Genomic DNA, 144,179 nt, shown 5'->3' on the forward strand with positions numbered 1-144,179 from the left:
CCTAATGGTTAAGCATCATTTTATAAAGGATAAAGACAATGGCTCCCAAAAGAACCCATGAAGATCAAAAATCAGATGATGATGTCAATTCAAAGAGGGCCAAGGCCACTCATGACCGTGAGGGCGATTCGGATGCAGGCCAACAAATGAGAGTGTTCATGCTCGAGAGCCTCAGTAGATTTTGGACGATTCACAAGTGGGACTTGGTTGTGGATTAAGTTTATAAGTATCCTAAGTCCTTTTTAAGTTATGGCATTGCATTCATTAAGAAATAGATGGGTATTTAGGAAATGTTAAATTGGCGAAGGGAGAAACATCGTGCAGTTGTTTGATAAATTGGAAAAGAAATGTTTTGGCTAGTTTGGTTGAATTTAGAAATATGTGATTGATCAACTTTAGGAAAGCTTGTCTCAAGGCACCTCCAGCTCGTTGGTATATTTTGATGAGTAAGGATGGATACGAGGCCACTTTTTAGTCCGCCACTCCGATGAACGATGAGTCTCTACTCCATCATGTCTTGATGTTTCTACATAAGTTAGTATATTGTTTTCTTATCCTAGGGGAGCCGCCTGGTTGTATGGGCATCTGGTTTGGTGTATGCGCGCTCCGAAATATTTGATGATATTTTATGAATAAGGAAGATGTATCGTTTTTCACCCTTATGTGATCTTGAGGCAAGTTGAGTTTTGGTCAAGTTTTTCAAGGATTATTTTCCAAGTGACTGTACCTTGTTTAAAGATGTTTTTTGATAAAGAATGTTTTTAGTGTTGTTTTTAATGTTGTGTTTTGAGAAACCACTGTTACTCATTATTTTATGTGCTCAAAACATGTAATAGTAAGTAGAAAATAAAGAAGCATGTGTGAGTGCAGGGTGGTAAGTGGGGATTGACTAAGGTTGTCAATCATGGATGGGTGACTTGATTAGTTAGGTAGCTATTTATCCCAATGCATTAAAGTCTACTAAACTTCTTCTGTGGAAGAGGATTCCACCAACAGATGTGTCCTCACTCACATAGAGGAAAGAAAGAGTTGGAAGGGGATTCCTTCGCCCATTTCTAGAGGCTATAGGGCCAAAAATAATTTACACCTTTTACTTTTTGTCCCATTTTTTCTTGCAAGACAAGACTATGTCTTTTTCTAGGGCTATAGTATCAAGCCATTGGCAATGGTAAGGGCCTACTCCCTAGATTTTTATTGCTTAGAGATTCTGATTTTTATTAGACCTAGAGACCTGTCAAGGACCCCATTACGAATTTAGCGTCGATAGGTTGGGGACCTCTCAATTTTGAAGTTCCACTACAATCGTTCATACCTATGTCGATAGCAAGAATCAAGAGTGACTCATCCTTTCAAAGTCCAAGGGCCTTCAAAATTTTATCAATGAAGAGAAATTGATGCCCCACAACAATCATTTCATGCAATGTAGGTAATTGAATGTCTTTACTTCCTTCATTAGAGAATCTTTTAGGCATCTCTCTTGCCACTTGGTTGACCACTTCACTAGAGTGAGTCTCTTATAGAATCACATGCCACGGATGTGTCTAGCTAGTCAGTAAGCATGTGCACTTATTTGTTTACCTTCTCACCGGTTCTAATTTTTTTCTTTCAATTTTTTTAGTCTTTTCCTTTTTACACCTCTCAAGTGCCAACAAAGCTAAAACTAAGTCTAAATTGAGGAGTTGGGATCCTATAGGATGTGATTTTTTTGAGGATATGGATATGTGTTGCTCCAATTGAGGAGTTGGGCTCCTCTAGGATGTGATTTTTTTGCAAGAATTTCTAGTGAGCAATGTTTTGGAATCGGGCAAGTAGGTTCCAAAACAATTCTCCATCTCAACACTTGAGAGTTGAGGATCCCGCTCTCTCTCTCTCTCTCTCTCTCTCTCTCTCTCTCTCTCTCTCTCTCTCTCTCTCTCTCTCTCTCTCTCTCTTAAATAAATTTCATTGATTTTTTCCTTAGGAACACACCTCAATTGAGATCCCTTGAGTGCAATTTTTTTTTTCTGAAAATATATCTCTCTCTTCCTCCCTCTCTCTTACACACACTCATAAACAAGGACAAAGGCATGCCTAGATCATTAAACACACTTTTTCTCTCAAATATCATGATTTATGTCAAACCTTTAATTTATTCACTAACATAGATCTCTCAAAGATTTCAATCCCTTGATGAATAAAGGGAACACTCAAATCATTTATCAAACTCTCTCTCTCTCTCTCTCTCTCTCTCTCTCTCTCTCTCTCTCTCTCTCACACACACACACACACACACACACACACACACACACAAGGACAAGCATACATCCAAATCATTTAACACCAAGATTATTGTTCATAACAAGGAAAATTTAAGGGTTCATCAACCAAAATAATCCAAATCAGCTTTGCAAAGGTCAAAAATTTGTGAAAAAGGTAGTAAAAAAACTATCCCATCATTAAGCTATACTGTAAGTTTTCATACGTGCATTTGTGGCTAAGAGCATTGTAGACATCCACCTTGCCTACCCGTGGTTGATGTCCAAACATGTTTTCATTTTGGCTCAAACCAAGCACTATAAAAAATAGATGAAGTAAAAGTGATTGAAAGCAAATAAGATCTTTTCTTGGTTTCCTATTTGCTAAAATTAGAGCATATACAGTAGGGCTAATCCTTGATGAATACCTCATACAACCCCACGTGTTTGTCTTCTGCAATAAATGAGTCAACTTCTTTGTCTCTATGATATGTATTCCTAGATTGACTAACCAAATTGTCAATGGAGAGGATCTAGCCTTGGTTCTATGTTATGGTCCTCGTTAGGAGAATTTTTGACTCAATTTTGGGCCTTTTAAGAAATGACATGTTAGCATTATCAAGAGAGATAATAGAAAGTCCCTATTTTCATTTTCCAAATTTGTTTTCCAAATATCTTAAAATCACCCATACTCCAGGGTATGTTTCGTAAAAAACTCCAAAGGTGTTTAGACAATGATAACCTACGATGGCTTGGAATTGAAAGCTGAATATCTCAATCTTCTCCTTTTTTTAAAACTAAGACCTGCCCCACTGAGCATCAAATGTCTTTTCTCCACGTACCCCTTTCAAGTTTCCCTTGTTTGCACTCTCTCCTTTGGCCTCTCATCATTCTGCTAATCGTTTTGATGATGCCATCGTCTTCTCATAGAAGTTCTTCCAGGAATTCAAGAGACGTGTATCATTTGCATATAGAGCTCCCACGAGAGTATGAGCCACTTAGCAGGAAAAACAAGTGATGCAACATTTTTGAATCTTCAAAGGTGAATTTTAGGACACAAGGCAAGAGAAGTGTGGACCTTTGGGTCAATGGTAGAATGTATCCTCAGCATCCCATCACAAACTCAACTCCACCTTTCAAGGACATAACTTCATTGGTGAACTATGTGGGAGATGGCCATAACGGTCTATATGGCTATACTAGGCACTTGGCTGCACGGAATGATATTTTGCAGCTTGAGAGAGAAACATTGCTTACAAAGAAAATGTGCACTTGAACAAAACTGAAGAGCACTATGCTCAAAAACTCAAAGGAGACAAAGAAATCATCACAAAGCTTACACAAAAGCTTAGAAAAAAAGAAACTACATTGGGTGCATGACAAAGAGAAAGAAAACTACAAGACATCAAGCAGCTAAAGGTTGGCTCTGGGGGAATTAAGAAAAGAGTTTGGGCCATCAAGTAAGTTTATATAATTCCCTATGCTCTTTGTCTTGTATCCTACTCTTTACTTTCTTGCCTAGATTGTTCACTCAAGCAAGATGGCAAGCGCAACGCACCCACTTCGTCTACTCCATACAACCTCATATTGAATCAGAAAAATGTTGGTGGGTTGTTGGAAAACAAGCACTATGGAAAGATCATCTCCAAATAGGTTGAGAATACTTTGAAAGAGAATCACCTTCCTTTGTTCAGTCTTGGTGGTGCTGATTCTTCTTCTTGTGCGTTGGCTTGTTCTCTTTAATGCTCCTCTTATTGATACAGATATTCCAATCCTCCCACATGATCATCATGCAAAGTGTGCATGGGATTTTTGGTTCGAGTTTTGAATTTCTTGGGTGAGTGTTTCCATTTCAAAATAACCTTTGAGCCCTCTTTCAAGCTCAAATGTGGTAGCTTCTCTCTCTACCCTAGCCAATTTCTAAATAGGCTCCTCTATTGGTGCAGTTTGATATGGCATTTTCTTGGGCTCCTCTTCATTCATTTTAGCTTTCCCTTTGCTCCTTGTTTTTCATTCCAGAGGATTTTCCTCTTCCTCTTCTTCTTCCTTCTCGCTTTTTTTTGCCTTTGCCGAGGCCACACCTATTGTGGTTGCCTCTTGTTCTGATACTTTAACAAGTTTTGTCTGCAACCTTGTGGCTACTGGTGATTCTCTTGTTTGTACTTCTTCTTCTTCTTGTCTTTTGCCAGCTAGCCATACATTTTGTTCTAGGGTTGGCGGTAGATGTTCTGCCGATTCAATAGCATGATATGCTATCCTTGTAAGCACTTCTCGTGCCCCTAAGAAAGAGATATTATCTGGCTTCTTCACATGTGTGAGGGTGCTATGAATGTAATGAGCGTGGTTTACTTCAATGGTCTTCTTTCTCTTGGATGCCTAGGTGAAAGTAGAAGCCATTGCATGGTTTGAAGAGTGTATCTCGGTGGCCTCTTTGTAGTGAAGTGGAAGTGCTGATGACAGAGTCACAAAGCTTGCTCTATTTCTTTTTGTCTTTTGGAAGCTTTAAAGCATCTACTACCTTGTTCTTCTGTGATGTTTCCCTCAATTGGGGTGTCATTCAAGTCTAAGATAGTAGCCCAACCTTCTTTAGTGATGCTATGTAGCAATTCATATGCTCTCTCGTAGTCCACATCACATGGTTCTAGCTCACTGTAATCTTTGAGACCGATTTTTCCCATAATGGATAACTACATCTTCTTTACCAAATCTTGATCTTCCTTTAATAGCATTTGCACTTCCACATTGGGATCCTTGTGCACTTTTGAATATGCCATGGTATAATGTGACATGTTGGCTCTCTAGTCGCTCTTTGGTAGCAATGTAACATTGGCCTCTTTTGAAGATTCTTCTTCTAGATGATATGGGGGAAGCTCTGCCAGTTTAGCCTTCATTGATTTCTTCTTTGGGGGCCCAATGTTGATGAGAGAGAACCTGCTAGAAATTCATCAAATTTGTTGTCAGACTAGTTCCAACAATTCCCAAAAAGTAGAAAAGCTAACAAAGGAACAACGGAGCACTAAAGACAAAATTTCTAGAAAACTCTATTTTAGGCATGCCTAAGATGTAGGTGTGTGTGTGTGTGTGCATGTGTGTGTGCGTGCAAATTGGTACCATTATGCATGCACATGGTGTGTATGTGTTCAATGGCACGCATGAAGTGTGATGGATTTTTGACACCTGTGGTGAGAGTTATGGACAACTTTGTGTCCAATTTGTCCTCTTTCAGACCTTGTGGTGATTGATGGAATTGTGCTTTGCCAAACTTGATGAAAATTTTCATGGAGCTTTAGATGAGCCATATAAACATTTCTTTACTGAAATTTGATGAGTCAAACCCCTTTTGTCACACATCTATCTTAGGTATGCCTAAGATAAATTGGTGTGATTATGGGTCATTTTGGGCTTCTTTCAGCTTGATTGGCTTTGTAGAGTGGAGACTTGGTGTTTGAGGAAGTTTGGGCTCAATTGACAAGCTAAAAGTCAGTTATGTTCACTTTTAGTGTCTTTTGGGAGGTAAAGTGCAATATAAGGTAATGCATGCATGAGAAATGTGTACCAAGGTGATGTAGGCTATGTGTCAGGTAAGGGGATTATGCTCATGTGAAAAAATGTGCAAAACTTTCTTAGAACATGGCTGATCATCTTTGGTGCACCTAAGGTAAAAGTCTCACTTGATTTCCATTTATGCCCCTAGCTTGCCCTATCTAGATTCTACTATGTTAGTTATGGTGGGTGAGGGCCTTGGTTTTGTATCTTGCACTTGGTGTTGATCCCAATGAGGTTGATGGTCCTTTTTTGAGATGAACTTGATTTAGAGTCACTAGCCAGTAATTGTGTGCCCATTGAAGGTTAGTAAGGGTCAATTGTAATGTGCAGAGTGTCCCCCTTTAGTTTGAGGTCATTTGGATCAATATTCTGCATGAAAGGCAAAATATCGCTTTGTGGTGGAGATATGGTCATTTTGCTCTATTATGATGAATGGGACTCTAATGCACAACCAATTCTCCACATTTCCCCAACATGAAGGCATATGATCATGTGTCAAAAATTTGTCTAGAACTAAGCTCTTTATCTTCGGTGCATCAAAGATACTAGGTCAACTTCTCTGGAAATGATATGGATATGTCATCCACCTCTGTTCTTGGGTTTGATTGTTTTTTAGCCATGTGTAATACGCTTTTAGGAGGGTATCTAATGGCTCATTATCCTTCTTAACCAACATTGATCCTCCTAAAATATCACTTCTCGATTTCTCTTATGTGGATGGTTCTTCTAGAGGTTGAGACATCTAGATAAGAGAAGGTTCTTTCTCATGTTTTCTTATACTCTCTTTAGCTTGGGTAAGATCCTTAGCTAGGGATTTTTGCTTGGTGTTCTACGTGCTTTAATCCTAGACTTTCTAGCTTTCTAACTATTCCATTTGCTCTTGTTTTTTTTACTAGGTGCATCGGTCTTTGATTGATCATGTGTCTTTGGTCTTGCATTAGTTTTTGTTTTCTCTGTCTCTGGGTTCTCATCAGCTTCCTTTTGAGCTTGCACTTGTGTAACTACTTGAACTGGTATGGAGTTTTTGTTTTTTGAGCTACTGGGTAGCTGAATGATTCTTGAGACATTTTTTGTGATCTTTATGACTTGGTTTGGGTTTCTTGGATAGTCGAGGATCAAGTCAATAACTTCATAGTCAAGACAATAGGCATTTATTTGAGTGATCTCCATCTAAGAACATTGTTTGACCAAGTGGTTATCACAGCTTTTGTGAAAATCTATCTCTAGTTGAGGAGCTTCTTCTTAAATTTCCTCTTGGCTATAAACAGGCTCTGACATAGCCAAGCCACTACTGCAATGTTCTTTCATCCATCTCATACCTTCTTTCTTCAGGTCAAAACGTAGCAGGTGGTGGTACAGGCCTCACCACTCCATGTTTTTCTCTCATCTTCTATCGCTTCGAAGGTCAGTATCCACTTTGGTTATTATAATACATTATTGTTGGTACTAGTGCTTGTTTATTAGATGTCTCCATCATCACTATGTATCTCATGTCTACTGGCATTGGAGGTTGTTGTCCTAAGACACGTTGTGGCCTTAAAACTCCTACTTTGCCTGGCGCATTCTCCATAATGTATCTTGGTGGAGCTAGTGGAACAGATTGTACATACCTCTCACAAGCATATTCCATGCTATAGTAGCACTCTTCCCTCGTATGGTTTCTCCATTTCCCCTCAATTTCACACCACTTAGGCTCCCCCAAATCAGACTTTACAATAGGAACTAACCTCTTGACCATTTCTTTGATAAACTTCTCTTGATCTATAGGTACCACTGGTTTTGCAATGGACTCAATCATTTGTGAATCATTGCTTGACTCTTACAATCCTTTTATTTATATTATTCACAGTTATCCACTAGATAAAGAGCTTCCTTGATCAATTCATTCAGCATCAGGCTCCTTATTATATGCAGATCTTTATGCATACCCGCATGTCTCATTCCTTGGATAAAGATTAGCATTAGTCATGCCTGTGTAGGTAGTTCTTCTTTTGGCCAGAACTTGGCATATATCTTGAGCCATAATGTCGCCTTGCGCACTGATTCACCCTTTTTCTGCTTGAATTTGTGGATCTGTGAGACAATGATGTGAGCTATGCCTTTCTACTAGAATTCTTTGATGAATTCCTCAAATAGCTCGTCTAAAGTCTCAAGATCCTGTCTTCACATTGATTCAAACCATGTAGCTGCATCAATCCGAATCCTACAAACTGTGTCACAAAATTTGAAATTTCCTCTACTCTACCTACTCTTCTGAAAGTTTCTACCTAATCTCTCGGATCTTTATCTTTGGAGTATTTCTTGTCTACCCATTTTTTGGACTTGAGATGGTCTAACTCATTGATTGTCTACAAGTCTAACAATAGACTCTCCCAATCCTTCTCTCATGATTGCTCTAAGAGGGAATCTAGGTGGATGCCTTTTGGAATTTTCATAGGAATTCTCGTGTTTGGTGGGGGTATCTGTGGTCCTTCATTGACAAAATATCCACCTATTTCTAATGCAATCTATGGGTTTGTGCTTTCTACAAATTTGTATTCTCGTCCATACTTGTCAACAATCTTAGATTTCCATTGACGGTCGACTCCGTATGTATAGATACATAAGAGCTTGCAGTTTGTCAGCTCTTCAAGGTATGGCTCTGAACACCTATAAAGGTTGACCTCATTGTCATCAATGTATTTATACAGTCCTTCACTCACATGATTTGTCAATTGAACTCTCTCAACAAAATTAGTCTTTATGAACTGCAAGCTTGGAAGATTCATTACGGGCGGATGCTCCTCTATCGTTGGGATTTAGAAGCTTGTGTAAGCTGAGTTTCAATCTAAAGTAGACATGCTTGATGTAATAAAACTTATTCCAATGTGTTCAAGTGATTTGGTTAGGAAAAAGTTGAAACTATGTCCAAAATCGCGATCGTTTTCTCACAATTCTCTCAAATTGTTAGTTTTAGACACCCCCAACTTTCAGATGCATTTTGAGGCCTTAAACGACGGTTTTTTGAATACTGACTGTTGTTGTTCATGGGGTCACACTGAATCTTGTAGAGCTACTCTTGAGATTTGTTTTGATTAAAAAAAGTTTTTGAATCCAATATTGAGAGCTCAAGTTATGGCCAACTTCAGTCTTCTATCACATTCAACCTTCCTGTAGGTCAATTCTAACAAAACAATTTTTGAGTGTCAAGACTAGATACATTCTTTGGTCCACTTACAAGTGTCCAACTTTTGTTTTGAAATGATATTTGGGATTCTAGGGTCAAAAGAAAGTCCTTTGACTAGTCAATGTTTCTATCTGGCCTCAATCTGTGATTAGAGTCTTTATATGCGTATGATGTATCCTGACTTAGAATTGCTCCAAAATTTAATTGTAGATTCTTATTGATGTACTCTAACCACTTCAAGTCTCAGTTTGTGATTTTGACACTTTTAGTCAGGTCCGTCACTCTGTTTTTGGTTAGGTTGCTTGCAACATCCCTGAGAGGTTAGCTAAGCCAAAAGTGATCGAAATTGAATGAAACTTGGTCTCTAGGCCTATTTTATGATGGCAAACACTTTTGTAAGCTCAGATGTAAGTATTGACCTCTAGTTTGGGACTTGAGACATCATACGCTACCATGTTGTGACACGTACATAGTCGGAACGCATGCTACAAGATCTATCTTGCAACTTTTCAGATACATGATTATATTTCCTATAATGTACATATGTATATCTAATTATAATAATAAGCTTTCTATCTCATCCTATTATTTATCTTAAGGGTAACATATTCTTACTTTACCGTCAAAAACTGCTATGAGAAAAGCGTCAATAGATCCGCCTCTTTAACTTGGGGCAAAAAGCATTGATTCTTTCTTTATACTATCTCATTATTATCTCACATCCTAGCTAGATCCTATATCTAGGGTAACTTCCAATATATATATATATATTCTATGTATTTTTATATTCTTTCTATATTTCTTTTAAATAGTTACTAGGTGTGAGATCCCCAACCAGCCAATACCAAGATCGGGATGGAATCCTTGACAGGTCTCTGGGTGTAATAAAAATCAAAGTCTCTAGACAAGAAAAATTCAAGGAATAGACCTTTACCATTGACAATGGCTTGGGTCTATAGCCTTAGAAGAATACCTAGTCCTGCCTTGTACTGGAAACAAGACAACGTATTAAAAGTCCAAAAAACTATATCGGCCCTATAACTTCCACAAATTGGGCTAAGGAATCATCAACCAATGCTTTTTTTCCCCTAACATATGTGAGGGCACAGCTGCTAGTGGACTCCTCTCCCAAGTGAAGAAGTTCTCTAACCGTTTTAGTGCGTAGCGATGGATAGTTACCTGACTAATCATGTCCACCCATCCATGATTGAAAACCTTAGTCAATCCCCACTTACCACCCCGCACTCACACAGGATTCATTTATTTTCTAATTACTATCACATTGTTTTAACACTTAAAATAATAGTTTTTTAACTTTTTGTCACGGTAATTCCTTCAATCAATTATTAAAGACAGCATTGAAAACATTCTTTTAGAAAATAGACATCTTTAAACTTAAGACAGGGTATTGTCAATCAAAACATTGTTCATAATAACCATGACAAGTACTCTTCTTGTCTCAAGACCACCTAAGGGTTAAAAAAATAGCACCCATTCCTTATTCACAATCCAGAGTGGATAAACCCCCACCCAAGGTTCCGGGTGCCCATACACCAAACCAGTTGCCACCGGGCGGCTCCCCTAGGATAAAAGCGGTATCCTAACTTATGGAGAAACATCAAGACCTGACACGGAGTAGAAACTCATCGTTCATGGGGGTAACCGACTTGTCCGTAGCTAGAAAGCCATCATCATCATCAATTTATACCAAGGATTTGGAGGTGTCTTGAGACAAGCTATCTTAAGGATGATCAATCATATCTTTCCTAATCCAAGCACTTTTAACCCAAAGAATTCTTTCCTACTTTAAAAACAAAATGCACGCTGGTTTCTTGGAAATCACCTTCCGTATACGGCCATTTAATCCTTTTCTGACTCTCTCACTCCTTACGTATGCAATGCTAACTTATAATAGAACTTAAACTATTTAAAGACTTAATTGAATAATGGCAAACCCACCTAGGACTGATCAGCCATCTACTGCTTCACTGGCGCTTGAAGACTCTCCTCTGTATGCCTACTACTAGGCCCAGCTTCATCATCGTGCGACACTTTAGTTCTTTTTAGAGTTGTGTACTCATCATCAGATGCAAGATTGCTCGGGTCCTTTTAGGTGCCATAAATTCTTATCCTTATAAAAAGGGCGTCTAATCATTAGGTAAATTATCCAAAAGCTAGACTTAGCCTTTGTATCCAATTTTACCAAAATCTAGGTTAAATTTGTAGTCTTAATTGGTAAACTCTTGACCTAGTAATTTCTTATTTGTCTATATAGACATGATAGATTTTTCCACGGCTTCCCTAAGGGTTTTCTAAGCTAGCCTAATTTACTTATAATTTTGAATATCTTTTTCCTAATTTCTCTATCGAATTTTAAGCTTGAAATCTGTTTATTTTAAGCTTAATATTTATTCTATTTATTTTCTCTTAAAGATTTTGTTTCTCTCAACTTTATATCACAGGTTTACACTTACTATAATCTTTCTAAAAACTTTTGACCGCAAAGTATATTTGTTTTAATTAATCTTTTGCTAAAAATAGAAATTTTCGTTAATTATAGCTTTCTAAACTCACTAATTAACTATGGTATAAATATCACAAGTAGATAAGGATGTTTTTGACCTTTGGTAATTATCTTTAAATTTTTCAACTTAATTATCTATTTTTCCTCTTTAACTTTTCCTTAAAAATTGAGTTTCTCTATTGAGATAATCAATTAAACTAATTATCTGAGATCAAAATAATTATCACAAGTTTCTTAAGATGTATTTTATCTCTAATAATTATCTCAAAGCTTTTTGAATTAGTTTGTTATTTTCAATCTTTATTTTTATTTAAAAGTAGTATTTTTGCTGAGATAATTAGTTAAACTAATTATTTGAGATTATGATAATTATCATGAATTTATTTAGATGTCTATTATCTCTGATAATTATCTCAAAGCTTTTTGCATTAGTTTGCTATTTTTCCCCTTTTATTTTCCCTTAAAAATAGTGTTTTTTTGTTGAGATAATTAATTAAACTAATTATTTGATATTAAAATAATTATCATGGATTTTTTAAGATATATTTTATCTCTAATAATTATCTTAAAGCTTTTTGGATTACTTTGCTATTTTCTCCCTTTTATTTTCCATTAAAAATAGTGTTTTTCTGCTCAGATAATTAGTTTAACTAATTATCTCAGGATAAGATAATTATCATGGGTGCTTTAAAATGTAATTTACATCTGATAATTACCTCAAATATTTTTGCATTAATTTGCTATTTTCCCCCTTTTATGTTTCCTTAAAAATAGTGTTTTTCTGTTGAGATAATTAGCTAAGCTAATTTTTGAGGTTACGATAATTATGAAGGTTTTTTAAAGATGTTTTTCACCTCTTATAATTATCTCAAAGCTTTTTGAATTAGTTTGTCATTTTCTCTCTTTTATTTTCTTTAAAAAACAGTGTTTTTCTACTAAGATGATTAATTAAACTAATTATATGAGGTTAAGATAAATATCACGGGTTTCTTAAGATAAGTTTTACCTCTGATAATTATCTCAAAGCTTTTTGAATTAGTTTACTATTTTCCCTTAAAAATAGTGTTTTTCTGTTGAGATAATTAGTTAAACTAGTTACCTGAGGTTAAGATAATTATCACGGGTTTCTTAAGATGATTTTTACCTTTGATAATTATCTGAAAGCTTTTTGGATTAGTTTTTTTTTCTCCCTTTTAGTAACTCCATAGCGTTTAAATGCTATCTATATTGTATTTATTTTGCATACCTCCGGTTGTGACCTCAATCTAACAAAATCCTTTAAAGTCTTCAAGAATATCTCCAAGAAGAACATCCATCTAGAGTGAACCACCCCACAAATGGCAATCTCCTCAACAAGGTGAAGCAATAGGTGTATTTGGCTAACAAGGATTGTACGTGGGAATGCATCCTCAATAGCACACACTGCCTCTACTGCTAGCTTATGGGCTACTGGTATGGCTTCTACTTCTATCTCCTTGGAGCTCACAAATCTACAAGGCAAACGTTATATAGTAGATGAAAAAAAATTCCAAAGTTCATGCATGCACAACATGATATAGTACTTGAAAAAAACCCATTACCTCACAATCTCACCCACTTTGAATACTGCAGCCTTCACCTTAGTGTCCCCATAACCACTAATAGTTATGGGAAGTACAAACTACAAGCAATAAAACATCTTAGTGAATTTCAACCTATATATAAGGACACATAGACACCACAAATTGTTCTACTCTTACCTGAAGGATTTTATGCCAATCATGGGATTTCAATCCATACAATTGAGTGGATCCACCCTTTTTGGTTTTTGTGAAAGCACCTTTGAGTGACCGCATATATCCCGTTGGATTTCTGATGGATGCAATAACTTGCTTTGTCCGCTCTTGGTCTGCCTTTGACATTATCCACGGTGCTTTTGGGAGAATCATATTTCTCCGCTCCCCCATGCGGGGCGTGGATGAAGGGGGGAGACGTCTAATGGCTCTTAAATCTTCCCTAGCACCCAATGAATCCTTCTTGCCAATTATGTGATCCCATATAGCTTGCCCAACATTTTTTAATACATGCATAGGGTCCAATAAGTGCTGAATTTTCAACGAAGCCCAATAGGGGAGCGACAAGAAGATTGAGTACCTCGACATACCCTTTGGCAACCCATTGGGAGGCGGTGAGGTACCATGATGCTCCTCCCAATGCTTCGCCCAATCAGCCATGTTCCAATGGAATGAATGCACTCCATTGATAGGGGGAGCATATCTACGATGTGAAGGAGGTAGGAAGCGATGGTTGTTGGGATAGATCACCTTCCCAAGAAGAGGAGGTCTCTCTGTCACAAGGGAAGGGCCACAAGTGGGACACGCACTATGTCCAGATGTTGCCAATCCCGCCAAGAGGTAAACAAACGTTACACATGAGACGATAAACCTAAAGCAAAGAGTACAATTAACATGTGCATACTTACCAGATACCTCTCCAAATCATGGGTAATCATGCATGGTCCACATGAAGATGCACTTGATGATGGCATTGCGGTCTCGTGGTGGCCGTGAAATGTCAATGACATCTATGCCTCTCCATAGTTCTTGAAGCTCATCAATAAGAGGCTACAGATATACATCCATGTTTTTTACCTTGTGCTTTCCTGGAATGAGAAGTGATAGTAAAATGTTTCCCTTTTTTGTTGCCTCCCAAGGCGGAATATTGTAGTTTACAACAACCACCGGCCAAGTGCTCCATGAAGTAGAGCGGTGCCCAAATGGATTCACTCCATCACTAGCTAACCCAATCCTCAAGTGACGAGGCTCATCCCTGAACTCTGGCCATGTGTCCTCTATGTGCTTCCACGTTGGTGAGTCAGCTGGCACTCTCATAATACCATCTGTGGAGCGGTTTTTTGCATGCCAACTCAAAAGCTCGCTCGTACCCTTCGATCTAAACATGTGTTGGATGCGAGGGATGAGTGGAAAATGCCTCAAAACTTTACATGGAATTCTATTGCTCTGCATTCCTTCTTTGAACCTAGGCTCCCCGCACGATGGACATGTGTCACAATCGGCATGCTCATTACGAAAGAGCACACAATCATTCACGCAAGCATGAATGCGATCATAATCCATCCCTAATGCAGTCACCACTTGGCGGGCTTTTCGTCTACTCTCTGGCATGTGATTTCCAGCTGGCAGCATCTTTCCTAGCAACCTATCACAAGAAGAAAGTACATTAGAAGCTAATTTATGCACTCCACAAGCATCCTTCACAATCTGTAAACATACCTCAAAGTGCGTCAACACTAGCATTTCTCCATCCAAACATCGCGTGAAGGTTAAGGACTTCGAGAGAAGTCCTTAAAATGGATTAAGAGCATCTATCATATAGTGCGGTGTGTGCCAAATCGAGTAGCTCACTCCTCGTTCACTCGGAAGCTTCTTCGCATGCACACTCTGGTTCATGCTCCTCCTCTCGTGCAAAGAGATCCTCAACCATTCTATGCAAATGGTCGTCTTCTACATCCACGTAAGGAGATGGGATGTGGTCACTTGGATAAGAGGGAGCAGCAGTACTTGGATGATTTGATGTGCTTCCTCCCTCTCTAATGGATTCCTGGCGCATGCGCTCTTCCACCCTTCTTTCCCCTCCTCCACCAACCACACGCCAATGTGGGGTGACGTCAATAGCCACAACAATTCGCAGATCGTTTGTTTCCATCCGTGCACGCTTGCGAGGATCGTCCCATAGTCCATAATCTTCTACATGGCTCAAGCATATCCGTCGAAGTCGAGCAATGGCGCATTTGCACCGCACGCATGGGCATGGTAATCGCTCGGCCAACCACCATGATCTATCCGGTTCAGTGGACGGGCCAAAATCATCCCAAGCAACCTACATTAATAAATTACATACACTAATTAAAATCAAATTACCAAAGAATGTTAATAAAATATCAGTAAAAAGTAAAAATTAACCATTTAGGTAAAAATGTCAATTTCAAAGTACTAGAAATACTTTCATTTTATATATATTTTATAAAAAACATAGTACCAATAGATTGTGAGGATCAAAAGTAATAATGTCAGAACGTGGCCATCTGTTTATTTGGCCCGAATTTGCACCGCGGTAATATACGCGGTAATGTTTGGGGTAAGAGACGCGGTAATGCTCGTGGTAATAGGAGCGGAAAATCAAATTTTAAATTTTTTTATAAATAGGGGCACCCACGTGCCCCGCGAAGTTCAAAGCCCTAAAATTTGAATTTCATCGTCTTCTCCACAGAAGCCGAGAGCGCGAACCTCACAACCTTGAGCTCTACCTCCATCTCTACTCTTCTACTCTCCACCATCTCTACTCTTCCACTCTCCTACCCTCTCCCAACAAGCGATTCAATTCCATGTAAGTTTTGTTGTTATGTTTTTTGATTTTTTCACACGCATACACACACATGCATACACACACACGCATACACACATGCATACACTCATACACACGCATGCACACACATGCATACACACACACTAATTAGTGCATGTGTACGTTCTTTACACACTAATTAGTGTATGTGTACGTTCTTTACACACTAATTACATACACTAATTAGTGTAAGTAAAGACACACCAAAAATTAAATTTGTTAATTATTAGTTACTTGCAAAATCTAAACTTGTTAGATTTTATTACTTGCATAACCTAATATGTTAAATTTGGGATTGGCCATGCACACACTAATTAGTGTGTGCATTGACCAATGTGATTGGTCAATGCACACACTAATTAGTGTGTTATTAGTGTGTGCATTGGCCAATGTGATTGGTCAATGCACACACTAATTAGTGTGTGATTAGTGTGTGCATTGGCCAATGTGATTGGTCAATGCACACACTAATTAGTGCTCATTAACACACACTAATTTGTGTGTGATTAGTGTGTGCATTGACCAATGTGATTGGTCAATGTACACACTAATTAGAGCTTTAGTGTGTGCATTGGCCAATGTGATTGGTCAATGCACACACTAATTAGTGTGTTATTAGTGTGTGCATTGGCCAATGGGGTTGGCCAATTCACACACTAATTAGTGTGTGATTAGTGTGTGCATTGACCAATGTGATTGGTCAATGTACACACTAATTAGTGTGCTATTAGTGTGTGCATTGGCCAATGTGATTGGTCAATGCACACACTAATTAGTGTGTGATTAGTGTGTGCATTGGCCAATGTGATTGGTCAATGCACACACTAATTAGTGCTCATTAACACACACTAGTTTGTGTGTGATTAGTGTGTGCATTGACCAATGTGATTGGTCAATGTACACACTAATTAGTGTGCTATTAGTGTGTGCATTGGCCAATGTGATTGGTCAATGCACACATTAATTAGTTTTGGATTAGTGTGTGCATTGGTCAATTGGATTGGCCAATACACATATTATTTAGTGTATGTGATTAGTGTGTGCATTGGCCAATGTGCATTAGTGTGTGCACAAGCCAATTACACAAGCCAATGCACACACTAATTAGTGTGTGCACAAGCCAATTAAACAAGCCAATTATTCATGCCAATGCATACACTAATTAGTGTGTGCACAAACTAATGCACACACTAATTAGTGTGTGCACAATCTAATGCACACACTAATTAGTGTATGTTAAAACACACTAATTAGTGTGTGCACAAGCCAATTACACAAGCCATTGCACACACTAATTAGTGTGTGTTAACACACACTAATTAGTATGTGCACAAGCCAATTACACAAGCCAATGCACACACTAATTAGTGTATGTTAACACACACTAATTAGTGTGTGCACAAGCCAATTAAAAAAGCCAACACTAAAACACACCCTAATTATGTTAAATTAAACAACAATCAACACAAAAACAGAAACATACCTCCATGATTAAGTCGTAGGTGACGTATTAGGCCTCAATGACCGTCCAAGTGATCACGCAATTGATCACACTAATCATAAACACAATAATCTCCTATTAGTCAATACACACATTAATATCTTATTAGCACTCAAGGCTTTGCAAGACTCTTTTATAGGTTGTAGACACACATTGGATTCTTTCCACATTGGATTCTTTCAACATTGGATACTACAGAGAATCCAATGTTTGAAAAAAATCAATGTGTAAATTTTTAATCATATATTCAAATTTTATACCTTAGTTTAATCTTTGTCTTAATAAATGCAGACCATGTCTTCTTCTTCCACACCACGCTTTCGCAGCATTGAGGATTTCATGGCAGACGGGATGTCATATCCCGACGCTCTCTCTGCCTATCATTCACAAATGTTGCCTCAGCAGTCATCATCAAGGTTCGGCTGGTTTTGGGACGCTCTAGGTGGGTCCACTACCGTACCTTTGACCTATCCAAATGTGGAGAGGGCATTGCGTCTTCGGGCTAAGTGGTTAGGTTCACAGCAGACCCTTACACAACGCTATTCACCGGCGCAGCTAGCAGCTTCTGGATTATCAGAGGTCTCTACTCCGACTGGTGGCACTCCATACCTGCAGAGTTTTCCAGCTACAGCTCCAGGTTCAACTTTTCCTTCACAGGGTCCAACGCCCCAGGGTCCAACGCTGTTGGGTGCGACGCCACAGGGTCCGATGCCACGGGCGTCCACCTATCCATCACCTATCCCACCTTCTGTCCCAGATTCACATCGGCTCTCTTCTGGCAGTCAGCGTCAGGGCAGCTCGCGCGCTAGCGTCGGTTGATCTCGATGAGGGAGCGGAGAGTTGTTGTTTTTTTTGGGCGGGGGGGGGGGGGGGGGAAGTACTACAGATTCTCCTCCACAGTCACCGCTCCTTGCTCCAGCAAAAGATGAGGACCATGACATGCCTTCACCAGATGCTCGCGGGTTATACTACCAGGTTCATAGAGGAGGTATGGTGGATCTCGGGACAGCACAGGGCAAGAGATTTCGCACACACGTCAACCAATTAATCCACTCCACATATATCAATTGTTTTCTTAAATTTGATCAGCAAGATCCCTACAACCTCACATATATAGAGATAACCATGCACATGCGTTCCCCCAACCCTGAGGGGCAACAATTCTCAAGGCAATGGTTGCAAGAGCATGTCAAAACATTTCTGAAGAACAAAAAATCTAGTGTGAGGAGAGCGGCAAAGAAGACAATGGAGTCTCCAGAGCATAGCTATCGGCCAGGAAATGTCCATGATGTGGAGTGGGAGACCGCTATGGGCGAGAAAGAGGACGAAAGGGCAACCGGTGCGAGGATGTATACGCATCAGGTTGAGGCCAGATCCCATCAGACTCCTACGCATTATGGTTCGGGAGAAAAAACGGCTTGGAAAGACAAATATGTAAGTAAAAATATTAGTTTTATTGTAAAAAATCTAATGTTTTTCATTTAATTAATTGGTTGCTATTTTTTGTCAGTATAACATTACCACGAGTCACCCGACCAGAGAAGTGCAGAGATATAGAGAGAACCATACCGAGTATCAAACTTGGTGTTTGTTGTTTGAAAATCAAATGATCTCTCGAGAGGAGTTCGAAAATGCGTGCAGAAGTCTGCAACATGTAAGTTTAATCTTATCTAAATAATCAAATTGTTGATTTTATATCAAATATTAAATAACAAAGTGTTAATTGTTTCTTTTTTATGGTTTTGCAGAGTCAAGGAGTTCCACGTGAAATGCCGCCAACTCCCCCATGAGCATCCTCTATTTTGTATACGCGGGCCCCGTTTGCCCTATCCCACATGACCATACTCTATTTTGTACACGCGGGCTTTTTTTGCCCTTTATGTAAATTCAATACCTATCATTTTTTGGCTCAATGTATTTCCAGATGTGATATTTAGTTGTAATTAATAATAATTTTGTAAAATAACTAAAATAAATAAAAAAACAGATGACTTTTTGGATGGTCCTACAAAGGACAATCCAAACGGTCATCTGTTTTTTTATAATAAATCCCTTCGCGGTAATGCTCGCGATAAGCCCAACGCGGTAATATGTGCGGGTACTGTTGCAGCAAAGCACGCGGTAATATTTGTGGAAATATTGCCGCATCCATTACCGCATCAGTTACCGCTAGACCATTACCGCCAGCTTTGCCGCAGTATTTGCCGCGTACGGGAATTTTTATATTTCAAGTTTGTTTGTTTTTTTGTGGTAATGTGAGCGATAATACCGCGCATATGTTATAGTGGAGGCTATTGTAGAAGAGAAGCGTAGACGTGTGAATGCTGATGAAGGACCATCAAAAAGAGCTTCTAGAAGTGGGGGAAGAAGTGACTCAATGCCTTCCTAAACACCCTCGACACAAGTAGCATCTCAACAGAAAAGAAGAAAGAGCCAACAAAAGGTAAGACAAAGGGCCCAACTTATAAACTACAATCTGATATTGATGTTGTTACAGATTTAAAGAAAGTCTTGGAGGATAGGATTTTGAATAGAAAGATTGAATTTATTTTGGGAGAAGTTCTTGGCATTGCAAAGTGTGAATTACATGAGGAGATCATTGACATCATCAAGAGAAAGAGGCAAACTCTTGTGAAGTTTCTTGTCCACAGGTTGAAGGAGAAACCTTGAAGACACAAGGGATGCATTTGCGAAATAAGGAGGATGATGGAGGTGTGGTAGGATGCTACCAATCTAGTGGGAGAGTGAAGCAAGTGCATTTCTCAAATGATGATGAAGAAGTTGAAGCTATTCCTAGGAGCTACTATTCTTGAAGTCATTGGGCAAGGGCCACTACAGAAACTTTGGTCAAGGTAGGTGATCTTGAAGAGCCATTTGTTGCCTTGATTGACCATGATTTAGAAATAAAAATAATTTCAAAGAGTCTCTACAACAAGTGCAAATGGCCGATGGACACATATCATGGTTGGATGGTAAAAGTGCCAAACAATTCATTCGGTGAATTGTATGCAGCATGTCCAGGTGTGAAGGTGACAATAGGTGATGTAAAGATTGACCAAAACTTCTTTGTACAAGATACATCTTCATATCATCTCATCCTTAAACAGCCCTACATTGTAGGAGTTTGAATGGAAACAAAGGTAATGGACGATGGTTCAGCATATGCTAGGATACGCAGCAAAGATGGTAAACATGCTGTCCAATTTATCACAGTTTGTGTAAACTGTAGACGGTTGGATAGTCACTATGGGGGAACGTCTTCTTAGAAGATGGGCAGCGAATCACTTAGTAATTACTACAATAAACCCGAAGTATATAAATAGGGCCCATTACATTTAATCGGGTTGGCAATTGTTATCACCTGGTTTAGCTCTTAATTAGCTATAATTGTACTTAAGAATCATTGGCAGTCTTGTCGGCTATACTTTCTCTCTGTAATCATATATGTTGTAATCTTGATCTGTAATCCTAATCATGGTATATATTTCAGTTATACTTACTTATCCTCCAGTCTTATGAATCTGAACCTTATTTCCAGTACATCAGTCTGATTCTTATTTCAGTATCAACATTTCAGTCTAGTCTCTGATTCCTGTCCATTTTGCTGTCTGAAATCTTCCCACACTAGTAGCTGAAATCTTTCAACACTGGAATTGGCTGTCTCAAGAGATCAACTCCAATTCCATTTTGGCGATCACGGTGGCTCGAGCTAAAGCTTGTTGACTGAAAGACTCTTCTCCCAGTTGACATTTTCAGCAATGGCACCAAGATCCAATCGTGGCCGGAAATCTACCATTCATGTGGACCCCATTCTTGAGGAGTTAGGAAGAGAGTGTGACCCCAAGCAAGAGAAAATGACTGACAATGAGGCTCAGGAGGAGCATAGTCAGGCTGATGAGGCGCAGGACTCACAGCATTCCAGTCACTCTCGACGCCGACGGGCAGAACGGAAAGCACGAAAGGCAAAGAGTTCCAAGAGTTCTCAGTCTCGCCAGAGAGATGATCATACAAAGGGCAGTAAGGGAAGTCACCGTACTTCTAGCAGACAAAGCAGAGAAGACACTAATACTGAGACAGAGACAAAGATTGATTGAGATGCTGACACTGACAATTGCAAGAAGGCTCCCAAGCGTCATTCTGAAGCCAAGAAGAGAAGTGGCGGGATTAGTAGTAATCAAAATGATTACACAGATTCTCTGAAGATTTCCTTTCCAATATTCAAAGGGAGAAAAAAGGATGATCCAGATGTTCACATACTAGCTTTCGAGTAGTATGCTGAACTAAAAAACATTGAAGAAGATTTTTGGGGGGAATATTTTCTACAAACCTTGAAGGAGGCAACGAGGAAATGGTATTACCACTACTCTGCATGCCAGTTTAGATCATATAACAAATTGCTTAAGGCCTTCAGGTTGGAATATTCCGACAATAGAGGGGACGAAGATATTCTCTGTGAATTAGATAAGATCAAATAGAGGAATTTGTCAGTCCGCAGCTATGTGGAAAATATAAAAGAGCTAACCAAGCAGTTGCAAGAACCGCCGTCTCGGTCCCCACCCCGTCGTATCAAACAACGGATCTGATGGTAAACCTGGTGGCCACTAGATCTATAGCGGAAGCAAACAAAATGGTTCAGGGTTCAACTAACGCACTATCTCTCACCACAAAGTGAGTCGAGTTCGAGCCTACTAGCAACGAGATCTAGCTCCACCTCGCAGGGGAAGCGTACTTAACTATCTAGCGATCCTAAGACCCACCTTCCAAGAGGAGAGGAAACCCGAGTGCCTTTTTCCCCATGTTTCAGAGGCACGTACTCTCGAGGATTCGCCGCTCTAGGGGCAATGAGTAATACCAATATCGAGTAAGCACTATGGGGACAGAGAGTTCCCGACCAATCGGGACCACCCATCTCGTAGGCATTGGCAACCCGAGCCAAGCCCCCACTTTCCACCCCCACACTCACACTTCTTCGTGTGACCTAATTACTACCACAAGGTTGTTCAACATAGATATTCCTTGTTTAATTCCGAATCACATGGTTCGTTAAAACAGCCCTTCAACCAGTATTGCAAACAACACCAAGACAGAATTCTAGTAAAAATTCTACTCAAACTTATTCATAAACGTTCCGATGTTCTGGAGGTACAACATCCCCCCTCCAGCGAAAGTTCACTCCTCCCGTTGTCGCCTAGCTGCCCATACAACTAGGTATGTCCACCGCATAGAAAGCACGTCATGGACACTCCCACCGCATAGAAAGCAAGACATGGGTTCCCACTGCATAGAAAGCAAGTCGTGGGTATCCACCGCATAGAAAGCAAGACGTGGATTCAAGAGCCCTAACGAGGAACTCTGCCCCTTGTGATCAGTAGTAGGGGAGTCAGGACTGATTCAACATTGGAAATAAAATGAACATGTCGAGCTAAATTTTCCCTAGCAAACATTCTTTCCTCTTGCAACAGCATACCCATCAATCATTTCTTTCCTACTTTATACTTAAATGTACTATGCATTCAATGCCGAGGTTTCTGTCGGATTTCTCCAACATGTTCGGGGATATGTTCATTCCTAGTTAATCGTATGCAATGTTAATTAAACAACTTGAATAGAAATTGGGACCTACCTCTTCCATTTCTTCGTCAATAGCCCGTGAGATGGCCGGTATTTGCTCGTCCATGGGAGCCTTCCCCATCCCGTTGACATTGCTCGTTCCTGCTTCGCGATCATGGGCACCACCGAAGCGCGTTCTCTTAACCGGGGTCATTTCTCACTACTTTAAATGATTAGCTTGGAGAAAGAGGTAAGGTTCACAAGCATCATAACAGTCCAATGGGTAGATTAGTGACATCAATTAATCCCTCATATATGAGAGTCTAGATTTCTTTCATAAAGCAATCATTAAGGATGGCACATAATCCTATGGGAACCGGCTCTAAGATAACTATTGAGCTTACATGATCAAGAATAATTAGGATTTCACTATTGGAATTACCCGAGAATTGGATTAAGTATGATTAAACTATTTCCTAGCAATTAGATGATGCAGATTTACCCTATACATATGTGTGAGGAAAAACCAATTCTTAGAAACTTATTGACGGATTAATTTCTCCTTAATTACGTCTTAATGCATAAGAGAAATGAATTCAATTAAGCTACAATGTTAATGAGTGATTACAATAGTGATTCTCTTCAATCTGCACAAATACTAGCTTACCGATTAATTACTATGCTATCTAGAGAGAGAAGATTCTGATAATTATGCTCTAATCATTAATTGAGAGTAAAGAATGGCTGATAATTCAGCTATGGAATGATCATTACATAATAGAGTACGAATAAGGAGAATTTAGAGAGTAGTCATAGAGATTTTCGACTAGGAATAAGCATAATAGACAAGGAATTTAGATGGTAGAGAAAAAGATTTACAGGTGGCATTAATTAAACTGTCGTTACCGTGATTAAGAGCTGGTAATCTTCTCGATTTTCTGATCTAATCGAGCTTCTTGAGATGAAAATTCGGCAGCACCTCCCTCCTAGCTTCTTCTTCAATAGGTGTGTGATTCGACAGCACCTCCCCAATGTACGTGGGTGTGTGTGTATGCACTGTGTGTGTGTGTGATCATAAGTGTGTGTGTGTGTGTGTGTGTGTTTGTGTGTATGTAGGTCTTTAAATAGGCTCCTACAGGCTGAAAATCGATCTGGGTTGCTAAATGCATCTGGGAGCTTCTCCAGTTAAGCATGGCAAGTCCAGTTCTCTGCCCACCAAGTGTCAGGTTGGCTTGGTTAACTGGTTCTGAGACTGAGTTGCAGGCTTGGCAGCTTTCCCAAGACTCCCACAAAGCAAGAGGGCGTCCCCTAGCTACTAATGGTGATCTGGAGTGGCCTGGGACCTGTTCCCACACAGTCCCGGGCCCCCGGTGCCTCCCCGGACAATGTTTAGGAAATTTGGTTCTAGGCTAAAACGGGTCATACGAATCGGATTTTGAGGCCGTAAATTGCTATACTAAGCTCTAACTAAGACGTACTAGCCCGAGTACCTGCCATATTTAGCAGTCCCCCGGGTCCAAAAATGCATTTTTTCAAATTTGGTGTACGGGAGAAAATTTTCGAGACGATCAAGACTGGACGGGTCGGGTGACCAAAAACTTACTATTTTTGGAAATTTTTCACAAAAATTATTTTAATTCACATTTTGAACCTTTATAACACTCTAAACATCATGGCACTGACATAATCTGGAAAACTGCTAAAAATAGTAACTTATTCCATTGTATTCATTTCGTGGTACAAGGGTGCTCTTGTAATCGGGTCAGAGACCTTACAATCATCAGCATTCACTGCAGCTCATTACCCTGAATAGGCGACTGAGACATCAACAGGCCTCCATCACCAGACAGTATCTGGAGGATGATGATCTCTTTGACTGACTTGGAAAGATTTCAAAGGCTATATGTGGGAGCCAGGGAAATGGTAGAACATTGGAAATCAGCAACTTTCCATGATAAAGAAGCTTGCCGACTACCTGCGCATCCCAGTACGGTCCAGCTGTTGGAACGAGTTCCTAAATGTCTACTCAATGCTAATGAGAGAGTGGCAAACCCACACTGCAAAGGCAGTCTACTGCAGATATTCGCTCCCTAGCCCTAGAACTGGAACTTCTGCTAGGTAACAAACCAACTTACCGCTGTATGAAGGATGTCAGGGTACAGCTCAAGGAAGTTTTGGTGCAAATGCAAACTACCAGAGGTGTTTTGGATCAGAGAGTCAAATCCATTCTTGAGGACCAGACAGCCACTAGTAGCAGAGGACCTCAGACGCGAATGTCAGTTGGAGCACAGGCAACTGCTCTTCGAACACTGTTCCAGCTAGTGAGAATCACCAGAAAGATGATGCAGCAGGAGAACCAGGTTGTTCTCAATTTCTTAGAATTTGTGTCTGATTCTCCAGTTCTCTTGTATGATGTTCGAGCAAGAGAAACCGAGCTGCCAAGATTCTTTCTTGCGCTGTATCCTCAACATCAAGAACAAGTTGATCGTCTCACATACTTCAAAATTACTGATGAGCTTCAGGATTGGTATGAGCGATCAACTGTGGAATGGAAGACTTGGCAGACGTTGTTCAATGATGCTCTCCAAATCAATGACATTCAGACACTAAAAGAGGAGATGCAAAGGATTCAGCTATGTATGGGCCAATGGAAGATTCAAGTCAAAGGACTGACCAGGATTACTAATCAGTTGCTACAAATCTTCCAAATTTCGTGGAAAAGACATTGCAGCAAAGTCGGGTCTAGCACCACAGTACAGGGAGATGGCTGAGATTCTTTTCGAAGCTCGAGTCAAAACTAATCAACCTCTTCCAGAAGGATGGATCCATACTGCTTCGCATTGTCATAAGTTGGCCAGAACCAGACTGAGTAAGGGCAGGCGTACACTCTATGATCCTGACACCAAAACCTATCATTCTCTCACGCCTTATGAAGTAGAGATGAACACCGATCGGCGGGATCAGCTTGAGCAGGAGGCCATTTGCCGACTGATTCAGAAGGAGAATGCTAGTACTGGGACTTCTTAGGCATCGTCCCGGTCAAAAGGCAAAGGAAAACGGAAGACGGTCCGATGGAAGGATACTGGGTAGTTCCATCTCAGAATTCAGTGGCGACTTTTCTTCTTAGCAGGTAGGGAGAGGTGACAGCTCTACCTTGGCCTGGTGAGAGCTCCACCTTGGCCTTTTCCACTGCCTCTCGCAATCCTTGGTCCTTCTTGAACTCCTACTCGTAATCTTTGAATGGCCATTCTATCAGTGGTCAAGTTGGCATCCCAACATCAGAACCAGACAATGGATTTTTCAGTCTAACATCAGAATCAGACAAGGGAAGTTTTCAAAAATTTTGGAATCTTGCCAAAATTCAAGAAAGAAGGGAAGGATGTAGATGGCTGGATAGTCACTATGTGGGAACGTCTTCTTAGAAGATGGGCAGTGAATCACTTAGTAATTACTACTGTAAGCCTGAAGTGTATAAATAGGGCCCATTACATTGTAATCGGGTTGGCAATTGTTACCACTTGGGTTAGCGCTTTAGCTATAATTGTACTTGAGAATCATTGGCAGTATTGTCGGTTGTACTTTCTCTCTGTAATCATATTCGTTGTAATCTTGATCTGTAATCCCAATCATGGAATATATTTTAGTTATACTTACTTCTCGTCCAGTCTTTTGAATCTGAATCTGAATCTAAACCTTATTTCTAGTACATGAGTCTGATTCTTATTTCAATATCCACATTTTAGTCTAGTCTTTGATTCCTGCCCAGTCTGCTTTCCGAAATCTTTCCAAACTAGTAGCTGTAATCTTTCAACACTAGAACTAGTTGTCTCAAGAGATCAGCTCCAGTTCAATAAACCATGAAAGAAATCGTGACAATCTCAAAGAAGATCCTCTGCCAAAGGTGAGCAAAGATTCTCATGATCAAGCAAAGGAAATGATGGGTTTGGGCCAAGTACCATTGTAAAGCGGGATGCTAGTGGTACACAAAGGAAAAGGGTCTTGCCTGATCCAGAAATAGGTGAATCTTTCTCAACGAGCTCCTTGGTAACAAGGAATGGATCAATATGCTTTACAAAACTTGAAGGTTTGAAGAGATGTGACAGGTAATATGGATATAATGTACAAATAGGCATGAAAGAGAGTGGGTTGCTAGAGCCTACTGAAAATGTTTTGGGTTTGTGTGAGCAAGTTTCTTTTATAGATACTATGGTGAGCTTGATGCTATAATGGAGTCTAGTTTGCATCTTTAAAGTGAAGTTGTGGAAGTATGCTCTATACAAATGTATCAAGTCATAGAAGCCTTTAAAGAAAACCAATGTTTCAAGCAAACAATTGGCCTAGATATTTATGTTGAAACTAAATACAAGAGTGTAGCAAAGAAGGTGAAACCAGTAGCTTCACCCTTACCACCCAACAAAAGGGAAAAGATTGAGCAGGCTTCTTTGCAACCAAGTTTAAGGAATCCTAAAAAGATTGGGCATACCTTCACAAAGGAGTCTTTTTAAGAGTTTCAGATTGGTTGCAAGGAGTTTCTAACACAAGAGGAGACAAAGTGCTTCAAAGAAATTCTTTCAAAGCATGGTAAGGCTTTTGCATATGAGCCACATGAGATAGGATGTGTTGATGCTTCTATTGTAGCTCCTATGGTAATTTTCACAATACCTCATGTGCCTTCGAATCTGCGGCCTATTCCAGTTCCAAAGGCTCATTTGCCAAAGTTAGTAGAGCTACTGAATGAGAAAATCAAAATGGGAATTTTGGAGCCTTCTTATGCTCCATACTCAAATAGGTGGTTCACAGTTCCAAAGAAGAATGGTGCTCTACACTTTATCCAAGATATGCAGCCAGTGAACAAGGTGACAATTAGAAATGTAGGTACTGGACCGATCATGGATGAGTAGAGACTTGACAACAATGAGGACACCTTTGGGTTTGGTAAGAATGTGTACCTTGCCATAGGGAGCAACCAACTCGGTTGCACATATGATGAATGGGATGAATAAGGTCTTACGTGACTTTATTCCTCAAATCACAATGCCTTTCATTGATGATTTTCCTATCAAAGGATGTGAAGAAAGTGAGAAAGATGAAGCTTTGGATCTCAAGGGATGTCGCAAGTTTATGGTATTTCACATAAATGATTGTAATAAAATTTTGTCTAGGTTAAAAGAAGTGAATCTTACATTGTTAGGGAAAACGTATATGTTTGTTGTCAATGAAGTGCTCATTGTGGGGCACATGTCCGGGCCATATGGTAGGAAACCTTGTCCAACAAAGGTAGATGCCATCCAAAGAACTAGAGTGCATCGTTAGCTGCATTCGTATGAATTAAGATTAAGTAAAATATCAAAAACTAGCGAAGGCATGGCGAGAATTTCTCAATTTGCATTTGGTAAACGTAGTAAGAGCTTTGTTGGCACATCCATGTTGCACATATCTTGGAATCAATGCACTCCATTAGACTAACATAGAAATATCATCAAGAACTTGTTGTGCTTTCATAAAGGCACCACATTTGGCATAAACTCCAAGAGATTGCGCTTAACAAGATACTCTCACTTCCCATTTGGTTGAAGCAGCCCAAAGCTTCCCAAACACAACAAAGTCGTGCTATAAAAGACCTCCAAGAAAACCCGAGTGATTTTTTCACCATGTTTCAGAGGCACGTACTCTCGAGGATTCGCCGCTCTAGGGGCAATGAGTAATACCAATATCGAGTAAGCACTATGGGGACAGAGAGTTCCCGACCAATCGGGACCACCCATCTCGTAGGCATTGGCAACCCGAGCCAAGCCCCCACTTTCCACCCCCACACTCACACTTCCTCGTGTGACCTAATTACTACCACAAGGTTGTTCAACATAGATATTCCTTGTTTAATTCCGAATCACATGGTTCGTTAAAACAGCCCTTCAACCAGTATTGCAAACAACACCAAGACAGAATTCTAGTAAAAATGTTACTCAACCTTATTCATAAACGCTCCAATGTTCTGGAGGTACAACATCCCCCCTCCAGCGAGAGTTCACTCCTCCCGTTGTTGCCTAGCTGCCCATACAACTAGGTATGTCCACCGCATAGAAAGCAAGTCATGGACACTCCCATCGCATAGAAAGCAAGACGTGGGTTCCCACCACATAGAAAGCAAGTCGTGGGTATCCACCGCATAGAAAGCAAGACGTGGATTCAAGAGCCCTAACAAGGAACTCTTCCCCCTGTGATCAGTAGGGGGGTCAGGATTGATTCAACATTGGAAATAAAATGAACATGTCGAGCTAAATTTTCCCTAGCAAACATTCTTTCCTCTTGCAAACAGCATACCTATCAATCATTTCTTTCCTACTTTATACTTAAATGTACTATGCATTCAATGCCGAGGTTTCTGTCGGATTTCTCCAACATGTTCGGGGATATGTTCATTCCTAGTTAATCGTATGCAATGTTAATTAAACAACTTGAATAGAAATTGGGACCTACCTCTTCCATTTCTTCGTCAATAGCCCGTGAGATAGCCGGTATTTGCTCGTCCATGGGAGCCTTCCCCATCCCGTTGACATTGCTCGTTCCTGCTTCGCAATCATGGGCACCACCGAAGCGCGTCCTCTTAACCGGGGCCATTTCTCACTACTTTAAATGATTAGCTTGGAGAAAGAGCTAAGGTTCACAAGCATCATAACAGTCCAATGGATAGATTAGTGACATCAGTTAATCCCTCCTATATGAGAGTCTAGATTTCTTTCATAAAGCAATCATTAAGGATGGCACATAATCCTATGGGAACCGGCTCTAAGATAACTATTCGGCTTACATGATCAAGAATAATTAGGATTTCACTATTGGAATTACCAGAGAATTGGATTAAGTATGATTAAACTATTTCCTAGCAATTAGATGATGCAGATTTACCCTATACATATGTGTGAGAAAAAACCAATTCTTAGAGACTTATTGACGGATTAATTTCTCATTAATTACGTCTTAATGCATAAGAGAAATGAATTCAATTAAGCTACAATGTTAATGAGTGATTACAATAGTGATTCTCTTCAATCTGCACAAATACTAGCTTACCGATTAATTACTATGCTATCTAGAGAGAGAAGATTCTGATAATTATGCTCTAATCATTAATTGAGAGTAAAGAATGGCTGATAATTCAGCTATGGAATGATCATTACATAATAGAGTACGAATAAGGAGAATTTAGAGAGTAGTCATAGAGATTTTCGACTAGGAATAAGCATAATAGACAAGGAATTTAGATGGTAGAGAAAAAGATTTACAGGTGGCATTAATTAAACTGTCGTTACCGTGATTAAGAGCTGGTAATCTTCTCGATTTTCTGATCTAATCGAGCTTCTTGAGATGAAAATTCGGCAGCACCTCCCTCCTAGCTTCTTCTTCAATAGGTGTGTGATTCGACAGCACCTCCCCAATGTACGTGGGTGTGTGTGTATGCACTGTGTGTGTGTGTGATCATAAGTGTGTGTGTGTGTGTGTGTGTGTTTGTGTGTATGTAGGTCTTTAAATAGGCTCCTACAGGCTGAAAATCGATCTGGGTTGCTAAATGCATCTGGGAGCTTCTCCAGTTAAGCATGGCAAGTCCAGTTCTCTTCCCACCAAGTGTCAGGTTGGCTTGGTTAACTGGTTCTGAGACTGAGTTGCAGGCTTGGCAGCTTTCCCAAGACTCCCACAAAGCAAGAGGGCACTCCCTAGCTACTAAAGCTGATCTGGAGTGGCCTGGGACCTGTTCCCACACAGTCCCGGGCCCCCGGTGCCTCCCCGGACAATTTTTAGGAAATTTGGTTCTAGGCTAAAACGGGTCATACGAATCTGATTTTGAGGCCGTAAATTGCTATACTAATCTCTAACTAAGACGTACTGGCCCGAGTACCTGCCATATTTAGCAGCCCCCGGGTCCGAAAATGCATTTTTTTCAAATTTGGGGTACGGGAGAAAATTTTCGAGACGATCAAGACTGGACAGGTCGGGTGACCAAAAACTTACTATTTTTGGAAATTTTTCACAAAAATTATTTTAATTCACATTTTGAAGCTTTATAACATTCTAAACATCATGGCACTGACAGAATCTGGAAAACTGCTAAAAATAGTAACTTATTCCATTGTATTCATTTCGTGGTACAAGGGTGCTCTTGTGATCGGGTCAGAGACCTTACAACCTCCCCAACGTGAAAAATTTGAGATGTCCTCATCTCAAGAATGAGTTTGGGTAATCTTTTAAGAGCGTCGATTTGTCCTCCCAAGTTGCATCTTCTTCAGGGTAATCCTTCCATTTGACTAAATGCTCCGTGATAGTTTTGTTGCGTAACTTTCTTTCCCTTGTTTCAAGTACATAGTCAGGTTGGAGCTCGAGAACTCCTTGTGCTGGCATGACTATCTGATCTGAGTCCAAGAATTGATCAGGATTGGGAAAATAGGGTTTGAGTAAGCTGACATGGAATACATCATGAACCTTCAAGTTTGCAGGTAACTTTAGCTTGTAGGCCTGGTCACTTATAACCTTAACGATCTCAAATGGTCCACAATACCTCGGGCTTAGCTTCTTGTATCTGCCTAGCGATAAATTGATTTTCTTAGGTCGGACTCGGAGAAAAACCTTATCTCCTTCCTTGAAAGTTCTATATGAGCGGTTCTTATCTGCATAGTGCTTCTGCCTATCTTGAGCTGCCTGAATGTCCTGGCGAATGGCTCTAGTCTATGCTTCCATATCTTCTAACATCTTTCTAGAGGCTTCTACTCTGATGGTTGGATCTGAAAAGTTCAGTGGTGCTAAACAGTCCTGTCCATAAAGAGCTTTGAAAGGTGACATTCCAATGCTTCTGTGTTCGGAAGAGTTATAAGCATATTCTACCAAAGGTAGATATTGTAACCACTTCTTTGGCTCTTGTGAACAATAGGCTCTGAGAATGTCCTCGATGACTTGATTAACTCTTTCAGTTTGCCCATCTGTTTGTGGATGGTATGCTGTACTGAAAGCTAATTGTGACCCAATAGATTGGAAAAGAGAAGTCCAAAATTTTGATGTAAACTTGGCATCTCTATCACTGACAATACGCTTGGGTAGACCATGTAGCCTGAAAATCTCCTTGATGAATACCCGACTAATATCTGAAGCAGTAAAGGTTGTCTTTACGGGTATTAGATGAGCCACTTTTGTGAGCATGTCAACAACCACGAAAACAGAATCATACCCTCCTGTAGAAGGTAACCCTGTAACAAAATCCATACTGATGCATTCCCACTTCATATGGGGTATGTCAAGAGGTTGAAGTTGCCCTGGTAATTTGATCCTTTCGGCCTTTATCCGTTGACAAGAAAGACATTGCCTCACATAGCGAAGTATGTCTCCTTTCATTCCAGACCAAAAATAACTCCTTCTGACGGTGTGAAGAGTTTTAGCATAGCCTGGGTGTCCGGATGTAGGGCTATCGTGAGCTTCATATAGAATGGCCTTCTTTAAAGCTGGGTCTCTAGGTACACAGAGTCTATGTCTGTAGTAAAGACATCCTCCCATAAGAGAGTAATCTTTAGCTTCAGGCATCTTATCCTGCTGGACTAATGAAGCCATACGTTGGTACTCTGGATCTTCGAGGGATGCTTCTTTGATTCTATCCCAGATAGGGTTATTTGGAATAGAGATAGCTCCGAGAAACGATTTTCGGCTAAGACCATCTGCAACTGCGTTTTCCTTCCCTGGTCTATACTTTATGTCAAGGTCATATTCCTGTAATAGCTCTATCCATCGCCGTTGTCGCATATTGAGAATGGGTTGAGTAAAAATCCACTTTAAACTCTTGTGGTCTGTAACCAACTGAAACTTGTGTCCAAGAAGATAATGTCTCCATAACTTCAGTGCATGTACAACTGCTAAAAGTTCCAGATCATGAGTGGGATAATTCTTCTCATGATCCCTCAGCTTTCGCGAAGTATACGCCACCGGTCTTCCTTCTTGAGTAAGAACTCCGCCTAGAGCAGACTTACTAGCATCCGTTGCTACTTCAAATTCTTTACTGAAATCTGGAAGCTTTAAAATAGGAGCTGAGACCAAGAATTCTTTTAGCTTAGCAAAACTAGACTCGTGCTTGGTCTTCCAATCGATCTCATTCCTTTCTTCAGGAGTTCCGCCAAAGGTGCAGCAATACGTGCATAATCCTTGACAAAAATCCTGTACCATCCCGTTATTCCAAGAAATCCCCTTACTTCGCTGACCATGGATGGTTGAGGCCAGTCAACGATGTCCTTGACTTTGTCTGGGTCCACTGAAATCCCTTCAGCTGAAATGACAAATCCAAGATAGTTGACCTTTGGTGAGCAAAAAGTGCACTTGCTCTCTTTAGCGTAAAGCTGGTGTTCTCGAAGGAGATCAAGTACTTTGCGAACATGTTCCTTGTGATCTGCCTCGTCTTTGGAATAGATCAGAATGTCATCAAAGAAAACCAAGACAAAATCATCGAGGTAAGGTCTGAAAATATCCTGCATAAGTCGATTGAAGCTTGCAGGAACATTTGTTAGACCAAAAGACATTACTGTGAATTCGTAGTGCCCATTTTAGTATTGAAAGCTTTCTTCGGAATATCTGATTCCTTGATCCTGATTTGGTAATATCCTGGCCTTAGATCTATCTTTGTAAATATTTTGGCGTCGTGGAGCCTGTCCAAGAGTTCGTCGATCCTTGGAATTGGATACTTGTTCTTGACAGTTACCTGATTCAGCCCACGGTATTCTATGCATAGCCTTAAGGTCCCATCCTTCTTCTTCTGGAAAATAACTGGAGCACCCCAAGGAGAAGTATTGGGTCGAATGAATCCTTGCTCAATGAGTTGCCTAAGTTGTTCTTTGAGTTCGATGGCCTCCGGAAGTGACATTTTATAAGGTCTTTTTGAAATAGGTTCACACCCAGGGATAGTCTCAATCTCATGATCTACCTCTCTGTGTGGTGGAAGATTTGTAAGGTCCTCAGGGAATACGTCATCATACTCCCTCAGCCAGTCTGGTCGAAGTGAGGTATCTGATTGGTCCACCTCATTAAGTTTAACTGCATATATTTGCTGACCCTTTCTTAGTCCCTTCAAGAGTCTGCTGGCCTTAACTAGAATAGCCCTAGGTCTCCCATTTTCCCCCTGAATTAAGGCTTCATTACCCAAGTTATCTGTAAATGTAAAGTTTCCTTGTGCACAATGGATATGGGCCTTATTTTGCTTTAACCAATCCATCCCTAGTATCCCATCAAAGAATCCTAAGGGTAGGGTTCGGAATTGGGTAGAAGTTGGGTGTCCCCCTAAATCGAAGTCAATTTTGCCTACAGAGCGTTGAGATACTACCTCCTTGCCGTTTGCTAACTCGACAACTAGCTTACTTGACGGATACTTATCTAGCTTAAGCTTTCTCATGCATCTGGGTGAAAGAAATGAAAGAGTACTGCCACAATCTATAAGGAAGTTAACTTGTTCACCTCTGAGAGATCCTGGCGTATGAATGACTGCGTATTGCTCGCAACCATTGGGATTGTCAATTGTAGCATGTAGGGTTGCTCTCTCCACTGCTTCATCACCCACAGTTGGTTGAACTACTGCGGCATTCACTCTGGCGATAGCTCCACGCCCTCGCCCTCTGTTCATTCTTCCGCGTCCTCCTCTTCCATTAGCTTGGCCATGCCCACGGGTATTCAAGGGTATGGCATTGGCGTTGGTTGCATGAATGTTCCTGGGGCAATTGGATCTGTAGTGTCCATGCTCGCCGCAACCATAGCATCGAACATCAGGGAACTCCATGGTGGTAGTGGTAGCCACAATAGGGCGCTGGTTATAGGTTTGGTTGGCTGGTCTGTTGTCCCAAGAAGTGTTCCTTGCCCTCTTTGCCCAATGATTCCTCCTATTCTGATTAGCCTTTTGTACTTCGAGAGCTAGAGGTTTAGCCCTCAACAAGGCATCCTGTAGAGTTGATGGCCTGAGAGCCTCCAGCCGAGTGTTCAAGGGATCGATTAGTCCTTGACAAAACCTTGCCACCTGTTGTTCCAAGGTCATCTTAGGAGAATATCTCCGAAGAGTGACAAACCTTGCATAGTATTCTTCGACCGTTGAATTCAGCTGCCGAAGTGAAAAGAACTCATTCATTCTCAAGGTCCTATAGGCAGGTGGTAAATAATGTCCCATTATCGCAGCTTTGATGTCTTCCCAAGATTGGGAAGATCCTTTAATGTCCAGGTCTCTGCAATGTTGCTTCCACCATATCTTGGCATCGCCAGTCAAGCGGAACATCGCAAGCATGGTCTGATTTACGGGTTGGGTTCCCGCAGCTTCGAAGTAATCGTCCATGGCTTCCATCCATACTTCCGCATCTCTCTCCACATTTGCCCCCTTGCCCTTAACACTAGGTTGATAATGGGACACTTTTATGTCCTGGGACACTTTTATGTCCCGTTAAGTGACCATTTTCCTTGAATTATGTCAAGAGTTTCAAAATGGATTTTGAGGTGCTATCTATCTAGAAAGTTGTCTCATGAGCTGAAAAAAACTCGACATTTTTTTGGAATATCAATTCCATCTTTAACCTTGTCCTTGCACAACATTTCACAACCTAAACTGTGTGAAAAAACGGGTCCTGTTTTTGGCTTTTTTAAACTTTTTGCAACTATACCACTCTAGAATTCATGTTTGTGAGGTCTATAATGCTAGAGAACTATCTTTAGTAGTCCTCAACATGTCCTGATGCTTCTAGGGAGAAATAAATGTTAAAGTTGTAAGTTATGACCAAATTACAAAAATTGTCAACTCCTGTTTTTTAGCCAATTTTAGCTCTTCTATGATTTTTTTGGTGACTTTCATGATATCCAAATGCAGTTTTGCTTTTCTATGTCGCATATTGTAACACAAAGCTAATATTCCTTGAGTTTTGGGGCACCTAATACCCTATTTTTCATAGTAGACAACGATGGTTGATTTTTTCAATTATAGAAGAAAACAAAACATTCTAGTATATCAAGTATAGCTTTTTCAATATTGTTAGTTTCTTGTGACAACTACATGCATTTTGTAGGTAGTAACCATATCTAGTCATAAGGATCAAATTTGGCTAGATATTGAATAGTTTCTATGGGATTCTACAACTCATAATGTTGAACCCAGTTTTTTCATGTTTGCTGTATTTAGCACTTCATCTTTGTCCCCAAGATTCCCCTTGGTAAGAGATGTATTATTATTTTTACATGCTCCATGGCTCCTTACGAACATAAAGGGCAATAGAGAACTAAGAAAACATGCATATATTATTTGTATTGAGCGTGGCTATAGAAACTTTGATGATAGGTTTGCAGAATGGTAAAAATTCAACTTTTTTGTACCTATTTATTTTGGCAAAACAAAAAATAGTGAGTGAGAAGCAATCATATGTTCTTATCACCAACCCATTGAAGTTAACTAGGGAGTTTATATCAAGTCCTACAAAAATCCCTAATCTTATTTTTATGCAACAAAACGTAAGAAATGACTGTTTTGATGAAAATGCACTGGTCCATCAACTTTGGACGCTTTGTGTGACCAAAAGATGATAAATTTTACAAGTTTCTTATTTTTTCCATGTATAGTAGGCCTTGAACTATAACCACATGAAAGGATTTTACAAAATGAGTGGATGTACTATGGTTTTGGAGGTTTTTTTCAAAACCCTGAAAGGACACTTTTATGTCCTGTTAGGTTACCAACCTAGTGTTAAAGATCGGAGGTTGGGCTTGTTTGAGGAGAAGCTTCTTCTCTTGCGCTGCCGAGTACAGAGCAACAGGCGGTGCCTACATGGGTTATACAAAATTCTTGATACCATTACTTGATTTTCAAGATAGACACGAGACTTTAATAAAATTCAAAATTCCACTTTATCAAGAGATAGAGATTCAGAGACAAAAAGCACTTTATTGATGGAAATTTATTACAATCAAAACTCCTCAAGGTTTAGAATGACTGATGACCGCTTATTACATGGCTTTATGGATTGCGTATAACATACGCCTAGGAAATGGTATTGACATGATGAACTACTTCATTCGTGTAATAGTTCTTATACACATTCTTGAGGGGATAATAAACTAAGATATCGGGCCGGAGTTCCGCTTTCAGTAATCCAAAGGTTTTGAATCGGTTTGCTGGAATCACATTGGTGACCTTCTCCAAGAGCCAGTCGTTGATGGTTTGGTTGGAGTTGCCCGAAACAGTCTGGTCCAATCGTGTGGGCACCAAGTAGAATATCTCTATCACTCTCACCTCTTCTCCCCAACGTATCTTCTTCAAGTCGGTAGCCAGGAACCCTAGCTTCCGAGCATTGATGTAGTAAACCCCTCCTGGAAATGTCCAATCAAGTTCCCATCCTTTGTCAATGCGAGTGGAGTGTGGCGTATAAGCCTTCAACAGTATCTCCATGACATCTCGCCCGAACCGGTAAACAGGGGATCTTCGAGCTTGCTCATAAATAAGCTCAAACACTTGGAACTTCCGATATTCGAGCACAGGGTCGTCCTGCAACACCAATGCAAGGAATTCGGATCAACTACCTATATACTTTCAGTTCCTTTTAAATGTTCAAACAATACGACTTTATTTTCCCAGCCTAACCTAGGCTCCGATACCAGGTGTGAGGTCCCCACCCCGTCGTATCAAACAACGGATCTGATGGTAAACCTGGTGGCCACTAGATCTATAGCGGAAGCAAACAAAATGGTTCAGGGTTCAACTAGCGGACGATCTCTCATCACAAAGTGAGTCGAGTTCGAGCCTACTAGCAACGAGATCTAGCTCCACCTCGCAGGGGAAGCGTACTTAACTATCTAGTGATCCTAAGACCCACCTTACAAGAGGAGAGAAAACCCGAGTGCCTTTTTCCCCATGTTTCAGAGGCACGTACTCTCGAGGATTCGCCGCTCTAGGGGCAATGAGTAATACCAATATCGAGTAAGCACTATGGGGACAGAGAGTTCCCGACCAATCGGGACCACCCATCTCATAGGCATTGGCAACCCGAGCCAAGCCCCCACTTTCCACCCCCACACTCACACTTCCTCGTGTGACCTAATTACTACCACAAGGTTGTTCAACATAGATATTCCTTGTTTAATTCCGAATCACATGGTTCGTTAAAACAGCCCTTCAACCAGTATTGCAAACAACACCAAGACAGAATTCTAGTAAAAATTCTACTCAAACTTATTCATAAACGTTCCAATGTTCTGGAGGTACAACATCCCCCCTCCAGCGAGAGTTCACTCCTCCCGTTGTCGCCTAGCTGCCCATACAACTAGGTATGTCCACCACATAGAAAGCACGTCATGGACACTCTCATCGCATAGAAAGCAAGACGTGGGTTCCCACCGCATAGAAAGCAAGTCGTGGGTATCCATTGCATAGAAAGCAAGACGTGGATTCAAGAGCCCTAACGAGGAACTCTGCCCCCTGTGATCAATAGGGGGGTCAGGATTGATTCAACATTGCAAATAAAATGACCATGTCGAGCTAAAGTTTCCCTAGCAAACATTCTTTCCTCTTGCAAAGAGCATACCTATCAATCATTTCTTTCCTACTTTATACTTAAATGTACTATGCATTCAATGCCGAGGTTTCTGTCGGATTTCTCCAACATGTTCGGGGATATGTTCATTCCTAGTTAATCGTATGCAATGTTAATTAAACAACTTGAATAGAAATTGGGACCTACCTCTTCCATTTCTTCGTCAATAGCCCGTGAGATGGCCGGTATTTGCTCGTCCATGGGAGCCTTCCCCATCCCGTTGACATTGCTCGTTCCTGCTTCGCAATCATGGGCACCACCGAAGCGCGTCCTCTTAACCGGGGCCATTTCTCACTACTTTAAATGATTAGCTTGGAGAAAGAGCTAAGGTTCACAAGCATCATAACAGTCCAATGGGTAGATTAGTGACATCAGTTAATCCCTCCTATATGAGAGTCTAGATTTCTTTCATAAAGCAATCATTAAGGATGGCACATAATCCTATGGGAACCGGCTCTAAGATAACTATTCGGCTTACATGATCAAGAATAATTAGGATTTCACTATTGGAATTACCAGAGAATTGGATTAAGTATGATTAAACTATTTCCTAGCAATTAGATGATGCAGATTTACCCTATACATATGTGTGAGGAAAAACCAATTCTTAGAGACTTATTGACGGATTAATTTCTCATTAATTACGTCTTAATGCATAAGAGAAATGAATTCAATTAAGCTACAATGTTAATGAGTGATTACAATAGTGATTCTCTTCAATCTGCACAAATACTAGCTTACCGATTAATTACTATGCTATCTAGAGAGAGAAGATTCTGATAATTATGCTCTAATCATTAATTGAGAGTAAAGAATGGCTGATAATTCAGCTATGGAATGATCATTACATAATAGAGTACGAATAAGGAGAATTTAGAGAGTAGTCATAGAGATTTTCGACTAGGAATAAGCATAATAGACAAGGAATTTAGATGGTAGAGAAAAAGATTTACAGGTGGCATTAATTAAACTGTCGTTACCGTGATTAAGAGCTGGTAATCTTCTCGATTTTCTGATCTAATCGAGCTTCTTGAGATGAAAATTCGGCAGCAACTCCCTCCTAGCTTCTTCTTCAATAGGTGTGTGATTCGACAGCACCTCCCCAATGTACGTGGGTGTGTGTGTATGCACTGTGTGTGTGTGTGATCATAAGTGTGTGTGTGTGTGTGTGTGTGTGTGTGTGTGTGTGTATGTAGGTCTTTAAATAGGCTCCTACAGGCTGAAAATCGATCTGGGTTGCTAAATGCATCTGGGAGCTTCTCCAGTTAAGCATGGCAAGTCCAGTTCTCTGCCCACCAAGTGTCAGGTTGGCTTGGTTAACTGGTTCTGAGACTGAGTTGCAGGCTTGGCAGCTTTCCCAAGACTCCCACAAAGCAAGAGGGCACCCCCTAGCTACTAAAGCTGATATGGAGTGGCCTGGGACCTGTTCCCACACAGTCCCGGGCCCCCGGTGCCTCCCCGGACAATTTTTAGGAAATTTGGTTCTAGGCTAAAACGGGTCATACGAATCGGATTTTGAGGCCGTAAATTGCTATACTAAGCTCTAACTAAGACGTACTAGCCCGAGTACCTGCCATATTTAGCAGTCCCCCGGGTCCAAAAATGCATTTTTCCAAATTTGGTGTACGGGAGAAAATTTTCGAGACGATCAAGACTGGACGGGTCGGGTGACCAAAAACTTACTATTTTTGGAAATTTTTCACAAAAATTATTTTAATTCACATTTTGAAGCTTTATAACATTCTAAACATCATGGCACTGACAGAATCTGGAAAACTGCTAAAAATAGTAACTTATTCCATTGTATTCATTTCGTGGTACAAGGGTGCTCTTGTGATCGGGTCAGAGACCTTACAATCATCAGCATTCACTGCAGCTCATTACCCTGAATAGGCGACTGAGACATCAACAAGCCTCCATCACCAGACAGTATCTGGAGGATGATGATCTCTTTGACTGACTTGGAAAGATTTCAAAGGCTATATGTGGGAGCCAGGGAAATGGTAGAACATTGGAAATCAGCAACTTTCCATGATAAAGAAGCTTGCCGACTACCTGCGCATCCCAGTACCGTCCAGCTGTTGGAACGAGTTCCTAAATGTATACTCAATGCTAATGATAGAGTGGCAAACCCACACTGGCAAAGGCAGTCTACTGCAGATATTCGCTCCCTAGCCCTAGAACTGGAACTTCTGCTAGGTAACAAACCAACTTACCGCTGTATGAAGGATGTCAGGGTACAACTCAAGGAAGTTTTGGTGCAAATGCAAACTGCCAAAGGTGTTTTGGATCAGAGAGTCAAATCCATTCTTTAGGACCAGACATCCACTAGTAGCAGAGGACCTCAGACGCGAATGTCAGTTGGAGCACAGGCAACTGCTCTTCGAACACTGTTCCAGCTAGTGAGAATCACCAGAAAGATGATGCAGCAGGAGAACCAGGTTGTTCTCAATTTCTTAGAATTTGTGTTTGATTCTCCAGTTCTCTTGTATGCTGTTCGAGCAAGAGAAACCGAGCTGCCAAGATTCTTTCTTGCGCTGTATCCTCAACATCAAGAACAAGTTGATCGTCTCACATACTTCAAAATTACTGATGAGCTTCAGGATTGGTATGAGCGATCAACTGTGGAATGGAAGACTTGGCAGACGTTGTTCAATGATGCTCTCCAAATCAATGACATTCAGACACTAAAAGAGGAGATGCAAAGGATTCAGCTATGTATGGGCCAATGGAAGATTCAAGTCAGAGGACTGACCAGGATTACTAATCAGTTGCTACAAATCTTCCAAATTTCCTGGAAAAGACATTGCAGCAAAGTCGGGTCTAGCACCACAGTACAGGGAGATGGCTGAGATTCTTTTCGAAGCTCGAGTCAAAACTTATCAACCTCTTCCAGAAGGATGGATCCATACTGCTTCGCATTGTCATAAGTTGGCTAGAACCAGACTGAGTAAGGGCAGGCGTACACTCTATGATCCTGACACCAAAACCTATCATTCTCTCACGCCTTATGAAGTAGAGATGAACACCGATCGGCGGGATCAACTTGAGCAGGAGGCCATTTACCACTGATTCAGAAGGAGAATGCTAGTACTGGGACTTCTTAGGCATCGTCCCAGTCAAAAGGCAAAGGCAAACGGAAGACGGTCCGATGGAAGGATACTGGGTAGTTCCATCTCAGAATTCAGTGGTGACTTTTCTTCTCAGCAGGTAGGGAGAGGTGACAGCTCTACCTTGGCCTGGTGAGAGCTCCACCTTGGACTTTTTCACTGCCTCTCGCAATCCTTGGTCCTTCTTGAACTCCTACTCGTAATCTTTGAATGGCCATTCTATCAGTGGTCAAGCTGGCATCCCAACATCAGAACCAGACAATGGATTTTTCAGTCTAACATCAGAATCAGACAAGGGAATTTTTCAAAAAATTTGGAATCTTGCCAAAATTCAAGAAAGAAGGGAAGGATGTAGATGGTTGGATAGTCACTATGTGGGAACGTCTTCTTAGAAGATGGGCAGCGAATCACTTAGTAATTACTACTGTAAGCCTGAAGTGTATAAATAGGGCCCATTACATTGTAATCGGGTTGGCAATTGTTACCACTTGGGTTAGCGCTTTAGCTATAATTGTACTTGAGAATCATTGGCAGTATTGTCGGCTGTACTTTCTCTCTGTAATCATATTCATTGTAATCTTGATCTGTAATCCCAATCATGGAATATATTTTAGTTATACTGACTTCTCATCCAGTATTTTGAATCTGAATCTGAATCTAAACCTTATTTCTAGTACATCAGTGTGATTCTTATTTCAATATCCACATTTTAGTCTAGTCTTTGATTCCTGCCCAGTCTGCTTTCCGAAATCTTTCCACACTAGTAGCTGAAATCTTTCAACACTAGAACTAGCTGTCTCAAGAGATCAGCTCCAGTTCAATAAACCATGAAAGAAATCGTGACAATCTCAAAGAAGATCCTCTGCCAAAGGTGAGCAAAGATTTTCATGATCAAGCAAAGGAAATGATGGGTTTGGGCCAAGTACCATTGTAAAGCGGGATGGTAGTGGTACACAAAGGAAAAGGGTCTTGCCCGATCCAAAAACAGGTGAATCTTTCTCAACGAGATTCTTGGTAACAAGGAATGGATCAATATGCTTTACAAAACTTGAAGGTTTGAAGAGATGTGACAGGTAATATGGATATAATGTACAAATAGGCATGAAAGAGAGTGGGTTGCTAGAGCATACTGAAAATGTTTTGGGTTTGTGTGAGCAAGTTTCTTTTATAGATACTATGGGTGAGCTTGATGCTATAATGGAGTCTAGTTTGCATCTTTGAAGTGAAGTTGTGGAAGTATGCTCTATACAAATGTATCAAGTCATAGAAGCCTTTAAAGAAAACCAATGTTTCAAGCAAACAATATGCCTAGATATCTATGTTGAAACTAAATACAAGAGTGTAGCAAAGAAGGTGAAACCAGTAGCTTCACCCTTACCACCCAACAAAAGGGAAAAGATTGAGCAGGCTTCTTTGCAACCAAGTTTAAGGAATCCTAAAAAGATTGGGCATACCTTCACAAAGGAGTCTTTTTAAGAGTTTCAGATTGGTTGCAAGGAGTTTCTAACACAAGAGGAGACAAAGTGCTTCAAAGAAATTCTTTCAAAGCATGGTAAGGCTTTTGCATATGAGCCACATGAGATAGGATGTGTTGATGCTTCTATTGTAGCTCCTATGGTAATTTTCACAATACCTCATGTGCCTTCGAATCTGCGGCCTATTCCAGTTCCAAAGGCTCATTTGCCAAAGTTAGTAGAGCTACTGAATGAGAAAATCAAAATGGGGATTTTGGAGCCTTCTTATGCTCCATACTCAAATAGGTGGTTCACAGTTCCAAAGAAGAATGGTGCTCTACACTTTATCCAAGATATGCAGCCAGTGAACAAGGTGACAATTAGAAATGTAGGTACTGGACCGATCATGGATGAGTAGAGACTTGACAACCATGAGGACACCTTTGGGTTTGGTAAGAATGTGTACCTTGCCATAGGAAGCAACCAACTCGGTTGCACATATGATGAATGGGATGAATAAGGTCTTACGTGACTTTATTCCTTAAATCACAATGCCTTTCATTGATGATTTTCCTATCAAAGGATGTGAAGAAAGTGAGAAAGATGAAGCTTTGGATCTCAAGGGATGTCGCAAGTTTATGGTATTTCACATAAATGATTGTAATAAAATTTTGTCTAGGTTAAAAGAAGTGAATCTTACATTGTTAGGGAAAAAGTATATGTTTGTTGTCAATGAAGTGCTCATTGTGGGGCACATGTCCGGGCCATATGGTAGGAAACCTTGTCCAACAAAGGTAGATGCCATCCAAAGAACTAGAGTGCATGGTTAGCTGCATTCGTATGAATTAAGATTAAGTAAAATATCAAAAACTAGCGAAGGCATGGCGAGAATTTCTCAATTTTCATTTGGTAAAAGTAGTAAGAGCTTTGTTGGCACATCCATGTTGCACATATCTTGGAATCAATGCACTCCAATAGACTAACATAGAAATGTCATCAAGAACTTGTTGTGCTTTCATAAAGGCACCACATTTGGCATAAACTCCAAGAGATTGCGCTTAACAAGATACTCTCACTTCCCATTTGGTTGAAGCAGCCCAAAGCTTCCCAAACACAACAAAGTCCTGCTATAAAAGACCTCCAAGAAACGTCTGGCCAGAATCTCTCAATTTTCATCCGGTAAAAGCAATCAGAGCTTCATTGCCACATGCATGTGGAACATATCCTGGAACCAATGCACTCCAAGAGACTAACATAGAAATCTCATCAAGAACATTTTGTGCTTTCATAAGGGCAAGGGCACCACATTTCACATACATGTTAGCCAACACACATCTTTGTCCAAGACTTCTTGGGCATCAATCCATGCATTGAGCAAGAATCCAGACTTTGCATATGGATAAGACAGCCCGAAGCTTCTTTGCTAGAGCCATGTATCTCATATTCAGCAATCAACGCACTCTAAAGGTGACATTTTTGCATAGAAGGCTCATGGAGAAATTTTTGTACTTCCATACGGACACCTTATCTGGCATAAAGATGGATCAAAGCATTGCCTGAATGTTTCTACAACAGCCTTGACTCGCAACCATTCTTTCACCTATTCAAAGATCTTGTACAAGCCTTCCAGGGGGAAGTGTAGGTGATTGCGATTAGAGACAGAACATCCCTTTGCATCTGGTAAAATGAGCCCACACCTTCCTTGGAGCGACGAGGTTGACCACATCCTACAATCCACTCAGTCCAAGAGATGACAGCCTAGAGAGGATCCCCAACAAAACTTCGCGTGCTATTGTGACAGCACTACATTTGGCATACATATAGATCAAAGCACCGCCAAGCATGGCATCTTGATCCGATAGCCCTTGGCTAGCAATCTCATCATGAATTAAGACATCATACATGTGAAGGTCTTGCGTAAGCTTGCCACGACCAGGTTGACCATATCCTGCAGTCCACTCACTCCAAGAGACGACATCATAGAGACGACCCCATCAAAAATTTATTCTTCTATCATGACAGCACCACATTTGGCATACATATAGATCAAATCACTGCAATCAGTGCATTCCAAGAGATGACATTCCAGACAAAAAGCTCTTCAAGCACTTTTTGTGTTGTCTCAAGCGCACCACATTTTGCATACATATCGACCAAGGTAGTTCCAAGCACGACATCTTTTTTCAAGAGCCTCTGATTAGCAATATAATTGTGAATTTTTGTGCTCATATCAGCATCTTACATCTTGCGTAGAGCCACATGCCTTCAAGATGCATATGTAGGTGATTGCACCTGGAGAGAGGCCCTCACTTCGCTTCTGCTAAACATAGACTAGAGTTTTCTCGCCCTGCCCCTGGGGGGAAAATCTTGCAATCAGTGCATTCCAAGAGTCCACACTCTAGACAAGAAGCTCCTCGACCACTTGCATAGAGCCACAATGAATTCTCTCACCAATATGAAGGTGTTGTGTCAGGCCACATGACCTCAAGGTGCAAGCATAGGTGAATGCATTTGGAGAAAGTCTTTCCCTTTGCATTTGGTTAAAACAAGTTTCCTTGCCACAGCCATATTGGACAATATCTTGCAATCAACACGTTCTAAGTGACATTATCGAGAGGATGCCAATCAAGAATTTTTCATGCTTCCCTGACGGCACCACATTTGGCATACATATAAACTAAAGCACTACCAAGCATGCCATCTCTGTTTAATAGACCTTGATTGGAGATTTCGTCGTTTCTCACCCATGTTCACGTCTTGTGTAAGTAAGGCCACAAGGTTGAAAGGTGCAAGCATAGGTGATTTGCATTTGGAGAGAGCTCTTCCCTTCGCATCCAACAATGAAAGCAGCACAAAGCCATAACGGGAATCTTACAATCAACCCGTTCCAAGAGACGACGTTTCAGATAAAATGCTCATTGCCCTTGACTAGCAGTCTCATCGTCAATATACTCACCCTTGTGAACTTCTTGTGTGAGGCCTTAGGTCATCAATGTACATGATTGCATTTCAAGAAAGGACTCCATTCATATCTGGTTAAAAAGCTTCCTTGGCACATCCATGTTGAGCATATTCTGCAATCAATGTGCATCAGGAAACGACATCTGGGGAAAAACCCATCAATAGCTTTGTGAGAGTATCACGCTCGGCATATACACTCACCAATGTGCTCATGGACAGAAAGATCATCAAGAAATTTATGTGTTTTTATAAGGGCACCACATTTGACATACATATAGCATTGTCAAGCACAACATGTTTCTTCAATAGCCCTTGACTAGCAATCTCATCGTGGATATTCAGCCCCAAGTAAAGATCTTGTGTAAGCCTAGTGCTTTCTTGAGGGCACCCCATTTGGCATAATAGCCCTTGACTAGTAATCTAGTGCTTTCGTGAGGGCACTACATTTGGCATGATAGCCCATGACTAGTGATCTCATTTTGAATTCTCTCATCTTTTGTAATGCCACAGGTCTGCAAGGTGTGGGCATAGGTGATTTCCATATGGAGATAGGCCTTCCCTTTGCATCCAATATCCTGCCAAGTGACATTACACAGAGGATGTCAATCAAGAATATTTCGTGTTTCTGTGATGACACCACATTTGGCATACATATCAACTAAAGCACTATTAAGCATGACATCTTTCTCCAATAGACCCTGACTGGCAATCTCGTCGTAAATTCTATTACCCATGTTGACGTCTTGTGTAAGTAAGGCCACAAGGTTGAAAGGTGCAAACATAGGTGATTTGAATTTGAAGAGAGCTCTTCCCTTCACATCCACTAGTAAAAGCAGTAGAGTGTTTCCTTGCCACAGCCATAACAAGCATCCTACAATCAACCTGTTCCAAGAGACGACGTTTCAGATTTACATGTCCAGGAGCACACCACCCTACCTTGTACAACATGGCTTTTCAAAAACCCCTGTCTTGGAATCTCGAATCTCATCATGAATGTGCTTCCTCCTATCAATAGCTTTGCTTGTGGCACAAGCTTTCAATGTGTAGACGCACGTCATTGCATTTGGCAAAACACCCCTACATTGCATCTGCTCAAGACAATCTAGAACAAATCAACCTCGTCCTTCATGTGCATAACCTGCTAACATGATAGTCCATGTTGTCAAGTAGTGTTTTGGCCTCATTAAGCTTTCCACATTGCCACACACAACATGTTTTTGCAACAGCCCCCCAATAGCCCCTAATTGCATGGGTGATTGAATCTGAAGAAAGGCCTTTCCTTCGCATCTACTGAAAACATCTCCATTCTTCGTTGCCACAGCCATCTTGTGCATATCTCGTGAAAACATCCTAGCACGAAAAAAGGACTTTCTTTTGCATCTGGTGAAAAATCTGATTACTACGTTATTGCCACAACCATGTTGGGTATATCCTATAGTGCACCACATTTGGCTTACATATTGACCAAGGCAGTGCCAAGCACGACATCTTTTGCCAAGAGCCTCTGACCAACAATATAATCGTGAATTTTTGTGCCCATATCAGCATCTTGCCTAGAGCCACATGCCTTCAAGATGCATGCATAGTTGATTGCATCCAAAGAGAGGCCCTTGCTTCGCATTTGCTGAAAACAGACGGCATTCCTTGTCGTGCTTTCTCAAGCGCACCCCACTTGGCATACATATTGACCAAGACAATGCCAAGCCCAACATCTTTTTGCAACAGCCTCTGACTGAATTTTGTGCCCATATCAACATCTTGCGTAGAGCCAGATGCCTTCAAGATGATTGCAACTGGAGATAGGCCCTTGTTTCACATCGAACAGGACACGAAGAGGGAGCTGTTTTTGAAATTTGTGAGCGCTGCCTACGATCCTTGATTGAATTTTGTGTCAATATCAGTATCTTGCGTAGAGCCAGATGATTGCAACTGGAGATAGGCCCTTGTTTCACATCAAACAGAACACGGAGAGGGAGTTTTTCTGAAAGTTGTGAGCGCTACCTGCGAACCTTGACTAAATTTTGTGCCCATATCAGCATCTTGCGTAGACCCGTAGATGATTGCAACTAGAGATAGGCCCTTGTTTCACATCAAACAGAACACGGAGAGGGAGCTGTTTTGAAAGTTGTGAGTGCTGCATGCGATCCAAAAAAAAAAAGCACAGTTGAGCCATATGAAAATAGCCGATAGTTGATAAACATTTTCCCGTTAAAAAGTGTCGCCACGTGGACGAACCTCCAGCCAACATTGCGATTTCGGCTTCTACACTAACGAAGTAATGAAAGAAACATGCACTAGCATCACTGAGGTTAGAAGGTTTCTGGGAGCATGTGTCTTTTATGTTATTTGGATTCCACATTATGCACATGTAGTTGATCCTCTTTATCAATTACTTAGAAAGAATCAAAAGCTTAAATGGACAGAAGCACATGTAAAAGCCATGAGAAAGCTAAAGGAGTTGCTTTAGTCAGCACCAACTTTGAGAAAGGTAGACTATGAGTGTCAAAGCCCAATAATTGTGATAGTAGACACAAGTCCTATAGGGATTGGATGGGCAATAGGGCAAGATGACGAACAAGGACACAGGTATGTGGTAAGATTTGGAGCAAAGATACTAAGTGCTCGCCAAAGAAACTATCCACAGGTAAAGAGAGAGTTATGGGGTATGGTTACAGCCTTGAAAATTGGGAAAGAGTACCTAATTGGTCCATGTGTGGTTGTAGAAACAGATTGTCTACCACTTCTTGGGATGATTACAAGCTACTCAACGCCAGACATTGCTATGTTGCGATGGATTTCATACATTAAGTCCTTAAATCCCAAGTTTAAGCACATTACATGTAAATACATAGGCAGATATGCTATCAAGGGCAAGGTATGAATATGAGTCACCAATGATTGATGAGGGAGATGATGTAGACACAAAGTTCTATTCTATCTCTCATGTCAAAGGTAACAATGTCTACATGACTAATCCACACTTGAATTGTTCTTGAAATCTTTATGAAGGTGATTGGCTTCTTATTGGAGGCTACTTGAGTACTCTAGCAAAACAGGATGATTGGTTTGAACAACACTTCAAGAGGATATGCAGGAAAGCATATGGGTACTTTTTGAGGGATGGTTACTTGTGGAAGCATCCTAAACAAAAGGGTGCTACACCACAAAGGGTTATATGTAAAAAAGAGACTCAAGTAAAGCTCATGCAAGAGTTTCATGAGAGTCTATGGGCTGGACACAGAGGTGTGTGGGAAACCTTCTCCAAGTTGAAAGAAAAATACTGGTGGAAGGGTATGTATAAAGATGTATCTCAATTTGTAGAGTCATGTGTAACTTTTCAAATGTATTCAAACATTCGACATTGTGATGGATTGCACCCTACATATCCATTAGCCATGCACTATAAATGGGTTGTGGGTCTAGTCACAATTCTTTTAGGACTTTGGCCGATGAGATACTTAGTTCTTGCACGAGAGGATCTAACTAACCAGGTTGAAGGGCAAGCATTAAGAGCTAAAACCACAAAATCTGTATGCAAATTCCTTCTTGATGAGGTGATTTGCCGTTATGGTTGTGTGGGAAAGATCACTATAGACAGAGGTGAGTTGAATGCCAAAGAATCAAGGGAGTTCTTTTTCAGATTATAAATCAAGTTTTCTCTTACTACAGCTTACAACCTTGAAGGCAATGGAAAGAGTGAAATAGGGCATCCTCTTATCAGCAAAGCTTTGGCCAAGTCTTGCAAAGGAAGAGTTGGTGAGTGACCAAAAATGTTACCATATGCTTTTTGATCGTACAACACATAGCTCAGTAACTAGCTATATGCCTGCAAAGCTAATGTATGGTCAAAAGCCAGTGATGTCGATTGAAGATACAATTCCCACATGGAATGTACTACCTTGGCAAGAGGGGCTTAGCAAGGAAGATCTCCTTGCATTGCGTATAAGGCAACTAGAGAGAAGACCTAGAGACATTGAGACTGCAAAAGAACGACTCAACAATGCAAGGTTGAAAAACAAGGAGTACTTTGATAAGCGACATCGGCTCAGGAGCAAAGCAATTGACAAAGGTGACGGGTTTTAGTGTATGATAGTAGCCTTGATAACCATCACACAATCATGCGTAAGTTCTCAAAAAGATGGTTTGGACCGTATGTTGTAAAGCATGTGCATGAAAATGCTACTTACAACTTGTCTGAAATAGATGGTACAGAAGTAAAGATTTCCATTGCAGGAAAAAGGATCAAAATGTTTAAGAAAAGAGGAGACAATGATCCAGAAGATGTTAAGGAGGAGGAAGAGAAAAACACAGGTGAAGATCAAAGTGAAGATGAAGCTTAGGAATCATCCAGTGAAGAAAAAAGCAAGGAAGATGTACAAGAGGGCTAATCTTACAAAGAGAGAATGTGGCACATACCGGAGGATGTGCAGGTTTAGAGGGGGTGGATGTCGTGCTATGAAACGTACATAGTGGGAACGCATGCTACAAGACCTATCTTGTAACTTTTTAGATACATAATTATATTTACTATAATGTACATATACATATCTAAGTATAATAATAATCTTTCTATCTCATCCTATTATTTATCTCAAGGGTAACATATTCTTACTTTACCGTCAAAAAGTACTATGGAAAAAGTGTCAATAGCTCCGTCTCTTTAACTTGGGACAAAAAGAATTGATTATTTCTTTCTACTATTTCATTATTATCTCACAACCTAGCTAGATCTTATATCTAGGGTAACTTCCAATATATATATATTCTATGTAATTTTTTATATTTTTCCTATATTCGTTTAGAAAGCACACAAGGCAACCCTAATTCTGCATAGTGATCCATTGAGCCTTGCCTGGCACAATAATCCCTTTGTCCACAGTGGTTTGTTGCAAAGAGTCCGTAATAGTCATACATACCCCACCCTAGATGCCTCCAGGTCCAAAAGCAGCTGACCAAAAAGTATCATATTGTCCATGCAAGATCTGACCCTAATGCGGCTCTCACACAGATGGTGCTCCTATAGCATAAGGAGATCAATGTCTTCTCCCACAAGGAAGCGTTGTAGCTCCTGACGCAGTCGGCCCCGTTGATGTTGAAATTGGGGCCCACCAAGTCCCTGAACATTCCATGAGAAGATCCTCATGGGGAGCGAGAGAGAACAGATGCTGCCGCAGCAGCTAAACGTGCTATCTTTGAGGCTGTCTTGGATGTGGAGTAATCCGCATCCGAGCGTCCTCTAGACAGGCGTGACTGCAACGAGTGTCTGGCCCAAGCCCAAGTAGAGTGAGCCGTACATAAAGCAACCTCCTCTATCCAAGAGTCCTCATGAATGTGTACATAGCATGGCAAGCACTGCGTATTGGCAAAGAAATAAACCACAATGTGTCTACATCCTGCTGTATCTGGAGGGGTCACCGCAAACTTGGCCAATGGCCAACAAAGTCTGAAGCATGTATGTAACTCCTAGTTCTCCCATGTGGTGAGAGAACTCTAGAACCTGTGTATGCAACCACTCCAACAATGAGTAGAGAGTCCACTCAGTCTGGTCCTTGCGGCAAAGGGGAAAAGAGAAGCCAACCACTGAGTCCAAGGCCTCTATCCCCCTAGATGCAAGGAACAAAACATGGACCCTAAAGCAGGGTGCCTCATGGTCTGCTGAAGGGTCACTGAGAAAATGTGTAAAGTCGTAGTCAAAGAAGTCCCATTGGTGTCGATTTTCAAAGCTCGTCATACCACGAGGGAATGCTGCAAAAGGAGACGTCTATACCTGTAGAGGGGATCACAAGAAAGGTTGTCCCTCTCTTGCCAAGCGACTCGTGGCAAAGGAAATGCCAAGAGATCTCCTAGAAGTTGGAGACGGCCCTGCCCCCTGGGTCGATTGTGGAACTGGAGCGGGAAGGGGGGGTGTAGGATTAGGGGAAGGAGGTGGAGAAGAGGGGCGGGGGGGAGCGGTAGAGGTAGATGGGCGGGGGGAAGACCGGGCGGGATCAGGAGGCGGGGGGGAGGATGATGAGGAGGGGGGGAACTATGGGGGAGGAGGGGCTGTCAAGGGTGAAGCTGAGGTGGGGGCTGGAGAAGGGACCTCATCTTGCTCAAGAGGACGGAAAAGGTTCCCCTTAGGAACCCACTAATTCTCAGCGCCTAAGGACCACTCTGAGTGCCACGCTGTGGCTGTGGCCCCTGCTGTCATCGACCACGGACCTGTTGCCATCCCTCCTCCGCTGGAGCCCCAGGCTCAGAGAGTGGCTCTGCATGTGTGCACTGTGCCTGTGCATGTGGCTACTGGCCAGCCCTTGCAGGCTGGGGCTGAGTCTGTGGTATAGGTTGAGGCCTCCTCCGTGGATAGGCCTTCGTAAGATGGCCCATCTGTCAACAAATGAAGCACTGGTTTGGGAGGCCCGAATACTCCACGCTCTATCTAAACCAACCCCCACACACCCGAGGCAAAAGAAGGACCTTCGAGAGAGTGTGAGTGTCCCTAACCAGAACGCGAACTGGGGGAATGTCGGCCGCCTTGGTAGCTACTACTGAGGCTACCATGTGAGGTGTCTTTAGGGCAGTCTCAATCGCTTAACCACGAAATCAAATAGATAAGGGGATGTCTACCTCCTCTACCAGAACATCTAAAGCAGGGTCAAAACCATGTCTCCACTGTCGAAAGTGGGCTCAAGCTGCTCGGATGGTCAATGGACTTATGGAAATGACCTTGGATTCCATCTCCGGGATCTCGAACTCGATCTGGTAGTAGCCTCGCCCAAGGATTTGAACGTCCAAGATCTTGCTCACCTCTGCAAGAAGGCGGTCCTAGAGAAGGTCACGCAGCTCTCCTCTGTTGGGTCTGGTGGCGAGAATCTTGCAGATGGCTGATGTTGCCTACAGACGATCCACCTCTACGACTACGCTTGCTTTCTCTTTTGGAGTAAGAGCAAGTTGAATGGTGGGCTCAGCGGGGTTGGGCGAGGGGACTTCATCAGATTCCCTCTGTGGTGGAGATGGAGCCTCCATTTGTGTCTGCTGCTGTGAGGAAATGGCGGAGAAGCATCGTCGAAAAGAGAAGCTTTTGTTGGACCAAACCCGTCAATGGTACTGGCGAGGCTCGACAAGCAGGATGGCCATTGTTATGCTGGATTGGGAGGAGGGGCTGGGGGATGAGGTAAAAAGTGGGGCGGCGGGCGGATAGGGCAGCGGGCGGGCAAAGGGTAGCGGGCGAGGTGACAAGCGAGCAGGGGGCAGCGGGCGGGTTGATGGGCAGCGTGCTGGTGGAAGCGCGGAGTATGTGCGAGAAGCGAGGACAGGGGGGAGGGGGCAGCCATGGTGCGCGAGGGCAGGGGGGGGAGGGGGGCATCAATGGCGAGCGGGTGGGTGTGACAGCAACAGCGAGCCTTTAGAGAGATGTTATATTTGCCCCATCACTCAAGTTAGTAAAAAATGATAAAACTTATTACAGCTGAAATATTATAATCTTAAAACAACTCAAATAAAATCAAATCAAAATCAAAATTTTCTAATAATAAATGGTAAAAGGTTACATACTACTTTGGGAAAGGTGCATAAATGCATAAAGATCCAATGAACCAATTCTTGGATCTTATTATGAGGTCCTACCCTTGTATCTACTCACACCTCAGGTTTCAAAATTCAAAACTTCTACATGGGTACTTAGGTTTACATCCTCTTCTTATATCATTCTTCTCCACAAGAAATATCTATCTCGGTGGTAATGCAGAGCAAAGTCCCAAACACATGTCGGCTTCTCATATTTGTCAAAATTGATAATGACGTTGTGAGGACTATACCTAATGATAGGGTCATAGTCTTTGCTAAACCAAACTTGAGGTATGTAGTAAAATTGATTCCTGCTATTTGATTTCTTCCAAACTCTAAATATGACCTGTTGGGGTATAAAGCCCAATGTGGTCGCCCAGGTAAGTGGGCGGGCCGCCAGATATGTACACATGTTCTTTTGTAAAAACCTAATAAGAACTCACTATGCTCTACACATTACAGTAGAGCGAGTTCACCATATCATCATGCTCTTCTTCTCGCACTCTCTCTCGCGTCGCACTTTCGCTCGTACTCCTTCAACTGGTATCAGAGCTCAGATCGAGGCTCGGGGAAGCACTGCAGGAGGCTAGAGTCACCATCTCAGATTGGAGTGAAATTCGATAGGCGAAGACACGGCTCCAAATCTCGTGGGCGTGCCCAAAGGGCTCGGTGTTCTCAGAATTTCATTCTGAGGTCATCTCCGCCACCATTCGGCTTCGGCAAAGGTCTACGCAGGCCATTTTCGACTACGTGGTCTCGACGGGTGCAGATCCGACTCTGCAAATTTGGGGTTTTCGGCCTACGACTGCAGGTGTTTAGGATATCGACACTCCCAGAGTGCTGATTTGTGGTTGTCTACACATCGAAGGACGGCTCACAGTTCTTGGAGGCGTGTCACATACAACACGGGCGCATCTACACAGACTGTAGGCGACATCCACTAGTTCATCAGGTAGCTTGTGTTTGCTACTTGATATTCCAGATTTCATCCTGACATTGCAGGTACTTCCACATGGGATGTATTGTCAGAGATGATGTATGTCTGTTGAGGGTTTGCCGGCTGTGAGTCACGCAGCAAACAACCGCCGCAGCGGTTACAGCATACAGTGGGAAATTTGTGGATGTATGAATTTGTGGGAAGTCTATGTACTGTCAGATTTATTGCAGCCTTTGTTGAGGGTTGAGTGAGGTTTTATTGAGCTGGGGGATTCTCGAATGTTGAGATCCTTTCGGTGATACAGGTCTTGGAGCGATCCCTCGAGCACCCTTAGATAGGCAGCTAGGATGTATTGACTGTGAGTTAGACAGTTGGGATTGCATCTTTGCTTTACTGCCGTTGAGGCATTGTCGCAGTCTATGCTTATAGGACAGTGACAGGACAGTGAGAGACAGTACAGGTACAGGACAGGTTTACCCGCAGCTTACAGTGTCAGAGAGACAGTGTTTCTGAGCTGTTTTTGGTCTGTTTTGGAGTACACCATAGCCATTTTACAAAGGAGACTCTGCCGAAATTTATTCAGAATCTGAAGCTTTCTTGGTTCATTTGACAGGTTGATATTGGTTCAGAGGTCAGTTTACAGGGGAAACTTTGCTGAATTTTTCCCATGAAAGTAAACCACTATGAAGCGTAGCTATGGCTGGATCACAGGACACTGCTCTTTACAATATCAAGAAGCTGTATGGAACCAATTTCCCATTGTGTAAGAAGCAGATTTGGCACGTGTTGGTACAAAAGGAGCAGATAAAACCTATAAAGCTCAAGGGGACAAAACCAGAAGATATGGACGAAGATGAATGGAGCGAAATGGATGAATTGGCACTTTCTACCATTATGCTGACTTTGGCAGAAAGCGTTTACTTCAATGTAGCAGACGAGATGTCGGCTTATCAAGCATGGTTAAAGCTGAGTGATCTTTATGAGAAGGAGAGTGCAGCTTCACAGGTATACTGGCTTAAGAAGCTTGTTGACTTGAAGATGAAAGAAGGGACACCTATGTCCAATCATCTGAATGAATTCAACACAATCTATATTCGGTTGTCAGCTCAAGGTGTCAAGTTTGATGAACCTGTTAGAGCTATGTTCCTGTTGATCACATTGCCGGAAAGCTGGGACACTTTTCGCTCAGCTTTGAGTAATTCTGCACCTCCATATGGTTTGAACATAGCAGGTGTAGAAGGAAGTCTGCTTACTGAAGAAACCAATAGAAAGACAATGGACAAAGGCAAAGGAACAGCCTTAGTTTTCAGGGGAAGGACCAAAGAAAAGTACAAAGGTGGAAAGAGGAATCAGTCTCGTAGCAAGTCCCGCAGTGCTAAAGGCAAGAGTGACATAGAATGCTACCATTGTGGCAAGAAGGGTCACATGAAAAGAGACTGCAGAGAATGGAAAGCAGAAAAAGGCAATGAGAAAGCTGAAGACCATAGTGAGAAGAACAAGTCCTCAGTGAAGATTCAAGAAATAAATGTGACAAACAATGTTGCAGAGGATGACAGTCTAGTGTCAGGAGACATCTACTTCTTGAAGAATACAATGGATTCAGCTCTTCTTATAGCATCTGATGGAAATGCACTGAGTGACTGGATTATAGACTCAGGGGCATCACTTCATGTGTCTCCAAACAAGGAGTGGTTTACCTCTTATGTGACCACGAAAGATCATGTTCGGCTAGGCAATGGGCAGACATGTGAGATCTTAGGTGTTGGAGATGTTCAATTGAAGTTTCAAAATGGCTCTTCTTTCACGCTGAAGAATGTGAGACATGTTCCCGCAATTACAAAGAGCTTGATCAGCACAGGTTTACTTGATGATGCTGGCTACGTCACCACTTTTGGACAGAACATGTGGAAGATATCCAAGGGTTCTATGACAGTAGCACATGGAGTAAAGTCTGGAGGAATTTACATGATTTATGTATCAAATGTCTCTAAAAATGTAATCAATGTAACCGAGCAGCCGAACGTTTCTTTGTGGCATAGCCGGTTAGGACATATGTCCAAGAAGGGAATGGAAATCTTGTCTCGTTCTGGTTATTTGCCTGGCTTTTCATTTAATGATTTTGAATTCTGTGAACATTGTCTGTATGGTAAGCAAACATAGCAGCCACATAAGCATAGAAGCAGTAGAAGAGATACACAGTTGGCACTTGTTCATAGTGATTTGTGTGGACCTATGCCTAACCTATCTCTAGGGGGAGCTTCTTACTTTATGACATTTATAGATGATTACTCGAGGAAAGTATGGGTTTACTTTCTCAAGCACAAGGATGAAGAGTTTAGTGCTTTCAAAATGTTTGTGACACTTGTGGAGAATCAGAGTGGCAAGAAGCTTAAATGCTTACACACTGACAATGGTGGAGAGTATGTTTCAAAGGCCTTTCAGGACTTTTGTGAGTCAAAAGGTATAAAACGTGAACTTACTGCTCCTTACAATCCTCCTCAAAATGGTGTTGCTGAGAGGATGAATAGGACCATACAAGAGAAGGTCAGAAGTATGTTGTCTAATGCACAGCTGCCAAATGGGTTTTGGGCTGAAGCTGTATCAACAGTTGTTCATCTTGTAAATAGATCTCCTAGCAAGGTTTTGCAGAAGGATTCAGTGCCAGAGATGGTATGGTCAGGCAAAATGCCCTCATACAAGCATCTCAGAGTCTTTGGCTGTGAGGCATATACTCACGTTCCAAAGGAATTTAGGAACAAACTTGAGCCAAAGAGTAGAAAGTGCATCTTTCTAGGCTATGGTAATTCTGGTGAGATGGGGTACAAACTTTGGGATCCCGAATCCAGAAAGGTTGTCTGCAGTAATGATGTTCACTTTAATGAATGCAAATATCATTCTAAACCAGAGAGGGTTGAGGAGATTAGAAGAGTTGTCTTCCAAGAACATGGACCTGCACATGCAAGACAAAATGTCAAGGCTCAAGAGGAGCAAGGACATGATAGAGTGGAACCACAGGTTGTGGCTGAGCCTGAGCCACCTATTGTGTGTAGATCTGGATGTGTCACGCGACCTCCTGATAGGTTTGTTCCATCTATGAACTATGTCATGTTGACTGATTGCAATGAGCCTTCATGTTACAAGGAAGCAGTGCAAATGAAGGACTCCGGGAATTGGAAATTGGCCATGCAGTTAGAGATGACAGCTCTGCATAAAAACAAGACATGGAAGCTAGTAAGATTACCACAGGGCAAAAAGGCTCTACCTTGTAAATGGGTTTACAGGTATAAGATCACCGCTCATGATAGTCAGCCAAAGTACAAAGCAAGGCTTGTTGCCAAGGACTTTAAGCAAGAACAAGGCATTGACTTTGATGAAGTCTTCTCTCCGGTGGTCAAGATGACTACATTGAGATGCTTTCTTGCATTGGTTGCCATATTATTAGATTTGGTGTTGCACCAAATGGATGTCAAGACAGCGTTCTTGCATGGTGATTTAGATGTGGAAATTTACATGCAGCAGTCAGAAGGGTTTGTTGAGAAAGGCAAGGAAGATTGGGTATGCCAGTTGTTAAAGAGTCTTTATGGCTTAAAACAATCACCGAGGGCATGGTACCATAAATTCCACAAGTTTATGCTTTCTCAAGGCTACAAACGTAGTGAGTTCGATCAATGTCTATATACAAAGAAGGCTAAGGATGGTAGTTGGCTGATCCTTATTTTGTATGTGGATGACATTTTGATTGCTGGCAAGCACTTGGAAGAAATTTCAGCTTTGAAGTCAAAGATGGCAAAATCGTTTGACATGAAAGACATGGGTGAGGCAATTCATATACTTGGTATGCGCATTGAGAGAGACAGATCAAAGAAGTTGATTTGGTTATCTCAAACAGAGTATATTGACAAGGTTTTGCAACGTTTCAATATGGAGAAGGGAAAGGCATTGAGTGTTCCATTGCCACCATATGTGAAACTTAGCAAACAAGATTGTCCTGTGTCTGAGGAAGAACAGGCTGAAATGGATAAGATTCCATATGTGTCTGTTGTGGGTAGTTTGATGTATAGAATGATTGCTACTCGCCCAGACATTGCATTTGCAGTGGGAGTAGTAAGTCGATACATGTCAAACCCAGGCAAGAAACATTGGGAGGCAGTGAAAGGAATATTGAGATACCTGAAAGCTACAAAGAGTATGCGTATATGCTATGGGAGTCAGGAGCTAAGTGTAAAGGGTTTTACAGACTCAGATTATGCAGGTGACTTAGACAATCGAAGGTCTACGTCAGGGTATGTCTTTACATTGGCTGGTGGAGCAGTATCATGGCATTCTAGATTACAAGATTGTGTTACTCAGTCTACTACAGAGGCTGAATATGTTGCATCATCAAAGGCATGCAAAGAATCAATTTGGCTTAATCGACTAGTAACAGATTTGGGAATCAAAGAAGATATACCTGTGTTATATTGTGATAGTCAAAGTGCTATACAATTGGCTCGCAATCCAGTTTATCACTCAAAGACAAAGCATGTGGATGTGAAGTATCATTTCATCAAGGAAATGCTCGAGGATAAGCAACTTCAGCTTGTCAAAGTTCACACCACAGAAAATCTTGCTGATCTACTTACAAAAGGACTTCCCTCAGAGAGCTTTGCGCATTTTCGCAAGCAATTAGGTGTAGGGTAGTACATCACTTCTCTACATCTCTTGTATATTAGCTTGTATAGTAGCTTCTCTCACACTTAAAGTACCACATTGGACTTTAAGTGGGAGGTTGTTGGGGTATAAAGCCCAATGTGGTCTCCCAGGTAAGTGGGCGGGCCGCCAGGTATGTACACATGTTCTTTTGTAAAAACCTAATAAGAACTCACTATGCTCTACACATTACAGTAGAGCGAGTTCACCATATTGTCATGCTCTTCTTCTTGCACTCTCTCTCGTGTCGCTCTTCCGCTCGTACTCCTTCATGACCTTCTCAAGAAAAGCCATATCTTTGGTTGAGCATGAGGTCATTCTTACCAAGAATGATATCTCAGCTAGGGACTTCCAAAGGTGAGCATATGTTAATGTAAAGGACATATCTTTGCACCTGAATATTGCCTTCTTGGAGGTATTCCTTAACCCAAAGTTGCGGATTGGTCATGTATTTAACATGTACTTGGATTATGTGTTTGGGATGGGCATTAACATAAAATTCCCATGCTATATAGGAATCTGGAACGAAATAATCTCTAGTTCCTTTTGAAGTTCAAACCACTTCAACTCCCCAAAAAAAATTGAGCTTGACAATATAGTTGAAAAATACACTCTTTGCAAAAAAAATTGGGAGTTCATATAAACTATTAAAGAGATCCATCTAAAAACAAGATAGAAAGAGAGAAGACTTAGTACACATGGATATCAAAATTGATTCTATGCTCTTTACTCATCAAAATTTGATTTTTATGGGTACTTACAATACTACAAATATCACGAAGCTAATTCTTTAAATATCCTCTTAAGTATCATCAGTGAAAATTCTCTTCAACCACTCATAAAACAATGTGATCGATAGCTATGTCTTCCAATCTCTTCTTCCCTATGATGGTGCAAGTAGTTCAAATTTCTTAGCAACTTTGGCAATACTAAAAATTTGTGGGTGTATTGCTAGGTAGTAATATATGTCCCTTAGGCCTAGCCACATCCTAAGTTGGAGTAGTCTCAGATTACCAAACCAACCCTTTGGAGTATCATCAATATAGATCAAGAATTAACAAAAAGGTTCTTGATTATGAGTAAGGTAACTATGGTCAACACTCTTCCAACAACTTGTGGTCCTTGGTATTGCAAAGAATTTGGTCCCGATCTCAAGTAGAAAAGTTCTCTTGTATTCCTTGCTAATCTTGTTGCCATATTGTTGAACATATGGCAAAAACGTTGCTTTTCTGGCTAAAGCATTTAGATGTCACCTTAAGAGCCATTGTTAACTACAAAACAAGCATTCAAAAATCCTTAATACAATAGTTTGATACTCCAATCAATTCATTCTAACCCAATACAATAGAAATCCACACAAGAAGATAATTCAAGAAGGTATCACCAATCAATGCCACTCATAAATATAGTATTTTTTTCCAAACAACATTCATGAATGCATGCATAATGCATGACTAGCCCAATAAGTATCAAGCTTTAGACTATCCCTTTAACCTTAGGCTCTACAGTAGGTGAGAGGTACCTCTCTCTAAGGGTCTATGTAAAAATCATACAATTTACACTTTCAAAAAATTGCAATATACATAAAATTGACAGAAGTGTTTGTATAGGAGAGGAGCTCTCAGGGCCAGACCTAGCATGGAGTTTAATCCATGATCTGGACTGCATCTAAAGATTCCTAGCAACTAGTTCTACCCCTGAATGTGTATGAATGAAAGTGCACTTATAGATATGGCAAAGTGGAGGGTGAATATATGTGTACACTGCATTGCAAGAATAGAGAGAGAGAGAGAGAGAGAGAGAGAGAGAGAGAGAGAGAAAGAGAGAGAGAGAGAGAGAGAGAGAGAGAGAGCATAGAGACACAAGAGAATGAAAAAAGACAATATTTAAATGCCCCATCTAAATGAAACAGATAAACCATGAATTAATGCAAGAAAAAAATATGGGTATACCATTACTACAAAAATATACATGACTAAGTAAAATCATGGGACCCATGTGGGATCGTTTGGTTCACTCATCCAATTTCGCTCCTACCATGGGCAGAGAGAATTTCACTTTGCTGAGAGTGAGCCAAAACACCTCCCACTTACCTAAGCCGAGGGCACTTTGCCTTCCTCCATGAACCCGAGCTATGCAAGGATTCCAAATACTAGCAGGCAGGTGGTAAGAAATCAACACCAACTATACCAATTTATACACCATGTCTCTTCAGATGTTTAGGCAAATCCAAGGCAAGATCCCCAGTGCATTAGGCATGTAGGTCATTCAACCCTTGATGCACTAACTGTGTAGATGGGCCTAACAAAACAAAGAAGAATCTCTTTGCAAGACCCATGATCGAGCAAAGCCCCAAGTCATTGACCCTTTGATCTAATACTAAGTGATGTAGGTGATCCTAATTGTGTAGCAATGCTAACACGAGAAACATAACACATGAGTCTAGTCAAGGTATCACTTTTCATATGCACAAACAATCCTTTCCAAAGTAATTAGAGATCTTACAACGTCTCTACCCTTACACATTTACCATAATCCATCAATAACCATATCATAAACCAATCCAAAGACAATGAACCATAATCCAATTCCATCACATGGGTGAGCAATGCACCCTACTTGAGGTGATGCATATCCAACTTGCAAAACCACTTGAGCACATAACATGGTTGCAAAAGAGTTCGTCAACAGTACAGCCATGGCCAAAAAATGATCCAAGAGCCACACCATCTTTCACAATCAAAACCACAACCATAATCCATGAGGGATCGTAGTCCTTCTTACTGAACCAACTCCCGTACTTGAAGTTTTGACTATACTAACTGCTACCAAACCGAGCCCACACATACGGCCCTTAAAAAATAAACTTATATGCGTTAAAAAAATCCAACAAGCGACTAATTATAACATCAAAATCCCATTTTGGTAATGTTTAATAATGCATAAGTGAGGAACTATGACTGCATTTCACCCTCTTTGTTGCACATAGAGCTAGTTTGACCTAAAAGGGTGGAAAGCAGTACATGTATTCACATGCAACATCCACATCCCTCCATGAGGTTCCACACATCGTATGATATTGCCACATCTACCCAATCATGATGCAAAACAGCCCCACCACTTTGATCAAGCATATGTCATAATTTCACTTCTACTTCAAAAACAACCTTCCCTATATTTGGTTGCACATGATATGCAAAAGAAAGTATTTGACCTCAAACCAATGCATCAAGCTCGGTCCCATAACATAGACTAACACCTTATCATATCACTTTACCCCATCCAGCTATCTGTGACACAAAAGAAAGACACTTTATTGATAATGACCTCAAATCAATGCATCAAGATCAGTCTCATAACATAGATTAACACCTTATCACATCACTTTATCCATATGAGACTCATGCAACTGATTGTGACACAAAAAAAGCCACTTTATCCATAATTGCCCATGTGGTTCGGGTTGACTAACCATATATCCATACATAAGTTTATGGACATCAAACATTCAAAATCAACTCACCAAAAAAACCCATAATACATATTTGAATCACTCATCAAACTCACTACTCCATATGGTACTCCTCTCAGGTTGCACCCCTATAGGTCTAGGTAATCTTGTACAAGGAATAGTTAACTTGCACTCATGAAGTGATATCAACGATCTAGTTGTGTTTATCAACAATTCTAATCAAGGTTTTGATTTGGCTAAGTGGATATATTATCTGATGAATCTATATGGTTGTTCTCCAACAAGCTTGGTGGGGTCCAAAATATTGACTCTACAGTGGAAAGCAAGTTGTATTCTGACCATAAATCTTCATTCATGTGGAATTTTCATGTGATACATAATAAAGGAAATAGTCTAAATGATGTATTTAATCTTTGGCTCAAAGGGTTTGACCTAATTTATGGCGGTTTAGGAGATACGACCAAAACAATGTCCCTACCATCTATCTGACGTGAAACAAAATGCATGTTTATGTATCTATGTGATCATAAAAACACCATATGCATATATCAGTATGCTAAACATGATGAAACAATCAGGGAACATCCTCATATGCATCCAACAAGATCATACGTATCTATATACGTGAAAAAGAAACAACTGAGAGCATAGTCTCTCGGAAACAAAAAGAGAAAGAGATGATGGCTATGGAGTTTGGAGTTCTTACCATGATCGAGAGTTGATTTTTGATGGTCAAAAGTCTTCCTGCTTTATTGCAAGAGAGTGGTGATGAGAGCTACGTAGATCCTATCACCACAAAATCGATGGAGAGCATGTACACGGTGAAAGGAGAAGAGAGAATAATTAATAAACAAGTAGAGAGAGTGTGTGTTCTCTTCTAATTCTTCCCGCAAATGAGAGAGAAACTCTTATGGAGATTTTGATACAGAGCTTCCACCACTTAGTATAATATGTGCATAGAATCTTGCAATACTCTATGCAACTGTTTGGCACTAAAAATTGAGCACTAGTGATGCTTTTATGGAGTCCCTGCTAGGCCAAAGTGTTCCCCCCAACAAGCAGACACAGAGTGCCCCTTCTAAGTCTCAAATAGACCCATGCTTTTGGAAACTTTGCTAAAACAAAGAAGCACTTTTGGAAGTCAACTTTCACTCCTTTTCCTTCAATTTTTTCTACAAATTGATTAATAAAAATAGTATCATAGCAACTAATGTGATCGTATATCTAGGTTGTATCATGATACTCTGGCGTAATTACAACATTCCCATATTGTCGCAATGTATTTACACTGTCGCTTTTATAAAAATAATTCCCATAAAAGTCCTACTTAATCCCTTCTCTTTATCGTATGGCCATTTTCACCCAAACGATGGTGAAAAATATTATTTTCAAGTTAAGGTCATCTTAAAAAACACATTGCTTTTCGAAAAACGCCAAAAAACATGAAAATCTAAAAATAGTGTAGAAAGCAAAAATTGACTTTTTAAAAAATATTAACCACGACTTGCCCTCGTCCATCCAAACAAGAAAACGAACTCGCTTTTCCATGAAAAACACTAAAAGGCATAAAAAAATAAAAATAGCATGAAAAGCACTCGAAAAGCATTTTTTACAAAACTCAATCATAGCATCCTTGCAACTCGTAGATTAAGGATCGGACCTTGCTTTTCACAAAAAAGCACCCGAGAGCACAAAAAGCTAAAAAGGGTAAAAATTTCAGAACAGAACCAAATGTCCCTGTAACCTTCTGGAACATGAAAACGACCTTGCTTTTCATTTTTAAACCTTACAAAATTGCCCAATGAGCCTTCTAGACCGAAAATTTAAGAAGTGGACATTAAAAATCATTTTCTATTTTGAGGAGCTTAATCTGATTTATTGGTATTTTTTGTCAAGTGTACTTTTTATAAAATATCCCAATAAAAATAATGTGTCAATTATACTTCTATTTTAGAGTTTCATTAGAGAAGACATATTTAGCACTTTTCTTCGAGCTCAAAGATAGAGCCTAGCACCTTTGTATGAGGGACATGGTCTAGTATCCATGTCTATTGTAAAGGTTTTAAACTCAATTGGGAGGGGCATATTTTGGTGATTGTTTTGTAGCTACAAAACTATACCACTAGACTACAACACATAAGCACATTGTTCATCTCTCTCTCTCTCTCTCTCTCTCTCTCTCTCTATATATATATATATATATATATATATATATATATATATATATATATATATATATATATATATATAGCCAGTTCATTTGCTAAAGCCTAGCACCCCCTTCACTAATTGGTCTTCAAGGAAAAAATACAAAAAATATTTCTACAAGAGCATTGTTTATTTTGGAAAGACCAATATTGTTTTTTTGGTATTCAGCTATAGGGTTTGGCATAAGTTTGCTCCGGTGGTAGTTTGCTTGCAGGCCAAATGTGTGCCAAGCTAAGGTGCCACCTTTTAAAAGGAAAGCTAGTGAAAAGCACCCATCTCATAGTTGGGAGCAACATTGCATGCAAATAAGATTGAGTTGATGGTAAAGCGTGAGCAACCACAACCCACATGAAAACAAAAGCAAATTAGTTTTCATGTGCAACAATATTTAATTAGAATAGCAAACAAGCCTATGTGACACTAAGTGCGGCTTATTTTTCTTCTTCTAGGATGGTCTTGCGTATGTGCATAAGTGGAATGGGAAACATTGCCATAGTTGCAACATGGAGTTGACCGCGCATATGTGTATAAGTGGACTAAGAAATTTTGTCGTATTTGCATCATGGAGTCGACCGTGTTTGGCATGGTGGCAAGCTCACCTTTTGATAAATGATGATGAGAAAAAAATACCAGATGAGTGGTAATAACAATACTGGGTCACGACTCTCTCTCTCTCTCTCTCTCTCTCTCTCTCACTCTCATTTTCACACACACACACACACACACACATCATACACAAGCTCATTAATTGCAGTAAACCTCTCACGCTGCTGCACAAGGGCTATTAGTGCTATCGCTTATGAAAATGAATTTCCAGCTTTGGTAAGTGATGTGTGACTAGAGATATGGAGACCACCCTACTCAAATGAGGATGATGACTCCGATACAGAGACTTAGGAGCAATTGTGGGTGTGTCACTAAGTGTTTTGGGGGGGGGGGGGGGGGGGGGGCTCAGATAAAAAGAAACTAATTGAAACAAGGCACTCCAGGGCGTGCCCTGTTTTGAGCAATTTGTTGATTTCATTTTACCTATCTACAAGGCAAAGGTACAAAGGAGGTGTAGATGGTGAAAGAAAGAGTTTGTTTTTCTATCATAAGGAAACAAGCACAAAGACCAACGCTATGATGATAATACATTGCAAGGAAAATTCCAAACGTCGCAACAAAGTTCCATCACAGGATGAAGAGGATAAGGAGAAGAGGTCTCCTACGGCAATACCACTGGTCGCTAAAGGGCTTGCCAATAGCCTGCTGGCTGCTGCTTTGCACTTTGCAAAAATTCCTAGCTCTTGCTCTCTCGCACACACAAATGCAAAAACATGCAGAAGATGAAGATGAATCTTGGTGATGTGGCCTTCTTGCAGATCGGCTATGGCGTTGGGTTTCAAGCAGAAACTTGCACCACGCTCTCTCAGACACACAAACATGGAAACTTGTAGGAGATGACAGAAGCTTGGTGGAGTCCTTCTTGCATCTCGGCTATGAAATGTTGGGTTTGAAGCTTGGCTATGGAATGTTGGGTTTGAAGCTGAGCTCTCTATCGGTACTTGGATTTTCAATCTGCATTCACTCACACAGTAGGAGCTGCCTCTCTGGTCATCGTTATCATTTCTAGATCTAGCTCAAAATTAGAGCTAATGGCCACTAAATATTGATTTGGTGCGTCATTTGATGTTGTCTATCTTGCACATATTAGATTGTTAGATAATTCCCTTTACCCCCAGCTTCCTCTGGGAGTCTCAATTGCTCTCAAATAGGGCCATTGTACATAACACACACAATCTAGTGCCCGACACACACAAGCCTATATGCAAGCTCCTTGGAGATAGGCAAAATGAAATTTAAAAACACCTCAAAATAGGGCATGCTGGTGTTCCCTGTTTCCATTAGTTTTGGCCTACCCAAAGGGTTGAGGCCTTAATGGTTCCCGATTACCTTTGTGCTACCAAAAAAATTAAAAATTTTGGAAATTAATCTCTAATTTTAGAGTTTATAAATGATCCTATTGGTGCATGGGTCACTTATTCAATAAGCATCCTCTAGAGATTAGGAGGACTCGTCACTCTAGTCTTTAACTTCAAGACCACGTACGCAACATGATTAAAGAACAGCAAAACACCCTGACTCAAAATCTCATCATGAATTTTCTCTAGAGTAAAAACTCCTCCAATCACCATGCACACTTTAAGTATTCTCACACAATGTAGTTCATTTGGAGGGCGTCAACATGCAAAAATGATGCTCACAATTGGTTACATCATTTGGGAGGATACCCTTCCTAGTGTTTCATGGCATGTTGGCCTTGACCTTGCTGAGAATATCCTACAATCATGGTGGCAACATTGTAAGAAGGGAGTTTTTGGTATGGTGCATTGAGTGTTGCAACAAGCAGCAAAATTGGCATATATTTCCATGTTGTAAAGATGCTTTCTAGATGGATTTTTGGGAACTGACATTTAAATCATCACCTCGTCTGTAGAAGATTGAGGAACGACCTTTGCTTAACCTTTGTGGTGTCCATGCACTTGAGGGATCTTAGGAGGGAATATCAAATGGGGCCCACCCTCTACCGGAGATGCTCCTCTCAAAGGAAAGCCGCAATCACTACTTTTGTGAATGAAGAACATGAACAACATGTGCGGCAAGTACTTGACCTTCTACGTTAAAATAACCTTTATGCCAAGCATAGCAAGTGTACTTTTTTCACCAACAAAGCGGAATACTTTGGATTCTTTATATACAAGAATGGTGTCCCTATTAACTTAAGTAAGATTTAATTTGTTGTAGCTTAGCCCACACCTAAATGTCAATGAAGTACACACCTTTTTTGGATTGATCAACTGGTATTGTACTTTTACTGAAGGTTATGCTAAGATAGCTTGTCCATTGACCAATGCTCTTAAGAAGACTAAAGTGTTTGCGTGGAATGAGCGTGCTCAAGTTACTTTTGAGAATCTCAAAGAAGCTTTGGTGAATACTTAAATTTTACAACTTTCAAACTTCACAAAAATGGTCATTGTCCTCACTGATGTAAGTGACAAGAAATTGATGGCATTCTATCTCAAGAAGGAAGATTGGAAGCTTATGAATCTTGTAAGTTACACATTCATAAGTTAAATTATCCTACACATGATTTGAATTGTTAGTTGTTGCACATGCCTTCAACGTATTACACATAGATCATAAGAGCCTCAAGTGGATTTACACTCAACCTGACCTTAATATACGACAACGGTGATAGATAAAATTATTATGAAAATTTGATTTTGGGATTGAATATAAACTAGAGAAGGAAAAACTAGTGGTCAATGCTTTAAGCAAGAAAATTGCATAGCGGCAATTACAACCTCTACTACCTCTTTGATTGATATTATTCGTGATGGGTATACCCCAGGATCCATTTCTCAGGAGGGTTGAATATTTATTGAACTTGGATAATTGCGCGACAAAGAAAGAGAGGCAAATTAAAAGCTTTCGTGTTGAAGGCAATGATCTCTACTTCAATAGCCATATTTCTATTCCAAATGACGCTGGGATCAAACTTCAAATACTACAAGAAGCTCACGATATACCTTTTGCATGACATCTAGGTTAAATTAAAACTTATGCTATCGTGAGGAAATGTTAATTTTGGCCAGGATTAAAGAATGATGTGTTAAGCTATGTTATAAGATGCTTGATATGTGAACGTATAAAAGTTAAACGAGTTCATTACCCTGGTAAGTTGAACGAGTTTGATACCCTGGTAAGCTTCAATCAATTGATGCACCACAAATAAAATGAGACTGCATATCCATGAATTTCATTACAGGACTTCTTATATCTCTAGGACATGATTATATTCTTGTGGTCATTGTTACACTTAGAAAAATGACTCATTATTCCCCATTAAGACAACATTTACAGCTAAGGATATAGTCAAAGTTTTCATGAAAGGCCAATATCATCCTCAAACAAACAGATGGAGAGAACCAATCAAACTATCAAAGACATGTTACAACCTTACTTATATTTGGTTGAATTCACATATAACTCTTCATTCCAAAGCACAATGTGGATGTCTCCTTTTTCAGGCACTATATGGAAAAGAGTGTCTTACTCCATTATAGTGGACATACCCACTTATAAGAGTTCAAGAATCCAAGGATATGTTGGATGAGATGCAATTGTAGATAGACCTCATACGACAAGGTATAAAGACTACTCAAGATAGACATAATAGTCAGTGTTGGCCCTAAACAATCTATTCGATTTCTTGAAGAAGGGGATATGGTACTTTTGAGAGTGAATCCCAAACGCAGTTCTTTATCAATGGGTAAGTGCAAGAAGATTAGTGCAAGATTTTGTGGACCTTTTGTCATCACGAAAAGAATCAATGGCCAAGATTATGGGCTATTATTACCACCACATATTAAGGTACATCATGTTTTCCATGTGAGAATGCTTAAGAAGTATGTAGGGAATCCATTCTTGATGATGTCTTTATTTCTACTTCCACCGATGGACACACCTCTTCGCCAACAGGACGATCACTTAACACCTTATCGAATGGTCAACCTATCTTGAGGAGGATACTACTCGGAAATGAGATGGCATATTGAGACTTAACTATCCAGCCTTCATGTCGAGGTGAGGAAAACTCAAAATTTCTGTGTGTGGAAGGATGTAAGATCCCCGATTTTTGGGTCTCTTTTAAAAATAGAAAAAAGGATTTTCAATGTTGAGAAGGCGCATGGGGAAATGTTATAAGGTTTAAAAATAAAAAGAAAGGTCGTTTTCATGTTCCAGTAGGTCAGACGGACGTTTGGTTCAATTTTTAAAAAAACTACTTTATTTAGTTTTTCCTTGCTTTTTGGCTTTTCAGTTCTTTTTTTTTGTGAAAAGCAGTGCTAGATCCTTAATCTATGAGTCCCGGATATGCTATGGTTCAGTTTTGTAACAATCTGTTTTTGAGCGCTTTTCATGCTATTTTTAGTTTTTCAATTCTTTTATAGATGTTTTGTCAGTCTGGTAGAGACTCTATAAAAGAATCACTAGTGCTCAATTTTCAGTGCCGACAATTGCATAGAGTACTAAACTATAGGTATGTATTACACGGAGTGATGTAAGCTCTTCACCACCATCTCCAAAAGAGTTTCTCTCTCATTTGCAGGAAGAAGAAGAAGAAGAATAACACACACTCTCTACTTTCTTACTATACTCTCTTCTCCTTTCACAGTGTACGCACTCTCCATCAACTTCATAGCAAAAGGCTCTATGTACCTTGCATCATCGCTCTCTTGTGGCAAAGCAAGAAGCATTCCAAACACCGAAAATCATTTCTTGGTCATAGTAAGAACTCTAAACTCCATAGTCATCATCTCTTTCTCTCTCTACTTTTGTTTCTGAGAGACTACGATCTCGGTGGTTGCTTTTCTGTATACACAAACATGTATGGGGTTGCCGATGCGTATGAAGTTGTTTCATCATGTTTAGTACATTGATATATACATATGGTATATTTATGATGATGTATGTAAGACCTAGGGTAACTGAACATAGGATCCTCCTCCCTACCGCCCCTTATATAGGCCTAGCTCCTAGCTCTTGCCCTAAGCGGATCCCCAGTCCGCACTGGTCCAGTCCAGGCCCTTGGCCTAGGTCCCTGACCCCCTAGGTTGGGCCTTGCCCCATAGGACCCTTGTCCTGACATTAATCCCCCCTTAAGGGAGAGTTTTTGTCCTCGAAAACACAAGTAGTAATATCTTCTTAAGAATACTGATGTTTTATTTATTGACGTCCCATACATGAGCCAGTTGTCTGTATGACCGATAATTGGTGCAGTGAGGAGGTTCAATGAAACCAAGAGCAACATCTTGGTTTTCAACATTGTTGTTCTTTTGCAACCACTTGGGTCTAAATGGTAACTCCATTTATAACTCACTTGAGTACTGTAAAGGAGCAACCACGACTAAGAGTCACTTGGGTCTAGATGGTAACTCCATTTATAACTCACTTGAGTACTGTAAAGGAGTAACCACAACTAAGAGTTTTCCAAAGGCATAACCTTTCTGATCTTCTGAAGGTACTGGAATAATGCAAGGAAACCTTGGCGTAACTTTCCATGTAGTTGTGAGCCAGATTTCCTACTCGCCTGAGTATCTTGAAAAGTTCATAGATAGGGAGTGTCCTCTTTTTAGAATTCTGAATAGTTTGGAACATAAATAACTACATGTTCATCCCTAATGAAGGTTACTTGCCAACATACTTTGTCAACACACCTGGTAAGTCCTCGACGTATGAAACTATTGAAACAATCTCCAACCCCACCACAACAGGTGTTCAAAGTCGAAAACCGTACTTAATCAAATTCTAGAATAGGGAGAAAATCATCTATTCAGAAATGCGTTGTGCTAATGTATGCTCTTAGCATATACTTTAGTAGAAGAAATATTTGTAAGTTGCCCATCCAACACGAGATGAATAGCAGCAGTAAGAGTGCGGTGTTGTTCCCCAACCACTTCCAAACAATCTTTCCTGACTGTCGATAAACTAGGACTCAATCATTGAGTATCCAACCGTACATTTTATATGGAGTGAAGACAACCAACTAGTTTGAAAGCAGGTGGACTGGAGTAAGCTCCCAGAGTTTAGACCATCCAACCATAGACACCCATCCTAAGCGAGTGCCTTGTATGGCAGGGTGTAAACCTCGGGGGGTTCGCTATGTGTAAAACTACCATATCACGTACGTTCAAGACATATTTGTAAAACCCCTTATCTGTGAATTTTGTTAAGAATATAATGTACCCTTTTCTTTGAAAATCTGTAAGTTTTTTTCAAATTTGAAAAAATAATACCCTTTTGTATATATATTTCTGTAATTTTTAAGAACTTTAAATACCCTTCTGTTGAACTCACGTGATAGGTTACATTTTTATTAGGTGACCTCCCCGGGGTGTAAACTCATAATAAATCTGCAGGAGAGACTGCACATGCAGTGCAAAAAGGTGCAGAGAGAATAAGGTCCATGAATTGGCATGCCGCTCCAAATAAATCAGTGTTAAACACTAGGGCCCATAACACCTAGTGTGCATGCATTTAACACAAATTTATCCAAACCGCAATTCCATGACGAGAATTTCCACGGTACGTAAGTGAAAGCCTTTCAACAAGAGTTGGACCATAACAGAATGTGAAATATTAGTCACACCTAGGTACCAACCATGAGACCTTCTCAGTAACTTAGCATACTTGGCTATATGTAGAAACGAACCTTCGTTAAGGTGGTTTCACAACACTTGTCATCGCAACAAATCTATACTGAGTACCCGACAATTTTTGGCCACACTGAAAATGTTCCTGATACGGTGTGCTCCAAATTTTCTAATAAACGGATGAGACCGGCACGTAGGGACTTCATCGCAACACATCATTGAGAATTGGGCGCCAGTGTCAGTCCCAGAGACTCATATTCACCACATGGGAAATATGTCTCAAATAAGGATGGCCGAAAAAGCGACATCCATCAAGTACAAGATGTACTTGTGTGTGGAGGAACTGCAAAACACTCCGCGACAAGAGTGAGAGGGACCCTCATTATCTTGCTCCACACTGGCTAAACCGAACTCCTTGAGTTCCTAGACCATGTTGTATCCCATGTGACAACATGTGCCAAATTGAACCCTACAAGTAGGTTCGTAACAGCATAAGATAGAAAGATAGGTTGGACACTTGGCCCAAAATACTTTGTGCCGACATGACCTTGGCATGGCTCTATAACATTCAAGCGTACTTAGACGTCTTGAAAAACCAAGCAAAGCATACTAAAAATGGAATAACACAAAATCAATAAATGTGTACCTGTAGATTTGAATGTAATGTTCACTGACCTGTATGCAAATGGAGAGGAGCATGTCCCCTACCTGAAAAAAACAAACAGCATTGCACTAGGAACCCGGGGTGTTGCCCTTTCAAACCAAGCCCTTGGATTAGAATCTACGTAGTCAAACCCCTTGATAAGACTCTTTGTAGAAATTGCTCAACTAGTAGATAACGGTAACCAACATAGTTAATCGTGTACAGATTGAGTGGAATCAACTTGAAAAGTGTGTTCGTCTGCTACTGCGTGGTAGATTGCAAAATTCTTTCCTTGAAAGTAGAACTGGGAGAGATCAACTGTGATCCTCAATGCAGATCAAACTGTGAACCTTAATGCCTATGGGGTGATGTAGCAATCACCCGCCAGGTCTTACCCCAAAAACAGTATGTCCATAGACACTCTATAGTGCTATAGAGAGAGCAGGAGACCCACACAAGTGAACTACCGATCCCTTACAACCATGTTGTCACAACTGATTGCTGCATCTATACTCCATGGTAGAGATCAGCCGGTGTGAGTTTAAGATTATCAAAAACTCACTTGAGTGTTGCACTAAAAACATGTAGTGCAAAAATGACACCCTAACCATCCGTAATGACAGGACGCTTTCTTGTCAATTAACTTCAATGTGTACTCCACTGGGTAGAGCTATTCGATCTTGAGAACAATCGTCCAAGGAATACCAACAAGTGGATCTTATCCTAGGTTTAGCAATGGATCTTAGCCAGCGTGCGTGGTTCATAGCCATCATGGCAATTAGTGTTCAATCGTTGAATAGATGAAGACTAATGTGGATGGCACCTTGCCCAATTTCTAGCTGAGAGTTTTAGAGCATCTTGGCTCAAGAGAACTCAGTAGTGAAACATGTAACAAAACTTCGTAGAAAATTTTTATTTGGTTCCTTAGAGAAAGAGATGAATAACGAACAGAAGAGCATGCTGGGCTGAGGAACTTTCCTTAAATTTCTAGTGTGTGTGTGCCCAAAACGTGTGCTCTTAGACATCTTATGCCTGACTGGCAGCTTATCCTATAAGCATGCAACAGTCTGCCTATATAATGCTATCATCGAGAGAGGATAGAGAAAAAAAAAGCCACATCTTGCCCCACTTACCATGTATGGGGTCGCGACTTTAGGAGGACTTAGCATTGGCACTTTGCCCGTACAATAAGTCCTTGATTTAGGTTCCTTGTAGTGTTGGTGTGTGTTGATAGCAACCAACAAGAATAGTAAACAGTCCATCCTTATTCTGTCCTTGACAAAGTTGCGAGTGTGGTGGGGGAATTGAATCCACCTCACTAGCATGCCTTGCATGCAGAATTGTAAGCCCTTGTGGAGAGTGATGGCATCAACCGTGAGAACCAAAACCATAAGTGATGTGCACAGTTTAGACTGGTAGGGATTCTGTGAGTGATATTCCCTATTGTGCTAGTTCCGCGAAGCCTTGCTTCATATGAAATTTCCGAAGAACTTTGCTTTGCATAATGACAGTAATTGCCAAGTAAGGTGTAAACAGGGAAAAACAAGAAAAACTTACTTGGCCAACCTGGTCGTCTTTGTTGCAACCAATTGTCATGAAATTTGGAAGAAGAAAACTCATTCCAAAATGTCTCATAGCCATATCTGCACAGATGCCCTCGTATATCCTATACACCCGTCTGGCAAATAATGAAATAACCTGCAATATGAAATATCCTCCAAACATATTGCCTATTTCTTCTCAATTTTGTATGCTCATAGCATATGCCACACATGGCCAACCGCAATGCACGATGTATAAATTTATCATAGCAAAGAGAGTCGGCCTTGTCGATCATGCACAACAAAGAGACCTTGTCTACTTGTAGATCTACTGGAAAAACAGAATGATATCTGTGACGTATATTCATCTCGTACGTGCTTGAGTGTATGAATGATATCGATGATCAATCTTAGACACACTTTGCATACCATAGTTATGAGGCACATGCTCAATAAACAAATATCAATTGTGTACCTTATTGAGTACACCTGTCGCCGAAGCTTACCGCCGGAAGAATCGAATTAGTTGCCAACAGCAAGAAGAAAATCAAGAAATGATTTTCCAAGTACTGATGCTTGGTTCAATAGACATGGCCGACAATGGATTCAACTTCACCTATTTTGATTGCCTGCTGTTGAGAATGGAATTTATAATCGGGACCGGCCTTGCCAATCACCATTGCCTTATAAGGCACAGGCCATGCCCGAGTTGCCTCTACTATGAGACAACCATGCCTCGTGGAAAAACCCGTACAGAGGTGCTCCGTAGTCCAAATTATGGTAATGACTACCAAAATTGGACGTAATATGTCGATCTTGGTCATACTGGACTCGTAGGAAATCTCTCAGGGCACCATGCCCGAGATTAACATAGTAACATACGCTTGCAATATAATTGTACATAAAGCTATGAAAATTGCAAGAACGTGAAATTGCAAACCTGAGAATCCGTTCTTGTGCCAGTCCGAGGTCAAGCACTGTCTTCATCAGCAATTCCTGGGAAACTCAAAAACATGACCATATAATTTCCACTATCGACTCCGGGGCAACGCCCTTACTTTGTGTGACAAGTCATGGCCAGTTATCGAGGAAATCGGGCAAACTGTCGCGGTACTAAAGCCATATCTTTTGGTATAAAGCACTTTCGGATGCGCGAAAATGCAGGCACGGTGGCCTTGTAGGTTGTGCTTTGCATGTCGGATTAGCCACATGGCCAGTGCTTTACTCGAGCTACTGCCGGTTTGCCTTCTAAATATCTCTGAAATTTTGCAACCAGATTGACCTTCCTTGCCATGGTTTGGTTCTGCGACTCAGTGTTGCTTTTGCATGGGCTTCAACTGTGGGAACTCCTCTTAGGAACCTATTTTGAGCAAAAGCCCAAAATAGGTTATCCCTAATGGGAACATAAATTCCCAAGCTTCAGCGATGGCGAAAAACGCAGGACTGCACAATGAAAAACGCTGGCGTTGTTCCAACCACACCCCTACAGGGCTCCGGACTGTGACGAAAGTTGTTTATCTTGACGGAGCGCACCCTTTTGGTGCCAGGCCCGCCCGAAATGGTGCAGGACGATCTTCCTCTCCCCCTCTCGCAAGCGGCCCTTCCCGCCATACGCTTCTCGACTTTAATTCTACACAGAGCCGATTCCTACGGCCATGGTGGTGTCAAAAACTCCTATCACGAGAGAGAGAGAGAGAGAGAGAGAGAGAGAGAGAGAGAGAGAGAGAGAGAGAGAGAGAGAGAGAGAGAGAGAGAACATGCATCCGTGCAACGCTTGTTAGGATCTGGATCGTGCTAGCTATGGTGGATGAAAGAGAAACATGGTGCAAGTGTGTGAGTATGTGTAAGCAATCTTGTCAGTCAAGTGAATTAGGTTCCAAGATAGAATTAGCTTGGACTCATAAACACAATCTTGAGTATTGACCTAGCTTAGCACAAGCTCACCATAGACAAGCATGTAGCGCAAAATGAGTTGTTGTTTATTGATTCAAGAGATGAGCTTTAAGTAGCTTTACATCCTTGCTCCACAGTAGGTGGGATAAATCCACTCTACTCTCCTTGACTCACACCTTAGGACAAAGCTCACACTTTACAATCCTCCCCTTGAGGTTTGGACTAAGACAAGATATTGAAGATGCATGATCCACACAGGCTAACAAAATCCACACAAGATGGTGATATCCACACAGGAAAGTAAAGTCCACAAAGGATGGTGATATCCACACAGGATGGTAAAATCCACACAAGAACAATCCACAAAGGATGGTGATGTCCACACAGGATGATAAGCTGGTATCCACACAGGAAAAAGTCCTCCCCTACAAGTAGAGAGTCTGCATCTTCAAAATGGGTCTTCCCAAACGCTGCCTTCATCTTCGTCCTTTTTGTCTTCTACTATGTGAGATGATCCTCTGTCAGGTCTCTTGCCTTCGTTGCTTCTGCTATTGCTTTCAACTTCTTCATGGTCTCACTTCGTATCCTCCCCTTGAACGAGTACTTCTGTCCCCTTTTTTGTGGTACAATCAGGCTTTATTCCATGTGTCATAATGACATGCAACAATATGCGAAAATATCCTATGAAAAGGTTTATGCAAAAGTTAATGCTCTCTTCCATCTTGGTTTTACTCCGAGAGCCCAAGCATGCGGAATTTCTCATACAATTTGTCACAAATTCTTCACACATGGAGAGATTTTTAGCGATTTGGAGACTCTCCAAGGCCAATTTCTATCCCATCACAAAAGCACATAATGTCATCCATGTAGATAAATATAATTACAAACATTGCAAGAAAGTGTTGTGCTTGGCTGCAAGATTTCAATTTGTACTTTGGATTTTTTGCTTCAATGTGAAACTCCTCTTCACTGTCGATGAAGCCCCTCTTCACAATGAAGTAATGCTCCTTTGGATGCTTGGTGATGCTTTGAAGATTTTCTTTGAGTGCTTTGGAGAATCTTGATGAATCCTTTTGACGCGCGATGAGATCCACCTTTGAATACCTTTTGGAAGGCCTTGAAAACCTTGTTGCTGACTGGAGCTTTGGTGGGAACAAGCCCTTAAAGGGGTCTTCAGAGGTTTGAGATAACAAGCTCGTGAGATTGTCCCCTTGAGGGAGTTGGCCGCGGGAAGATTGGAGCTCTTGAGGTCGGGTCTCTTGAGGTGCTCGGAGTTTTGAGGCAGCAGGCTGTGGGAGCAGGGGCTTAAGAAAGCCTTGCCTTGGAGCTTTGCCTTGGAGCGATCAAGTCGAGAGCAGCGCGAGAAAGTGTTCCAAATAGTGGCTTGGTCAAGCCTTAGTAGGCGTGGGAAGGGGGGCCCAAAAGGTCGGGTAATCTAGGCCGGGCAGGGCGGGGGTAAGCCGAGCGGCGCGGGCAGGTGGGCAGGAGCGTCGGGCAGCAGGCAAAAAGCCAAGGTGCGCGCGCGATCGTGGGATCTCCCCCTTGCGGATCCAAAAAACGGATTTCAAACGAATTTGGCGCCGTCTTCAGCTCCGCCCAGTGGGCGCCCAAAATGGGTTGGCCGCCTTCAAATAAAAATTAGTCAATGGCCCCTCTTAAGCAAGGCGTTCCCACCACGTGCAACGCAATTTGAGGCCTTTTTTGGGCTTGTTTGTCCACAAGGGTGGGGTGAACATTAAATGTTCTTCTAGGCACACACACACACACACACATTGCCCCTGTGGATTTTTTCTAGAGAAAATTCCAGAGATTGAGGGTGTATATGAGACCAAAATCAAGCAAGCTTTAGGATAGGCAAATCAAATGCGATTTTGGCATGGGTGGACTTGACGGGGAAAGCTTGCGAGGAGAGCTTCGAGATGAGGCGAACAATGCAAAAGGAAAAAAAGTTTAATGAATTTAATTGAAGAGGCAAATGATGCAAAAATTGACGCAAAAAATGCAATCTAAAATACAATCCAAATGATGCTAATCCTCTTTCTAATCAAGTCTACCTAGCCATGGAGGGTAGTGGCCTCTTGGTTGTGCCAAGGACATGCCCACACATAGCTAGATTAGTGCTTAATTAGTGAGATATGCAACTTAACTATGAAACTGTTAATGGGCCATGACAACAATTATGCAATGCTAATCTATCTAATGGAGATGCTAATGATTAACACACACTAATGCATAATGACAATCCTAGCTAGCACACCATAGCTCTGATATCAAATGTTAGGATTTGGATCGTGCTAGCTATGGTGGATGAAAGAGAAACATGGTGCAAGTGTGTGAGTGTGTGTAAGCAAGCTTGTCACTCAAGTGAATTAGGTTCTAAGATAGAATTAGCTTGGACTCATAAACACAATCTTGAGTATTGACTTGGCTTATCACAAGCTCACCATAGACAAGCATGTAGTGCAAAATGAGTTGTTGTTTATTGATTCAAGAGATGAGCTTTAAGTAGCTCTACAGCCTTGCTCCACAGTATGTGGGATAAATCCACTCTCCTCTCCTTGACTTACACCTTAGGACAAATCTCACACTTTACAACGCTTCCTCCTCCTCCGCAAGGCTTCCTCCCCCTCCATAGCTCCTCCTTCCCCCTGAGCTCTGATACCAATGTAAGACCTAGGGTAACTGAACATAGGATCCTCCTCCCTACCGCCCCTTATATAGGCCTAGCTCATAGCTCTTGCCCTAAGCGGATCCCCAGTCTACACTGGTCTAGTCCAGGCCCTTGGCCTAGGTCACTGACCCCCTAGGTTGGGCCTTGCCCCATAGAACCCTTGTCCTGACAATGTAGGTGCGTAAAAGAGCTTTTTTGTTTCACGTCACGCAGATGATAGGGACACTATTTTGGTCGTATCTCCTAAACTGCCATGAATCTAGTCGCACACTTAAAACCGATGATTAAACACATCATTTAGAGTGTATTCTCTCTCATGTGTCATGTGCAAATTCCACACGAGTAAAGAGTTATGGTCAGAATACAGCTTGTTTCCCACTACACAGTCAGTATTTTGGACCCCAAGCTCCTTAGAGAACTACCATATAGATTCATCAGATAAAGAAACCCATTAATAAAAAGCAAAAACTTGATTAGACTTGTTGATAAACGTGTACGGGATTACCCAAACATTTAGGGGTGCTAACTAGGGAGAGTACCATAAGGAGTCGTGAGTTTGATGACTCATGGTTCACATATGTTTTATGAGTTATATAGGTGAGTTTATTTCAAGTGTTAGATGTCTGTAGCCTTATGTGTGGCTATATGTTAGTCAATCCAAACCGCATGGGCAATTATGGATAAAGTGGTTGTCTTTTTGTGTCATAGTTATTTGCATGAGTCTCCGATGGGTAAAGTGATGTGATAAGGTGTTATGCTATGTAATGAAAATGGCCCATGAACTTTGAGAATAACGGAATTAGGACAATTAAAGAGAGCATTTTTGTGAGACTACTTTGAGAACATAGAGGGTGAACTTAATTAGCGGTAGCAACACAACCACTATACTTAATTAACTTGGCATGAACAATACTTTTGCAAGAGAAAGAGAGAATTAGAGAACTTGACAACAGTTGAGGACCAGATTTATGTGGAGCCGGTCCCCCCTCCAATAGGCTTTTGTATTATAGATTCTTCCATAAAGAGACACTTGGTATAATACAATCTTTGTGTTCCTTGTGAACTTGGTGATGCTATGAAAGATGGAAATCTTCATGCATCACAAGCATAACATAAAATTTATTAAAGCATTAACCATCCCTGGCCTCAGTTTACAAGGCCTCAAACACCTTCAAGGGTGGAGAGAGCTAGCGGAGAATCACTACAAGAGGTAATTCACATTGGCGACGCTCCCAGTGCGACGCTCAAAAGTGAAAATCCATGGCGTCGCTATCAGTGTCGCTATGGGTGTCGCTATTTTATTTGATACATAGCGACGCTGACTGGGGTAAAAAATAAACCAAGAGCGCCGAAAACTCAGATCTTAGATCTGAGTTTTTGGTGCTCAAGCAAAGAGGTAACCCGCACTCTCCCTCTCTCTCTTTCTTCCCCACACACACACACACATACACGAGGAGAGGAAAGAGAGCCAGGTATGCTCCTTCCTTCTCCTCTCTCTCATGTTCCCTTCCCCTCTTTCTCTCTCTCTCTCTCTCTCTCTCTCACACACACACACACACACACACACACATTGTGTGTGTGTGTATGCATTATTTGTTTATGCATGTCCTCTCTCTCTCTCTCTCTCTCTCTCTCTCACACACACACACACACACATGCATAAACAAAGAATGCATAAACAAAAAACACATACACACACACACACATGCATAAACAAAGAATGCATACACACACACACATTGAGAGAGGAAAAGAGAGAGAGAGAGAGAGAGAGAGAGAGAGGAGAAAACAAAGAGAAAGAGAAAGAGGGAGAAAGACAGAGAGAATAAAAGACCAAAGAGAGAGAGAGGGGGGGGGGGGAGAAGACGAAAGAGAGAGGTAAGGGGAGAAAACAAAGAGAGAGAGATTAGGTTAAGATTTAAATTAGATTACATTTAGATTTATGTTTATGTTGAGTTTAAGATTAGGTTAGATTTAGATTTACGTCAGATTAAGATTAGGTTAGATTTAAAATTTGGATAGTATTAAAGATTAGCTAGCTATGCTAGATTTAAGTTAGATTACATTTAGGTTTAGGATTTTAGATTTAGGTATATGTTGAGTTTAATATTAGGCTAGATTTAGATTTAAAATTAAGAAAAGATTAAAGATTAACTAGATTAAATTTAGATTTAAGTTAGATTACATTTAGGTTTAGGTTAGATTAAGATTAGATTAGATTTAGGTTTATTTTGAGTTTACGATTAGATTAGATCTAGATTTATGTTTTGATTTAAGGTTAGATTAGATTTAGGTTAGATTTTAGTGCATGTCCATGAAGGCACGCTTTGCCCGAAGAGCAAACACTAGTTACACAACAATATGTATATTCCCATCAAAATCTGACACCTATTAACTCACACACTAACCATATTCAATTAGCTGCAAATCACCACATGTTCAATTGGGTTAGATTTAAGATTAGATTTTGGATTGAGTTTTTATGTAAGAGTCTACCTTTGAGATTACGGTAAAAAAATTAGAGTTAGACGAACAATGATCCCTCTCTTCTTCTCTACGGATGCGACATTAAGTTGGAAAGCTTTCAACGGCATGATACTCAAATTGGAGGCAAACATGCAATGTGCTAAGTAATCCCTCAAACAAAGATCTACTGTGAAGAGATGTTAAGATGCTGTGAATTGCTACAGCTAGAGAAGCGGCAAAGGGGTTTTTTCCACTACATGCACTATCGTGTAGATATGGGTGTGTAGATTTCTGGTACCCACAAATATAGGCATTGAACAATAAAGACGAGATTATAACCCGGTGGTTCTGATCTGCGTGCACCTCTAGACCGAGGTGTGTGGGGATTGGATATGACTAGAGAATGTGAGGTAGTTTACAGTGTGAACAAAGAGAGAGAGAGAGAGAGAGAGAGAGAGAAAAGATGGAGGATGCCAATAGAAGATTAAATTTATGTCCATGTCATTATGAGTAGTGACGAGGATGTGGGTCCGTCCAACCAAAACACTTATCTCTCAACAAGGATCTTATGTCCTTGTAATCAATGCAAGCATGCTGTGCGACAGACAAGACGAGTTTTTTTGCAGCACGTTCGCGAATTATAACTCGTCGTACTCTGATGCTGGCTAACAGGCAGCAATCTTGCAACCCAATAGACGTGTTCACAGGCACTTTGGTCAGGCAGCATATGTGAGGCCACAAGATGTAGCCTCTGACAGCTCGGAGGATGATCATGCAGACCACATTCCCAACGAGAATCAATGAAATGATTGAGATGATCATGGATTCAAAAAGGCTTATCTATGATGATATGAAAAGTGAAGCCGATACACCATTGTATGATGGAGCATGTATGTCTAGATTGAAGGCGCTGCTGGTTCTTCTCAACATGCAGGCAAAGTTTGGATGGAGTGACACTAGAATCACAACGCTTTTCAGGTGATCTATTACAATGTGTTTACTTTAATAAAAAACTCTAAATGTATAATGATCTGATAGATTACTTACACAAGTGTACCGCATTTTTTTCGTTGTGTAGATTGCTCAAAGAGCACATACTGTCAGATGATAATGTGATGTCAGATTCTAGAGAGGAAGCAAGAAAGATCTTGCAAACTTGGGGATGGATTACAATTTGATTCACACTTGTCCTAACGACTACATTCTTTTCAGAGGGGAATACATAGAAATGGAGAAGTGTCCAAAATGTGATTCCGAGAGATATTGAGTAGATCTCCACAGAACAAAAATTCCACAAAAGGTTTTGCGACATTTTCCTCTGCTTCCTCGCATCAAGCATTTCTTTGAATATAACTCCATGGCCACCCTAGCATCATGGCATGAGGAGAATAAATCTTTGAATGGTGTACTACGGATTCCTACAGTTTGCGCAGCCTGGAAACATATAGCGAAACATGGCCGGATTTTTCTAGGGAAGCTCTAAATTTGCGCCTAGGTCTGGCTATGGATGGCGTAAATCCATTTGGTCAAAGATCAACATCTTACAGTGTATGGCCCGTTATCATCACCAACTACAACATTCCCCCGTGGTTGACTACCAAGAAGGGACACTTGTGGCTAAGCTTGATTGTGCTGGGGCGGTATAAAGTAAAGAATATGGATGTGTATCTTTGTCCACTATTGGAAGAACTACAACAACTATAGCTTGGCATAGAAGTGGTGGATATGAGCCAACACACAAGTTGATGGAATTCTTTGATCAGATGCATGCTAATGTGGAACATGCATGACTATCCCGAACTAACATAATGCTCAGGTGATTTACACTCAAACTCAAACACTGTAAATCTTGGTTTTTCTCAAGCTTATCTATTGTCATGTGTATACATGTAGGACTTCAAACAAGCGAATATAGAGTATGTGTCACATGTGGACCTAGACTGAATGTATGTTGGGCGCCCTCATTGAAGAAGCAAATCTAGGAAGGTCATCAAGCGTATCTTCGAGAGAATCATATGTTACACGATGGATTTTTGGGAGGAGAGCCACCGAGGATGTCTGCACAAGCATGCTTAGAGCAGAAGGAGATGTGTGAGGACGGTTTGCCCCCAGGGATGAAGAGACTCTCTCTATGGTACCAGTTACCATATTGGCCCTGACTCATGATCAATCACTTTCTCAATCCAATGCACATATTCAAGAATGTGGGTAATCTGCTATGGGACCATCTGACCGATAAGAGAGATACTTTGGGAGCCAGGGTTGACCTTAGAAATGTGGATCGTATGAAGAAATATTGGCCGCAGATAGCATCCAATGGATTGATAAAACTCCCTAAAGTGTCATGGATTTTCACAGGATTCCAAGAACGCAAAGTAAAAGAGACCATTTGATCTATGCGGACCCCCACTGGCGTAATGCACTTGCTCCGAACGTGTTTCACTAAAGAAGGAAAGCTTACCGGTTTGAAGTCACACGACTGGCATAAAATGTGTCAGGTATGTTTGAAGTGGAATATATCATAGTGGGAATTGTGTAATAAATTTGTGTGTGGACTTTAATATCATTGCTAGACGTGTTTTGCAGTTTATTTTACCGGTGGCCATTGAGGGATGTTTGTGTCCTGACGACCGTAACACAATCTACAAACTTGTGAAGTTGGTGCAATGGATATCAGAAAAGGAGATCAATGTAGACTCCATACCATTTGCCAAACTAAATGCTGCGAAGGTTATGTGCATGTTTGAGAAACACTTTTCTACTGCCATGCTAGCCATTGAGGTGTATCTTCTTGTTCACATAGTTGATGAGGTGGAAATAGCTGGCACACTACATTCCAGATGGATGTTCTTTTTAGAAAGTTTCATGAAAACACTTAAGGGATATGTGCGTCAGAAGGCACATCTGGAGGGTAGCATGGTAGAAGGTTGCCTAGTATCAGAGTCCCTAGTTTACATTGGAGAGTGGCTAGACGAATTTAATAAAGCCCGGGACATGCTATGGAGAACCATAGATGATGAGTGCATGTCTGGGATTGTCATGTGCAATCTCGGTGTTGAGAAGAAGATGACGGAAGATCTAGAGGCTAAAATCAATTGATTTTGCATGCTTTACAATCCAGTCATGCAAAAGTGGATTTCACAATATGAGGATGCAAAGCAAGAGCAACAAAGGGCACAGATTGAGTGGAGATGGGGAAGACAACCATGGATGCATTATCCAACGGATCTGGAGAGCCTACCAACATTCATGAGCTTGATATGGTTGCACAACCAATTGAAAAGCGCACAACAGTGCGGTGAAGAAGTGATTGAGAAGGAATGGGAGTATTCTGAAGGTTGCGTTGTCGGGGGATATGTGTTCGCTACATGAGCCGGGCAGGTGAGCGGGCCTCTAGTTGTGGGAAGGTGTGAAAGAGAGAGAACAAGATACACTGATGCAACTGACTCTCGCAATCACCACGATCATCAATTAATACATTTGAGGACAACTTAACCTTTAGCCAAGGTGGGATGTTAACAGCATCGTCACTTGGATCATCTCCTAAGTATGAGTTTAAGCTCCCGCTTTATAGAATTAAGCGAGTCGTTAACGACATCAGGCTTAACAGAATGATTAATCAAACATTAGCTGATGAAGGTGATGGGAATTTCATCCTTTTGCTTAATCTGCCTCAAGTTCCCTTAGATTCAGCAAGCTTCAATTATGTTCGATGCCTCAGTTTTCATGCTTCAATTACTATCAACTATTCTGTAGCTTTCTGCTCCTTATGCTTTGCACTGGCTTAATTGCCACTCACAGGCTTTAATTTCCTCCTGGTCTCAATTGCTCCGATTTCCTTAACCCTTGCTGGGCCTGCCTTGTGCTTTCCTTCTGTTTCTTTAATTAGGTCGATTCCTTTGCTTATGCTGAGAAAGAGCCCCTTGATTTTTCATCTCAGCACGAGAGCGAGATAACCTGTATCCTGTTTCAATATTCCCTTGCCGGCTTGCTAGCCGAGGTCGAGGTCGAGGATGAGAGAGAGAGAGAGAGAGAGAGAGAGAGAGAGAGAGAGAGAGAGAGAGAGAGAGAGAGAGAGAGAGAGAGAGAGGAGAGAGAGAGAGAGAGAGAGAGAGAGAGAGAGAGAGAGAGAAGCTTTGCCTTATGCTAGCTCCTTGCACGCTTTCCTTTTAATCCCTTTGCCAAGAGAGATCTTTGCCTCCTTTACCTTGCGGAGCATGAGAGCGAGAGATAGGGAGCTTTGCTCCTTGATCCGACCCCTCCCCGCCTTCCTCTTCTTTGCCCTTCGACTCCCTTCAAATCTCGCGTTTTCTCCTTTTGTTTCCGTCTTCAGCAACCCGTTAGCTCTCCTTGGTTCCTCTTCTTTCCCTCGTTTTCTTGCAATGCCCCTCATGCAAAAGGCGTTTTTTTAATTATTATTATTAGCGGGCCCCCTCCCTTAGCAACGACAGTGCCGTCGTTGCTAGGGAGGCATAAAAACCCTCTCGTGCTGACATGGCAATCTGGCCGTCGAAGTGCATCGTTCGGCATGCGAGCAGTACCAAAAAGGATCGTCTTGACTTGTCGTCGCTTCTCGCTTCTGCTCGGAAGTGATTCTAGCGCTGTGGAGCCCGCTGGGAGTGTTTTTCTCCCCTACGAAACTCGTTCTCGCTATTGCTTTGCCATGCTTCTCTCTTTTTCTTTGCGAATAAAAACCTTTACTTTGTTTTGGGTGGTCACCCTCAACACTAAAAGGCACGAGAGGAAAGAGATGGGATCCGTGGTGGGGGTCCAAAGGGGGAATCTCGAGAGGAATGGATGGCGGAGAAAAATGGGCGCCGATCGTAGGCATAGGGACTCGAACCCGGGCCACCAGCGTGAGAGCCCAATGCACTAACCGCTACGCCCGCGACGGCCATGTGAACATGTGGGCAAACCATAAAATCATAAATAAACTTGGACAGGCTCCCCGCCTATCCAGGTTTACTATATTGTGTCCTAGTTTACCCCCAAAATCAAGGGCTACGCGCGCGCCTTGATCCCCCCTGTCCTAGTTTTGCTGTTGTAGATCCCAGCGTTGGAGCTTCATTAAACCTCCCGTGCCCTTTAGTGATGAGGGGTGGCCACCCCATGGGGGGGCATTTGGTTTTAGTGGGCGAGTGGCCACTGGCTTGATTGCCTTTTGGTGGCCGTTGATATTGTTTATTAGGGCGGTTATGGCCCTTGTAAGGGCACCACATTTGACATACATGCCGTCCAAGGCCTCTATTAGATGATTTTTTGACTCTGAGATCATCAAGGGCTTTTTGTGCTTTTGTAACAGCACAATATTAGGCATACTTATTCAATCTAGAAAAGCAATACCAAGCACAAGTCCTTTCTCCAGTAGTCCTTGACTATCTTTGTGAATTTTATTGTCGTCTCGAGCATCTCGTATCATGCTACATGCCTTTAAATTGCAAGTATAGGTGATTGTTTTTGTCGGAAGGCATTTCCTTGGCACTCGATGAAAATAGACCATCTCCTTACCACAGCCGTGTTGGGCATTCCCCGCAATCATCGGATTTCAAAAGGCGTCATTTCGGACATGATACTTCTAAAGCACTTACTGCTCTCGCATTTCAACCTAGATGAAGCTCGAAAATTCCCAGATGGCACTCTGATCGAGCGGACGGGACTGGTATGGAGCCGGGCCCCAGTGAATCTTTAACGACTAATATCTTGGTAACTGGAACTCCGATCACTGATCTGAAAAGACTTTCTATCACCTCAGCTGCAGTTGCCCAATCCGATATGGATCTGCAATCGAGTTAAACTTCAAACTGCCATAACTTTTCACTGTAGCTCCAATCGACAAGTCGTATAGACAGGCCGGTAGAGCACTTCAAGCACTACATTTCTAGATCATAATATTCCATCTATTCTCACTTCAAGCATAGCCCTTTTTAGCACCATTAAGGCATCAGTTGGCCCTTTAAAGCCGCATCTGGCATACATTAATCATTAAGCTTGGCATGTTAACAAGCCCTGATCACTGCTCAATAATCATGTAAGATTCAAATAAGCTTGATGTGCATCTTCTTTGAATATTTCTTAGCATGGGAGCAGAGATGCACGACATCCACCCCCTCTGAACCTGCATAGCCTCCGGTCTGTGCCAATTGCACTTCAATCTACACCTGCTATAGGTACCTGTAGCTCTTTGCCATCATCAGACTCACATAACTGGTAAACATATGAAAAAAAAACTAACCCTTACACCCTATCATCAATGTTTAAGATTGATCTTTAGGTAGCTGTCCATCAAAATCTTTGAACCGTATCTGCTGTATCTTCAAAGCATTCAATTATGGAAACCTGTTTAGTGAACTTCGCCAGACTCAAGTGCTCCAGTTAATGATGCACAAGGCTCGATCATTAACACTAGGTTGGTAACCTAACAGGACATAAAAGTGTCCTTTCAGGGTTTTGAAAAAAACCTCCAAAACCATAGTAGATCCACTCATTTTGTAAAATCCTTTCATGAGGTTATAGTTCAAGGCCTACTACACATGGAAAAAATAAGAAACTTGTAAAATTTCTCATCTTTTGGTCACACCAAGCCTCCAAAGTTGATGGACCAGTACATTTTCATCAAAATAGTCATTTCTTACGTTTTGTTGCATAAAAATAAGATTAGGGATTTTTGTAGGACTTGAGATAAATTCCCTAGTTAACTTCAATGGGTTGGTGATCAGAACATATGATTGCTTCTCACTCACTATTTTTTGTTTTGCCAAAAGAAATAGGTACAAAAAAGTTGAATTTTTACTTTTCTGCAAACCTATCATCAAAGTTTCTATAGCCATGCTCAATACAAATAATATATGCATGTTTTCTTAGTTTTCTGTTGTCCTTTAGGTTCATAAGGAGCCATGGAGCATGTCAAAAGAATAATAAATCTCTTACCAAGGGGAATCTTGGGGACAAAGATGAAGTGCTAAATACAGCAAACATGAAAAAACTGGGTTCAACATTATGAGTTGTAGAATCCCATAGAAACTATTCAATATCTATCCAAATTTGATCCTTATGGCTAGATATGGTTACTACCTACAAAATGCATGTAGTTGTCACAAGAAACTAACAATATTGAAAAAGCTATACTTGATATACTAGAATGTTTCGTTTTCTTCTATAATTGAAAAAATCAACCATCGTTGTCTACTATGCAAAATAGGGTATTAGGTGCCCCAAAACTCAAGGAATATTAGCTTTATGTTACAATATGCGACATAGAAAATCAAAACTACATTTGCATATCATGAAAGCCACCAAAAAAATCATAGAAGAGCTAAAATTGGCTAAAAAACAGTATTTGACAATTTTTGTAATTTGGTCATAACTTACAACTTTAACGTTTATTTCTCCCTAGAAGCATCACGACATGTTGAGGAATACTAAAGATAGTTCTCTAGCATTATAGACCTCACAAACATGAACTCTAGAGTGGTATAGTTGCAAAAAGTTGAAAAAAAGACAAAAACAGGACCCGTTTTTTCACACAGTTTAGGTTGTGAAATGTTGTGCAAGGACAAGGTTAAAGATGGAATTGATATTCCAAAAAAATGTCGAGTTTTTTTCAACTCATGAGACAACTTTCTAGATAGATACCACCTCAAAATCCATTTTGAAACTCTTGACATAATTCAAGGAAAATGGTCACTTAACAGGACATAAAAGTGTCCCATGACATAAAAGTGTCCCAGGACATAAAAGTGTCCCATTACCAACCTAGTGTTAAGATCGTTTTAGGGAACCTTGTCAAGCTTAAGTATGCCTTACTCTACCTGCACACGGAATGGCAGTCAAGTCCGTTACCTCAAGTTCTGGTAGCAGAACCAACTCAAAAGATGTGAAGATACTTCATCAATTATCCAAAGAAGTCAACTGGAAGCCAGCCATGTAAGATTATTGAATCATAACCAAAACTCTTTTGACTCAACATAAATCTAGAAAAAAAAACTTTGTACCATGCAACCCGCTACAACAGATAACTGGTACTCTTCAAATCTGGAACTTGCACTTCAGTAGCCCCCGGGATCAAACGGGAAACTAATCATCTGTCCCACTGTGAGCATTCCTTTAAAAATTTTGTACCATCCTCGAAGAATTTCCAATCATTATAGCATAAACATAGATTAACCCACAAAACTTCATAAAAACCGCCTGGATCATATGGAATATAAGTCAATTGCCCAGGACCATGCATATATATGTCACCTCCTAGGTCAAAAGCTAGCTCAAAATCCCCTACATCATAGGGTAACATCAGATTCCATATAGCATCAGGTAGCACACCAGATACTGCCATATCCCCTGTGCAATTGGCTCATCCAATTGTTGATCATCAATCAGAGGTAAAAGCATTGGCAGTGCACCTTCACTCTCACTAGTATTGAAATTCTGATCATGCATATCTAAATGCATCAAGTCTCTGGTAAACTCCTCTTCATTAGGCTCAAAAGATGCATCTGAAAACAATTCTCTATCTCGTAGAGGATCAAAATCAAGTAGTGCATCATCTAACAACTCCATAAGTTCATCATCTGCAAAATCTAAACAAACTGGCTTATTCATGAATTTGGATTGATTGATATCCTTAACATTTGTGTTTGAGAACCCTTCCAAAGCTTCGTCCAGTAAGCACATAAGGTCCAGGTCCACCACTTCATAAGGTTTCTCCATCTTTCGCATCTCAGGCTGCTGTAAACTAAGATTTCCACATGTGACATACATACTAAACGAATCTGCTGTAAATTTCTCTTCAAGTCTTGCACCCTCATCCAGATATCTTTGCACTTCTGTAGCACAAAGTTTGGCATGCATATTGAAAATTTCATCTACTACCCTGTCTGTATCATCGGCACAATGAAACCAATCATATTCATCAAGAAGGGATTGCACTTCACTATGCACCCCCTCTGAATCAGCATCATCAAGTTCATGAACATTCTGCCATAGTGTTAGCCATGTGTCACAAATTCTTGATATAGAAGAGGTTTGCTTCCCTTCTAAATCATCAACAAATTCAGGATCAGTATGCTAGATCGGTAGCTCTATGTCACAAAAGCGTGTCAAAGGAGTCTGCACCCCCTCTGAATCATCATAATCACGTTCAAGATCAGTTTTACAATTTGGTAGTTGTGCTTCACAAAAACTTGTCAATGAAGGAGTCTGCACCCCCTCTGAATCAAGCACATACTCTTACTTAGCCAAGTCCTCAAAATCTGGTACATCCAAATTTGGTAAATGTGGTATACCAAAATCCATGGTCTTGCTGCTCTCAACAATAGCCCTACTTTGACCTATGACATATGTATCATTAATCAAATTTTTGGCAAAACATGTACTAGTATCTTCAATCACCTCTATGGTAGAATCTGTACTAGAGAAATTTTTCTGTAATTTTGGTTCAGTAGCAAAAGTATCAGCTATAACTGAATATTCTTGCATGTCTACCTAAATATGCCTGCACTCATTCACCTCCACAATATCTTCCTGAGCTTTAGCCAATTCATTGATCCCATGATTTATTTTCTTCCTATACTACAGGTATATGTTCTTTGCAAAATTCACCCTGTGTGGTTTGAGGCTGTAAAGATTCACCCTCAAAGACATACTTCGTGCAAGGCATCTGCAAACCCCAACTTTTCATACACAGCTTTGACTATGTCTTCATCATTAGCATGTAAGAAGGTAGCATCCTGCACAATAAACTCATCAATCACATCTTCTAACTTTGATCGTACTTGTCCTCGGATATCTGCTTTTCCGGTAGACTTGAACTTTTTTCTTCATTGCTTTCATGCTGCTCATAACTTACTTGCACAAAATCTTCTTTCAAATACTCCCAGTTGCCATTGCAGGCTCTGGTAACCTCTTGAATCTACTCCTTCACATCTGAACTCACTAACTGCTCAAAATATTTGATCATCAAATCTTCTCGTATCCCTCTTACCTTGGTCTCCAGCTCATAGAACTCTAGGTAGCCCTCTGGATCGTATCCATCAAAGAGTCGTTTACTCATCATATACTACATCTAAAGCTGCATCCAAATCTTCATCGATTTGATTTTTCTTCTTTACGGTCTCCATTTCAAGCAGAGATCCTTGAAACAATTGAAGCATCTTTGAAAAATCTAGAATTATTGATTTATCATCAAAACCATTTGTACTTAGCTCTGCAATCATCTTCATCATCTGCTCTTAATTCTCCATCTTTACCTCCCACCCCGGCTCGTTTCACGTTGGGTTCACCAAAGATGTCGGGGGATATGTGTTCGCTATAAGAGCCGGGCAGGCGCCGGGCCTCTGACTGTGGGAGGTGTGAAAGAGAGAGAACAAGAGACACTAATGCAACTGACTCTCGCAATCACCACAATCATCAATTAATCGATTAATACATTTGAGTACAACTTAACCTTTAGCCAAGGCCAGCTGTTAACAGCACCGTCACTTGGATCATCTGCTAAGTAGGAGTTTAAGCTCCTGCTTTATAGAATTAATCGGTCCGTTAACGACACCGAGATTAACAGAAGGATTAATCAAACATTAGTTGATGACACTGATGGAAATTTTCTCCTGTTGCTTAATCTGCCTCGAGTTCCCTTAGATTCAGCAAGCTTCAATTATGTTCAATGCCTCAGTTTTCATGCTTCAATTACTATCAATCATTCTGCAGCTTTCTGCTCCTTATGCTTTGCACTGGCTTAATTTCCGCTCACAAGCTTTAACTTCCTCCTGCTCTTCAATTGCTCCAATTTCCTTAACACTAGAATGGTAACCTAACAGGACATGAAAGTGTCCTTTCAGGGTTTTGGGAAAAATTTCCAAAACCATAGTAGATCCACTCATTTTGAAAAATCCTTTCATGAGCTTATAGTTCAATAACTACTACATATGGAAAAAATGAGAAACTTGTATTTTTTCTCATCCCTTGTTCACTACAAGCCTCCAAAGTTGATGGACCAATGCATTTTTCCCAAAACAGCAATTTCTTACGATTGATTGCATATAAATAAGAGTGGAGATTTTTGTAGGACATGAGATAAAATGCCCCGTTAACTTCAATGGGTTGGTGATCAAAACATATGGTTGCTTTTACCTCACTAATGTTTTTTTGGGCAAAAAAAATAGGTACAAAAAGGTTGTATTTTTGCCATTTTGCGGACCTATCATCAAAGTTTCTATAGTCACGCTCAATATAGATACTATATACATGTTTTCTTAGTTCCCTTTGGGCCTCTGGATTCAAAAGGAGCCATGGAGCATGTCAAAAGGATAATGGATCTCTAACAATTGGAACCTTGGGGGCAATGATAAAGTCCTAAATACAGCAAACATGAAAAAACTGGGTTTAGCATTATGACCTCTAGAAACCCATAGAAACTACTCAATATCTAGCCAAGTTTGTAGTCTATGATTAGATATGGTTACTACCTACAAAATACACACAATTGGCCTAAGAAACTAGCAATATTGAGAAAGTTATACTTGCTACTCTAAAATGTATCCTATTCTTCAGCAATCAAAAAACTCAACCATCATCATATACCATGCTATATAGCATATTAGGTCCCCCAAAACTCAAGGAAGATTAGCTTTATGTTATAGATTACACTTACACAATCAAAATTGAATTTGGATATCAAGAAAGCCACCAAAAAAATCATAAAAGTGCTAATTTTGGCCAAAAAACAGGATTATGCAATTCTTGTAAATTGGTCATAACTTTCAATTTTAACACTTAGCTCTCCCTACAAGCATCAAAACATGTTGAGAACTATGAAGGCCTAACCTCTAGCCATCTAAACCTCACAAACATGAACTTTAGAGTGGTATAGTTGCCAAAAATTTAAAAAAATCCAAAAACAGGACCCGTTTTTTCACACAGTTTAGGTTCAAAAATGTTGTGTAAGAGTAAGGTTAATGGTGAGATCGATACTCAAAAAAAAATGCTAAGTTTTTTTTAGCTCATAAGGCAAATTTGTGGATATATAGCACCTATAAATTCATTTTCATACTCTTCAAATAATTCAAGCAAAATGGTCACTTAACAGGACACAAAAGTGTCCAAGGACATAAAAGTGTCCTGTTACCATTCTAGTGTTAACCCTTGATGGGCCTGCTTAATTAGGTCGATTCCTTTTCTTATGCTGAGAAAGAGCCCCTTGATTATGCATCTCAACCCAAGAGCGAGATAACTTGTATCGTGTTTCAAATCTTCGCTTGCCGGCTTGCTAGCCGAGAGAGAGAGAGAGAGAGAGAGAGAGAGAGAGAGAGAGAGAGAGAGAGAGAGAGAAGCTTTGCCTTATGCTAGCTCCTGGCATGATTTCCTTTGAATCCCTTTGCCAAGAGAGATCTTTGCCTCCTTTACCTTGCCGAGCATGAGAGCGAGAGAGAGGGAGCTTTGCTCCTTGCTTCGACCCCTCCCTGCCTTCCTCTTCTTTGCCCTTTGACTCCTTTCAACTCTCGCGCTTTCTCCTTTTGTTTCCGTCTTCAAAGACCTGTTATCTCTCCTTGGTTCCTCTTCTTTCCCTCGTTTGCTTGCAATGCCCCTCATGCAAAAGGTATTTTTTTTTTTATTATTAGCGTGCCCCCTCCCTTAGCAACGATGGCCCCGTTGTTGCTAGGGAGGCATAAAAAACCTCCCCTGCTGACGTGGAAATCCGGCCGTCGAAGTGCATCATTCGGCATGTGAGCAGTACCAAAAAGGATCGCCTTGACTTGCTCCTCGCTTCTCGCTTCTGCTCGGAAGTGATTCTAGCGTTGTGGAGCCCGCTGAGAGTGCTTTTCTCCCCTACGTAGCTCGTTCTCGTTGTTGCTTTGCCATGCTTCTCTCTTTTTCTTTGCGAATAAAAACCTTTACTTTGTTTTTGGTGACCACCCCATGGGGGGCCATTTGGTTTTAGTGGGCTGGCGGCCACTGGCTTTATTGCCTTTGGGCGGCCCTTGATATTGTTTACTATAGGGCGGTTATGGCCCTTGTAAGGGCACCACATTTGACATACATGCCGGCCAAGGCCTCTATTAGATGATTTTTCGGACTCTGAGCTCATCAAGGGCTTTTTGTGCTTTTGTAACAGCACCATATTAGGCATACATATTCACCCAAGCAAAGCAATACCAAGCACGACTCCTTTCTCTAGCAGTCCTTGACTATCTTTGTGAATTTTATTGTCTTCTCCAGCATCTCGTATCATGCCACCTACCTTTAAAATGCAAGTATAGGTGATTGTTTTTGACAGAAGGCATTTCCTTGGCACTCAATGAAAATAGACCAGCTCCTTACCGCAGCCGTGTTGGGCATTCCCCGCAATCATTGGATTCCAAAAGACGTCATTCCGGACATGATACTCCTAAATCACTTACTGCTCTTGCATTTCAACCTAGATGAAGCTCAAAAATTCCCAGATGGCACTCCGACCGAGCAGACCGGACTGGTACGGAGCCAGCCCCCGATGAATCTTTAACGGCTAATATCTTGATAACCGAAACTCCGATCTCACTGATCTAAAAAGGCTGACGTGCTCCGCAAAGTGATCACTTGAGGTCCGTGCATTCATTTCATTTCTATCACCTCATCTGCAGTTGCCCAATCCGGTATGGATCTGCAATCGATTTAAACTTCAAACTGCCATAACTTTTTCATCATAGCTCCAATCGACGAACCGTAAAGACAAGTCGGTAGAGCAAATCAAGCACTACATTTCTATATCATAATATCCCATCTGTGCTCGCTTCAAGCATAGCCCTTTTTAGCACCATTAAGGCATCAGTTGGCCCTGTATAGCCGCATCTGGCATACATTAATCATTAAGATTGGCATGTTAACAAGCCTTGATCACTGCCCAAGCTTCAAATAAGCTTGATGTGCATCTTCTTGGCATATTTATTAGCATGGGAGCGGAGCTGCACGACAGCGCGACCAAGGTAAGTTTACAATGTACGACTAGTGACTTTCTAGATGTTTGAACGGCCACTCATAATCTTTGTTGGTTGTAGTATAATTCATACACAGCAGCATGGTGTAAAGGTCAACATTTTAGGGTGGAACAAATCGACAAAAAGAGTTTTACTCAAGATTGTGGAATCATGGCAAAATTTGAATAGTCTAGTCGACGACGGTCCTCTGATGCAGATCGTGTGGTGGCAGAACTCACTTACTTCGGCATGTTTTAAGAGATTTTGAGGATCAATTATAGAGGATTTTTTGTCGATTTGTTCGACGTGCAATGGTTCAAGATAAACATGGAGGGTTGCAACGCTATTGTGCATAGAGGGGAGTCAGGTTTCCTTGAAGTGGATTCAACTAAAAAATGGACCGACCTAAGAGACACTTTCGTACTACCCGAGCATTGTGAACAAGTAAGTTATATGCTTGGAAGATCTCATGTAAGTTATGTGGCTCTGGCAGGTAATATTATATGCTACAAATTTTGCATCAAACTGGTGGTACATCATAGAGGTAGCCCCTTGTAGTGCACGGATGTATGAGGGCTACCATGTGCCAATCACAACGGCATCAATCGAGGAGATTGGAGAAGATGCTCAGTCAGAAGTCGCTGAGGTGGTGCCAGACAAGCATCAAGTTGCTACTCTCTATGGGTGCATGTAGAGGATCTACAAAATGAAACGGAGGACATCTGCCTAAACAGAGAGCTCTATATAGATATAGGGAGTTATGTTGAGCTATGCAAGGATGAGAAAGAGACCTCTTAAAGACATAAACATTGTATTTGAACAATTTTTCTCCATTTTATAATATATATTGTATTCACGTGGCTATACTTGAGAAATTTAAATTGTGTTTAATCATCATTGCGTCCACTCCAGGTATGTTCTCACAAGCAGGGGACACTCCTTGCCGACGAGCACTATGCTCCGAGTGCAATGGAGACTGAGGCTGCAATCGTAAAGGAGGTGATTTGTCTCTGCTCATAGATGTTGCTCGTCCCTCCACTAGATCTAGTTGATCGGGTGAAAGATACGCTAAGAAGCACTACTACTGCTTCTTAGCGTATCTTTCACCTGATCAACTAGATCTAGTGGAGGGACGAGCAGAATCTATGAGCAGAGACGGATCACCTCCTTCGTGATTGCATCCTTAGTCTTGATCGCACCCGGAGCGCAATGCTTTTACAAGATACGTGGAATGCACAGGGGAGACAAATTCACAAGAACTTCACAGGAATCTCTCTACACAAGAATCCCTCTCTCTCTCTCTCTCTCTCTCTCTCTCTCTCTCTCTCTCTCTCTCTCTCTCTCTCTCTCTCTCTAATTGTCCATCTTTTCTTCTCCATTCAATATTAAGATTAAATGTTTGTGTGTTTAATGCAGGTATGGATGATGATGAGTTTCTTTCTTCTTTGTCACCCCGGTAGAAGCAGTGGTACGCGGATCTTCATGGCTCCGGAGCACCATCACGTCGTTCTACTCAGCGTCTCCCTCTGTTTTAAAGCATTCAACACGCTCCGAAGCTTCGGCGTCGACAAGACGATCTTCACGCTCATCTAGGCACCGACGCTCTAGTGGTGGCAGCAGCGGTTGTTGTGGGGATGCCGCCGATGATGCCTCGACACCGCCTCGTGGTCGACAAGGCTCTTTACCTTCCCCTTTTTTGCCCACCCACACACCAACCACGACATCACCATCTACGCCAGGTTTTGTGTAGCTGACGGCCATTCTTGGCTACACACCACTACCTACTCCTCCGGGAGTCACCCCAGCCGACACTCCTCGCATCGGGGCCCAGACTCCAGTGGAGACACCTGATGTCCGTATCCCCATTGACACGCTGCTAGAGACCCTTGCTAGGACACCCAGGTTCACGTGTCACAGGCAAGAGGGCTTGCCTTAATCCGTCGACTTCAGCGGCGGCATCATCTTGGATGATGAAGGCAAGAAGGTGATCTCTGCGTGGTCTTTGCTCTCAGGTGTTTAGACACTACATACTAAACACCTGGAGTGAAGTACCAAGTGAATTAAAAGAAAGAGTCATCAGCATGCTGCATGACGAGTTTCCCGTGTCAACACGGGATGACCGCTTCAATGAAGATCTGATGAAGGTTCGAATGCGCGAATACTGCAAGCACAAGCATTCTGAAGTGCAAAAAGCAATAAAGCATGGGTGGAATAGACCAGATTGGCTGGCCAAAGAAGATTGGAAGAATGCAAAGCAAGTGGAACGCGAGAATACTAACAAGTGGAAGCAACAAAAGGAGGTAGCCAAAGCGCGAGTAGAGGCAGGGAGCTCGCACCACTTGGGGAGCGGCAGGTGGGCATCATTTGAGGCCAATTTTGTAAGTGTTTTTGCATTTCTCTTTAGGTTTGGTAGTTATGTCTATTTGTACTTTTAAATTCTAACATAATGGATTCTTTGTATGTTTTGAACAGTGGTCGATGTGATAGGACGTGACTCCATACCGTACAAGCGCGAGTACGCAAGCAAGAAGGGCTTAAACGCCCTGATGGACGTTTTGAGTTCTCGCGGTGGCATGGTTAGTATTAGGGTTTACTCTTTTCTATTTGTTGTATTATTTTGTAAATTATATGTTTATACTTACAGAAAGCTGTCTTATTGTTTTTTTTTTTGCAAAATCCGATAGATACGCCGCTTGGATGCGATGAGATGTCTGATTAGACGATGTCAGTCTAGCCATAGTTAGATAGCATTAGTTTCCTTTTGTCATAGCATATGTATCATGAGATGACGTGTATACGTTTTTTTTGTAACTATTGGAAAACCATGTATATTTTCTCAATAATGACAATGGTGTTGTAACTATTATAATTGCAAAGCTTAACAATCAAGTGATTTTGCCTAGATGTATACAATTGTCATTGATTTACTTTTGTTAGTTTTGTATCTTTATTCTGCAAACAATACTATGGATGATGGAGTTAGTGGTTATATTGTCTTGTGGGTGACTACTTTGGGTCTATACCGAAGCTTGCACTTTCTTTCAAAGGTGAATTTGGGTTTATCTTGGATTCATTTAGGTTTACTCTATTATTGAAACATTCAATATTGCCCTGCCACCAAAAAAATTTACTATCGGGCGTCGCTATATAAGGCTTTGCAATGTCGCTATAAGCGTTGCTATAGGTAGCGACGCTTATAGGTAGCCTGTAAGCATCGCTACTAGCATCACTATAAGCGTCGCTATAGGTAGCGACGCTTATAGGTAGCATGTAAGCGTCGCTATAGGTAGCCTCTAAGCATCACTACTAGCATCGCTATATAGCGACGACTATAGCAATGCATACAGTGATGCTCATAGCGACGTTCCCATATCGACGCTATTAGCAACGGTCTTAGCGACACCGAGGAGTATAAAAACCCAATGTATTTCCGTCTCTAAAAATGTCACAAGTGCACACAACCTCTTGTAGTGAATGAGGGTAGGGAAGAGGAAGAAGAAACATTAATAGGAGAAAGAAATAGTTCCTCACTTATCATCACCCTTCTTGATAGCATACATAATAGCATAGTAATTGTTGGGGGTTCCATCATTTCATAGCTCCAATGACCAACAAAATAATCAATCCGGAGGGATGAGCTACCCGGCTAGGGCATGGAAACACTCACACAATTAGTGATCTAATCATGGAAACACAAATGGTGACTCTACAAGGTGAGCTTCTTGGCATATGGAGGAGCTAAGCCACAATGATGGTCGATCTTCACATCCACTTCCCTTCACCTCTAATCAACCCAATCACACGCACTAACGATTGCAAGATGCACACAACACTAATCCTATCATGCAACACACTAATCACAAGCACACACGCACACATAGATCTATTGAGCACCACACTCCAATAAAACCTACATGCACACATAAGAAAACGAGGGAAATCACACAAGATTAGAGCAGGATTAACCACTAATAGTTAAGATCTAGCTAATCAAAGCATCATAGGCAATCACAAGAAGCATGAGAGAGGCATAGTGAAAGAGAATTAATCAAGTCACATGAGCAAGGAGAAGCTCAAGGACTCCATAGCGCCACACCTCAAGAGCTCTCACCAAAGAGTGCTCTCAACAAATGAGCTTGAGAACCCTAATTTCTTTTACACATTGCCTTATATACCTAGGGTCAAAATATGCAATGTCCGGGAAGGCCTTTAGGGATCCACCACTTACTGAATCTGCAACCTAGGCACACTAACTGACCTGTTCTTTATAGCTTGGAACTCCCATTGAGCCCGTAATACATTAAAATATTACAATGGCTATAAATTGGGAGTTTACAATACATGACCATTTTGGGAAAATGTGGAAAATGTGTAACTCCAATCTTTGTTGCTTGTTCATGTTGATCTTTGATGTGCATCCGTACGTCTTTGGTCTTTAGCAGCTCCTGTTTACTAACATCAAGAGAGCCCTGTGATGATGTCATTACAAGTCATGTAGTGGAGTCAAGACCAGGTGAATAGGGGTTTAGTGGCTGCCCAATGTCTCCCTTCGCTTGGTTCTGACCTTTGCTAATGAACGCTAGTTGTTGCAGCGGGGTCAAGACCTTTGCTTAGTGGCTGCCCAATGTCTCCCTTTGCTTGGTTCTGACCTTTGCTAATGAACGCTAGTTGGAGCGGGGTCAAGACCAAGCAAATAGGGGGTTTAGTGGCTCCACAATGTCTCCCATTGCTTGGTTCTGACCTGTGCTAATGAACGCCAGTTGCAGCGGGGTCAAGATGGCGAATAGGGGGTTTAGTGGCTGTCCAATGTCTCCCTTTGCTTGGTTTTAACCTTCTTTGTACGGCTTTGGTCTTTAGAAACTTTTGTTAACTGTTGTCAGCTCGGTTAACATTCCCTCCTTTCAATTTTAGTGCTCGTCCTCGGGCATGGCACTATTGAAAAGTGTCCTTGGAGGCTGTGGAAGGTTTTGATTGGTTGTTGATGAGCTGATCGTCTTCATTTGTCATTGAATTTGTTGATGAGTTTCAATTTTTTGTAGAATCTTCATTGGTCTAAATATGTCTGATGTGAGAGATGATGTTGCATTTGTTCGTTGGAATAGCATAATGATGAGGTTGTTGTCTATTTATGAAAAGTATGACAAGGGAAGTAGAATGATGAGGTTCTAAATTAGGGTCTAATACCTGGATGACCAAAGGGAAAAACCCAGTGGAAAAAAAGTGTCTTTGGGATACGTGCATTATTGGAGTACTTATTAGCATTGGAAATATTAATAAAGTACTCAAGGGATTATTTGCTGATAGATATGGAATTAACAAAGCAATAAATATGAAAGGGTATCATAATGGAACATTGGATTGCCTATTGTAATCCTTCCAAGGTGCATAGATGGAAGCAAAAAAGAGTGTCTAATGCATATGTCCAATAATGGGACATCCTATATATGCATAGACAAAAATGCATGGGAAACAATATGCTGTGCAATAAAGATTTTATGGGGTTCTTTAGAAAGATGGTGTAGCTATAAAAGCATATGACATGGCTTTGCAAGCTGGCACCCTTTTAAGAATGGTTTTCATCTCATCGAGGATATGTTCTCTCATCTTACTATGCATAGTGTGTGAGTGTTGGACTCTACGACACTCCACCAATTGTAAGTTAATAGACTTTGACTCTTATGCTCACGTCATCCAGCATGAGCGACATGACTTTAGATAAGCTCAACTCTTCCAGCTTGAGCGTAAGCCTAATAACTATGACTCTTAGCATATATTTTATTAAGACATGAAGCTTTGGGACTAATGCTTTGCTCATTTTATGGCTCAACAGCCCGACTCTGACTATGCTAAAGAGTGTTTTTTGCACCATGGCAGCTTGACTTTTTACATTCTTGTGCTTACTACAAACATTTCTTCAAGTAAAAGTAAGCTTGAATCCTCAAAAAGAGAATTAGTGAAGGACCAAGTTGGCATTGAAGTTTTCTTTTGCCATACATGTTTTATCTTCTTTGAATCTATATTAATGTTGGTTGGGTTGTCCTTCTTTGACTGTGAATATTCCATTATCTTTTTGATGTAGTTGTAGGCCTCTGTTCACTATCGGCATTTGGCTTTTGACTCCGTTCATTGGAAGACTTAGGAATCCAAATCTCTTGATGACCTTTGTATCTCCTTTGTTGACTTTGCTTTGCTCTAGGTCTTGTTGATTTCTTGATATCTTCATGTAGGTCTAGTGTAGTTGCAATTGGCTTGTGGTGACTGGTAGCCAAATCTTTGTATAACCTGTGTAGAATCCTTGTCTAAGAGGAAGATCCTTTGAGATCCATCTTTTTTCTGTATCCTTTTGAGAGTTGTGGTAGACTTTATCATCTTTTGATGTTGTTCTATTGTATAATGTTGTATACCTGATTCTCAGGTATCGTAGGATATTGTTGAGGTTAGTACCTGGTGGGCCTTCTTTCTTGGGAGGGACTTTACATTACTTCATATGCTTTAACCTACGGTTTTGGCACCCATCTCTGTCTATTACCTCTGTAGTACTCCTGTTCCTTTAAGCTCCATTGTGATGCTATCCATCCCATGTGTTTGTCTTTCTTGTTGATTTCCTGTCTTTAATCCAGAACAGATCATTGACTTTGACTAAACTACTCGGAACAAACACTTGCTTGACTATATTTTTATTTCTTGAGTACTTTGATCCATAAGGGTTCTTTGATGTAGAGTCATATGCCGTCACACCTCTTTGCTAATCGGTGGAAGGTCCACTTTTGCTTTACCTTTGTCTGCAAGATTTGTCTTTGATTCTTGTGACTTTTGCAACTCTAAATCTAACATTAACGGTACCTGTAAATGTTGTTGGCTACCTCTCGGAAAAGAGAGTATTAGCATCGTATCTTCTTTGTAGGCCTTGTGTTGATCTAACCATTGATGTCCAAGGATGACATATGCATGCATGTCTTTTGAAGACTTTACCTGAAACTTTACCTGCTCTTCATGATTTTGGATGCTAAGGGTAGCAACCATTATTTTTTGACCTGTATGCAAACCTAGCATTGTTTTACTATCATGTTTGCATGGAGTAATCTCTAGAATTCTCCAAATGTTTTCTGCAACCATATTGCAATTTGCTTCTTTATCCAATAGAGCATTGCATCTGACACTTGCTCCTTTTGTACTGTTGAGAACTATAGCTATTCTCATTGGAGGTTCTATTGAAGATTTATGTCCTACTTTTGCGATGGTCTCATCTTGATCTAATTGTGTCTCTATGGAGGGTGGCTTGAGACTTTGTTTTCCAATGTGACTTTCATCATCTGATTTAGTCGGCAATGTCTGGATCTTTGGACTTCATATTGCTTCCTGTTTGTCTACAATTTTCAACTTCTTAACTTCTAGCTTTGGTGGCATTCTCTACTCAATAGCTTTCATGCTTTTCCTTTGCTCTATTTGATCAGCACTTGCCATTGCCTGATTTTCTTTAAGCTCTTCTGAAGTTTTTTTCAATGGAGATGAATCATCTTCAATAAGATCTACTTTGATATCGGTCTCCATTTTAACTGTGCTTGAGGACTTTGTGCTGTCATCCGCAGGTGACCAGTCTTGGTCTTCATTCTTTGTTGTCTCTGATGACTCCGTCATGTTTGAATTCTGTATCTCTAACATCTTCTTGGCCATTGGCATTCCCATTATGATGTCGTTTGGCATATTCTTTGTTGTGATCACATGTAATCTAGCTATGATGATCTATGAACTTACTTCAATGGTGGTGGAGATGATTCCCCAGCATTTTGTTCGTTTGTTTGCTGATATGCTCACAAATTTAGGAGCATCTTCTAGTTGTGGTTGGCTACATCTTTTCCAAGTGCGAAAGGACATCAGGTTCTTATCTAGCTGCAAATCTAGCTTTACTTCTCTTGACATCTTTTCTTTGTTTTCACCAACAATGTTGCACTTGATCTTCTCAGGATTTCTTTTGGCACTGATTGATTCTGTTGTGGCAGTTTCCTTTGGTTGAGCTTTTTTTGCATTTTTTTTGCTTTGATCACCTGATTCAATTGATGTTGACTCCATTGGCTATAATATTGCACTTTTTGCTTGCAATTGTTGAGAACTGTCCGTCTGCATCTAAGTAACCTTTGACCTTTGTGTAGCTTTTTGGACTTTAGCTCCCATTGACTTTGACTTTTTTGTCACCTATTCTGACAGCTTGAGGCTTTGCACCATCTTCAGATAGTCTTTGACTTCAATCGGGCCATCCATAGGGGTTTGTACAAGGTCATGAACTTGCTAGTACTTATTTACCATGTGCATCTTGATATGCATATGTAAGCTTGATCACATGTAACTGTTTGAACACTATTGGATTTGTCGGATTTTGACTTTAACTTGTGGAGATCAGCTGAAACTTTTGTCTCTGATGATCTTCATAGAAGCATCTGTCTATAGATTTTGATGAAATCTGGGTCAATTGGAAACCTCCACAACCATATGATCTTTCAATGATTTCTTCTTTGAAGGGGTCTATTGGCTAAAGGCTCTAGGGCTTCTAGCTGGTGTAGCATTTTCTAGTACATAAGCTGAGCTTGATGGATTTATAGCTCCCCCCTTCCTAGGGTGATCACTACGACCTGCTTCATTGTAAGAGTTCAAAATTGTTTGTCTCTGGTTTAGTCTCACCTTTTGGGACTGTGAAGGCACACTTTGGGTAGCATTGTTGACATTTGGCATCTGTAAACCTTCTGCATAGTTTCCTATGTATCTCGTTGAAACATGAAAAATTATTTTCCAAGTCAAGCTATAGATAGCATTACCTTTGCCCTGATATTGTCTATCCCATGGCTCTCCTATGATATGAGCTTCTGTGGTTTCAAGATCCAAGGCATCATAGATGCTAGGCTCCCGTCTATATCTACGACTGTTTTGATCAAAGTATTGATATGAGCTTCTGTGGTTTCAAGATCCAAGGCATCATAGATGCTAGGCTCCCGTCTATATCTACGACTGTTTTGATCAAAGTATTTGCTCATTTGGTTACAACATCGAAGCTTGATTTTCGATGGAGGAGAGTTTGGATATGAACAGATTTCTGGGCTCACTTGGGTAATATCCTTTAGCTCTAGAGAGGATGGGCTATAACAAATTCTTTCCTCTGAAATGAACCATCCTTTCTTATCTATCACTGGAAGCACTTCTATGAGCTCGTATGTGGGCCGTTCAAACATTGGTTGATCTTTTTTGTACACTTTCCCTTTTTCGGTCTACATAGTGTGCATATGAATTATGTGTACCATACAAAGCTAACAGCATTCTGTTTGATGTGTCCCTTAGACTCGTGAATGATTGCACATTTGTGGCAGTGGATGCAAAATCATTTGCAAACCTAATAGTCTTTTCAACATTTGGTGATATCTGGACACCTTGACCAAATTCATGTAGGAGTTGGTTGTTCAAAGAATCAATTTTAAGCTTTTCAGGTGTTTGTGCATCCTTATATTGATTTTGAATTTTCAATGCTTTTACTGGTGCTTCTAATGGTAATGCGAAATCATCTGATTGCATTAAAAGTGACAAGTTAGATGCACTTACATCGAGATTCGCATTTCCAATTTGCTATGTACCTTGCTTGGCAGTTGATGTGTCCCTATTGTCTGGATATCTTGGACAATCTTCAAAAAAATGTCCACCTTTTTCGTTCACAATCTGAGCAATGCGCCATAACTAGTGGTATTTCATTTGGTTCTGTCATGTCAAGCTCTAGCTAAGAAGTTTCAACTTTTGTACTTGCCAAGTTGTTGGTATTTTCTTTTAAAACTCTGAGCATCAAGATGTAGATTGCTCCATCCTGACCTTTGTACCGTCTTTGACATGGTTTCCCAATTAGATTGGCTTCTATTGGTTGATCTGTTGGATCTTCCATTTCTGGTTCTCGACTATAGATCTGACCATTGTAATCCATGTACAATGACCTTGATTGCATATGCACCAACTGTATGTTTTGCTAGCTTGTGCAGATTTCTAGATAAACACTTGGGTTGATTTTTTGAACCTCTATCTGCACTTCATCTTTGAGCTTGCAATACCTAGCTCCATTGATGTATGTGAACATCTAGAAGTTCTCTAAATCCGGATTTACTTTGATCAATAGGATCATGGCTCCTATGTTGCTTTTGTTGCTCATCAAGTATCTATGGCCTTTTAAATCTGCATATAAGACTTTATCTCCATTGTAGCCATATAGCTTTAAAATCTGCTCTGTTGCAGTTGTGCATGTGTTGCCAGTGCTACTAGCTTGCTCTGCTGTACTTGAATTCTTGACTCGATTTGAGTGCATGTTGGCTTAATCTACAAAAACTGTCTCCTAGCAGATTCTAGTATTGATTAGAAGAGTTTTTTTTGCTGCTCGTACTAGCCTAATCTGCAATCACATGTGAGTGATCCATGTTTGTCCAACTGGAAACTCAATTTTCAATGTAATTACTTGCACTTGCCAGTTTTCAGTTTGCACAATCACTTCTAGTTCCTAGTGTTCTTTGTCTGAACTGTGGGAGCAGTGTGCAAAATTGGGCTAAAACAGTGATGTTCTTGGAAAAAAATATTAAGTCCAGTTCTCAAGGAGTTTCCCAAAAACTAGCTCGAAATTTTGAGCCTCGATGAGTTTTATAATTTTTATTTGTCGATTTTCGGCTTGATTTTAGAAATTTGTCTGCTACACACGGCTTCGAGTTGGCTATTTTCTCGCTTTTTTTTATTGTTCTTCTCCTGTTCTGGCTTTTCCGCGATTTTCTCGATTTGCGGTGTGTGATTTTTCCAACGGTACGTTTTCTACTTTTCTGCCTCTTTTGATGACTTTCATTTTATTTTTATTACTTTTTTGTGAAATTTTGAATTTTCTAAGTTTTTTACTATTTTTAAGATTTTTTGGGAAAGTTGTGATTTTTATAGGATTTTTTTGTGAATTTTCTAATTTTTATAGATTTTTTTGAAGGTATTATGAAATTTTTGATTTATTGTGATTTTTTTGAGCAATTTATAAACTTTTATGAATTTTCTTTGAGTTTTTATCAATTTTATGATTTTTTTGTGATTTATTAGATTAATCTTTTATTTTTTGTAAGGTTTTTGCTTCTTATATAAATTTTGGTAATTTTTTTAAAAAAATAATTAAAAACAATTGAAATAATGCAAAACAAATAATAAAAAATAAAAAACTACTTACCTGCTTATTACCTGGCGGTCGTGGGTACGTTGACTTTAAGCGTTGACAGCAACGAGAGTTTTGATGGGGGGCAGCCTGCAAGTGATGCTAGTCCTTGGCGTGCAGCAACATTAAATGCGGGCGAGTCCCCGGGCCTGACCGAGAGCTGCGAGAGAGAGAGAGAGAGAGAGAGAGAGAGAGAGAGAGAGAGAGAGAGAGAGAGAGAGAGAGAGAGAGAGAGAGAGAGAGAAGAGAGAGAATTGACGGTATCTGGGGAGGCTATGTGTGTGTGCGCGTGTTGGTGGCGTTAATGGCGCGGGACAGTGAGAGAGACAGTGGTATGACAGTCAGGCAAGGGGGGGGTACACGAGAGAGAGAGTGAGAGAGAGAGAGATTATCGTCCACGAAGGTCAGATATGACCCATGGGACCAAAACAAAACATTACATCTGTTCTTTCGGGGTGTAAGCGTTAGATACATATCAAGTAGGGACTGAGGGTCCATCAAGGGTAAAGGCAAAAGAAAAAAGGAAAGGGGAAAGGAAAGGATAAGCACAACAAAACAAGACCTAAAAGGGGTCAGGTAGAGGGGGAGCTGGCTTGGGAGTTCAAAACTCTTGAATGATGGCTTTACCGCCACGATAGACTGCCCATTTGCCCTGTTTACGAGCTTCATGCATCTTTTTGAGCTGGCTTGCTTTGTGCTTGAGTTGGTTTGTAGTCAATTCTTAGGCAATCCAAAGCTTTGTCCCCTTGAGGTGATAAGATTGGCGTAGCAACCTCGTCCATTCTTCTTTGTTCTTGAAAGTGAGGATGCATTGGCCAGGGGGCACACGGCTACGTGTGTCGTTGATCCAAGAGACCGTGTCAGGCTCGATGTTGATTGGTTGAAGAATGTTATTGAGCTTGATGATGGATTCTTCGAAGGAATCCTCCTCGGTGCACCATTGTGAGGGGAGTCCTCCAATCCTAATTTTGAGGGCAAGGGATTCTTGTATCCGGAATTCTCGTAAGACTGCTTGTACTTCGCTCTCAATCTTCTTATGCGCTGCCTCATTGGCTTCTTTCTAAGTTGTCTTGACTGTCTCAGTGAGAGAAGCTTCAACTTCGAGTTTCTTTGCGAGCAAGGTTTCACTCTCCGTTGCCTTTGTATCCTCGAGCTTACACAAGCGCTTTTTCAGTTCAGCATTCTCCAAAACAAGTTCTTGGATCTGAGCCTCTAGGGATGTGATCCGTGCGTCTTGGCAAGCGGCGAGATCTTTCTTGGGCGTAGCTGCCACAGCAAGAAAACTCTTGCGCGTGCCGGAAATCGGTGTGTTGAAGGAAGTCATGGCTGAAGAAGCTTCAATCTGCTGTGCGAGAACCTTCGAGTGTGTGGCTGAGCTCTACTGTGGAAGCCTGCTATGCGAACCTACCCTTGTGGCCTTTTCAAAATGACCTTAGTGTGTGCTCACTAAGTCAAGAAGGCGTTGTCTCTGAGGTCGGCACCGAGAGGGGGGGTGTCTGAGTGCGCCGCTGTCTCTGAGGAAGTCGAAAGGGCGCTGTCACTGAGGTCAAAAGAGGCCTATCATCAGCTGTCTGAGGTCGAAAGGCCGAAACAACGCTGCCTGGAGGTGCGACAGAGTTGGGCACTTTGCTGGCTGTCGAGCTGAGGCAAGGGGGGGCAGGGTTGGGGTCTTAACGCCCTCCCAAGGGCTGTCCTTGCCCAAGGGGGGACATGGTTTGCACAGGGTGGGCTAAAGCTAGGGCAGCGCTGTTGAGAGAGAGAGAGAGAGAGAGAGAGAGAGAGAGAGAGAGAGAGAGAGAGAGAGAGAGAGAGAGAGAGAGAGAGAGAGAGAGCGGGTGAGTGACGGGGATGAGAGAGAGGGATAATGAGCGTGATTCAAGAGAGAGAAAGAGGGAGTTAGAGAGAGAGTGAGGAGGATGAGAGAGAGAGAGATAATGAGAGAGAGTGTAAATAATCGTTAGCAGTGGGGGGAGTGAGAGAATGGGGAAGTTAGAGAGAGAGAGTAAATAATTGTTAGTGGGCGGGGAAAGGAGAGAGAGAGTTGGAGTGTGTGAGGTGTGTTCACACGCCACGAAGCACGAGAGAGCGACGGAAAGAAGATGAAGAAGGCAAAAGAAGATTCGTCGTAGGAAACTATCCCAACAGACCGTAAAGATCTATCTGACGAGGAGATATCATGCACCGAAAGGCACGCTTGTGAATCGAAAAAAAGGCCAAATTTAGTCCGAAAATTAATCGCAACCCTAAAAATCACCTGAAAATCCAAGAAAATCACAAGAAAAATAAAAAAAGTACTCCGAAAATTCTAGAAATCATAGAAAATCATCAAGAATCACAATCAAACACTTTCGCATAAGCACACCAAAAATAGCAGTTTTTTTTTAAATACCAAATTTGACAAAATCATCAACCCGACCCTCGAAAATAGCAATCGAGCCCTCGAAAACTAGACCAAGGAGGGCACAAATGCGCTCAAAATGACGCCGTGCACACAAAACAGCTTGTAAAGATCACACGATATCAATTTTTTATGGAATTAAGCAAAAATTATCAAAAATTTATAAAAATTATCCGAAAAATACCCAAAAATTTCTGAAAATCCTCCACACATAGGGGATTAGTGCAGCCAAATAAACATAAAAATCACATCAATTCAATTGTCAAATAATTTGAGCAATAAAATCCAAACTAGGCAATTAAATCAGTAAAATTAGCGACAAAATTAGGTCAAAGTTTGATTCATTTCGAGTGTGTAAATCCCTGTTTTGAACCATTACACACATCAAATATGCAATCAAAATTGAATTAATCATGCACATTAAGCACTTTTTAGGCACACACACACACTAATAATTGGCAGTTTTTACCAATCTTTAGGTGCACACACAAAAGGGTAAATCTTGTCGAAATTACAATGTGATTTCACAAATCTCTAGTTGGACATCACCACAACACAAACCAATCATCACAATTAAAAAATCATTAACCACACCTTGATTTTTAGGTGCACAATCAAGGGCAAAATAGTGCACACACACCTCAAATTAGGCATACACACACTTAGTTAGAATGTGCACACACTTGATTTTAGTGCACACACACTTACAATTGACCATTCAAGCATGCAATTAGATCAATTAGGCACACAATTAGCAATGTACATTTACCAATTAGCAATTGAACTTATCAATTTCATACGCCACCAAATCTGGAGAATTTCGGCATTACGACGGCAAAAAAACGAACAATTCAAAAACATTCGTAGCATCATAGCATCAAAATTGCATTGCAATTAACATAGCATTAACATGGAATTGGCATCAACATTCCATCATCTTGGAATATCTACACAATTCTACACATGTTTAGATTCTAGGGAGGTTGAGAATACCACCTTGATTACCTTGATTACCTTGATTACCTTTCCAACGAAGATCGATTGAACGGTTGAAAGCTCCAATTCTCAGTAGAAAATTATTGTGTAAGTTAGAAAAATTAGTGAAATTAGCAAGGGGTTAGTGTGAAATTAGAGTCTGTAAACACACAATTGGTAACATACAGCGACAATTTAGCGAATAATGAACACATCGCTTCATGCACACACATTCAAAATCCAGAAAAACATAAACACACAAGTGAAATTAGTGAGGAAACACATCCGATTATGCCACAATTACACTAGCGTAGGCCATCATCGTCCCTGACAACGGCGCCAAATGTTGGGGGTTCCATCGTTGCATAGCTCTAATGACCAACAAAATTATCAATCCGGAGGGATGAGCTACCCAGCTAGGGCATGGAAACACTCGCACAATTAGTGAGATAATCATGGCAACACGAATGGTGACTCTACAGGTTGAGCTTCTCGGCCTATGGAGGAGCTAAGACTAATTTCTTTTACACACTGCCTTATATACCTAGGGTCAAAATATGCAATGTCTGGGCACCCAAGGCCTTTAGGGCTCTACCACTTACTGAATCGGTAACCTAGGCACACTAATTGACCCGTTCTTTATAGCTTGGAACTCCCATTGACTCCGTAACACATTAAAATACAATGGCTATAAATCGAGAATTTACAATACATGACCATTTTGGAAACATGTGAAAAATGTGTAACTCCAATCTTTACTGCTTGTTCATATTGATCTTCGATGTGCATCCGTACGTCTTCGGCCTTTAGCAGCTCCTATTGACTAACATCAAGAGAGCCTTGTGATGATGTTATTACAAGTCATGTAGTGGAGTCAGGACCAAGCAAATAGGGGGTTTAGTGGCCCAATGTCTCCCTTCGCTTGGTTCTAACCTTTGCTAATAATGAAGGCCAGCTGCACTGGGGTCCAGACCAGGCGAATAGGGGGTTTAGTGGCTGCCCAATGTCTCCCTTTGCTTGGTTTTGAACTTTGCTAATGAACGCTAGTTGCAGCGGGGTCAAGACAACTAGGAGAATAGGGGGTTTAGTGGCTGTCGAATGTCTCCCTTCGCTTGGTTCTGACCTTTGCTCATGAATGCCAGTTGCAGCATGGTCAAGACCAGGAGAATAGGGGTTTTAGTGGCTTCTCAATGTCTCCCTTTGCTTGGTTCAGACCTTCTTTGATATGCCTTTGTATGGCTTTGATCTTTAGCAGCTTTTTTTATTTGTTGTCGGCTCAGTTAACAGTAATGAAGATGGAGAAGATGGCAAGCTTAAGCATTGAAGCATGGCTCTTGGTTGGATTTGCATTCCATAGCCAAGAGTGTTGGTGTAGGCTCTCAACTTCTCAACAAGCTTGGAGAAGGATATGGGTTTCTTGCACTTTCTCCAAGTGAGCATGTGTGAAAAATGAGTGTGTGAGAGAGTGTATACCCCCAAGAACACCTCTTCCTTGTAGTTGAAGCTTGAAGCTCATTGGACCCCTCTAAGCCTAGCCAATCACATGCATAATGCATTTCAAGAAACATGGGTAGCATTAGGACAAGTCTCCTCCTTATCTCTTTGAAAGAGAACTTGAAAATATCTAGATATTTGTTGAATTGAACTAAAAGCTCATTGGACCCCTCTTTAGCCAAGCTAATAGGATTCAAGAACACCATGTGGTTACAGATAGGGAGAGTTTGACAAGTGTCCATGTGCCCCTTGAAAAATGGGGTGCCCTTTGGATGAGTGGAAGGTTAAGTCAAAGATTCCCCTAACTTTGGTGATTTCCCCCTCATTTTTATGGTCTCTTTTTTACTCCCCATGCATGGGAAGCTTCTCAAGCACCTTCCTCATCAAGAATGATAAGCACCTCAAGCACCTTACTCATCAAGCACCTCACTCATCAAGCACCTCAAGTACCTTAGTCACCAAGCATGACAAGCACCTCAAGCACCTTAGTGAGCAAGCACGACAAGCACCTCAAGCTTGGGTCGGGTTCCTACCTCAAGCTTGTCCCTAGCTTGTCTAAGGTCCTAGGTCTAAGGACTTTTAACGCTAACTTTTGGAGCTATTTAATGAATCTAACCCTAAGTTATTTTAAGCTCCATTATATTCATGTTGCTCTTTGATAGACTATCTCCTTTTTGGACCCCTATTAAGATGTAACCATCTCTCCTCTTGGTCCCTTTGTTGAGATAAGTCTAGAAGCACTTATTACACATTGCTCTTTGGTAGACAATCTCCTTTTGGACCCCTATTGATATATAACCATCTCTCTTCTTGGTCCCCTATTGAAATAAGTCTAGAAGCACTTATTACACATTGCTCTTTGGTAGACAATGTCCCTTTGGACCCCTATTGAGATGTAACCATCTCTCCTTTTGGTCCCCTACTAAGATAGGTCTAGAAGCACCTGTCTCTATTCTAACTCTTATTTCTATTTATTCTCCCACATTAGATGATCAGTTTAATATGAGAAAATCATTGGATTAGCTAGATATTAGATTTTATGACATTATCTCTCTCTTGAAAACATAGTCGAGGACAACTATGTTTTCAAGTCGAGGACGACTATGAGGTAGAGAAGATAAATCCTAGTTATTAGTCCATGTTTCTTAGCGGATAGAGGATCGCTTTTTACCCTACGACATCATTCCAAAATGGATGACTAATCCATTTGGTGATCAGGAGACTTAGCTGCCGCAAGCATGTCTGCTCTTTAGTCTATATCATACTTCCAAAGTAGAGTGACAAGTTCTAATTTGTGTTTGGGAGACGTCTTCATCACAAACATGATCCTAACCATGCATACTTCTTAAATTTTGTGCACAATAAAAGAAAGAGAATGTTCATTTAAAATGATTACTTTAAGGCATCATTGTAAGCATTTACAAGGTTCATATTATCCTTAAGCTAAGTTCCTTGCATCCATCTAGCATCCTTAAAAAAATAATTTTTAAATTTAATAAGATATCATTGGATAATTTTATCATTTTTTAATACCTTGTCTTCATGTCGTAGGATGGACTCAGATTGAAGTACTTCTTTCTTATCTTTGATTTTTGGAGGGTCTGCAACTATTGATTCTTTTGGTGGTTCTCCTTTGTAAGGCTTACGTAGGCTCTTATGGAAAACATTGTGCATGAGCCAATGGTTGGGAAAATTTAATTGATAAGCCATCTCATTGATTGGCTTAAGAATTTAAAAAGGACCATAGTATCTTTTTGCAAGTTTAGCATAATACTCTTGGTGGTGCGTAGGATTCTTGCCCGTCGTATGCCTTAGATGAGCCTTGAGAAACTTTAGCAAGACCCAATCATTTTCCTTAAAGGCTAAGGCTCTTTTGTGCTTAGTAACAGCATCCCTTTTTTCCTTTGCTTTGAGATGTATATAACCTCTTTAATCTTTGGAAAAGATTTTTGTGAGTCTCGGCTATATTCATCAGCACAGCGAAGATCTTTCCATATACTTTAAGTAGTAAGGAACTTTTGGATCTTCCCTCTTTAACCTCAAAAGGTGCATTCTCCATAGAAGTATATACGATGTCATTGTACGCATAGTCTATAAGAGGTAGGTACTTCTCTCATTGATAACATTGATCTACTTCCATGCCATAGGCTTTTGGTAGATCAAGAATTGTTAGACTAATATTTCACTTTGGTCATCCGTTTGTGGATGATAGGCTGAAAGAGAAATGTAATCTACTTCCTAGATTCTCAAAGAGACCCTTCTAGAAATTTTTGGTCATTCTAGGATCTTTGTCTAACACTATGGACATTGGCAAGCCATGATACTTGAAAATTTGAGATCTGAGGAGCATTAGGAAAAGTTTGGACTCAAAAATGCACCTTTCAAAAAGTGGGGATCGGTAATTTTTTTGCAAATAAGATTAAAACTTATCGGAGGTTGGATATTTAGAATCTTCTCTTCAAATGCTATCTATTGATATATGGCATGCATGTATCGGACATTGCCTTCATGTAGATCTAGAAAAAGGTGATTTTAGATTACCGTAACGATAACAAAACCTGGCTGATTGAAAAAAAATGGCATAAATTTCATAGAAGTCATCCAAACTTTTCGGACCTTGGCTCTTTAGAATCTATTTTTCAAGAACTTTCCAATGATAGGTCATATCATGGGGTTCTAAGCAATATTTAGAGGGGTCTACCGGGTTGCTTTCTTTTGTACAACTTTGATGATGCGGCACTCTTAAAAGGCCCAAAAATGAGTTCAAAATTTTCCTAATGGGTTGCCATTTGATGTGCCTAAATACTCTTTTTGATAGGCATAGAGTGTGTTTTCTTGTTAAGCATGTTGACTGAAACAATCCAAGTTGCTTACCTCATTCAAATTTTGACTTCTGGCATACCACACATTTTAAAACATACTCTTCATGGTATGTTTACTTTTTATGGTAAGCCAACATACTCCTCGAAGAGTAGATTATGGAATCCCTCTTTGCCCCGCATAAGGAGAAGCATGGGATTCATACATGACTTTCTTATTGTATGGGTGAGTAACACATGTCCTATCGCTGTTTGGAAGATAACCATCCTTCAAGGTGAATGGTTATTTTTTCTTCCCTAATGCAAAGGTTGTAATTATGTACTTAAAGTCTCGATCAGTAGCATGCTCATCTATCATAAAATATAGATCATTGTGAGTTGCTATAGACACCACATTTACCCTTGGCCTTCGTGAAAGGGCATCAACCACTTGATTGTGCCAGCAATGTGAACAATATGAAAATATTTAAATTGAGAAAGAAAATTTTCCCAACTCATTTGTTTGTCAAAGAGCTTGGTTGGCATCATGAAGTTCTTGAGGCTTTGTGATCCATTTGTAGGATGAATGGAGTCCTTAAGAGATAGCGTTTCCACGTGTCTAGGGCATATAGAATAGCTAGTAGCTCTTTTTTGTATTTGCCTAATACTCGCTTATTAGAGTTGAGTCTTTGACTCTCATATGCTATGGCATGCCCTTCTTGAAGCAAAATAGATCCAAGGCAATCAGCACAAGCATCACCTTGGACCTCAAATGGCTTTGAGAGATCTAGTAGTGTGAGCACAAGTTGAGAGATAAGCTTCTTGTTAAACTTCTCAAAAGCTTCTTGCACTTTTGCAGTCGCAGAATACTTAACAATATTTTTTGTTAAGTCATGTAATGGGCTTGCTATTGGCGAGAATTTTTCTATGAAGCATCTACAATATGGACACATACCTATGAAGCTGTGTACCTCCTGTAGATTCCTTGGATTAGGCCATCCTTTTATTACCTCTAACTTTGTTGGATCCATACGGGTGCCCCCTTTAGAGATTATGTGACCTAAAAATTGAATCTCTTGTAGGAAAAATTCACTTTTCTTTTGATCAATGAAAAGCTTAATCTCTCTCACAACTTGAAAGATTACCTGGAGGTGTCGCTTGTACTCCTCAAGAGAATTTGAGTGGACTAAACTTATTTTTGTCCATCATGAGTTTGAATGCATCTGGAGCATTTGTCAGGCCAAAACTTGTAACCTATCAAATAGATCTTCTACCCGCAGCACGGGAAATCTCTTTTTTTAAATAGTGATCCTGTTTAGTGCTCTATAGTCAACACACATGTGATATGTACCATCTTCTTTTGCGGTAATCGTGAATGGAATGGAGAGGAGCTAGGCCCCACCATTCCTTTTTCCACCATTCATGCACTTGCCTCATGATCTCCTCTTGTCGAGCTTGTGAAACTCAATAAGGAGGTTTATTAGGCGGTGAGCTTCCTGGTAGGAGCTCTATTGCATGGTCATCCTCCCTCATTTTGGAGGTATCTCTCGAGGGATGCAATCAATGAAAACATCTTCGAATTCATTTAGGAAATTAGAAAACTCTAATTCCTCTTGATTCCCTTTATTGCTACTTGTGAAAAAGATTAGAATCATTTACAGATTCTCTAACAAAAATCATATACGCAGAAATATAGCTTTTGATGGACTTATCAAAATCAAACATGTGTGTTCCCAGACTCATTAGCATCTATGTACATGTTCTTTTCCCTGTAGGTGAAGTAGATTCTCCTTCCAGCGAACTTCATGTTGGAAGCCATGCGTTAAACCATGGTGCCCCAATGATAACATCCTCATATTTGAGAAGGGAGATGAATAAATCCTCTTTCTCCACATAGCTTTGGACATGAAGCAATTAAGGGAGTAACCGAGTTGTCTTGTCCCTTGATAGCTCCATCGGCTTTCAATGTATCTCCCATCTTGTGGGCTTGTATGCCGAGCTTGGTGGTCAACTCCGTGGATATGAAGTTGTGAGTTGAACCAAAGTCAAACAAAATAAAGGCATCATGCTCTTACATCTTTCCCCAATCATAGGAAAGGATAAATGCTTGGCAATGAGCATCCTCTTTTGGAGCTTCAACCATAGAGACTCTAGGCGGCTCATTGCACACATCTCTTTGGGAACAAGCACGATAGGCATGTCCTTTCTCCCCGCACTTGAAGCACCGGTTATCTTTGCGATAACGCTCTAGCTCCTCGAGAGAAAGTCAATTCTTGACTTTGTAGACTCCTTTCTCCTTAGCTTTATTGTTGTTGATAGATTTTCCTTAGAAACAATTTTGAGCATTGTTCTTCCCCTTTGCTTCATTTCGATCTTTGTTTTCCATGGGCTTGGCATTCCTTTTAGCCCGGATTACTTCCCGTAATAGAACTAGGTCGTTGGGAGTTGGCATACTTGGCCATTTCCTCAGGTAATCCCGCATATAATTGTTGCTATTGCTTGGCAAAGTCTATTTTTTAAAAGAAAGTATCCTTGAGATATAAATCCCAAAACTTGTCCACATATTTGTGGATAGAATTATGGGGGAGAAGCTTCAAACTCTGTCATTCGGTAAGCACTTAGTCCTTTGCATCACTTGCAAGGAATTGCTTCATGATGGAAACTCGTAGAGTTTTCCATGTATTTGGGGCTTCACCGTTGGCATGAAGGCTAGCCCACCATTGACGAGCAGATTTGAAAAGTGCATAGATACATGACGTAGCTTGGAGGATTCTATGAACCCCTCGTCTCCAAAGGCCGCATCTAATTACTGGATGACGGCCAATACTTTGTCGGTAGCACCAAAGGTGCCATCATAGGCGAGAAAAGAAATACTCTTTCCTCCCTCTTTAAACTTCTTGAGCTTTTGGGACTTTTGCCATGTAGGGTAATATTTGTGATGTCCTCCCCTCTTGTATTCTCTAGGAGAATAGTTATTTCTTTCGTCAGAAGAGGAGGAAGGTGAAGAAGAAGGAGAAGAGGGTGACCTCTTTCTTACCCTTTTCTTCTATTTTTTCCTCTCTTCCCTTTTGGAGTGACGAGGAGAAGGACTATGGGTTGACCTTTTCTCTTAGGAGGAGTTGGCGATTGTCTAGACCGCCGTCTTTGTGGAGCCACATCTTCATAGGAACTTAGGAATTCATTACTTTCTCGTTCTTTGGATTCCTCCTCTCGTATGGGAGAGATTCTTCTTTTGGGGGTCTCATCAAGAGTCCTCCTAAGCTCTCTCTTCTCTTGGAGAGGAAGGAAAATCCCATAAGCACGAAGTTGCGGAGTAACTTCGGCTTGCAAAGCAGGGTTGCTCATAGCTTGCTGCAACCTAGTAACAAGATAATTAACAAACATGGGGGCATCATCATTAGCACCTTCATGTGCAAAATCAAAGTTGTCAATATTCATTCTACTCTCTTGTTTATTGTCACCATGCTAATTAAAATTATGTATAAAATTACTTTGTGCTTTGGTACCCTCAAAAACCTTAGTCGCTAATCTTCTTTACCCTTGAAAACTAGTCCTCAAGCAGCCACACCTGTGGTTTAGACATTGTCGATTGCAAAGACTAGTGGAGAGGGTCTAACATTGCTCGGTTAATTATAGTTCCTGTTGAATATGCTAGTAGCTCAATAATGGTTAAGCCAAAGGCAAGCCCCGAGAGACTCCATTATTAAGACTATCGTTCCCAATGGTGTACCTCAAACTAAGTCCTTATCAACCAAGATAATAGATCCCTCGTCCACTTCCCTATGGCAATAACCAGGCCCAACCTCTCATGGAAAACTTAAGGACCTCTCTTCTTAAGCAAGAAAAGAGAAACCAACAGCCTTGATAACGATGTAATGGAAATGGCCCATGAACTTTGAGAATAACGGAATTAGAAGAATTAAAGAGAGCATTTTTGTGAAACTACTTTGAGAACATAGAGGGTGAACTTAATAAGAGGTAGCAACATAACCATTATACTTAATTAACTTGGCATGAACAATACTTTTGCAGGAGAGAGAGAGAGAGAGAGAGAGAGAGAGAGAGAGAATTAGAGAACTTGACAACAATTGAGGATCAGATTTATGTGGAGCCCGATCCCCCCTCCAATAGACTTTTGTATTATAGATTCTCCCATAAAGAGATACTTGGTATAATACAATCTTTGTGTTCCTTGTGACCTTGGTGATGCTATGAAGATGGAAAGATTCATGCATCACTAGCATAACATAACTTTGTAAAAGCATTAACCATCCCGGCCTCAATCCCAAGGCCTCAAACACCTTCAAAGGTGGAGAGATCTAGCGGGGAATGAGGATAGGAAAGAGGAAGAAGAAACATTCGTAGGAGAAAGAAATAGTTCCTCACTTATCATCACCCTTCTTGATAGCATACATAATATCATAATAATGAAGATGGAGAATATAGCAAGCTTAAGCATTGAAGCATGGCTCTTGGTTGGAATTGTATTCCATAGCCAAGAGTGTTGGTGTAGGCTCTCAACTTCTCAACAAGCTTGGAGAAGGAGACAGAGTTCTTGCAGTTTCACCAAGTAAGAATGTGTGAAAAATGGATGTTGTGAGAGAGTGCATACCCCCAAGCACACCTCTTCCTTGTAGCTCAATCTTGAATCTCATTGGACCCCTCTAAGCCTAGCCAATCACATGCATAATGCATTTCAAGCAACATGGGTAGCATTAGAACAAGTGTCCTCCTTAACTCTTCAAAAGAGAGAACTTAAAAATATTTAGAGATATGTGACTTGAACTAGAAGCTCATTGGACACCTCTTTAACCAAGCCAATAGGATTCCAGCACACCATGTGGCTAAGCATAGGGAGATCTTGACATGTGTCCATGTGCCCCTTGAAAAAGGGGGTGCCCTTTGGGTGAGTGGAAGGTTAAGTCAAAGATTCCCCTAGCTTTGGTGATTTCCCCCTCATTTTTAGGGTCTCTTTTTGACTCAAGCACCTTAACCCCCATGCATGGGAAGCTTCCCAAGCACCATCCTCATCAAGCATGACAAGCACCTCAAGCACCTTAGTCAGCAAGCACGACAAGCACCTCAAGCTTGGGTCCGGTTCCCACCTCAAGCTTGGCACTATCTTGCCTAAGGTCCTAGGTCTAAGGACTTTTAACACTAACCTTTGGAGCTATTTAATGAAGCTAACCCTAAGTTCTTTTAAGCTCCATTAGATGCATGTTGCTCTTTGATAGACTATCTCTTTTTGGACCCCTATTGAGATGTAATCATCTCTCTTCTTGGTCCCATGTTCAGTAAAAGTGTAGAGGCACTTATTACACATTGCTCTTTGGTAGGCAATCTCCTTTTGGACCCCTATTGAGATATAACCATCTCTCCTCTTGGTCCCCTATTGAGATAGGTCTATAAGCACTTATTACACATTGCTCTTTGGTAGAAAATCTCCCTTTGGACCCCTATTGAGATGTAGCCATCTCTCCTTTTGGTCCACTGCTAAGATAGGTCTAGAAGCACACGTCTCTATTCTACTAACTCTTGTTCCCGTTTATTTTTCCCACATTACATGACCATTTTAATATGAAAAAATCATTTGGGTTAGCTAGATATTAGATTTTATGACATGCTATGTTATGGGGCTAACCTTGATGCATTGTTTTGAGTTCAAATACTCTCTTTTGTATGTCATGCACACACCCATAAATAGAAAAAAAAATCGCATATAAGCGAAGAGCAAAGTTATGGCATATGCTTGTTCAAAGTGGTGGGGTTGTTTTGCATCATGATTGGGTTGATGTGGTGATATCATATGATGGGTTAAGTCTCATGAAGGGATGTGTGTGTCGCACCTGCGTGCATGTACTTCATACCCAAATTTTGTTAGTGCATTAATTCATAGTTTGCATGTTTCATTTAGACGGGGAACTTAAAGATTCTCTTTTGTCATTATCTTGTGTCTCTATGCACTCTATTTCACCCTCCTCTCTCTCTCTCTCTCTCTCTCTCTCTCTCAGAACTGAAAAAACTGTCAAAACTTTGCGTTTTTGTTGCCGACTTGAAGGCAATGTCAGACAAAACTCGCAAGGGTGGAAAAGCCACACTCGCCATGGAGAATGATGCAAAATCTCCAAGGAATTTGGATGCTAATCCAACCACATCGTCTACAACAACGGAAGCAATGATCATGGCTTACTTGATCTCGTTACAAGAAACCGTCAACAAGCAAGGTGAAGAGTTGCGCGCACTTGCAATGGAGAATGGTACTTTAAGAGTTCTCGTTGTGGAGAATGAGCACCTCAAGAAGGTTCTTGAAATGCAAACAACGCGCTTGATGCATCTTGAGAATGAAGTTCAAGAATGTAAACGCTCTCTTGTGGACATGAATGTAGTGAAAGAGCGCTTGAGCAAAGTTGAGAGTGATCATGTATTGAAAGAGGAAACGATAGATACAATACGACATGATGTATGTGAGATGAGAAATGCATCCAAATCATGGGCTGATATATGTAAGGATAATGTGGTTTCTACATCTCCTATCACGCAAGCCGTTGTCCAAGCAAAGAATGTAGAGAATGTGGACACTCAAGAATTGCAAGAACGACAAAAACGCTCAAAGAACATCGTCATTCGTGGAATCAAGGAGGAAAGCATGGAAACACCCCAATCTCTTGCGGTTGCTATTGAAGAGTTTTTTGCTACACACTTTGGCATGTCAGGAATCATGGCTTATGGTGCACATCGAGTTGGAAAACAAGGAGTCCCTCGCTCGGGAGAAAGACCTATTGTATGTACTATGGCTGATGAGGTAAAGAGAAAGATCATCCTTGACAATGGTTGGATCTACCTCAAAGGAACGGGTTGTAATGTATATGAGGATCGCACTCTTATGCAACAAAATGTACGTCGCAAAGCATACGAGGAAAGAAGCAAGAAGGTTAAGGTATCATCTCAAGAAGAAAAGGCACTTGAGGAGGATGCAAGTCCACCCAACAAATAGGGACACATGATCTATGAGACCAACTCACGCTTGCGAATAAGCTTTTGGAATTGTAACGGGTATCCATGGAATGCGGGAATTGGCATTGATGAGCTTACCAATGACTCCGATGTGATACTTCTTGTCGAAACATGGGAGCATGATGCGCAACGAATTCTTGGATTTGACAAATACGATGTACATTCTTTGATGTGGGCCAAAAATGCAAAGCAACGAAGAGGCCAAGGAGGCATAGCATGTATGACCAAAAAGGGTTTGAAAGATGTTTCCATTGTCAAAGAAGATAAGTATAAACGCTACTTATGGCTGAAAATCAGCCCACCAAATGGTCAAGTCATGTTTGTGGCCGGCTGCTACATTCCTCACTATGACTCCAACTTTTATGCTCGCTTGAATATGGATAGAGATCAGCCCTTTGTTGAACTAGAGGAAGACATTGCTTATTACAAGGATCAAGGTGAAGTCATTGTTTTTGGAGACATGAATGCTCGCACAAATATGTTACAACACGACACACAACAAGTTGACATGCCGCATGTATCAAGAAGAGTGGATGACTCATACATGTATAATCGAAGTTCTAATGATGCAAAAGAAGTGGATCACTATGGAAAGTCACTTCTACATATGTGCAATAGTACCGGAATGCTCATTGCAAATGGTGTATCTCTATGGCAAGGCACCAATGACTTTACATGTAGAAAGCACAATGGTGCTAGCGTGATTGACTATATGTTGTTCTCAGAAGCTACTTTAGAATGCATACAAAGCTTTACACTTGGTGAATGGAATCCGGAATCGGATCATAGGATGTTATGTATTGACCTCAAGTGTGGTAAACGGCCCGAGCATGTAGCCTCCAATCATGATGTGAATCATTTGTACCTACGTCTAGACTTCAAACGAGCACTTATATATGCTGATATGGTGGACCAAATGTTAAGCATGATAGAGCATCAAGGGAGCCCAACATTAGAATGCAAGTGGAAAGTTTTCAAAGAAGTAATTTTCTCTTGTGCGAAGGAATGCTTTTCGGCGAAACACATGTCTTGCAAAAGGTCTAAGAAGGGTAGCACCAAGAAGAAATGGTTTGACATGGAATGTAGTCAAGCCCGAAAACACTTGCTAAGATTGGATGCAATCAAAGACAAGGAAGTTTACTTGGAATGTTCACACACATACAAAGCACTTGTTCAAAAGAAGAGGAGAAGGTGGGAAGTCGAAAAACAACTTCTTTTAGCACAAGAGAAAGCACATGCATGTGGCAAGTTTTGGCAAAATCTAAAAGGCAAGCGCGTTGAGAGCTTTGGTGACTTGACTCTTGAGGATATGTATATGCATTGTAAGAACCTCTATGAGCAACCCAATGTTGATAAGATGGAGGGTTGTAGCTCCCTTCCATTTATGTCTCCCTTCTTTACCATTGAAGATGTATGCCGCGCGCTTAAGAAACTTGCTACTCGCAAGGCAGGTGACCTTCAAGGTGTCAAGGCTGAAATGATTAAATGGACAAGCAAGAAAACACGACATTGGATATGCGATATGTTTAACCTTGCACTTCAGTATGGCATGCCTCATGATTGGAGTGCAAATTGGATCAAACCTTTGCACAAAGGAGGAGATGTAAACAATGTGAACAACTATCGCACTATAATGGTTGGTTCTTTGATGGCAAAGTTATTTGGATGTATCATGGAGATGAAGATAAGTGAATGGGCTGAAAAGAATGGCAAACGTGCGCTTGGCCAAGCAGGTTTTCGAAAGCATCATAGCACTATTGATCACCTTGTCACTCTTCGAGTTCTTATGGAAGCGTCTCGATTGAAAGGAAAAAAGTTGTATTGTTGCTTTGTGGATTTCAAGAAAGCTTTTGACATGGTACCGCGAGGAAATCTTTGGAGACGTATGCAAAGCCTTCAACTGCCGAGAGAATTTATGCATGCAGTCTTTCGCATCTACCAAAAAGTGATATGTCGATTACGTATGGGAGATGGAATTTCAGAATTTTTTGCAAGCACTATTGGTGTCAAACAAGGATGCCCACTTTCCCCAACCCTCTTTGGGCTACTCATTGATGAATTGGAATACATGGTTCTTGATTTTATGCAGCAAGAAGGCATAGAAGAGGTTAAGATTGGAAATGCGGTGATCATGCTTTTGCTTTATGCCGATGATGTAGTGCTCTTGGCACATACCTTAGAAGATGCACAAAAGCTTATGAGTGTCTTGGAACGCTTTTGCCTACATAGCGGGCTGATCGTGAATGGATCCAAAACCAAGGTTATGCTTGTAAAGACCCTCAATGACGAAAATCCATGCATTGTATACAACAATGAGAAACTTGAAGTGGTAGATCACTTCAAGTACCTTGGCCTTGAGGTTCCATCCAATCATCAATGGAAGGATTGTGCAATGCGTCGCTTGGAAGCCGGAAAGAGGGCTTATTATGCATTTGAGAACATGTGCAATGCAGGAGAGATCAAGTGTTGGGCTCTCAAAAAGTACCTCTTTGACACATTGGTGACACCGGTGCTTCTTTATGGAGTGGAGGTGTGGGGTGGAAGCATCGGGAAGTCTACTTGGAAAGAGTTTGAGAATGTCCAAAAGCGTTTTCTCACCAACTTTCTCCAAGTCAAGACACAAACACCCTACATGCTCTTACTTCTTGAGTCCGGATCGCTTCCCATTGAGGTCTTGGGCATGGAAAGGGTTGTGGAGTACATGCGTAAGACACAACGTAGCCCTTTGCATCGACTTCCTAGAATCGCATATGAAGCAAGTCAAAAGGTTCAAAAGACATGCAAGAGCAAAATACTAAGTTCGGGGTGGATGCTTGATATCAAGAAATGGTTTGGAAGATGGGATGCATGTCACTTGGTCAAGGATGCGTCGATCGACTCCCAAGTTAATGAGGCCTTCTTACAACGCCAATGTATCATGGCTTGGGAGAAATCTGGAGGTTCTCGCTTCAGCCATTACACCACATACGTTGCCCCAAACTACAAATCTCTCTTCTTCTCGGAACGAGGTAACCGAACCCATTCCTACATCCTTGAGCCCATCCCGTTGAGTGCGATCCGCACCATTGCCTCCATTCGTCTTAGCTCCCATTCTCTACGCTGCGAGACAGGACGTTGGGGCACTGGCGAGGAGTGTCATCGACTTTGCACCTTATGCCCTCGTCAAGTGCGAGAGAGTGAGTACCACACACTACTTGAGTGCTCAGCTTTTGACCACATTAGGTCCTCTTTTCCCCATATATTCAGCCATGAGCTCTCCCTACATACCTTCCTCTCCCAACCACGATGTGGACTCTCTATTGCGACGCTCATTTCAGCCATTTTTGAGCATCGAGAGTCACTTATGAACTCCACTCACACCACGTGACATGTTCATTTGGTCCCATAGGTCATATTTGACCTCCCAGGACGATAATAGAACTATCTATCTATCTATCTATCTATCTCTATTCCCGCAATGTGGTATACACATATATTCACCCTCCACTTGGTCATTTGTCTGAGTATGCTTTCTTTTATACACATATGGGAGTAGCACTAGTCTCTAGGTACCTCTAGATGTAGTCCAATTGGCTCATGGATAAAACTTCATGCTAGGTTGGGCACTAAGAACTCCTCTGCTATGCAAATGCTTCCACAACTCTGATGTATATCAAAATTGTATAAAAGTGTAAATTTTATAATTTTTGCATAAACCCCCTGGGGAGGGTATCTCTCAAATATATATATATATATATATATATATATATAGCAAGACACATTTTTTGAAATATGAGTGGCATAAGAATTACGTTCAAGTCTTTATTAAAACAACAATGCCATGAAAATACGTGATTTTTTAAAACCAGGAGAGTCTTTACACACAGAGGTACTCTATTTGTGAGATAAATTGACAATCAAGACACTCCATTGTAATTTTTGCCATGTGTTTTGTGTGAGCACCAGTTCTTGGCATGTGTTTTGTGTGAGTGCTTGTTCTTGGTTCTCAAAAATGAGCACAAATATGTTAATATGCCATATTATTTGCATAAAGTGCTTGTTTTTAGATATTCCAAGTCTACACAAACTGTCAAAACTGGGAATACCTGATCTTGCACAAGCAAAAAACCATGTCGGATCCTTCAAAAACACTTGCATAATCTAATATGCATTGTTCCATGTATTGGAACAACTCTTTGAATGTGTTGGCATGCAAGTTTGTTGTGTGCTACATGTTAACGGAGCCCTCAAAAACGGAAACGAATGTATCCACTTCGTTTGCAACTCCCACCCTAGAAAGTTGTAAGCAAAGAGCATCCCATTGTGTTGACATGGATGTATGCACAAGTAGCTAGTGAAAAAGGCTTAGAGCTAGGTTTTTGTGAGCCTATGAGAACGGAAGTTTAAAATTTTTCAAATTGACTTATGTACAAAAAATCACTTAAAAAGCTATTCTGAAAAAATAAAAACTTCACTAAAAAGTAAACAAAGTTTGGTGGAGAACTACACAAAGCATCATTTTCTATCAATTAACAATGAAAATCAACCCAGCTAGAGACTTGTACAATAATGCAACACTAAAACATAATATCCTTAAAATGATCATTCGTAAAACTTAATCAAAACCTTAAAAACATCACAAAAAATTCTAAAGAACTTTTAAAAATCACAACAAAATTGTAAACTTAAACACTTCACTATAAAATTTTAAGATTGAAAAAATTTGCATAGAGAATGATATACAAGACCATCTCTACCAATTGAGAGAAAACTTTTCCTTAGTGCATCATGGGAATGCAATGTCCTTACAAAAACAAACACTTTTCTTGTTTAGATAGAACAACCTTTTCATTCACCAAAAAAAGGTACTATTTGGGCAAATGGACTATTTGTGCAAAAAAAAGTACTATTTGGGAAAAAAAAAAGGTACTATTTGGAAAAAATGAAAAATCCCGCCATGCTAAATTGTATCTAGGAAAACCTCTTCTTACTTTGGCATTTTGATTAGGCAAATCCTTGGGGAGTGTATCCGAGCATCGGGTACAATTACCTCCTTGTGAATTGACCTAAGGTTACAGAGTCACGTGTCCTTTTTTTGGGCCGAGTGTGATTCTTAATACAGTAATCACTTCTAGAAACATTTAAATCCTTCACCAAAAACAAAGGTACAAAGCCAGAACAATTGAAATTTTGGAGAGTGGTGTTTATTGCGACGAATCCATTGGTCCATAAAAGGACCGAAGTTGGTTTTAGATGATGATCATATTTAAATAACGAGTTGATAGTCAAAGGTGCCATGTACTAGTGTACTGGGTATGTAAAGATCTTTGAAGTCTTGCATTTTACACCATCATAGGTTTGAACTAATATACATTGTCACTTCTTCACAATATGAGAGCTATAATCCTTAATTGGGTGAAAATAGCTTTTATATATTAAATTGGATACATAAGGAGGCTACAATCCTTGATTGGGTACAAGTACTCCTCAATTGTGTAATTGTATTGAAGATTTTATTGTTTTGTTTTATGCATTGGTTTACATAGGTAGTGGATTGTGTATTATGAAATATTGTTGATGCATGGAATGGCCAATCATAGATATTATTGCTTTCATTTGTGTTTTGCAAATAATTATCATCGTTTCAATGTAGAAGTTGATTATTCTTTGTAGCATGTGAAAATAGATATGTCTTATTGTCTGTGAATCGCAGAGGGTGTATAGTTGATTCTCATATTTATAATTGCATTGACAAATTCATAGTGTTGTTATATACATAATGCCAGGTAGAGAGTGCATTGCAAATTGCACATTGTGTAGATTTGATTGCTTTCTTAATGATTGTTTTTCTAATATATATTGAAAAGTAGAATAATATTTTTATAATTGAGCATCTAGTTCTTATGCCTTTCAAATTAAATGGAAAGGAATGGAGACAAATGTCGGCACAAGTGGTACAAAGAAGATAAAGAATAAAAAAGCCCCTGGCAAAGAGTGGGATTATGCTCACTACATATGCAATCGATATATAGAGTGGCATTGTATTTTTTTCTTCACCAAAAAATCAGGTGGTGCACCACGTATTAGGGATCATTTTTTGGATAGCCTTACGAATATTTGTAAGAAATATGATCATCCTTAGGCACCTATATTTGCAAAGCGTGTGAGATAAGAGCTTGCAAAAAGGGTGGCAAGAGACAACGGGCACATAAACCTATTATGGATGCATGTCAAGCACAGACAAAGTTAAATATCAACTCTCCTAATCCTGTGGTGACACTAACCAATCCTATAGAACAGTCTGCACAAGGAGAGGAAATGCCAAGCAGTGTTCCTTTTAAGCGCCACAATGAAGGTGGACTTGGGCAAAATGCGTCAAAAATCATTGCATCAAACCTTTTGAATGTAGTCGCTAAAAGAAGCACAAACTACACTTGCCAAATAAACTTTTTTCACTAGGAATGCTCTAGTCATTGTAGACAGCAATCATTGGAAACATGCATGGAAGAAAATCTCTGAGTTCAACCCAGGATTTTCAGCCCCTTTGTATCACACGATACGAATTGATCTCTTGGACAAATATCAAAGTCAGGTAGCGTGTTTCCAAAATAATACTTGGGAATATATCGCTTTCAGGATGCACAATTATGAATGATGGTTGGTCTAACGTTCAAAGAAGACCACTGATAATGTGATGTTGGTTTGTCCAAGAGGAGAAATGTTCATAAAGGCGGTTGACCCTAGGTGCAATTAAAAGTGGCAGATACATTTTTGAGGTCTTGATCAATGTAATTAAAGAAATTGATGTTTAACATGTTGTTCAAGTAGTCATGGACAATGCAAAGAATTGTAAAAAAGCTAGCAAATTAATAAGAAAGTGCTTTTTACACATTTTCACCCATTGTTGCAATACGCATAGTTTAAACTTGGTGCTAAAGGATTGGTATATTAGTTAAGAAACCACATGGTTTGCCAAAATAATTGACATAGCGTACAAGTTGTGAAGTTCATCTTGAAATGACAAAGAGTGCTTGATTTGTACAAGATGCACATGTCAATTATGTTAAAGTTACCTACTGAAACTCAAATTTGCATGCACTTTTATACATTGGAATCACTCATGTGCAATAAGTGTGTTGTAATTGAAACTTTCAAATACATGGCCTGTGACGAATGGCAGCTTGAGCAGAACAAAAAAGTGAAAGAGAAAATTACATGTCTACGTGGGTCAATAAACAAGCATGCTTGGTGAGTGTAATGGATGCATACCATGCAATAATGCCCGTTATGTTCACAATTCACAACCTTGATCAGAAGGTTCTAAATATGGTCAAAGTGAGGATGACTTGACCCGGTGGTTAGTCCAAGAAAATCTGGAAAATCTTGAGGAGTTAAAAGAGTTTGTAATAGAGAAGGAGTGGTGACTACCATTCTCTACAAAACAACAAAGACTTTTGGCCAAGTATTTTCATGCAAGATGGAAGAGTGCTCATAGTCCACTCCATAGTGTGGCTTACATGCTCGATCCAAAGTATTGGAATTTAGCTCTAATGTCCAATACAGAGATAGTCAGTGATTTCCATCACGTAGTCATTACGTTCTAATCTAATTTTAACGTCAAATTGATTGTATCAAAGAAATGAGTGCATTTAGACTAAAAGAAGAACCTTTTACAAATGATTTTGTAAAATCAATGGCAAAAGAGCAACTTGCATGGAAGTGGTGGGTGGATGCTGAATGGTGGAGAGCATTGCTTAACCTAACGCCCTCTTGCAATGAAAGTATTGGTACAATATGGAACAAACTTAAGCTCGGAGAGAAACTAGAGATATACAAGTGAGTTCATAGCACTATTCAAAACAAATTATTGGCAGACAAAGCAGACAAATTAGTTTATATGTTTTTCAACAAAAAAATATCGCATCACATCGAAAGTGTTGGCTACGAGGAAGAAATGCAAATTTGGGTGTATGAATGTCAAAACAAAGACAAAGAAGAGTTCAATGTCAGAGTATCTCAATGCACTATAGAAGATATTGAAGAGAACCTGACAATAGATGTGGAAGTTTAATTACAGGAAGACCCATGGTCCTCAAACTTAGGACAAGATAACAACTATATAGATTCAACATAGCTTGAGAGTAGAATGAAGATTGCAATTATGAAATTTAAGAGTTTGTATTCAACATGTTTTGATTGTATACAATGCTTCATAGAAGTGCAATTACAATATTTGTTGTTATTAATTGTTGTGCTCAGAGCTTGCATATTCATTACTAAATAGATTTATAATTGCGCTAGGGGTGTCTTGACGGGCTTGCTTGAATTTATACTCATTTTCCATACCAAACATATAATAGATACCTTGTGGAATCTCTTGTGAATAGATTCCACATCATCTATTCTTTTGCATTAATATAATTAAAGACACTAGTTGATAATAATCGCCACATGCCAATGTATCGTATACATTCCATTCGTCAAAATTCTTGTAGCATACTGGACACTGAGAAAATGAAGATGCATCTAACTGTAACATGGAAACTAACTCTGGATGTAAGACAATGTGACTAACGTATGTCCCTTGTACAAGTGGAGGATTCACTCGTTGTGTCAAATTCTGAACATCCTGGCTTAATAGATGATTCTTTTGTTTCCATCCGCACTTGGAACGCTTGAGGTGTTTGTGTTGATTCAAGCAATGTTATTTTTGCATCTTTCTTTGCCTGCTATGTTGTTAAAATATTTTTTTCCTTTTTCAATTATAGGTCAGCAACTTTGACTATCAATGTCAACTCCTATCATGTGAATGTGACACAACTCTCTCTTATATCATGGGTGGCCACAGTTGTCTTCTTTCAGGAAAAGTCTACTGGTCGTTGTTGGAAAAAATGTACATACAAGATTTTTGCAAAATATAGCGCCCAATCTGCATTTTGTAATGGATGGAAAAAAGGCTCCAAGTAGATTCTGTCAACATTATTGTCACATTTAATGGTCTAGTAACTTGTGTGTAGCAGAAAATAACATAGACATAGTGAGCATTTCATTAGAATAGACTCCTAATGAGCATACTAAGAGTGCTTGGAAGGAGAGAGAGCAACAAAAGCATAACACCTAGTTAGATAGGCATGAACAATACTTCAAAAAGAGAGAGAAATTAAGCTATTGACAACAGTTGAGGACTGGATTTACATGGAATCGGGTCCCCCTCCAAAAGGCTTTGTATTAAAGGTTTCCCCCATCAAGGGAGACATTTTACAATACAATACTTTGTGTTCCTTCAATAACTTGCTGGTGCAATGAAGATGGAAGCTTAAAGCACCAAGCTCACAGTTGTAAAACACAACATCAATTCCCTCACGGTCTCACACCCAAGACCTCACAAACCTTCAAAGATGGTGAGAGCTAGCAGGGTATGAGGATAGATTGAGATGAAGAAGGAGTATTCTTACGAGAAAGAAGTATGTCTCCTCACATAATCACTCATTAAAGCTTAGCATAGCCTAGTAATTAGCATGCTAGAGGAGATGAGCATGCATTGGAGCTTGGCTCTTGGTTGGATTTGCATCACAAAGCCAAGAGTTGTTGGTGTGGGCCTCCCATCTCACAAGCTTGGAGTAGATGATGAGTTTTCCATTAAAGCTTGAGAAGGAGAGATACTCTTCTTTACTTCACACATGAGCTTGTGTGAGTGTGTGTGTGTGTGTGATAATGCCTTGCCAAAATCAGCCCCCCTCTCTCTCTTGGTCGACCCCTGTTGCTTTTTACTCATGCTGGCATCCTATTGGCCCCTGCAAAGCTTAGCCAATGACAATCAAGAAGCATAAGGGATAACCTTGTGACATGTATCCCCCTTTCCCCTTTTGTGAGAGCTTTAGGTATTTGAATATTGCAATTAAACTGTCATTGGACCTCTTAGTCTTCTAGCCAATAGGAATCACGCAAGCCATTGGGCTGTTGAATGCTCATTGGACCCCTTGGGAGACTGTCCAATAGTCTTCTAGAGAGCTTAATTTCTATTACTTCCTTTATCAAGTGTTTTTTAAATGAAATAAACTAAGTTTACTCTAGCCTAATTCTCATTGGTCCACCTCTATGGCATCCAATAGGATTTGAATGCACCTTGGGGGCAACTGGGCTAGGGAGCTGACATGTGTCCACTATGCCCTTTGTGTAAAGGGATCTTGCAAGAGTGTGTGTGTGTGTGTGTGTGTGTGTGTGTGTGTGTGTGTGTGTGTGATCCCCTACTAAAAGAGCTAGCCCCCTCAAGGATAGGGATGTGGGAAGACTTTTGAGTCTTCCCACAAGCATCCAATATTATCTAAGGCTTGACCATTGGACATCACCTTTGAATTTTGGAACCTTAGCATTTTGGAAGTCTTAACACTAGGTTGGTAATGGGACACTTTTATGTCCTGTTAAATGACCATTTTCCTTGAATTATGTCAACAGTTTCAAAATGGATTTTGAGGTACTATCTATCTAGAAAGTTGTCTCATGAGCTGAAAAAAACTGGACATTTTTTTGGAATATCAATTCCATCTTTAACCTTGTCCTTGCACAACATTTCACAACCTAAACTGCGTGAAAAAACGGGTCCTGTTTTTGGCTTTTTGCAACTATACCACTCTAGAATTCATGTTTGTGAGGTCTATAATGCTAGAGAACTATCTTTAGTAGTCTTGAACATGTCATGATGCTTCTAGGGAGAAATAAATGTTAAAGTTGTAAGTTATGACCAAATTACAAAAATTGTCAAATCCTGTTTTTTAGCAAATTTTAGCTCTTCTATGATTTTTTTGGTGGCTTTCATAATATCCAAATGCAGTTTTGATTTTCTATGTCACATATTCTAACATAAAGCTAATATTCCTTGAGTTTTAGGGCACCTAATACCCTATTTTGCATAGTAGACAACGATGGTTGATTTTTTCAATTATAGAAGAAAACGAAACATTCTAGTATATCAAGTATAGCTTTTTCAATATTGTTAGTTTCTTGTGATAACTACATGCATTTTGTAGGTAGTAACCATATCTAGTCATGAGGATCAAATTTGGATAGATATTGAATAGTTTCTATGGGATTCCACAACTCATAATGTTGAACCCAATTTTTTCATGTTTGCTGTATTTAGCACTTCATATTTGTCCCCAAGGTTCCCCTTGATAAGAGATGTATTATTCTTTTGACATGATCCATGGCTCCTTATGAACCTAAAGGACAATAGGGAACTAAGAAAACATGCATATATTATTTTTGTATTGAGCGTGGCTATAGAAACTTTGATGATAGGTTTGCAGAATGGTATAAAATCAACTTTTTTGTACCTATTTCTTTTGGCAAAACAAAAAATAGTGAGTGAGAAGCAATCATATGTTCTGATCACCAACCCATTGAAGTTAACTAGGGAATTTATCTCAAGTCCTACAAAAATCCCTAATCTTATTTTTATGCAACAAAACGTAAGAAATGACTGTTTTCATGAAAATGTACTGGTCCATCAACTTTGGAGGCTTGGGGTGTGACCAAAAGATGAGAAATTTTACAAGTTTCTTATTTTTTCCATGTGTAGTAGGCCTTGAACTATAACCTCATGAAAGGATTTTACAAAATGAGTGGATCTACTATGGTTTTGGAGGTTTTTTTCAAAACCCTGAAAGGACACTTTTATGTCCTGTTAGGTTACCAACCTAGTGTTAATGGGTTGAACCTTAGGGTCTTTGAATCCCATTGATGCATACTTCTCTTCTACACATGTCCCCCCCCTTTGGATCCCTATTTTCCCTCCTTTGGATCCCTATTATGATCGATCTACCAACCTAACCAATCACTCTAGCTTTTTCTCCCGTATCACTTCCCCATATTAAATAATTAGTTTTAACATGAGAAAATCATTTAGGAGAATTAGATTATTAGTTATTATGACATTACCTCTCTCTTGAAATCATAGTTGTCCTCGACTATGAGGTAGAGAAGATAAAGCCTAGTCATTAGTCCTTTTTCTAGCGGGTAGAGGATCCCTATTCTACCCTACGACATCGTTCCAGAATATATGACTAATCCATTTGGCACTTGAGAGCCTAAGCTGTTGCAAGCATGTCTGTGCATTAGTCGTATCAATCTTCCATAGTAGAGTGAAAAGCTATACTTGGTGTTTGGAAGATGTCGTCTCCGCAAACTTGATCCTAAGCGTGCATACTTCTTGATATTTGTGCACAATAAAGAAAAAGAGAGTCTTATAAGACAAAACTTTGTTCATTTTAAACATTTTTACATTTTCTTACTCTAAAGAAGCATTGTAAGCATTGACAAGGTTTAGGTTATCCTTTTTTTGTATGCCTTGCATCCATCTAGCACCTTCAAATGGATAGTTCTTAAACTTAATAAGATACCATCGGATAATCTTACCGCCTCACAATACCTTGTCTTCATGTCGGAGAATGGACTCGAGTTGTAGCACCTCTTCTTGGTCCTCAATCTTTGGTGGGTCTTCAATAGTTGGTTCTTGAGGTGGCTCTCCTTTGTAAGGCTTTAATAGGCTCACATGGAAAGCTGGACACCAAAAATACTATGCTACGTTAGCAAAAAGGTACTATGGTCCCTTCCAGATTCTTAGAAAAATCAATGATATGGCCTATTAACTCAAGTTGCCCAGTCATTGGTGTTTCCATCCGCACCTGGACGCTTGAGGTGTTTGGGTTGCTTCAAGCAACAATGTTATTTTTGCATCTTTCTTTGCCTGCTATGTTGTTAAAATATTTTTCTCCTTTTTCAACTGTAGGTCAACAACTTCGACTATCAATGTCATCTCCTGTCTATAAAAGTGACACAAGTCTCTCTTATATCATGGGTGGCCACAGTTGTCTCCTTTGAGGAAAAGTCTACTGGTCGTTGTTGGACAAAATGTACATACAAGATTTTTGCAAAATATAGCGCCCAATCTACATTGTGTAATGGATGGACAAAAGCCTCCAAGTAGATTCTGTCAACATTATTGTGACATTTAATGGTCTAGTAACTTGTGTGTAGAAGAAAATAACATAGACATAGTGAGCATTTCATTAGAATAGATTCCTAATGAGCATAGCAAGAGTGCTTGGAAGGAGAGAGAGCAACAAAAGCATAACACCTAGTTAGATAGGCATGAACAATACTTCAAAAAGAGAGAGAAATTAAGCTACTGACAATGGTTGAAGACCGGATTTACATGGATCCGGCCCCCCATCCAAAAGGCTTTGTATTAAAGGTTTCCCCCATCAAGGGAGACATTTTACAATACAATACTTTGTGTTCCTTCAATAACTTGTTGGTGCAATGAAGATGGAAGCTTCAAGCACCAAGCTCACACTTGTAAAACACAACATCAATTCCCTCACGGTCTCGTACCCAAGACCTCACAAACCTTCAAAGATGGTGAGAGCTAGCGGGGTATGAGGATAGATTAAGATGAAGAAGGAGTATTCTTACGAGAAAGAAGTATGTCTCCTCACATAATCACTCATAATAGGTTAGCATAGGTTAGTAATTAGCATGGTAGAGGAGATGACCATGCATTAGAGCTTGGATCTTGGTTGGATTTGCATCACAAACCCAAGAGTTTTTGGTGTAGGCCTCCCTTCTCACAAGCTTGGAGTAGATGATGAGCTTTCCATTAAAGCTTGAGAAGGCGACATAGTCTTCTTTACTTCACACATGAGCTTGTATGAGTGTGTGTGTGTGATATTGCCTTGCCAAAATCAATCCCCCTCTCTCTCTTGGTTGACCCCTCTTGCTTTTTACTCATGTTGGCATCCTATTGGCCCCTGCAAAGCTTAGCCAATGGCAATTAAGAAGCATATGTGATAGCCTTGTGACATGTGTCTCCCTTTCCCCTTTTGTGAGAGATTTAGGTATTTAAATAATGCAATTAAACTCTTATTGGACCTCTTATTCTTTTGGCCAATAGGAATCATGCAAGCCATGGGGCTGTTGAATGCTCATTGGACCCCTTGAGAGTGTCCAATAGTCTTCTAGAGAGCTTAATTTCTATTGCTTCTTTTATCAAGTGTTTTTTAAAATGAATTAAACTAAGTTTACTCTAGCCTAATTCTCACTAGTCCACCTCTATGGCATCCAATAGGATTTGAATGCACCTTGGGGGCAACTGGGCTAGGGAGGTGACATGTGTCCACTATGCCCTAATTTGTGTAAAGGGAGCTTGCAAGAATGTGTGTGTGTGTGTGTGTGTGTGTGTGTGTGTGTGTGTGTGTGTGTGTGTGTGTGTGTGTGTGTGTGTGTGTGTGTATGTGTCTCATCCCCTACTAAAAGGGCTCGCCCCCTCAAGGATAGGGATGTGGGAAGACTTTTGAGTCTTCCCACAAGCATCCAATAGCACCTAAGACTTGACCATTGGACATTACCTTTGAATTTTGAAACCTTAGCATTTTGGAAGTCTTAATGGGCTGAACCTTAGGATCTTTGAAGCCCATTGATGCACATTGCTCTTTTGCATATTGTTGGACGGGGAGCGACTCACATACCCATGAAGTGCATGCAAACACTACCTAGATCAACATAATGTCAATCGAGGACACAGATGACACGATAGGCACACGGAGGAAATCTCTTTAGCTTGTCAGGCTGAGACCATCCTACACATACAACGCTCTAGAAGGCCAACTAAACCACAATCAAGAACCTCACTACTCTCAACTACACCACCTAGCCACATACACACATACGGAAGGTAACTCACCTAATCATGCTAGATTCGTACGAAACTTAAGGAACACCATCCCCTCACTAGGATACACCTGTCCCTAAGCTTCTACACTCAAAACCCTCACTCTAAACCCATCTGCGGAAAACGCGTAGGATGACAGAGCAGAATTTTGAAAGTGCTCGAAACTGAAATTTATGAGTACCTATGTGTAGCTTATGTTGCCACGATTCTATAGACTACTAGCACGCAAAAAACAAACATCGTTTGATACACTTACGGCCACAAATAGCTCGTAGATGCGTCGGCATGTGCGCTTCGTCTTGCGTGGAATGCTTGGCGTTGTCGCGTAGCTCTCCTCGAGCCTACAACAATGGTGCAGTCGGATCTCCAATGTGTTGAGCGAGCTGGGCGTAGCAAGAGGATGAAGCTCACACTCACTCTCTTTCTCTCTCACACACAGTAGACAGCAGCGCTAAAGTTTTGATTATGAAAAAAGTCCCTTTTTTACAAAATGACCTAGGTACCTTATATACTAAGGCTACCTTAGGTTTAACCAAAAATGGGGTTGAAAAGGTCAAATGGCTTTGTATTTACAATCTGGAAGTGACATTGCACCCCGGCTTCTAAAACTAGAATAACTACTCATTACATATGACGTTTATAGCCATAATCCGCAGCATTTCATAACTCACAAAAGATAAGACTTTGGTACGAAACTTGAGTTATGTTGTGTTGTTGACCCAGCGGTCAACACATATGGACCCCCTTTTGGATCCCTATTTTCCCTCCTTTGGATCCCCAGTGTGACCGGTCTACCAGCCTAACCAATATTCTAGCTTTTTCTCCCCTGGCATTTTCCATATTATATGATCAGTTTAACATGAGAAAATCATTTAAGAGAATTAGATTATTAGTTACTATGACAATTATCTTTGATTTCTTGGTGCAAGCCTTTCAAAATTTCCACCTTTATCTCAACATCTTCACATGGCCATAATGTTTTAATCATATCCATCCTCACTTCTTTGTTGATGTCTTTCCATTATATGAGGTTTGGATTTGCCCATTTTGACAGTCGATGAGCTGTGTATGTTGCCTGTTGTGTTGGCATACTGTGCGCTAGAGATTTCACGCGTTGAAAAGCATTAACAACCATTTGCTGATGAGCTGCTAGCACCGTTTATGTACCACATACTTCCTCTTCATCAGCCACGGTATCTTAGAGCTGTAATGGCCAAATATACAAATATTAAATATCTTTGATAAACATTTGTTCTCTCGATTGAGTACTCTCAAAGATACCATAATTGACTAAAGACAGTTTAGTCAAAAAAATTGCAATTAATGTGAAAAAAATATCACAACTAACTAAATAAAGATAATTAATCCAAACGTGCCAAAGACTATTGACTAAAACAACTGATCCAAATACTTCAAGTGAGGTGAACCACACAGAACATAGACTTGAGCAAATGAAATACCTAGACGACAAGTCAATAGTAAAGTACAAAATGTTCAAGCCACACAAAAAGATGACGCAAGTTCAATGAGCGATCACTGAACAGGAATATGGTTTGGCTTTAAATGCTTTTTAAAGAATAACAAAATATCTGATGTGTTTCTTCTAGCTCTCTTAATTTCATCCAATTGTCCACTTTTTGCTGAATATCTCTCATGGCATCTTGATCAGGGTGGTAAAATACTTCTTTTGGGAAGTATACTTTCCTAGCTGCACTCTAAATATCTATTAACATGTCGAATAGAAAACTTAATGCATAAATGTCGCTAGTTTTTGAGTATTGCGCATTTGCGCATTGTGGATCATATATTTTTGGAGAAATCCACAGCCTTTGTGAGCTCTCGTGCCCCCTGTTTTCTTTGTCTTAAAAATTGCAAAGTCTGATTGAGCTACAGGATGCACAAAATTGTTTGATACGCACTTGCCTAGGGTTCTAAGCATCATGCCCCAATCAATAATGCCAGCGCGGGGCTTATTTGCACGAGTAAAATCTAACATTATGTTGTAGGGATGTAAGTCATTGTGCACTATACCAGCAGAGTGAGCAGTCACAACGCCATCAATAAGAGCGTGTAAGATTGTTGGCACATGCTGAATCACTGCTTTGACACGTGTAGCCTCTATCTCTGGTAAGTGTTGATTTGCTGGTGGAAAATTCCTTTAGCCACATTATAGCATGTGCATGCAGCATCCAAATGCTCCTTGGGCGAACGACAAGTGGCACACCATGTCTCCCAAGGTACCCCCATTGTAGTATGGCAAGATTGTGATCTAGGGGGCCTCGATGGTAAATCCAATGCATCTTACAATGGAGGGGTGAAGTGTTTGCATGACTTGCTTTGTCTGGAAGCTATAAAATTTTGCCTCAGTCCCTCCCTTGTAACATTTTCCTACGTATGTGATGTGCTCTGTAAAGAAAGAAATGCTTTTAATGGTGTATAATGTGCAAACACCAAAAGAGCCTATTCCAATTCTTGAACCTTCCACCATCCCACAACTCTATTTCTGCCATATCGAAACTTGTGGGAGGAAGATCTTATTTCAAGTCTCTGCACCACACTTTTAGATTGCCCAGCATTGTCCTAATCTTGTGGGGGGGTTTGAATTCTCTTATCCCTGTAGGAATCAACAACTCATACTGGCCTTTGGCTTGCAATTTGCGCTTTGTGTTCTCCCAAATAGCGCTAGTGATATCTTTAATGAAGACGTCACTTTCATTTATTTGATATATATGGCCATCTGCACATGAAGATATTGCCAATATACACTCTTTTAGAATGGCACGCAAAATAATTGTCTTTTTCTCTAGTGTCATTTTTGCACTGGACACTAAAAACAACATATCAATTATAGTTTCATGGGTGCATCGGCACTCTCACACTAGTTCAGACAAACCATATCCATGAAAGACTTCAAAAAATTGTGCAAGATTATATTAATACAGATTAATAACCATTTTCACTTTGAAAAACTATAATTTAACCATGCAAGATGTATGAAAAACAAGTAACTCTTAAGAAGACCATCTAGATCAAACAATACAGGTTAAAAATTCTAAACATTTCAAAATATTGTGATAAACCATAAGACGTGAGTTCATATTATGCATGTTACCACTTCAAAAAACAATGTTACAATAAAAAACATGTGCATCGTAATATACATATTTTTAATCTCATTTTAGCTCATTTTAATATATTAATAGTGTTTAATTTCGTGAAAAAAACATTGCTATGAGTGAATGCACACAAATAAAATGAAAATTTGGTGCATTTTTAACAAACAACTCATAAATTGTATAGAACTAAGTATATTAGCTCTTTGTAGAGTATAAATTTTAGTGAAACTATAGCATTTGGTTTTGCAAAGATGTAATTCATTAGTGTAGACACTATTGAGATTGTATAAAAGTGAGTAGGTGTGCCAAATTTTTGGTAAGTCCTTTATTAGCCAGAATCTCTAGAAATGCTGCCTTTGTCAATTGAGTAGGAAACACAAGGATATTTTTAATCTCTGCACGTGTTTTTTCCCTTTCGCTCTCTCCTTATTTGGGCCTTGGGATTGTGGCTTACTAAAGGGATGCTCAAACCTAGGTTTGAGGTGGAAAAAAGATGGAGATTGCACGTGGATGCATGCATGAGAACGAGCACACGTGTGAATAGGCAGGGAGATGGAACACGAGGATGAAGATGCACAGAGGGAGAGAGAGAGAGAGACAGAGTGAGTGCATAGTTGGTGAGGGATATAGAGATGGCAGCTAAAGGCGATGTGTATGTTGAGCTCCTTAATTGTGCATGCATGTTTGTGTGTGTGGTAAGGGTTCATGCATTCTCTCTCTCTCTCTCTCTCTCTCTCTCTCTCTCTCTCTCTCTCTCTCTCTCTCTCTCTCTCTATTTTGGAGATTTGCATGAGTGGAGGAAAAATACTCTCACTCCCATGCTACCTAGTGTGATCTCCAACACCAAATACCTACGGGGTTAGAGTCAGTGTTTCCATGACAAGCTGTGTAATGGAAATGGCCTATGAACATTGAGAACAACAGAATTAAGAGAACTATAGTAAGCATTTTTATGAGACTACTTTGAGAACATAGATGGTGAACTTAATTAGCGGTAGCAACATAACCATTATACTTAATTAACTTGGCCTGAATAATACTTTTCCAAGAGAGAGAATTAGAGAACTTGACAACAGTTGAGGACCAAAATTATTTGGAGCCGGCCCCCCCTCCAATAGGCTTTTGTATTATAGATTCTCCTATAAAGAGAGACTTGGTACAATACAATCTTTGTGTTCCTTGTGACCTAGGTGATGCTATGAAGATGGAAAGCTTCATGCATCACGAGCATAACATAAACTTTGTAAAATCATTAACCATCCCCGACCTCAGTCCCAAGGCCCCAAACAACTTCGAAGGCAGAGAGAGCTTGCGGGGAATGAGGGGGTAAGGAAGAGAAAAAATTATCATTTATAGGAGAAAGAAATAGTTCCTCACTTATCATCACTCTTCTTGCTTAGAATAGCATGATAGCATAGTAATGAAGATGGAGAAGATGTCAAGCTTAAGCATTGAAGCATGGCTCTTGGATGGATTTGTATTTCATAGCCAAGAGTGTTGGTGTACACTCTTAACTTCTCAACAAGCTTAGAGAAGGAGATGGAGTTCTTGCACTTTCACCAAGTGAGAATGTGTGAAAAAGGAGTATGTGAGAGGGTGTATACCCCCAAGCACACCCCTTGCTTGCTTTGGTCAACCCCTCCTTGTATCTCAAGCTTGAAGCTCATCGGACCCCTCGAAGCCTAGCCAATCACATGCACAATGCATTTCAAGCAACATGGGAAATCTTTGGACAAGTATCCTCCTTATCCCTTTGAAAGAGAGAGGTTGAAAATATCTAAATATTTGTTGAATTGAACTAGAAGCTCATTGGACCGCTCTTTAGCCCAACCAATAGGATTCAAGCACACAATGTGGCTAAGCATAGGGAGAGCCTGACATGTGTCCATGTGCCCCTTGAGACAAGGGGTGCCCTTTGGGTGAGCGGAATGTTAATTCAAAGATTCCCTTAACTCTGGGGATTTTCCCCTCCTTTGTAGGGTCTCCTTTTGACTCAAGCTCCTCAAGCACCTTACCCCCCATGCATGAGAAGCTTCTCAAGCACCTTACTCATCAAGCATGGCAAGCACCTTCGTCAACAAGTACCTCAAGCACCTTAGTCAACAAGCACGACAAGCACTTCAATCTTGGTCCGGGTTCCCACCCCAAGCATGGCCCTAGCTTGCCTAAGGTCTTAAGGACTTTTAACACTAACCTTTGGAGGTCTTTAATGAAGCTAACCCTAAGGTCTGTAAACTCCATTAGATGCACGTTTCTCTTTGATAGACTATGTCCTTTTGGACCCCTATTGAGATGTAACCATCTCTCCTCTTGGTCCCCTGCTGAGATAAGTTTAGAAGCACTTATTACGCATTGCTCTTTGGTAGACCATATCCTTTTGGACCCCTATTGAGACGCAACCATCTCTCCTTTTGGTCCCCTATTGAGATAGGTCTAGAAGCACATGTCTCTATTCTAACTCTTGTTCCCGTTTATTCTCCCACATTAAATAATCAATTTAATATGAGAAAATCATTTGGGTTAGCTAGATATTAGATTTTATGACAAGCTGTGGTAGTCTCTACATGCAAGAGCGGAGCTATGGCAAGAGATGTGTGGCGTAAGCTTAGAAAAAGCACTTAGAGAGAGAGAGAGAGAGAGAGAGAGAGAGAGATTTTTCATCGGCCTCAAGACGAGCTGACAGTGGACAATAGAAGCACCAAACTCAACCCGTTCCTTGCAAGCTTGTTGTATGTGAGGCGTTGGTGGGAGCACCAGAGGAAGGGGGAGTAGGGTTGTGTAGAGACGAAGGGAGACGCAAGAAGGCAGGGAAGGGAGCACCCATAGCTAGAAGGGGGGGAGGCTATGATTGCGATGTGGGCATGAGTTTGCCTTTCCAATCGTCACATTCCCTTGGAATATTCCAGACAAATTGATGGGTTCTAATGAATTTTTTATGACTTCTATAAATGTATCATTTTAAAAAAGAAACGATGATGTCCCAATGAGGAGATGATGACTTTTTTCCATGTGTGGGTCACGCTGAAGTTCCTGCCTTTATGGATTCAAGATCACGTCCTCACCATTGCTTCCACATTGGGCCAAGCCCTATTTGTACCAAGACTGCAGAAGATGAGATCCGGATTGGATGTCAAGGTGTGTGTCTTATGGAACATGAGCCAACCTGTTCCCAAATATGTAGACCTCAATATGGGAGAGTTTGGTGCCTTTCGCAAAGAGCTAGCATTTGCCTCCTTCCCCAATGCTTGCTACAAATTCCGTAGAATTGGTCATTTTGCAAGGAACTACGCCGAGGCAACAGGGGTTAGTCGGCCGACAGCCAACCCCGTTCCACAGTGCAGGACGACTTGGAGGTGGGTAACTAGAGAGGACAATCCTGCAGGTGAGGTTAATGGAATAGAGGTGATGTTTGGTGAACAGGTTGGGATTGTTATAGAATTGATATTTTATTATCTATTGCAGCTGACAGGTGGCAAGAGCATCAGCAGATAATGGATTATGCAGAAGGATGTTACATTTTATGTATATTTGATTATTCAAGTGCTCTTTGTGAGATTTGGCCAATTATGTCCGGCCAGCCAAATTGTACTCACTTTGATCATTCAAGAATCTATAAATTACGTGCAAGAGGGAAATGGTCACTCTTGCACGGGGGGAGATTGCACCCAGTGTCTGCGTTGCTCTTCTCATCTCTCCTCTCTTCTCTCGCCATGCCGGCGTAGCACTCCGCTCTAGGAGGTGCGCCTGCACGTGCTCTCTCAATCGCTCTCGCTCTCTGTCTCTCTTTGTTCCCGCGTGTATCTTGCGATCATGAGACCACGTGCTAGTGCCAGGTATACCGATTAGTCTGTTTTATGTTGTTTATTGTGTTATTTTGGGTATTTCACAAGGCAGCCACGCACCCGTTTGTAGCAGTGGCATCAGAGCACAGGTCATCGCTCTTGGCAAGATATGGATCGTAGGAAAGGAGAACGTGACAAATTTTGGAGCTAAGTTCTTTTTTTTTAATCACTCATTTTTATTTATAACAATCTTCATGCATGTATTAAGTACCTATTGCAATAAGTACTTTACCTTGAGTTGTTACATGTGCGTTGAAAAATTAAAGATAGGTGTTTGAACAGTGGAAATCCGCAAGAGTTATAATATATTTGTATATAATCGCCAAGATATGAAGATGTCAATAGAAAAAAAAGAGAAGCACAATATCATATTATAGGTAAGCATATTAGGTTAGATATCATGGGAAATTTCAATGTTCTATGATATCATCAAACCAGCACACTAAGATTAGGATCTTGATTAACATTAACAGCATGGGAACCATACACCAAATACTTGTGGATAGTGCATTAAGGTGTTCAAAAGAGTTTACTGGCTTGATCATAACTGTAGCGGCGTTGCGAGAAAAATTGTCCAACAACAAATTAGTGCTCACCGTTCACAGATGGGGTGGACATTTGGTAATTAGAGAGAAAAAAAAAAGGAAAAGAAAAAAGAGCTGCTATGAGGCAATATGGACCTAGATGGACCTAGGATCCTCTGTGTGTGTCAGCGTGTTGGGGGCCCCTCCACCTTCGCGAGTAAGGAGGCTCACAGACGAGGAGATCGGTGGCGGCATCCTCATACTCTGTAGGTGAAATGAGCAGCTAGTCTACAACGTTGTGCAATAGAATTAGGGATTCTGGTTTAGCAATGAATGCGGAGGAAAATAGGGGAAAGGCAAGGTAACAGGTTTGGGAGAGGAGAAAGAAGGCATAAAGAGAGAGAGATTTCTGGCACGAAAACGAGAGAGGGATGCAAGCCCCCTATCGCCTCTGCTGTCCTCTACCTTGGCTTCACCTCCGGGCCAATATTGGCTTTGTCGGATGCACATGCTGCAGCCGGATGCATGAGCAAGGGACGACATTAACTGGCATCTGGCCTGGTGTGCGCATGAAAACTGCAGATGATTTCCCACAATGCAATACTTTGACCCCAGATTTAGATCCCCAACCCTTAGACCCGCCGCAGTCCCCTCTGCCAACCACTAGCGCACACCAACCTCGACCACTCTTTCTCTCTCTCTCTCTCTCTCTCTCTCTCTCTCTCTCTCTCTCTCTCTCTCTCTCTCTCTCTCTCTCTCTCTCTCTCTCTCTCTCTCTCTCTCTCACACACACACTTTCCAGCCGCCACCGATGCCATGCAACAGCTCAACCCCACATGTCACTCTTTATCCTTCTGCCTACCACACCTACAGCTTTAGGTGGGC

Source organism: Adiantum capillus-veneris, chromosome 22 (assembly GCF_014529385.1).
Source record: "Adiantum capillus-veneris isolate H3 chromosome 22, ASM1452938v2, whole genome shotgun sequence".
NCBI lineage: Eukaryota > Viridiplantae > Streptophyta > Polypodiopsida > Polypodiales > Pteridaceae > Adiantum > Adiantum capillus-veneris.